The following is a 144,179-nucleotide window of genomic DNA, read 5'->3' on the forward strand; positions in this document are numbered from 1 at the left end:
TAGACATTTTACCAACTCCAGTGACTTGTCCTTCCACTTCTCTCTTTCTCAATTGTAATCGTTGGGCTGTTGACTCTGATATAAACGATTCTTGAGAACATGGATCTATAAGAGCTCTGACTGTTTGTTCTTCTCTGCTTGTATGAATGTTCACTAAGGCTGTAGCTAACAATGTTACATTGCTCTGTGTAGATACATGGGATAAAATGTTCGGAGTACTAGTTGTGTTCTCTTTTAATTCTCTTTTTTCAGTATCGGTTTGGTCTGTATTCTTTGGCTTCTTTGTGTGTAGCAATGTGTGATGTTTCCTTCGACACTTACGGCAGGTAGTATTTCTTCTGCAGTAGTTAACGCTATGTCCTGGCCATAAGCAATTAAAGCATAATCCCTCTTTCCCCACAAACTCCGATCTCGTAGTTGGGTCTAATCGTATAAACTCATCGCATTTGTAAATAATATGATTCCCCTTGCAGTAAGCGCAAGAAGTTTCTGAAGAACTTGTTTCTGGTGCAGAGGTGTGAAAAGTTTTTGTTCTTATATTAGGCCTTTCCTTAGACTGTGTGTGTGTTGTATCATCTCTAATACTCTGTATTTTCCTCCAAGGAAGTCTTGAAACTTCTTCCATGTTGGAAGTTCTTGTACGGGTAGGTTTTTCAACTCTTCTTACCATTCCTTATGTGATTCTGGATCTAATTTATTCACAATAATATGTATCATTATTGGATCCCAATTATCTATATTAACATCATTGTTTTTTAGGTTGTTGAGACATTGAGTTGTGGTATCCAACAAATCTTTAATTCCTTTGGCGCTTGCATTGATAAGTTTTCTTTGTGATAGTAATCTATTGAATATGGTCTGGACAATAACTCTTCTATTGTTGTATCTTTCTTTGAGAGTGTCCCATGCGACTTCATAATTTTTATCTGTTATGGATATGTGCTTAAGAAGTTGTTCAGCTTCCCCGTATAAGGTCGTTTTTAAATAATGCATTTTCTGTATGTCACGAAGTGATGTGTTGGAATGTATAAGCGACATATACAAATCTTGGAATGTATTCCATTCATTATAATTTCCATTAAATTGTGGAATGCTTATTTTGGGCAACTTTACTTCTTGAGTACTCTTTCCACTGTTTGGATTTTGGGACTTTTGTATATCATGCTGTGGTTGCATTTTGTCTAACACGTCAGTTAACTCACATTTAGCCATAATATACTCTTCTTCGCCTTTAGAAAAAAAGTCATCATCGAAATATTCATGCCTTCTCCGTTGTTCTAACGTTGCAATCTTTAGAATTTCATTATGTGTTTCTCGAAACGTTTCCCAATATTTTTCCAAGCTCTCAAGTCTAATTTTCACATAGTTGGCATTTAATCTTGCTTTTGGTGTCTTCTTAAAATTTATTAATGTTTTCGAAATAGTCGACAAGTTGTTCCCTTGCAGGACACACAACGTTTCCATTGTTATTTATAATATCAACACTTTAACCCCAAAATATATATGTCCAAAAGAAAGTTAAATTTTAATGAAAATGTTCTATGTTAATGTATACTACAAAATCACTAGGTCCACATTTGATCAAAAATATTCTAAGTTAATGGAAACACTGGTTGCACTGTGTCCCAAATTTGCATTAATTTTCTAAGTACAAAGATTTTATTTTAAAACGTAAAATTTCAAAGTGTTCAAATTATTCAAAATTTATTGAAGTTTGAAAAGCACAAAATTCATAAAGAAAAGATCTTAAAATTTGACAAAGTTCAAATTCACCAAAAAATTATTTTTTCAAAGTCTAATAAACTAGTGTTCCAATATTTACGAAAAAATAGTCTTTCATATTAACTGACTCAAAAGTACAAAGTTCAACCAATAACAAAGTCCACAAAAGCAAGCGTGCATCATACCCATCCAAAAGCAATCCAATATATTGGCCACTTCACTATACCACTCCCTATACTACTTTCACTACACTATCACCACCTAACCAACACACTGCGTGGTGCTCCAAAAACAGAGTCTCGACCTAAATGCGGCCCGAAGGACCAATGTTGTACCCAGCACCAGGGAACCCTAATTTTCACGGAGACACTTCACTACTACACTGTTAAAATAAAACCGAACTGATATTCACTGTATATTTGTTTTGAACTGACTACTACAAATGATGACAAATAATAAGAATATCTAAATAAACATTAATAGCACGAGGTAAATAGCGCCATCTATTGGAATCCAATCAAAACCACATATCAAATCACATTTTAGGAGTGGTAGTGCCATGTTGGGTCCTCACGGACACAACCGAATTGGGCCGGCACGCCCGGAGAAATACCACTCCCCCACTCGAAACCGGCGTGAAATTGCGGCTATGCCGCTGTGTTTCGTCCGGTGAGTGGGGTATCCGGAGGTCTACACCCCCCCCCCCCTCCCATATACAAATGGCAGCATAGACTAAAAAGAGACTACTCCAGAACGGTACCAGGCTATGCAGCCCTGGAGAATCCGTCCCTGGGCGTCCTCAATTAGGGCCTGTACCTAACAGTGGTTGCCCAGGCTGCCCCGCGTATTCTGGAGGGGACAAATCTGCGCTGACTCGGGGCAAACAGAGCAGGAGGCTCAAACCACCCTCCTCCACACTCGCTGTGGACTTTTGCAACATCAGGGGGATTCGATCAAATTTAAATGCCGTTCACTTTCACCTGGAGACGGCGAAGCCGACCCTGCTCTTTTTAACCGAGACACAAATATCCTCCCTGGCTGATTCATCTTACCTTTCCTACCCGGGGTATAATTTGGAACACTCCTTTATACCACGGGCTGGCGTGTGCGTTTACTTCAGGGAGGATGTCTGTTCTCGACGCCTGAGTTTTCTTGAAGGACAGGACCTATCCTTTTCTTTTTTTTTTGAGTGGAGGAAACTGCTACTGTTACGTATTTACGCCCCGGAACGGGGCGTAATACGTCGGACTCGAGTGTCCGCGTAAGCGGACGCCCCATACCGACTAAAACCTCCTCTGTGCTGTTAGCAGCCCTGGCTTTCACAGCGAAGTAGGACGTGGGCCGTGGAGGCCGCAAAGACTACGGAACAACAGTCGCGGGGCGTCTCCTAAGGAGACTCGAACCTCAGACCGGCTGTGTGCTTGTGGGAAGGAGAGAGAATGAAAATAAAAATGAAGATGAGAAGAACACACTCGCCGGCGAGTGTGGTGATGTTTAATGTAATGTATGTAAGTGTGTGTATGTGTTTATGAATGTTTGTATGTATGTTTTTATGTATGTATGTTTGTATGTATGTAAGTAGTGTAAATGTCAGTGTGCATGTATGTTTGTGTTTGTGTCTGATTGTGGAGTGTGTTTGTGATTGTGTAAGTAGTGTATGTCAGTCCGTCAGTCAGTCCGTGTGTGAGTGAGTGTAGTGAAACGATTACAGGACGAGGACTAACGTCTCGTCGGGTATCAATACAATGTGTGGTGTATCTAGGGTGCGGGCCGCTGGCCATCGTCAGAGTGACGAGTGCCAGTGGTTTGCGGTGGTTGACCGCGCCTACGCCTGCGAAGGCGGTGTGTGCGTGTCTGTGTCGGTGTTTGTGTGGGTGTCGCGTTCGCGATGGTGATGTCGTCATCCGGGTCTACCGTTACGTGTCTGGGACGTCTTATTGGGTTGAGACTATGGTGAAGGGGGGTGTACCCGCATGCCTTTCTAACCAAGTTGTTGGGATGGTTAGGCGCCTTGTCAAAGAAGCGTCGCGAGATCTCTTTAAAGTGTTGAGCTATCGTCGGAAGCTCTAGGTCGCGGTGAAGGTCAACGTTTCGGATGAACCACGGGGCTCCGGTTGCCATGCGCGTGAATTTATTTTGAACTACTTGCAAACGACGTAAGTAGCTCGGTCGGGTGTGCGCGAAAACGACGCTTGCGTATGACAGTATGGGCCGTACGATGGTTTTGTACAGCGTCACTTTGTATTTGAGCGGAAGTTTGCTTCGCCCACACACAAGTGGATAAAGGCGACTAAGGACAAATCGGGCTCTATTGCATACCGTATCAATATGTTTCTTGAAGTTCATATTGCTGTTGAACGTGACTCCTAAGTATTTGTAATCCTTCACCCACGGTATGGGTGTTTCATACAATTTAATGACGTCGGTCGGTCGTTTTTTAGCGCGGATGCTATTCGCGTTACCGAAGAGTACCGCTGCACTCTTGGTGGGGTTCACTTCAATCCGTCATCTTCTGAACCAGTTGCCTAGTTCATCGACGGCGGCTTGAAGCACTTTAATGTTCCTGCTCAAGGTTGAGCGGTTCAATAGAGCGGAGCCAAAGTAGAGTGTCGTATCGTCAGCGTACTGAGCGAGCTGGACACTCGGAAACTTGGGAATATCGCTCGTGAAGAGCGAGAAAAGAGTGGGAGAGAGTACTGAACCCTGTGGCACGCCAGACCTGATGGGTCTGGGTGAGGATAGGGTGCCCTCTACTCGATATCGGAAGGAGCGATCAGTAAGGTAGGCTCGTATGATGCGCACGAGCCTGTCTGGCACTCCCAGTTGATACAGCTTGAATACTAAGCCGTTGTGCCATACCTTGTCGAATGCCTTCGCGACATCGAAAAACACGGCTGCCGTGGTAGCGTGAAGTTGACGCCGTACGAGAATGTACTCGGTGAGTCGGTGAGCCTGCTGGGGACACGAGTGAGCGGTTCTGAATCCGAACTGTATGTCGGGTATCAGGTTGAGCTCCGCGATGTAATGATTAAGACGCGCGAGAATTAATCTTTCGTAAAGTTTCCCGATCAAGTTAATTAAGCTTATAGGCCTATAGCTACTCGGATTAGCTTTAGGTTTATTGGGTTTTGGGATACCGATAACAATGGAATCCTTTCATTGTTCGGGGAACGCGCTATTAGACAATAGAATATTAAAAATGGTATCCAATAAAGTAATAAGAGTCGAGGGTAGGATTTTAAGAGCCCTATTGTTTATAGTGTCGGGCCCCGTGGCCTTCTTGGAGTGAAGCTCCTTAATGATTAGCTTCACCTCTTCGTAAGAAGTGGGTTTTATTACATCGCCTGAAGGGCTCAGAGCGGAGCGACGTTCAACTTCACGATCAACTTCGTCAACGTGTGTCGGGTCGGCTGCTGCATTTGGAGAGCACTGACTCTCGAGACTAGCGGCGAGGCATTCAGCTTTCTCATCGTCATCGAGCGCCGGCTGCAGTCCCGGTCTGTCCAAAGGAGGCATGACAGTGGGCGGCTCCTGTTTGAACGCGCGAGGCAGCTTCCAGAAAGCCACATGTGATGGCTTAAGGTTGCCGAGCAAGCGGTCCCAACGTTCGCCGCGGAGTTCCGCGATACGTTCCCGTACCACCCGCTGTAGGTAGCGGAGGTGGCGCCTATTCTCGACGGACGGATACCTATCGTAAAGTCTAGTGGCTCTGTGCTTCTGTGTGAGTAAGTTCCTGACCTCTGGAGGCAGGTTTAGGCGATGCGGTTGCATCGTCGGAACCTGCCTGGAGGCCTTGATTTTATTCTGTATATGTGACGTCACATGAGAGATAGCACTGTGAGCCGTGTCGACCGAGTCGATGACGTCCGGTATAAGGTCAAGGTCGTCGGACTTGATAGACTCGAGATCCTTTTCCAGCCGTTGCCAGTCGATCACTGTTTTCGTCGGTGGTTGAAAGTTAACCGGTGGGCCTAGATTTAGGACGACGGGCCGGTGGTCTGACTCTAATTCGTGAAAAACCTCGATTGAATTTACATTGAGCGTTACGTTTTTATATAACGCAACGTCTAGAATGTCGGGTCGGTGCGCGACGTTATCCGGATAACGTGTTGGTTCGTCGGGTGCTATTACTGAAAAGTTCAGCGTGTCTGTCAGTGAATCTAATAAGATTCCGTTTCTATTTGTGGCTCTACTGTTCCAGCTGGAGTGTTTGGCGTTAAGATCGCCGCCCACTATGACTGCGGCCCCGTGGCCGAGTAATGCTTCTATATCTGTGTATAATACTTGTTTGTTAGGCGGAAGATAAGCTGAAATAACAGTGATCGGCTGGTGATTCGCCATACTGACTCGGATGGCAGAGGCCTCGATGTTAGTGAGGAACGGAGGATCTATAGGTATACAGTGTAGAGACCTTTTAAAATAAATGAGGGTACCGGCCCATACGGGTGGTGCGATCATTTCTGATTATGTTATAATTAGCGATACGCGGATCGCGTATACGTGGTTTTAGGAATGTCTTTTGCACTACTGACCAGGCAATGGTCGGACGTTCCGAGAGGGGCGTCGACAGAGACCTGGTAACCATCGGGATGTGTAGTCAGCAGAAGATCTGCAGATAAGGACGGCATGTGGCTATCCACATCCGGGAGCCGCGTCGGCGACTCAACCAATTGGGACAGACCATACGCCAATGCAAAATTATGCATAGATCGCCCTGCGTAGTCTGTGGTACGTGATCCAAGCCATTCCGCATTGTGCCCGTTGAAATCACCCAAGACTACGAATTCAGCGGAGGGGATCTGAGCAAGCACGTCATCAAATGCCGCTTGAACGCAGCCCATGAGGTGATCCGTTTCTGCGTTATCACTATGGGACCTGTAGACACACGCATAGATGCGGACGCGGTCCTCTAAATCTACGCGGAGCCAGAGAGTAGACAGGCCCCTACCCTCAAAATTGCCGAGACGGCGATAGCAGATATCCTCCCTAAAGTACACACATACCCGGGCATGAGGCATGAAATTATGCTCAATTTTGTACCCGGGGTACGTTAAATATGACGTATCGCTAGGTCGAGATATCTGCGTCTCCGTAAGGAAACACAAGGCCGGCTGCGCCGTCTCAAGGTGGTGGTGGACGGCGTTTAAGTTGGAGTGAATTCCCCGGATGTTACAAAAGTCCACATTAAGCGTGGAGCGGGGTGCCGTAGTGTTGCTGCCCTGTTTGTCCTGTGACATACGCGGTACTGTGCCCTCCCCAGAATACGAGGGACAGCCCGAGCGCGAATGCTCGGGGAGGGATTCTCCGGCTCTACAAGAGCCGGTACCCTCCTGGGGTAATTTCTCTTTAAATACTGCTCTCATATTTTGTTGGGGGAGGGGGGAAGGACGGGGGGGGGGAATGGCCTCCGGTCCTCGACACTAACCTATGCGAAACATAGCGGCACTAGGCCGCTACTTCACGCCGGTATTCTGTATTCTTAATTAATTATAAAAGAAAGAGGAAACAAATTGAACCAGTGGGAGGCTCCTTTGCACAGGATCCCGGCTAGATTATCGGTACCACAACGGCGCCTATTTCTACCGTGAAGCAGTAATGTGTAAACATTACTGTGTTGCGGACTGAAGGGCGCCGTAGCTAGTGAAATTACTGGGCAATTGAGACTTAACATCTTATTTCTCAAGGTGACGAGTGCAGTTGTGATGCCGCTCAGAATTTTTGGGGTTTTTCAAGAATCCTGAGCGGCACTGCATTGTAATGGCCAGGGCGTATTACCATCAGCTGAACATCCTGCTAGTCTCGTCCCTTATTTTCATTTAAAAAAATACATATAAATATTAATTATATACAAAAAAAATATGTAGTATCGTATTGTAAAATTTATGTTTGCTCCATACCCAGTCTGTGGTATGATTAAGAAAATCATTTATGTTTTTTTTTATGACCGTAAGGGACCAGACGAGCAGGACGTTCAGCTGATGGTAACTGATACGCTCCACCCATTACAATACAGTGCCGCCCAGGGTTCTTGAAAAACCGAAAAATTTCTGAGCGGCACTACAATTGCGCTTGTCACCTTGAAACATGAGACTAAAGTCTTATTTGCCCAGTTATTTCACTAGCTACGGCGCCCTTCAGACTGAAACACAATAATAATTATAAAATATAACTGCTTCACGGCAGAAAAAGGCGCCGTTGTGGCACCCATAATTCAAATTCAAATTCAAATATTTTTATTCAAAATAATATTTGACATCACTTATTGAAAGTCAAAAACCCATTCCAAAATGAATACCTCAGACCTGAGAAGAATGGGCGCAACAAACTCAGCGGGCTTTTTTTTTTCATCGAAAAAATATGTTTACAAAGTAATATTGTAGGATTAGACTTATTATTTAATAGCCTGAGGGCGATCACTCCATTCCCAATCTGTGGTATCATTAAGAAAGGCATTTATGTTATAGTAACCTTTACCACACAAACGTTTTTTAACAATTCTTTTGAATGAAGTAATACTTTTGTTCTGAACATTTTCTGGGATCTTGTTGTAAAAGCATATACATCGCCCCACAAAAGACTTACTAACCCGACTTAGCCGAGCAGTAGGCATCATAAGTATATGCCTGTTCCTGGTGCTAACATTATGGTAATGACAGTTTCTGGCAAATTCACGTTTGTGCCTATGAACATACATTACATTATCAAGAATATATTGAGAAGCAACAGTCAAGATGTTAATTTCTAGCCGGCATCCTGTGCAAAGGAGCCACCAACTGTTGTACAAAACCGACCATACATTGGCACGTGGTGAGCGAAGATCTAACCGGTGCAATATTGGTGACAGACAACGATTCTACCAACTCCGCCATTGACGCTTTTCAATAGTTATTTATAATAAACAATTCACAACCCTGAATGGACCCGGGACAAGTGACTTATATTTCATAAAACAAACATCACTGAAGAAGCCAAATACAAGAATAAGTTTATCCTTAATAAAGTCTTCATAAAGAACGCTTTCAACCTAAAATTGCTCGTAACGTTAAGTAATTGAACTGGAACCTTGAAAGATCAAATTGTTTCCCAATTCTCTAACATCGGAACCGGTTTGTTAATTTTCATACGAGACTAGATTAAAGCTCAGAAGCATAATTCAATTCCATATTATAAATGTAAGGAGCTTACAGAACTTATGTAACGAATATATCGTTCAATTTATATATTACTAGCTTTTGCCCGTGACCTTGTCCGCGTGGAATAGTTACTTTGGGCAGATTTTTTTATTTTTTGGGATACTTTTCCGCTGCTGGCGGCCCACTTCTACGATTTCACCTCCATGTAGGTTAAAGTTCAAAAATGCTCGATCAAATACTTATAAATTACTTCCGAACTTCCGAACTACTTGACGAACTTCCATACAAACTTCCATCCTCTATTCCAACCCCTCCATTTAGTTTTCTGCAATAAAAAGTAGTTTCCAAGCTCTAGTCTCTATCTCTGTACTAAATTTCATCAAAATCGGTTCAGTGGTTTAGGCGTGAAAGGGTAACAAACAAACATACATTCACATTTATAACATTAGAAGGGATTAAAATTAATAAAACTATACAACTAAATAAAATTTATTGGTGTCTATAAAAATATATTCTAATTATTAATTTTGTTAGTCTCTACCAAATAAAATTTAACATATTCTTTTCTATTTGAATGAACGAATGTAAAAAGGCATAAATGCATAAAAACCATACATTCGTCTGATTTTCAAAATCTCAGGCTTAGACTTCAGACATTTTGAATCAGCTTTATTTGAGGTCTGAACCATCTGTGATCATTGAAATAAGCTTTTATTTGATAGACTGCCGTGTGGTGAAACTTTTATAATATTTTCGTTGTTATTTTTTGTGAAAACCAAGATGCATTTATTCAAGTGCAATAAAAAATTTAAATGTGATTTTCTGAAACATAAAACAATAATCCACATATTCCGCCACGAAATTGATATCAGACATTTTTACGTTTTTTCATTTTGATGTCATCATGTGAGTCCATTTAACAAGCAAGCTGCTATTCTATATTCATCATTGAACATGAAACGGGAGATTAAAGTTCATAGGGTAATACTATTAAAGAGACTGTCCACAATGACAGGGGATATTCGCTATATCATAGAAGAGCGCTGTCAGCGGAAAGTAAGTTTGAGTGTGTATTATTTGAAAACTATCCTGAAAGATAAAAAAACATCCCAAAGTAATTCAACGCGTACGAAAGCGCGGGTAAAAGTTTTATATATAATCCTTCAATCTATTCTGAATCTGTATTCCATTATGTCAATCTCCATTTTTAAATCTATTCAGCGTAGAAAACGCAAATTTATTACAATTAATATATTAATAATACATCATCCCGTAGATGAATTGAAAAAGGAGACCACCTCAACGTTCTATATCGTCGGATATTGAAATGACAAAAGAAAGAATAACATTTAAATTTTTAAATCTCAGATCGCCAATACAAGATTGCGATTGATTAGTAAATGGCCGTTACAAAGAATCTACAAGAAAATTGTACTTAAATTATCCTGTAATTTTATTATGAAGGGAGATGGGCCTAGGAAAACAAAAACGCTGTAAAAATCCCCCGTTTCAAGGTCTAGGGTACCTGAAGCGTGACGCGGCAAGGGGTTCTCGTACGGTCGTAGCCAGTCGCCACCCGTTGTCCCGTCATTCGCGCCCTGACTGTCGACCGGGATGGGCGTGCCTCGCATCAGTAGTACCGCGTCCTCTGAGCCAGAGCTCGCTCGAGCCAGGCGGCCGCACCTGTTGATTCTCGACGATTCAAGGGAGGCGCTCGTCAGCGACAAAGGTTAGTGGCCTCGCTTCGAAATTCGAATGCCCTTTTCGTTTTTAATATCAGCCAAACGAAACATTTAATTGTATTTTCCAGTAAGAATAACGTACTATTTTAACTATGCTTTATAATATTCAATAAATATTTTTTATTGCAACAAAGTATTGAAAAGGTCATTTATTACTAGAATTTCGTTTGAAAGTGTTTTAATTTGTAAAAGATTACAAATATACCAAGTAAGATCCTAAAATATGCAAATGTTTAGAAAGACGTTGAAATAATATAACAGAGAAGCTAAGTAATTAACACAGCTCTTAATGAAAGTTTATTTTAATTATACCAAGTTACTTGATAGGTTCGTGCTCAGTAACAAAAGAATAACAAAATATTTAGAAGATAACTCGTTCTACTTTTCATCCTACAATTATTTTGTTTTTTTTTTTTTTTAAGTATCTTATACTTTTTAAAGTATTTTATTAAATTATTCAGATTGTTTTGAATGACAGACAAAAATTTAAGGTCAACATGTTACCATAAATTACGTTTTTACATTTGATAGATCTGCGCAATGTTTTTTGCGTAGTTTAATAAACACCCCAACTGTTTTGAGAAATTATCACCAAGAATAATCATTATAATCTAGTTTTATTAATAATAAATATTGTAAAAGAAAATTAATAAGCCAACTAGTACGTTTTATCCATTATAAAAATAATTGTTTCATCTTAGCCCATGCAAACAATGTGTGTTGTGTGTGATTAATTATCATTTAGTGTTGTAAAAAATCAATCTTATTTATCCAAATACAAATTTTAATTGTACATCATAGTGAAGTAAACAGTACAGTTATGTCTTTTGCATATTTCATATTATATTTATGGAAATCTGTTTTACATTGCAATTAAATTTTGCATACACTGACTATTGTACATATTACTTGTATTGAAACAACTAAAAAATATAAAATTTTCAAAAATTCGGGTTAAAGTTATTGGTTTTACCCCGTTTTTCGCAAATTGAGTTTTCATCAAATCGACATTTTAACGTTTAACGTTGTCCGTACGTCTGTATGTCTGTGTGTGTTTGGTTGTATGTAAACCTCTTATAACTTTTGAACGGCGCGAATTGTATTCATCGCGGTTGGGGCCACTCGAAAAACTTGACCAAACTTAGATTTTGAATACCAATTGGAGGCAATGTAGAAATGTACCGGACATTTCTACATTGTCTCCTTTAGGTCTTCTCTGGTGATACCTGAAAGAGTTCTCGGAGAGAGTCGGAATCTGCGTTTCTCGCGATACTTTTTTTTGTTTTCTTATTCGCTTCGGCAGAGGATGTGTCAGTATATCTATTAATTACATAATTTATATGTCTAGAGAGAGTCTTGCTATTAGACAACCGATAAAAACAGACCAGGAATTTTTGTTCAGTGTGCGTGACAAGTTATGTTTTCACACCTGTCATAGTCTATCTAGATATATAAATGATCTAAGATCTATCACTACTAGTCCTGAAAATCCTATCGGCTCTATAACTACTTAAAGTATTAAGGCAGTCACGACAATTAATTAAGAATAAGAATTAGCAAAATTTATTCTATGCCACACACATAATCCTAACTTAACTAAACATGATGTGTGGCAAAAGAAAAGGCCGATGCACAGCTTGTGCTGTAAACCAATACTGGTTTCAGCGCTGATTTTCAGCATCTGCCAAATTTTAAAAAAGGAAAAAAAGACTCTTTTTCTTTCAACGGCCCATTCCATTATAGAGATTTAATAATTCCAAATTTGAATTATAAAAACAAAAATTTTAAGATTGTATTAATATTTACGTCCATTACGCACGTTCCATTTAAATCATATTAATATAACTAATATTAAATTCTAAACAAAGTAGTGTTATTTGATGTATCTATAACGTTTTATACTTAGATAATGTTCGACCGGGAGTTGTCAATGTGATAGCAATACGAGCTTCCGGTTGTTCCAGCTTCAATTCCTATGATGTCCTTGCTGTTCATATTGATTAGAATTTCTATTGTTTTGTCCATCAAAGTCAAAGTCAAATAAATTTTATTCAATTTGCTTAAACTAACCTTTTGAATCGTCACTATAATCATTTCTTTTAAATTACTGAATCTATTCTATGTTCGGAAAAAGTAGAGCTCGTGAGAAGAACATACAAGAAACTCAATAGCCACTCTTTTCATTCAATTGAGTTTTTTACAATGGCTGTAATTATAAAAAATAAATTAGTTTGTAAGGTGCTGCATTCAATATATGAATAGTGTTCAAATTTAAAGGTGTTTTACATATCGAATATTTCATAAAAAGTAAAAAAGAATAAACTTTATATTTATATATAAATCATCCTATATTGGATGCATAGTTGCAGTAAAATTGAGCCTATTTCAATGTACAAGACACACAATTTCTTCTAAATTATTTAACATAAAATAAACACACAAATCTTAGAAGGTTTATGCCTGTGTTTTAGCCTCTTATATTATATAATAATAGATTTAAGGTACAGAACAAAATTAATGTTTAATAAATTATTTATAATAATAAGTTACCAATGAAACAATAACATCAAAGTATTAACTTATATGAAAGCAAGTTTCAAATATTATTGAGCTTAGGATGGATTTTCTAAGTAATAATTCGTTTCATCTCATTTTGTACTTCATTTATTTCAATATAATTGTTTCAACTCGTTAATATATCTATGACTTGAATGGAATGGAAATTTTTGTATGTGATTGACGTGTATTTCTAGTAATGCGGAGAAATATTTATTTGCTATTTATTTCAGTCTGTAATGTATTCTTAACTTGGAATTATCTGAGACGATATCTTATAATTTCTTGAAAAGTTTAATACTGCGAATATATATAAAATAGTTTCATTAAATTACTTTTCATTTGGATTTTAGCCATAGAAACGGTCGATGTTTTTTTTTAATTATAAATAAAATTAAGCCAATAAAATTCAATGACATATTAATTAAAACGAGCATAAAAACCATTAACGCGTTGATTCTCAAGGACTTTTAATAATACCCTATTAGGGTAGACACCTGTCACTGCTCAGAGGGTATATAGACCAAGAGCCAAGCATTCTTATCGTTCTCATCTTTTTTTATGTTAGAGGAGGACAAGCGAGCGTACCAAGCACCCACACTTTTTTACAGCACCAGAGGAATCACGTTGTCGACTTTTAAAGTATGTGTACACGCATTTTTTGACAACACCGATGTTGGAGTGTACTGGAAAAACTGCCTAAGAAAGTTAATTCTAAAGTTTTTTTTTAAGTAGTTTTTTCCATAAGTGGGAGACTCCTTTGCACAGGATGCCGGCTAGATTAGGTACCACAACGGCGCCTATTTTTGCCGTGAAGCAGTAATGTGTAAGCATTACTGTGTTTCGGTCAGAAATTACTGGGCAAACGAGACTTAACATCTTGTGTCTCACGGGGACGAGCGCAATTATAAAGCCGCTCGAAATTTTTGGATTTTTCATGAATTCTGAGTGGCACTGTATTGTAATGGGAAGGGCGTATCAATTACCATCAGCCTAACATTCTGCTTGTTCTACTACGGATCTCCTCACTTCTGATTCGATCTCGCATAGCCCTCTTTTAAGATAACTCATTTAACATTAAACAGATATCTATATCATCTTATATTACTATAAAATATTATATAGTTAGTTATGTGTACAGTTTTGATTATCTGCAATAAAATGCTGTAATAAATCAAGCTGTTTCGGTGTCTTAAATATCTTATTCAGCTCTTAAGCTATCGATTATTGAGTTCAACGGCGTGGACTTGCAACGCGTCCTGAGATAATCTCTTTATTAACATAAAATATTTTACGATATTTACGACTAAATTTCCCATGGAAACAGTGCGTTAATCCATAGTTTCATGGCTAGGTAGGTTATAGGTATGCATTAAAGCCATAGGTAGTCTTCTCGAATAAAATAAGAATCGGGCAACCTTAGAGTTTCTTGCACGTTCTTCTCTGAGGAAATCTGCCTTCTGAATGAGCTTTACGAAGAACTGACATGTTTCATGGGATTTACCTATGAAATAAAATATTTTTGATTTGATTTGATTAGAATTCTTCTTTATTTATGCCTTAGATTTATGCATATTCGTTTTATTAAGATATAACATTACGTTTGCAATTCATTATTATTTGTAACAGAACTTTTGGCCAGTATAGGAAGGTGTCGGTATAATTGTTAACTATATTCGTATTTTCTTATTGTTACTAATTATGTAATTAAACGTTTTCATGTTCATAAACAAAGGTTAGTGGGTTATGACGTCGCGATCCCGACAGACGAAGCGTAGGCGTGGCTGGAGTAACGCCGGGGACTGCCCGACGTAATAACCTCTATTTATTTACATTTCACTGAAAATCATGATAGAATAAAGTTGAATTTGCTTGGTGTAATTTACGAGCTTCGATTGAACGATTTAAACTATTGAATAGATGCTAAATAAGCATGCGGGACTGTGAGTTGATTTGAATGGGCAATCGCTTATTCAAAAGCTTTAAAATCTATTTCATATCCAAATATTTCTGTTCAAAGCAAAGCGTATAGAGATACTTTACTTCAGCTGATGGTAATTGATACACCCTACCCGTTACAATGCAGTACCATTCAGGATTCTTGAAAAACCCAAAAACTCTAAGCGGCACTACAATTGCGCTCATTACCTTAGTCATAGATGTTAAGTCTCATTTGCCCAGTAATTTCACTAGTTACGGCGCCCTTTAGGCCGAAACACATTAATACCTTCACATTTCTGCTTCACGGTAGAAATAAGCGTCATTGTGGTACCCATAATCTAGCCGGCATCCTGTGCAAAGGAGCCTCCCACTGCTAAAGTATCGTCACTAGCCAAAGTAATGACATTCCGTTTTACCTAACGATTAAAATGAAGTTCTTTGCACACTGAAATAGTAATTTGTCGTCTAACCAGTATAAGATATTATAAGCACGTTGCACTAGAACGCTTTTACGTACAATATTCTTGCGACCTAAGAGGTTGAAAGTGCCGGGAATTTCCGGGGAGTTATCGTCATATTGTGGAGATTCTCCGACGGTAAATAGGCGTACTCAGCGCAATGCACTCGCTCGTGGTTGTGGCTCCTTAAGATTCTAGATTAATTGGTACCAAGAATAATAGAGACTGTTTGAAGTAACGCTTCATATGTCTCAGTAATTCGATTTTAAATCCTAAAAATAACTAACTGACAAACAAACAAATCTATATATAATGAAAATGGTTTTTGTTTGAGGCTCAATCACGCCTAAACCACTGATCTTATCGACATGAAACTACCACCTTTCGAAGCGAAATTTATCCTAGATGGTTTATGGTATATTTTTCGAATTACAACGTTCCTCCATTGAATTATTTCCTTTAAAAAATCGCTCACAGATGCGGACGGGAATGGCTAGTATTACATAAAATCATCATCTTATGTAACTTTTCACACCCTCTATTTATATATTGCGAAAATCTTCAATGTAAATATTGTATTAAAAATAAAATAAACCTTTATTGTTGTTACTTATAAGAACAATTTTTATATCCTTAACTATTTCCATACGATTTTCTTAACAGCTTGTCCTTCGACATAGGCCTCCTCCAAAGACTTCCTTCCATCTCTCTATCTCTTTGGCCATTCTCACCCAATCTGGGCTAGCCATTCTTTTAAAGTTTCCTATCTTTCAATTTGCCGCTCTTTGCTGCATTTTTTGTAAGTAAGTTTTCACGTAGCATATGTCCCGCCCACTTCCACTTTAATGTTTTGGCACAAATTTATTAATATTGTATTCCATTCAGATATCGATGAATTTATTATACGCATAGATTAATTAAATCTTTTTAATAATGATAAACATGATTATATTGAATCGTATATAAATTATCTAGTATAAAACTGAATTTGAAAACTCAATTGCATGCAACAGAGAGCTCGAATGAAAAGTCGATGCACGTGGAAAGTTTTAAATGACAGACTCTGGAACTCTACTGTGGGAAGTAACGAAACTAATTTTACGAGCTGCATCAATATTCAACATCGTTACTATGTAAACGTGAATTTTTAACAAATTCACAGTTTACTACAAAATACCTTTTCTAAATTCATTTTGAATTATGGGGAGTTCGTTGTATACACATATAAAGTAAACTTTAAAGTTTATTTATATTTTTGAATAGCATATCTTCTAAAGATTTAAAAACTATAATTTACCTAATTTATTTTTTACGTGTTAATAATGGCATTAAAAGTAATAAAAGGTACTAATAAAACTCGATTTCTTCCTAGATCGTATGTATTGATATTTTTTTACTGTCGTGTTCTTGCTAAGGAAACAAAAAATAATGTAAATATTGTATGGTATACACATAGACAGATTGAATGCACTGAGAATAAAAAAGCATTTGAAAAATAAATTGAATCCACTTAGAGAAAAAAAGCATTTGAACAATAAATTGAATGCACTGAGAATAAAAAAGTATTTGAACAATAAATTGAATGCACTAAGAATAAAAAAGTATTTGAACAATATATTAAATGCACTGATAATAAAAAGGATTTAAACTAAAAATTTAATGCACTGAGAAGATAACAGCATTTGAACATTAAATTGAATGTACTGAGATCAAATAAAGTTGAACGATAACTTTAATGCACTGAGAATAAAAACCATTTGAAAATTAAATTGAATTCAATGAAAAGTAAAAATGCACTTCCACAATGAATTGAATGAAACAACAAAAAAATATGAAAATGGACACCGCTCAGTCCACCGGTATATACATAGTGTTTAAAAACTGCGTTTCAAACATAGATACAAACGAAGATAATATAACGTATAAGAACAGAATAATTCAACTCATACTTTCCAAATAAACTGTGTAGAAAAACGTTTCCTCATGAAACACATGACCTAAAAACGTTCAATTTTTGTATTAAGCCTTCCGGTCACGATTCAGCTGCTGTACATCACGAATGCCTGTACCGTAGAGAGATTGAATATTACATTGATAAACGACTACAACGAGATTGGAACATCAATGCTGATATTGAAGTCACTGTAAGCTATGATTTCATTTGAGTCAATAAAAACGTGATTTAGAATTGGATCCTCTTATAATAATAAAATAAAAGGGGGCACACGGGCAAAAGGCTCGCGGGATGAGGAGGCAGCCATCCATGGACATCTGCAGCAACAGGTGTCAAGAGATGTGTTGCCGACTTTTAAGGTGGTAGTATGCTCTTTTCTTGAAGGTCCCTAAGTCTTAACGGTTCGGGAAAATAGCAGCTGGTAATTGATTTCACAAAGTGGCTGTGCGAGGCGAGAAATTCATAGCAAAACGCGTGGTTGTAGAATGCCAGACGTCAACGTGATGCAGGTGGTATTTTGCATTTTGACGTAATGTCGGGTGGTGGTATTCGGCCGCTGGAATCAACCCGAACAGCCCCAGAACTTCAGCTTCATCCTGACTAGCGTAACGACCGCTGTTCTTCCAGGTGTACCAACGAACATGAGATATAATATTTCTCAGAGTGATGAGCCCAATTGCAATGCCGCTCAGAATTTTGGGTTATTTATATAATTTGGGCTGTAATGGACATGGCAGACCACTTACCAATTAGGTAAAATTCGAGCTCATCTAGTCATTTAAAAAAAAAGTTAAACCATTATTGCATTGCCATTAAATCCTAAACTAATGGCGATCTGAATAGAAACATTATTTTATTTACTTATTACAAACAAACAGTTCCTTCTTAAACTAATACAATGTCCTGTAAAACAGTTCACACTGTTTGGCTACAGGATCAAGCGAGTCTAATACAATACAACCTAAATCTAATTTTACAACTGTTACTGCAAGAATAAATTCATTCTTCAATTGTTTTTATTAAACTTATTTTTGTTAGGTTCCCGTCTGGCGTCCTCCGGCAAACTATTTAGCAGATATGTTTGAAAGTAATTGTTAACTCTAGGTACTTCATGTTTGATGTCATCGAACGGGTGCCATGATTATGACTAATTAACGATGGACTATGATCTTGAGAGCCATGGTTATGTAAGGCTAACAGATATTTGTGTTTTTTACCTAATGGGAGTTTATTATAAATTTTAAATAACTTCGAGTTTACCTTAACATTTAGCTTTTGTTTTTTTGTTAACAAGTAACTCTAAAAACCTTATTTGCAATCCTTCAAGTTTATCAATATACGTTTTAAATGTAGTTCTAGTCCAGGGCTGCCTCATCGTTAAGAAAATCTGCACTTAACTTATAAGATCTACTACACAGCCGTTTATTATACAACTTTTACATTTATTATTAGACAACGCCTGAACATAGGCTGGGACTTACAAAACTACTTAAGTATAACAAAGCTTAGCGAACAATTTAACAATAGAGATTACTTAATATGCTACAGCCAGGCCACGCCTAACCTTTATAACAAAGAAAACCGCAGAATCCTTCGCGGATCCATTCCGTCTCCGGTACATTATCCGTCAGAATATCGTAGCAAGGTCGCGGGCTGCGCGGGATACGATCATGACCTACTTCCGTGTCAAGATCAACTGGAATGACGTCACGGGCATGCGCGAAGCCTGCGTAATGCATCAATGAGTAGAGGGCGAGTTACTTCTGCGCGTACAATGTATGTTAATATTTAACCAAGGCTACTCACTTTGAGCTTAATTCAGTCTTAATTGAAACGTGCTGGAATTGAATGAACAATTTGCTATTTTAAAGTTATGTCCATAATTTTGGGATTATAGTTTTATTTAGGTACCAAAATAAATGGGGATTCGTTGTTTATATCGATATAAAAACTCCCAAGTGATGGCTTGTCTGTTTATCACTGATATAAAAAGTGCTGGTAGCACATGATAGCTGATAATAATTATAATAAAAAGACATTAATTCCATTAACCTTTTTATACAATCAAATGTTAGTATATCATATATAATTTTGGTTATGGACCCCATTTTGGGTATAGGACTCCCCCAACTTTTTCTATTTTTACCTATGCTTGCCCTAATCGATCCAGATTCTCCCAACCTGCACGATGTCATCTGCCCATCGCTGTTTTGGTCTACCAGTGCTTCTTTTGCCTGATGGTTTTTTCCACTTGGTGGTTTCTATGTCCACCCTCTGTCCGTGTAGCGTGCAATGTGGTCAGCCCATTACCATTTCAATGTTAGCGCGTCTCTTAGTACATCGGTAAGCTTGGTTTTCTTTCTTATATCTTCGTTACGTACTTTTTGTAGTTTCCTAATCCGCATTATGCTTCTCTTCATTGCTTTTTGTGTCTGTGTGTGTGTATGTATGTTACGTATTCGTGATAGCTGATACAGAGTTAAATAAACGGGCGGGATGATCATCTGTGATGATCATGTGATGACTAGTCCCTTTATAATTGATAAAAAACGGACCAATGAACACATTTCACCAACTGATGTATTGTATGCATGTATAAAACTATGGATGTCTGGTCACATGGAGAACAACAAAAAATAACTTGGACTTTTTGTAAAAAATATTTAGAATTTTTATATTTTTGACACCATAGTGATGGTTTTCTATTTTTCTAATTTACTTTTAATTAGAATAAGCAAACTATGGGACGTAATGGCCTGAAATAAAAGAATATTATATTATTATTATTGTACGCGGACGACAGATCGCATAGTAATAGCTTGGCCATTGATTTCTTGATTTAAAAACGTTTTTTTTTTAAACAATATGAAACAAGACCGCTTCTAGAAAAATATATCACATTCATAATAAATAGGTACTTGTGAAAAGTATTAAAGAGAGACATGAGAGATACAAATACGGAAATTTCGTCTATTTACTATTTTTTGTCGATTTGAAGCGATATTTCGTCTAGTCGAATACGGTATTCGATATGCACGTATTTGTTTTAAATAGGTATGTTTAAAACAAGGGTCTGCGTCGCATTTAGTTGAAAAAAAAAAAGTAATCTGCATCACATTATATATTTTTCTTTTGCTTCTTTTGGCTTTTAGTGGGAACGTACCCTGTATATTCTAAAGTGCCCTGTGCTGCCTCGGGGCGTAAAAAGAATAGGGTAGTCCCAGGTCCAAGGGTGTCGTAAGAGGCGACTACGGGCTTTTTGAAAGTGGGAGAGTCACGCTGCTGTCTTATGACGTCAGCACAATCGGGCCAGACTCGTCCGGGTTACTTACCACACTCGCACAGAATACCGGCGTGAAGTAGCGGCCTAGTGCCGCTCTGTTTCGCATAGGTTAGTGTCGAGGACCGGAGGCCATTCCCCCCCGTCCTTTCCCCCCCCCCCCCAACAAAATATGAGAGCGGTCCTAAAAAATAAATTACCCCAGGAGGGTACCGGCTCTTGTAGAGCCGGAGAATCCCTCCCCGAGCATTCGCGCTCGGGCTGCCCCTCGTATTCTGACAAACAGGGCAGCAACACCACGGCACCCCGCTCCACGCTTAATGTGGACTTTTGTAACATCCGGGGAATTCACTCCAACTTAAACGCCGTCCACCACCACCTTGAGACGGCGCAGCCGGCCTTGTGTTCCCTTACGGAGACGCAGATATCTCGACCTAGCGATACGTCATATTTAACGTACCCCGGGTACAAAATTGAGCATAATTTCATGCCTCATGCCGGGGTATGTGTGTACGTTAGGGAGGATATCTGCTGTCGCCGTCTCGGCAATTTTGAGGGTAGGGGCCTGTCTACTCTCTGGCTCCGCGTAGATTTAGAGGACCGCGTCCGCATCTATGCGTGTGTCTACAGGTCCCATAGTGGTAACGCAGAAACGGATCACCTCATGGGCTGCGTTCAAGCGGCATTTGATGACGTGCTTGCTCAGATCCCCTCCGCTGAAATCGTAGTCTTGGGTGATTTCAACGGGCACAATGCCGAATGGCTTGGATCACGTACCACAGACTACGCAGGGCGATCTGTGCATAATTTTGCATTGGCGTATGGTCTGTCCCAATTGGTTGAGTCGCCGACGCGGCTCCCGGATGTGGATAGCCACATGCCGTCCTTATTAGATCTTCTGCTGACTACACATCCCGATGGTTACCAGGTCTCTGTCGACGCCCCTCTCGGAACGTCCGACCATTGCCTGGTCAGGAGTGTAGTGCCTATCCGACGCCAACGTCGCAGACCACCAGCGACCCGCCGCGTTTGGCACTACAAGTCAGCAGATTGGGATAGGATGCGTTCCTTTTTTGCATCCTACCCTTGGGGCAGGGTTTGTTTTCTTTCGGATGATCCTAGTGCCTGCGCCGTTGCAGTAGCCGATGTGATACTGCAGGGCATGGATATTTTTATACCAATGCTGTAGTACCGATCGGTGGCAGATCACAGCCCTGGTTCGATGCGTCAGTTAAAGCAGCATCTGACTGCAAAAAACAGGCGTATCGAACTTGGGTTGCGGCGCTGGGCTCAAAGGATCCGAACTGCAAAGTTCTGAAGAGGAAATATAACCGTGCCTCCAGATTTTTTAAGCGGCAAATCGCCCGTGCGAAATCGAAGCACGTCGTCAAAATTGGCGAGCAGCTTTCCAGTTACCCGACCGGAACACGCAAGTTCTGGTCGTTGTCGAAAGCTGCTCTTGGTAACTTCAACCAGCCGTCCATGCCGCCGTTGCACATGAGGAATGACACCCTGGCCCATACGGCAAAAGAGAAAGCCGATCTCCTGTGCACTCTTTTTTCCTCCAACTCGACTCTTGACGACAACGGAAAAACACCGCCGACCATCCCGCGGTGTCAGAGCTCCATGCCTGAAGTACAGTTCCGACAGAAAACTGTTAGGCGAGCTCTGTTTTCGTTGGACGTCAGGAAGTCGAGCGGGCCGGATGGCATTTCTCCAATCGTGCTTAGAACGTGTGCCCCTGAGTTGACGCCGGTGCTAACGCGTTTATTCCGGCACTCTTATTCAAAAGGCGTAGTCCCTGATTCATGGAAGTCAGCCCTTGTCCATCCGATCCCAAAAAAAGGAGACAGTTCGGATCCGGCAAACTACAGGCCTATTGCTATTACCTCCCTACTCTCCAAAATTATGGAGAGCATAATTAACCGCCAGCTCTTGCTATACCTTGAGGGTCGCCAGTTGATCAACGACCGGCAGTACGGCTTTCGCCATGGTCGGTCGACTGGCGATCTTCTGGTATACCTAACACACAGATGGGCGGCGACTATTGAAAGCAAGGGGGAAGGCCTGGCAGTTGGTCTGGATATAGCGAAGGCCTTTGATCGTGTATGGCAAAAGGCGCTCCTCGCAAAACTTCCATCATTTGGGCTTCCCGAGAGCTTATGCAAGTGGACCTCCAGCTTCCTCACTGGGCGCAGCATACAGGTCGTTTTCGACGGTTATTGCTCGAATCCCAAGCCCGTGAACGCTGGAGTGCCCCAAGGCTGTGTGCTATCTCCCACGCTGTTTCTTCTGCATATCAATGATATGTTGGACACCGCCAACATGCATTGCTATGCAGACGACAGCACTGGTGATGCCGTATACACGGGCCATGCAGGTCTCTCTTGGGAAAACGTCGACCAGTGCCGGGTGAAACTTGTGTCTTCTATCGAGTCCTCTCTCGAGAAGGTCGCGGAATGGGGTAAGTTGAACCTTGTCCAATTTAACCCCCAGAAGACTCAAGTTTGCGCGTTTACCACTAAAAAAACCCCATTTGCCGTATCACCGCTCTTCGAGAACACTTCCCTTAAAGCCTCGCCTAGTATCGGAATACTGGGTCTCGAAATCTCGAGCAATTGCCAATTCCGTGGCCATCTGGAGGGCAAAGCCAAACTGGCTTCAAAGAAACTGGGCGTCATAAATAGAGCACGGCAATACTTCAAGCCGGCCCACATTCTAGCGCTCTACAAAGCGCAGGTCCGGCCTCACATGGAGTATTGCTGTCATCTCTGGTCTGGCGCACCCCAGTATCAGCTCGATCCATTTGACCGCGTGCAACGCAGAGCAGCTCGAATTGTCGGGGACCCAGTACTCTGTGAACGGCTGGATCACTTGGCGGTGCGTAGAGACGTCGCTTCATTGTGTGTCTTCTACCGCATTTATCACGGGGAGTGTTCCGAAGAGCTGTTCAACCTGATTCCTGCCGCCGAATTTCACCTTCGCACGACACGCCACAAGTTACGATATCATCCCCACCATCTGGATGTGTGGCGGTCCTCCACAGTGCGGTTTTCAAGGAGCTTTCTTCCTCGTACCACGAAGCTGTGGAATGAGCTTCCTTGTGCGGTGTTTCCGGGACGATACGACATGGGTACCTTCAAGAAAAGCGCGTACACCTTCCTTAAAGGCCGGCAACGCTCTTGTGATTCCTCTGGTGTTGCAGGAGAGTGTGGGCGGCGGTGATCACTTAACACCAGGTGACCCGTACGCTCGTTTGTCCTCCTATTCCATAAAAAAAAAAAAATATTCTAAAGGATATTTCAGCGATTTGTTTAAAACTAGTTAGAGTTTATTACTTCTTGCAGCTTGGATATTCAACTTAGTTCGATACAAACTTCAAATATCTTCATATCGGACATCCTTTATAGCTCCTTCAGTCAAGTTAGTCGCTTGAAACTTTGTTACGAATTCGTAGCATCTTTGCTACAAGACTAAGTTAGCTACGAGTATATCAAACTTTCTAATACAGGTAATATGTATATAATATTATCCACAAATCGGCTATTTACTAAAAGATCCGCAAAGTGAGAAATTCAAGGAAGGAATTTGAAATGTGACATCACACTATTATATATAAAAACCTATTTATTAACTAATATATAAAATTGTCATCTTATATATAAAATTCTCGTGTCCCGGTGTTTGTTGCGAAACTCCTCCGAAACAGTGAAACTAATTTGTGTGTATACCGGGTAGGTCTGAGAATCCAATTTTTTATTTTAATTTTATTATGTTTCAGCAAAAAAAATACATACAACTTAAAATTTTCGTCCATCTAGGATCAACACCTATTTTTGTATCGCGATTTCAATATTATTCCATTCCATCCACAGATACGCAATAGAATTGCAAGATGGCAATGGAATATCGAATATATAATCATTATTTTAGTACGATATATTTGGTAAGTCTGAGAATCGGTCGTCATCTATTTTTTATACCCCAAAAATTTTAATTATTGAGTTTTTTAATTACTTTATATGGCAATACAACGTTTGCTGGGTCAGCTAGTATGTCCATAAACATATTGACACTCTCTGTAAAGGGAGCGACGTACATAATATAAACACCAGATGAAAACATAATATTGTGTTGCATACGATTCACCTCTACAAAATTAATAATTCAATACAGATCTTTTGATTTAAAATAAATTATGAAACAATAAAATTCCTCCATTTATTGGTTTAATTTTGTGTCGTAACGAGGATTTATCAGACGCTTTACTCGCATATCAATTACGGCTGCCATTTTATTATAAAAGAAAAACGACATGTAATTTACATTTAAAATGCTTCCATCGGTCGGATGTGCCCCTTTAGTTATATGGAATACGCGCCTTTATTTTATGGTTGAGGAGGAAACCACCACACTCACCGGTCACCTGATGGTAAGAGATCAGCAAGACCGCAGCCAATACGGTCTCATGTAACACCAGAGGAATCACAGGAGCGGTGCCAACCTTATAAAGCGTAGAATAAATGTTACATATGAAATTCGTGGCGGGCGAGGATCGAACAGAACCACTCCCTGTTTTTAAAGTCGGTTGAAAATATATTAAATATTTAAAACAATTCGATTTTCTAATGGCACATACATGGCATGCTTTACTTATCACAAAATAAAGTAAAATAAAATGAAATAAAACTAAATCCCCATTTGAGTTTGAAACTTTAATAAAAAGAATAACACTGGTGTCTTTTATCGCATTTATCACGGCGAGTGTTCCGAAGACCTGTGATTCCTTTCACCAAGTTCTACCTTCGCACAGCACGCCATAAATTAGCATATGACGTTCTTCCACATTGCGGCTTTCAGGGAACTTTCTTCCTCGTACTACAAAGCTGTAGAATGAGCTTCCTTGTGCGCTGTTTCCTGGATGTTACGACATGGGTACCTTCAATAAAAGCGCGTACACCTTCTTAAAGGCTGGCAAAGCTTCTGGTGTTAGGGCAGGCAACGCTCCTGTGATCCCTCTGGTGTTGCAAGAGAATGTGGGCGGAGGTAATCACTTAACACCAGGTGATTACACGTTCTTATAAAATAAATAACATTTTAACCGACTAGAGTAAGAGACTCTAATTATAATTTATCTTTTTGATTATGGAATACCATCTGAAGTACGATCATAACTAAAAGAGTTATCTATAACCATAGTAACTTTGGGTATTCTTTGCTTTGTACTGTTTTCGTATTAAAGATCTTTAAGTCTGAATGATTTATTAAGCTATACTCTAGGCACAGCATCATTGTTATGTTAGACAATAGAACACGTAAGAATCACTATTCGGAGGCTTCTTATAATTGAATGCCTGCTAGGTGGTCATAACAGCGTTGCCTTTTTGAAGTAAATCTTCTTTAAGCACACTTGACTTACAGAGTAAGCTGGTGAATGCCGGACGACACTTCACTGATTTTGACAAAGTGAAAAGAAACCAAGCTTTGTATGACGAAGTAAACAATATTCTATCTGACATCGTGTACTGGTTTAGCGCTAACAGACATAAACTTATAATGCCTACTACTCGGCTAAGTCGAGTTGGTAAGTCTTTTGTGGAGCGATGTATATGCTTTTACAACAAGATCCCAGAAAATGTTCAAAACAAAAGTATTACTTTATTCAAAAGAATTGTTAAAAAACGTTTGTGTGGTAAAGGTTACTACAATATATATGATTTTCTTAATGATACCACAGATTGGGAATGGAGTGACCGCCCTCAGGCTATTAAATAATAAGTTTAATTGTACATATTTTTTCGATGAAAAAAAAGCCCGCTAAGTCTGTTGCGCCCGTTCTTCTCAGGTCTGAGTCATTCATTTTGGAATGGGTGGTAGTTTTTGACTTTCAATAAGTGATGTCACATCCTATTTGAAATAAAAATATTTGAATTTGAATGCGTGATGACAGCGTTACGAATGAACTCTAGCGTTACGCGAACGGTGATTTCTTGACTCGGGGCGTAAGCTGGTGAATACGTGACGAGAGCGTTACGAATGAACTCTAGCGTTACGCGAACGGTGATTTCTTGACTCGGGGCGTAAGCTGGTGAATACGTGGCGAGAGCGTTACGAATGATCTCTTAGTGAAAGGGGAAAGGCGTGCAGCAATATTGTGGTAATTATACGTATAGATTGAGCCTTTTGCTGTAAGGCAACGAATGACAAAGGCTAGGTTTATTACATTAGTGTGCGTGACAAGCTTATTCTTATACTCGCGATAAGCCAGCCGTTTCGTTTAGTTTGCGTGTGTTGCTAAAAATGGAGGTTAATAGTTCACCGCTATTTTCTTCGACGTGTCTGTCACAGTCTGTCTAGACGTATAAATTATCTACGCATTTTGCTAATTAATTAAAAAGAATTATATTGCAATAAGAATTCAACAAACCACTAATGAATTACATTCAGACGACTCCAAAATTCCTACACCGATTCATCAAAATACACCAAACTAAATAATGGAGCATTTCGAGCAGAGGGTACATATTTCAGGACTTCAATCAACTTTTATCAATCATCGCACTACATGACCAAACCACATTCCGGGCTCAAATGATTCTAATATCACTTTAGAAAAGGTACGGATCAATATCCGCTATCACCTTCGTAAGTTCAGCTTATTTTTCTCTTCAACTTCATTTAGTGGCGATAGAGATTTATATGAACTTTCCTCTTTGATTCACTAGTCGCTTTTATATCCTTTAGAATTGAGTTTTTTGCTTAAATTATAAGGAATGATATGGTCGCAAGCCGTAGATGATAACATAACCAAATTATTTAGGATGATTAAGGCTTATATTCATTGACGTACTATAAAGAACTACACTCCCAATTGCCTTATAAGAGGTAGTCACAAATGTCCGACTGGCGTTGTATATAAAAGTGGGAGGCTCCTTTGCATAGAATGCCGGCTAGATTATGGGTACCACAATGGTGCCTATTTCTGCCGTGAAGTTGCTGCATTACTGTGTTTCGGTCTGAAGGTAGAGAGAGACCTTGAGACATAAGACGTCAAGTCTCATTTGCCCGGTAATTTCACTAGCTACAGCACAGCTAGTGAAATTACCGGGCAAATGAGACTTGACATCTTATGTCTCAAGGTGACGAGTTGTAGTGCCGCTCAGAATTTTTGGGTCTTTCAAGAATCCTGATCGGCACTGCATTCTAATGGGCAGGGCGTATCAATTAACATCAGCTGAACGTCCTGCTCATTTCGTCCCTTATTTTTATAAATATATATATATATATACGTAATAATATAATAAATATATACATTCCCTTATACAGAAGCTCATTAGACGTAGTAACAGGCGAGACGGACGTGATCATAAGGCTAGAACAGTTTGTTTCAGCAATTGAAATGTATATATTTAGGAAAATTATTAAAAAAAGTCAAGTTAGTTACATAGCCTTGTTAGTTTAAAGGGGCATTTACCTTAAAAACGACACTCCTTATTTAATAAGTTTGGAAATGTTATTTGGACAGTTTTTCACTAAGCGCTCTGTCATTGCGTGGCTTAGTATTCAAAGCGCGGTCGAAATACAACTAAACGAAATCTCTGCCTGATAAACGCGAATACACGATAATATTTGAGCATGAAACATAAAACATGATAATATCATCTACAATCATATTACCCATATATCACAGTAGTTAGTGTCTCTGCCTACTGAGCTAGAGGTCCCGGGTTCGAATCCCGGTAGTTGCAAACATTTATATATGATGAATATGGATGTTTGTTTCCGAGTCATGTGTTTATATGTATTACTGTATATTATTTAAGTAAATACATTCTATTAAATACGTTGTTGTCTTGTAGCCCTATACAGGCTATGCCTTTTTCAGGGCAAGATAATTTGTGTAACAGTGTGCTTGTATTATTATTTATGTAAATTTAACACATATACTATGTGTTTACTAATTTATAAGATTGCAAACAAAAAACTTAATACTACCATACCCTTCTTTATAATATAAATTGAACCCAAATTGTGACGCGTAGAGTCACATTATACTGAGCTGCAAATAGAAATAACTAAGGAAAAAATATAATTTATTTTGATGGAGCCTAGATATTTATTTTTATTATACTGCTAATCATTTACAGAAAGAATCTTTAGTTAACATAGTCCCGCGAAACTGTTTGGACAGATTGTCTGCAGGATCAAGTCTCTTGTAAATGCAACACCATGGAAATTGGACCTTGGAAATAAGAAATCCCCTAAAATTGCCTTCTTTTAAAGAGTTTTTCGAATCTTTAGAGGAAGTATTAGTATTATAGGTACCTAACAAAGAACCGAATCGTTTGTAAGCATTTTAATTATTACATTGTTAATTCTAGGTACCACAACGACGCCTATTTCTTATTAAAAATAAATAATTAACTATTAAAAATTTTGTGTGTTTCCGTCTGAAGGGCGGGTAAGGGCTAGTGAAATTACTGGGCAAATGAGACTTGACATCTTATATCTCAAGGTGATGAGTGTAATTTTAGTGCCGCTCTGGAGTTTTGGGTTTTTTAAGAATCCCGAGGGACAAAGCATGGTATTGGACAGGGTGTATCAAATACCAACAGCTGAACGACCAGCTCGTCTTGTCCCTTATTCTCATATAAAAAATGATAATACGTTTGAATATAAATAAAATTTCATGCCTTTTTGGAAGGTGTCCTCGCTTTATTTCGTGGCAGTTTTGCTGCAAAGAAGGTTGTATTTTCCTTAATAAAACACTCATAAAGACCGTTTCTTGTTAATTAAATGTCGAAGGTTACATGCTATTTACCCTAAAAATACAATTTTAGAAATGGAACTTCAAAAGAGTAATTAAAAATTCCTCTCCAATCGCTGGGGGCTTGTTTCGTGTGATCTTGAACTGAAATTTGGTCACGCCCTATTTCTTATGAGATCTTTGGTTTTTTCTGAAATTAGTTCATTGCCATTGGGAAAGTTGGATTAAAGTAGGCCAAAAGTTTTTTTTTTAACTTTGACATCAACTCAATCTTGAATTCAGTGTGTGATGCAGGATAAACCAATGTGGTAAATAGAATTTTGTGTGAAAATTTGTTGAATAGAGTGGCCAGTGAATGTCTTGTGTGTTTAAGCACAGGTTCTTAGGTTTTAGCTTATACAAAATATATTGTTCGTATAAAAATCACTACACTAAGGTAAACAATTTGTTATGCTTTTAAAGTGATAGCCCTCACTTCTCGAATTGAATACACAAATAAAAGTGAAAACAAAAATTTTATGAACGATGCGGGACTTGAACCCGCGACCTCTCGCGTTCCGTGCGAGTTTTCATTGCAACTGAGCCAAGCGTTCGAATGACGTGCTGTGAATAAAATCTTGTATGCTTTGTTCAACTATCAGGTTGTGACTTCATCTACAGGATCATCGAAAGCGATGTAATTAATACTTTTATATAAAGCGGGTTAAATATCTACTAAATGAAAAGCGAATTAAATACCTATTGTATTAAAGCGGGTTATATTCCTACGAAACGAGAAGCGAAATATTAAGATTCTAAAGTTAATGCGGTGATTGCGCGAATCTTAATATATAACATGCGGCGGCGCAGCGGTGTCACTCAGCGGCATTTCGAAAGCAATAATGTCCGTCCTTCGATTCACCTCGCGTAAGTAGCGGATTTGAATGCTTTTCGAATGACTAGAGCCATCTCTATGGCCTTGTACGCTGCCATTAGGAAGTGGAATATTGAAGCGGTAAAGAGGATACTGAAGAAGGAGTAGGAAAATAGGAAATAAATATATGTAAAATAAATACATATATTCCGCGCAACCATACCCCATTTACGGACAGCTAGACTCAAAGCAAACTACACATAGCTTTACATATATTGGGTACAAACCCTAAACTCGTTAAAGTTTTAACACACACACAAAATACAATATTGAACTCTTTATTCATACTTCATCTCAGTCTGATGTATAAACAAAAAACATTTCCGTTTTTTAAGCATTTGCTAAACAAACAATACCTAAGTAAGCACCTTCAATAACAGATGCAAAACTCATACAATGGACCCTCGCATTTATAATGTTACCGTAGCATGTGTAGGTGTGTGGCGTAGCAGATGTAGCGCCGTAGTTTCATAGCCAAAAGGGTCGTACATAACCTTTTTAAAAGTTACACAAAAGACGTTATTATGCCTCGTGGTGAAATATGCTTGCGAAAGGATATATAAACTACTTTTAATGTAAACGCGTTTAATGTATCTGGTGAAATTATTCATGTTATTGTGACCACAGTATAAACTAGGCGTATAGTAGTGACGTGATGGCATAGACGATAATACGTGTCCAATTTTAATTTGTCAATGTGTGCGATAGCTAGAGTTTACCGAGTTTAAATATTCAAATACTAAGGAGCTAGTAAAAAAAGGAATGGGTACTTATGTATGCACGCAAGTGTTTTAACTTCTTTGGCGTAACAAAGCAAAAATCCTTAAAATTGTTTATTCTCCTGCCTAAAATCTTGCAAAGATGGCTTTGACAATTAATTATTAAATAACGAATACAGCTGTATGGGCTTGAACCCTTTGCCTGTCCTAATAATGGACGAAGAAACCAAAAAAAAAAAATAATGAATGTCGCAAACGTCAGAAAATTTCAGGAACCAACTTCAACCTGTTTCATTTGTGTTGCAGTGATGCGCGTGCAAAAATTTAAAATTTCACTCGCATCATTTTTCCATAACGCGCCTAAAGAAGTATAACTTCAAAAACATAAAAAGCATCTTTAGAATTCTTTTTTTTATGTTTTATGTCATTGTTTTAAGTAATTATTTTTTTTATGTCATTTCTAATGCTAGTAGTATTACCGCTTCAGAAACAAATGGCGCTCTAAGAGAGAAGAGGCAGCGCAAGAAATTCCAAGCGTAGCTGACTTTTTACGACTTGTCAATCAAAATTGGTTATAGAAACAATATATTCATTTTCCTTATGTTTCTTGCCGTATCTCCGTTAGAGATCTTCTTCTCTCTTGCTCGCTTTGTATGTACGCTGGTATATTGTAAGTCTATAATTGTAACGTTCCATTTTATAATTCTTGCATACTTATCTATCTTACACAATTCTTTGAGTAACAGAAAGATAGATTAATATGTATATAGCTATTCACTTTTGTAGGTTGAAAGTCCAGTGATAAATTTTAATGTTCACTTTAAAAGTCATATACTGTCTCCTGTTGAAATCTGGATGCAAATTTCTGATACGATACTCATACAGTTTAAATTATGCATGGATGATGTGCCTTGTGTCTTTATTGATGTTATTATGACATTGTGCTATATTTCAAGGTTAGTTTTATAATCAATATAGCAAGGCCTACTATAAAATATTGATGCTTATGAGAATAAAAATGCTTGGACTGAAACTGAGCTGATGTAGACCGTAAAAATTTATACACATTCAAATTAATTTTTTTTTTCGGGCAGTGGTGAGGCAACCGCCCATAGACATCCACAACAGCAGGTGTGTTACCGGCCTTTAAGTTGGGAGCATGGTCTATTCTTGAAGGTATGCTCTTACCTGTTCGGGCAAACAGTAGCTAGTAATTGATTCCACAAAGTGACTGTATGAAGCATAAAATCTTTCGATTGCAATAGTTGCATGTTGTGGAAGATAGAGAACCTGTAATACATCCATCGTTACGATTAATTACAGATTACAAAACTCGGTGTACTCGATTTCATCTCCTACTATTAACACTCCATAGATCCATGGCTGATATTACGACTATTATGAAAATTGCTCAGGGTAAGATTGACAGTCCAACCTTGTTATCTAAAATAAACCTCAACTTCCGTACCAACATTCTAGAAAAAAGAATCTCCTCCATATTCCACTCATGCGCACAAACTATAGATCACACTTCTTTATACCACGTACTTCGTATAATTTTAGCAAACTAAAATCATCCGAAATAGATCTTTTTTGTTCCAGTTTAGGTAGTGTTAAGAAATATATTATACAAGATTATTTGCAAGTCACAGAAAACTAATATAATGACAACATAATATATGTATACTTTAAATCTATTTAAATTGCAAAAATGTGTAGTTACTGTGTACCTAGTACATAGTAATGCCTTTAATAAGTTTAAGCATTTGTAAAAACGTAATAAAATACTATTTAATACCTATTTGTGGAGGCTTTTAATTGGCCCATATATAAACATGTAGATATATGTATTTGTATAGACGGCTGTTAGCCACCCTATGAAAATAAAATAAAATAAAATACTAAATCATTTATAGCTCTGTAAGTTCAATAAAAATTGATATTAGATTGATTGTTTTGTCCCATCATTGATTTTTTACTTTGTTGTTCTGATTTATAAAAGTTCATTGTTGTATTATTATCGCATTCAACTTGGCTTGGTATGTTCATTTAAGGCTCCATCGTCGTACGTCGTTTTAAATTTATAATTATTATACTATAATATAATAAGTGCTAAATCCCGTTTTATTCTATATCCTAAGAAGACAGGATTATCATAATATTAAGAGATTTTTACACTGTGTCTTGTAAGCGCGATTCGTACAATATTCAATTAATTAAATGAAGACAAATTAAAAAAAATAAATTGAATTCTAAAATTATACGACAAAGATTGTCAGATTTTAAATCAAATTTCGTAATTTGATATAAAAGTTTAAATTGGTCCAAAAGGAGAGCTAACAAGAGGTAAATAAGAGAAATTAACCCGAAGTAACCTTTGAACTGTAGCTGCTAAGTCCTTCATTTGTAACTTTAACTTTGATTGCATAAGTTTCGTGTCAATTGTAACAAATGCGCACAAATTACGCCTTTTATTAAAAAAGTTTATCAAATACGGCGTTTTGTGAAAAATGACAAAATATTTTGAACTAACTGCGCTGTTTGTTATCTCTAAAAGGTTATATTGAAATCGTAAATCATTTAAATGTATATTTTCATAAAGGCTCTATAACGTTGGAAAGGTTGTTATGATATCTGGTGACCAGCGCTTGCTATTAAACAGTTTTGTTATTAAATTAAATTGCTTGTTTTTAGTTTTGTATTAATGCGTGATAAAATTATTAAAAATTTACCTGAGTCTTAAATGCATGCATATTATAAATTTATAAGTACAATCTTCAGAGGATCATAAGATGTTTATTAGGGCCAGCATCTTCTTCTGATCATGACCACGATCCTCAGTCATGAGGGATCGGCCGCACAGAGAGTTATATATTGACATACTTTTACATAAATTATCTTGCTCTAACTAACTAGGCGTAGCCTGGTAAGACAATGATATGTTTAATATGATATACATAAATTTATTTTTACTCGCAGACAAAAATACGAATTCGTCATGTATGTGTTTGTACCTACTGGGAATTGAACCCGAGAATAGAGTTCAAAACCATACTGTTAATAACGTCCGCATACAACATAAAGTAAGCATCCTAAACAATCTGAAAATCTTTTAGTCTATTTACAAACTTCATTTCAGAACGACGTTTGTGAAATTGTACAAAAAGCTCCAAAAAATATGATATATGGTTTTCATTTTATTTCTCCAACCTTAATATATTTCTTTTCTCGTATATAAAGTTGGGAATGGGTCAACTTAGGTCATAAGTTTATGTAATTAAAGTTTATCAATTAATGTAAGTAAACAATAGAGAACTTATATCGATTGCCTAATATCCGCTAAAGAAATTGCACAACTTAACTGCGAGATATTCCATAAATACTTCACAGCTTCAAGGTAACTTTCTATATTTAACTCGTAAGTCGAAGGCCCAACCTTGATCTGTCTGTAGTCAAGGGGAAGAAACCTGTTGTACCTTTAACGCGTGTACCTTTTAATAAATCATTCTTGACAGGTCAAGCCTGACTTGTCGGTTTCAGGTCATGGCCATGTTTACCCGGATATAATCAACAGGTTGAAATGGAAAACATAAATGAATTCGCTATTGCAAAGCTTTGGTCGTAAAAATGTACTTATAGATTAAACCGTTGGATTGTAATGGAACAGAAACGATAGAAGTGAACACCTTATGAACGAGTGAGACTGTTACCTTAACTAAACTAATTAAGTAATTAGTTTCAATTGTGGCATCATTTTTATTTTTTTTTGCTGTGGCAATCCCTACTTAGTCAGAAATTGAACTTCTCCCAATTAATTTCACTAAAATTAATTATTAAATCTTTTAATTTAGTGTTGATATCTCATTAATTAAGTAAATTATTAATATCATCATATCATGCTATAAAATAAGCAACAGTATTATTGTGTATTAAGTTTTTTTTATGTAACTTTATTTTTAGTGCCTCTCCGTGATACGCCAGCAAAATGATGACCTGAGGAAATATAGCCTGAACATTGTAATCCATACTTTTTAAAAAAAAAATGTGTGTGAACTAATGTATACACGCAAGAAGTTATTATTTATATAAGTTATACTTCTTTGGCCTAACAAAGTAAAACCTTCACCCTGTTAGTTTGTGTTACAGTGATGCGCGCGCATCTTAAAATTTCACTTTCATATTTTTTTCATAACACGCCTAAACAAGTATAACTTCAAAAACCGCTGGGTTTCTTACGTCCGTGCTTCTCAGGTCCGAGGCACACTATTTTGAATGGGTGGTAGTTTTTGACGTTCAATAATAGATTTTTAATCCTGTTTTGATTAAAAATATTTGAATTTGAAACACAGCATACTACTGCTTGACAGCAGATAAAGGCGAAGTAAGTTGAAAGATTACCGTGAGATACCAAATGAGCCCACGACAATCTGTAAGGGAAAAAATTAAAAAAAAATCATATGATTATTTGCGGCCAATAAATTTATAGCAATTTCCTGAACTTGCATCATTGTAATTTATATAGAAAAATAAGCGACTGCTATAATTTAAACTACAACTACTAGGCCCTATAAAATTAATAATTATTTTGCATGCAACGGTATTTATTAAATTTAACAATAAATTAACTAAAAGCGTTACTAAACTACCAATAAATAAGTTTAAATCATTATTTTATTAAACGCAGACTCATCGAAGGCTTATGACAATATTAATGATTATGAAAATTACATTACAATATGGAAAAATAAATAGTATTAATAAATTAAAATAAATAGTATTATAGTTGATACTTTTTAGGCTCAGCCTTGTATTATTTTACTAGATTGTATTATTATATTTAAATTAGTACATTTTCTAGTTACTTATTGTTTAAAAACCTTTGTGACATTTAAATGTATTTAAATTGTATTTTTTTTGATTGACTTTAATTTAAAACATATTTCTAAGTTTCTGCTATCGATCCGACCGTCCGTATCTCTTAAGCTGCACTTAATAAGTGTGTGTATTGTTGCTGACTTAACAATAAATGAGAGAGGCTTAGGTTATCATTTAAATTTTATGGAAATTAAGTTGATAATGTAAGGAATGTTTAGTTATCTATTATTGATTAAAAAAATAGGCTATTCTTAGTTACAATTCTTGAATATTTACATTAGAATTTAGTGTCTGTACATTTTTAGTCATTATGTTATAATCCTATAAAAGTATCAATAAGTTAGAGTGAGAGATGAGGGGCCTGCCTACCGCTGCCGAATGCGTGATAGAAAGGGAAGCCAGACAGACTGGAGCCGTAACGCGTTACGTTACGAAGTGGTTTACCCTCTCATAAGAAGTTATCACCTCAAAAATAAAATCGAGATGGCAAATCATAAAAATTCTATATTGTGTTCGACAGTACGAAGTCCTTTGTATGTGAGTCCGACTTGCAAAGGACTGGATTTTGAAATCACCTCATATTTCTTGTTTAAGATACAAGCTTTTTCAAAATAGATATTCCGTCTTAAGTCAAAGACTAGCTTCCTGTGAGGGAATTCCTTATGATGTGTCAATTGTACGTGTCAACTCGGACAATATTAGCATTGCGAGCTGAGGTGCCGGTTATGTTCACTAGGGCGCCATAGGCTCTATGAAGTTAAATTTTAATTTTTAGTTGGCTTTAATAAAATGAAATAATATAATAATATTTTATCTTGCTCCAAACTAGACAAAGCCTCTGCTACAACAACAACAGTGTACAAGACAACGATATATTTAATATAATATACATAGAATAATATAATAATATATAGAAACAAATATCCATATTAATGTTTGCACCTACTGAGCTAGCGGTCCCGGGACCTCTAGCTCAGTAGGTAGGGTCACTAACCACTGGGATATGTGGGTCGTCATAAATAATAATAATTAGCTCATAATAAATAGGTAAAAGTTTTTTGCATACGACTTTAAGTTACCCTAAAGTGGGGTCTCTGAACGTTGCGATGTCACTACACTAGACTCACATAAAGCGGCGCGCGATGTTATGACGTCACACGTGCATTTCATGTCCTAGCAAATACTAAAATAATCCAAAACGAAAATTTTCGTATTTCAAAGCTGTTTTTTGATTTTATTGAAACAAAAACTAGTGTATTTATGGACATATAAGATTTGATTCCGTAAAGTTTCATGTGATTTAGACAGGTAAGTAATATTCTCCAATAACAAAAAAATAGTAGCAAGAATATAAAGGTTTCATATAATTCTTACCCGGTTGCATGTACTAGTAAAAGCCGGAGATTCGCGCATGCCCTCTTACACCCGGATGTAATTACAACAAAAGCCTTGAGGTTGCCGTTAAATTAATTAATGATAATATTATATGTTTAATTTAGGAAAGTTTGCTGACAAATGAAAGTACACAAGCTTTTGAATATAATTCTCCATCATTCACGAAATACTTAATTAAAATGTTGTAAAACGAATAAAATGTTCCGAATACTTCTTTTAAGGGTTAATTAAAAATAGATTGAAAAGGTATCAGGGTGGCCTGGCCATGTGATAACCGCTTTCACCCCAATACCAGGTAAAAAATCCAAAGGCAATTGACGTAAACCCCATATTTTATTATTAATTAATAAGCAGTACATAATATTATATAATACCTTCACAGAGCTTTTTGAGTCCACGTCCTAGCAAGGCATCAATGACCTTGGCAAATGACAGAGAGTTGAGATTTACAGCCAGCCACTCTAATATTGACATACTCTAAAGATCCCAAAACGCAATCCTGAAAAGTATCGTAAAAGCGCCATGGTTCATAACCAACGATGAGGTCCACCAGTACACAAAGATTCCTCTTGTCAAGCAAGAAATTGCGGCAACTCGAGATAAATATAGAACTCGTTTAGAAGTCCACCCGAACAAGCTTGCCCATGAGCTCCTTATATCTAACAGGCCAAAACGACTTAACGTGTTAACATGTGTTCTCTGAACTAGACAAATAGAGAAATCGAAATGAAAGAGTCCTTCTCGCTGGAAAAGGGCACATCGCATCCCCATATACCACCTGCTTATAGTATAATAATACTGATTGCAGATAGTTAATTAATATAAAATAAAAAATAAAAATAAATATTTTCACGTGTGGTACAAGAAAAAATAGTGTTGTCAAAAATGTGTTACATTGGGTTCTTTTGGTTTTTTTGTTAGTTTTATTGTTATGTATCTGTACTGTATCATTATCATATCATATTAATTATGTGACTTATTGTTGATTATGAGTTTTGTTTTTAGGATAAGTTCTATATATTATTATTTTTTTTTTTGGTTATTGGCCAATTCAGACCAAAAACAAAAGATTTTTATCAAATAAGTACCACGAAAACCTCATGGGTTTATCTGGGTACCTAAAGCCATTCATTCTATTTTTTAATTTATTTATTTTTTTAATTTCCAATAAAATGATAAAGGTTTTCATTTGTACGCTCACCACGGAAAAACTACTTTAGAGTTTTCAATTAAGTCTTGTAAGTTTAATACTTTAGACACGCGGCCTTTATATTAAAAAATAATTTCGAGCGATATCTTCATTTCATATAATGTTTTAAGAAACAACGATTTTAATAAGCATTACGTGTTCAATCATGTGTGTACGTGGACGAAATCACGGATAGCACCTAGTTGTTACCATAAAACAATTCGAGGTTTCCTGAAAATCTTAATTATGTATACATTCGAAGAAAGAAAGGTTGTACGGGGATGAAATGTACGCGATAAATTTATGTAACATGAATATTTACACTGAATTAAGTAGAGTAATGAAGAAATTATTCATGATACTTTATAAAACGAAAAAGAATTGCTCTCTGCATGTTATGTCTTACGAATGTTGTGTTTATAATTTTTGTATTAATTTGATACAAAAAATTCCCTTGGGATAATGCGAGTAAACATTATCAAAAGATTTCGAAACAATGAGAGTTCACATCAATTATGTAAGAACTTTTGAACGATTACTGGCGTTAGCTCAAGATGCAATTTATTTTATGACAATAAGAGACGAGGTGAGCAGGACGTTCAGCTGATATTGATACGCCCTGCCCATTACAATGCAGTGCCGCTCAGGATTCTTGAAAAACCCAAAATTCTGACCGGCACTACAATTGCGGTCGTCACCTTTAAACCCAGTAATTTCACTAGCTACGGCGCCCTTCAGACCGAAACACAATAATGCTATCACATTACTGCTTTACGGCAGAAAGAGGCTCCGTTGTGGTGCTCATAATCTAGCCTCCCACTGGTGATTTCATGCGACACAGTGTTCGGCACTGTGTTGCATTGTCCTGTGCCTGATCAGCACAAATGTGTCACTTGAAGGATTTATTAGTGTAAACATTAACAAACCTTGCGGACTCTGTTGGAATATTTGTGAACATCTGAGAACTTTTATTGGTACACTCGTTCAAGAGGTAAACTCGCTTCAGCTGGGACTCGTGCTTAAGCACTCTGTTCTGGTTCCGCCGTCACAGAAGTAACATTTATTTGTTCGCGTACATTCGCTGCAGTCTTCAAGTGCCTGTCACCTACTAAATGTAGGTAGTTAATTTTATTATAACTGGTAATACTTTCAATATATCCGGATTTGAAAATGTTGAACAGCTCCATCAACAATAATAGGCTCCTGTGATTCCTACGGTACTGCAAAAGAATGTGGCCGGTGGTGATTACTTAACACCCGGTACGCTCGGTTGTCTTCCTTTCTATAAAAAAGCGCAATTCTAACATAATATACGCGTTCCTAATTTGAATTAAAAAATTACTAGTTTTCGAGTTGTCACAATATGTGTGGGCATACTATTTATATACATAATTATTGAATGTCTTAATGTTTACATTTAACTTAGCACATGCAAAAATCGTAGAAAATCTATTAATATTTTAAATTTTTACGCCAACGGTTGAAGTCGATATTTTTAATCTTTTAGAAGTATCAAATTCTTGAAAGCAAGAAAGGATATCGCAAAATATATTCAAATGGGACTTCAGACAAGTTGCGATCGAGCATCATAATCCTTGTGAGTTTTGAAGCTTGTTAAGAGGTTTATCCCGGATTATGTTAAAACGATCGAGAGCACGATTATGGCGAATTTTAATGACTTACTCGGAATATTAAGGCGTCTCACACACGAGCTTATCCGTAAATAGAACATTTTTACGCTCTACTGCACATCCAATTACAACCAATTTCACCAACTATTGACTAACTAAAGATTCTCTTTAGAATATAACTAATCATCACAAGAATTAATTTATATAATACACTAGAACGAAGTTGTCGCAAATATGTTGGTCTCGGTGAGTCATACATCTTTGTGCCGTTTGGTGTCGAGACACTTAGCCCGTGGGGCCCAGAGGCGCGGAGAATATTCAAAATACTATCTTCGCGCTTCAATAAGGCTACTGGAAATCCAAGCGCTGTCAGCTATTTCATTCAACGGATCAGCCTTGCTATCCAACGCGGTAATGCTGCCAGTATTCTTGGTACGCCTCCACGTAATGATAGTTTTAATTTTATGTAGTCGTAGTATTGTAAATATAGTTATAAGATTTGTTTTGTTTGAACAATAAATTACATTTAAGATAGAATTCTATAAAGAACGAAGTATTTTAGAATATGAAGAATTCTATAAAGAACGAAGTATTTTAGAATATGCCTACATACCTTGGAGTCATAGCATTCCCTCGCAACGACTGGAAACCATACAAAGAAAATTTACTGAGTATGTGCCAAATACTAAGTACCATATCTAAGTATATGGCATATACAGTAAATCTGGGTATTTCCTATAGGAGTTCTTATAATGAAAGAAGTACATTTTTTAAATGGAATACTCCCAATAATCAACAAAATAATGATGGTTTAGATTTCTTGAATTAATAAACGGTATTTTTTAACTATATTTATATCAACTTTAAATTGTTATTAATTTTTAGGTTATATTATATTATTAGAAAATAGGTAGTAATAATACGTATGTAGTATTTAGTAGTTAATTGTTTAATTGTCACAGAAAGTACTATGAATGTTGTGTATGTGCATATATTATTGGTACTCACATCAGTAATTTAATATCTTAAATAGTGTTATGTAATTGTTACATCTGTGTACTGTTGATGTATCATTAAGAATAAATAAATAAAATAATAGAAATAACATTATCAGTAAATAAAATATCACCAGCTAACACTTATACATCGTTTCACAAAGTTATAAAGCCGTATTCAATAACCCTATTCATGTATCATCCGGCTAAATTAGATGGATAAAAGAATCCCCGGTGTTATCCGGTCAGATGTGATTTATGATACCTATTTTGTTTGTGCCTTAGCCGTCATCCGGTAATCCAGCTATCCGTTCGGGCTTACGTGGCGGATTTTATTTAAAGTGATGTAAATATGTCGTTCGGATATATTGATGATCTTCAAATGAGTTTTGCGTCGTAGTCAATTTTAATGCGTTGTTTTCTATACACACGCAATGGAATTATAAATATATTTTTACAAACGATATTCTCAGTTCTTGTTATTTGTTATTTTAGGAAAGGTCTTATTATTTTAGGTATTTGAGTTTACTTTGGTATTTATATGAAATTTTTACTATTGACACACTTCTTCTGGTGTTAAGTCATGTAAAATCAATGTCAAATATATATATTCAAGAATATCACTTGAATGATAGACTCTAGAATAGCGTATAAAAGAATTGACTACTCAGTAATGCGTGACCAGTAAACGTATATGAAACATTGAAGCATTTCTGACTTTCTTTAAAATAGGGCAACTAAAAGTATACCGTAGTGGGCGGGGCTTACCAACTGTCCCGGCACGCGGATCAGTTCGGTTAGGCGAGTGAGCGCGATAGGGTATATGCATAAATTTTAAAAATACTTAAATTTGATGTTTTACATCCTAAAAATTATCAAAGACATCAAATTATAGATGTAAACATTCTTATTTAATTAAAAAATAAATATTCTTTCCCGGCAAGATATTTTGGCTATTCAAGCGCGCCATTTTGCGCGGGGTTTCTGTGACGTCAGAGTCTATCTCAAGAATCTATATTGTACTAATAAATGTATGGCCGGTTTTTTCCTTCGGTTATGCTGCAAAAACTACTGAACGGATCAGAATAATTCTTGTACCATTAGATGCAACGTGTTTCGGAGAAGATTTTAGTTTATAAAATGTTGGTGATTACTTATTTAGAACCTATTTTTTTTAACTAGAAATGCCTACGCTTTTTTGTGGGACGGCAGGTATTATGTTTTTGTTTTTTTTTTTTTTGTAATTTTCTTTTTATTCTTTTAAGCTCTTCCTGTAGAAAATATGTATGTACTCATACCTAGAAACAAAATCATAATTCGTTTGACTACAGAAAAACGAGTGGTTCGAACAAGGGTTAAAACTGCGTTTTTGGAACTTTTTGTAAGCAGAGTTATAACACTTTTTTGACAATCTGTTGTAGAAAGGAAACTTTTACGGATTATTTTATCCTACAACTTTAGTCAACATCGACTTTTGTATTGGGCTGTCTGAGCTTAAGTTTACTATAATTTCAGCTGTCTAAGCTTACACTCAGCTAAGTTTTACGTAAGTAATGTCTGAGCAAAGTCTGCGCTCTATACAACTAAAAACTTACTCATCCTTAGTTCTGAAATATATTTGTTACTACTAATAGCAAATGCACGTGGCAGAGAAAACAAAAAAGCTTTTGTACTAAACTTCGAAAAATCATAGTTTATCTTGCCTTGAGACAGCCCCAATTCTTCAATCAGTCGCCACCATTAAGTACCAATCTACTCCATAAAAACGAAAGACCTGGCTCTAGATACATGAGAGAACTCTACAGGACCTTACATTTTGAAATCCTACGCACTCGCTAGATCTGGTCCCATCTAACTATTGCTGCAATTTGGACACATTATAACTTGGTCTAAACAATTCTTTAAATAAAATACTATTTAAAGCATTCAAACGCGTGTTATAGCAGATGTATTGATATATTAGGTTTCTGCGTAATATCATAATTGCGTAATAATTCGTTTTGTGACACGATTTATAATATTTTTAAAAGTATTATAAACATTTAACACTCGCGTTAATCAAAGAAAATACTTTCTAAAAGAGAAACAAAATTTGTCAAGAAACAATATCCCCATTTTAACGCAAAGGCATAAAAGCGCCTCCCGTGAGACAGCAGATATATTGTATAAATAACTAGAGTAAATACTTCGATAAATATATTTTCAACTACAATTACAAATGTTTTAAATTTTCACTCCAAAACGGCAACTTTAAATTTCATCCCCTAATATTAACGATTATCATCTTCGAATAGAATAAACTGTGTTCAGTAAAAAATGTAAGTTCCGGATAAGTAATCACTATCAAATCATATACTAAAGTATTCGTCGAAACACGCTGCATCTTATAGTATAAGTATTATTTTGATTGGTTCTGTAGTTATCGCAGTATAACTGAAGGAAAAAAGGATTGTGTGGTTTTATGAAACTATGGTAAAAGTGAAACTTTTTTTCACATTACTAAAAATATTTGGAATAATATTCCATTAAGGATATAAAAATCGCTTTATCAATCTTAATTTTATGCTTGGAAAATTGGGATGATTATGGGAAATAATAAAAACAAACAAAATAGCGTGGAGCACTGGCACAAATGAGCAAAAGTCTTAACCGTCACGCGACATGCAACACAGACGAAAAAGTTTGAGACAATGTAATAAAAGTTTCACCTTAAAATGGCTCAAATTAATATAAATGTCAAAATTTATATAAACTAATTAGTATAGATTAGAATTCGCGGGTGGCGTTATGTAAGACAACCCGTTTTGTGAACACGTCATACACCTGACTACAAATTCATTTGGACAAATAACGCAACTAGCATTTGTACAAAGTTTAGGTACACGTGTGTTTGATTTATGACCATTGTTTTGTGAACCTTTTAGATTTCCTTCGCGAACAATAGCTTTTGAATTAAACATGGCATCTGTTCTAATTTGGATTATAGCGTCTCTGAATTAATATTAAGGCGAAGAGTAAGCAGAAACACGCAAACAAGGTGTTTTTAGACAAGTTTTGTGGTGAAAGTATAGCATTTCGAGCTATGAACACTACTTAATTCTGTTATACATATCCTTAAGTCTTATTTGTAGGTTGCTAATTTGAACTACCACTTTTCTTTGAAGTCAAACAAGTTTTTTGGCATGGCGTGACGCATTTTTTTGGTACTTCTCTCAGAAAAGTTATTCTTATAGCTTGTACTTTTTTGTGTAGGTTCATTTATTCAGATTAGTAGTGAATAACGAGGATTGTAAGCATTTAAACTGTTTTCCACGCATGAATTTTTAAAATATGGGCTTTGTTACATAGATGGCAGGCCGGCAGCCGTGTACTCATATCGCTCAAGGTCGCTGGCATTTAGTGTCGCCTTAAGATGAAATGTAAAAACTTACTACGCACTAATGGTAAAGCGATAAAGCACTGAACTCGCTTGACCAGAGATTGATGTATACTCGTACTATTGACAGAGTCCGCTCTGATACGAAAAATATTTTATATGTCTATGCCTGATAGTTTTAATTGATTCCGTTTACATAATGCGACAGTATAAGAAAGAAATGTATAGGGTTCTTCCTCTTCTCCCTTTGTTATCCTCCAACAAACTTGTAACAAAGGGGAAGAGTACATTATCTCTCTCAAGTGCCTACATTATTTTTATGTATCATATAGGTTTACGCCGTTATTGTCTTTTCTCTTTGTTGTAATTTTATGTTATGGCATACTATAGTGCTGATAGTTCCTGTAGAAATAGAGAGATACCTGATTATCTGGTATCTGATTGGCTGATCTAATGTCAATTGACTCTCGCGCCGGTTAGTAAATCATTCATCAGTAGGCACCGGTTTATTCGCATCGCATCAAAGTACACAAACATACAATTTAATGCATTCATACACCAACCGCCGAGCGGACACACACTTTAGCCAGGGAGTTCCTAGAGGATTAGCGGGAGCCCCAATCAGACCATCATTTTTTTAATGAAAATAAGGGACAAAACGAGCAGGACGTTCAGATGATGGTAATTGATACGCCCTGCCCATTACAATGCAGTGCCACTCAGGATTCTTGAAAAAACCCAAAAATTCTGAATGGCACAACAACTGCGCTCGTCACCTTGAGACATAAGATGTTAAGTCTCATTTTCCCAGTAATTTCACTAGCTACGGCGTCCTTCAGACCGAAACACAGTAATGCTTATACATTACTGCTTCTCGGCAGAAATAGGCGCCGTTGTGGTACCCATAATCTAGCCGGTATACTGTGCAAAGGAGCCTCCCACTGGTATCTCTCCTCGAAATCTTAGTTATGTCTATTACAGTATTATATTATATATAATATAGACAAACAAATGCGGAAAGCGACTTTCAATAATATAAAACCTTATTAACCTGATGTGACTCAAGTTGGATGTCAGATTAAGCACACAGTTACCTAACACAGTCGATACGAGCTTTTTAAGCCGGATTAAATTCTTATCTAATATGTATTTAAACTTATTAATTTAACTTTTGATAACTCGTTACGTAATTTATCCGCCATAGCTTTAGCAGTATATAATAGGATTAACTTCGGTTTTACAAATTATATTCATAATCAATTTTCTAACATTAAAAAAACATATATATATATCTTTTGATATATTAAGTATGTCATGGCTATTTACGTTACGTTATTTGTATATGTTTCCGGTGTCAATAAATGATTGGGATAATTGTCGTTTATTTGTCGGTTTGTCTTTGGATTTGTGCACGCTAATCTGAGAAACGGGTTAACCGATATGAATGCTGTTTATGCTAATAATAATAATAAATCAATAATTCTTTATTTTAGATCAATTCATCTCGTAGTGAGCTTATTCTTAACAAAAATAAATTAAGAATTAACACTGTGAAGAAGTGTCATGTCTTATAGTCAAGTCGTCAAGATATAGAAAGTATTAATATTTAGTGCAACAAGTACAAGTAATTTTGTTGTTGTCCAGGTGAACAGATATACATGGCATAAAAAAGGCATAAAAGGCATTTATTTTCTTAAAATTGATTCCTTTAGAAGTCTTTTTGATGTCATTTCTAATATACTAGACATTACTATCGCTACGGAAACAAATGGCACTCTGAGAGAGAAGAAGCGGCGCTAGAAGCTCTCCCAGTATTTTTTTTGCGAATCCTTCCTAATCAAATATACAATATTGTATTGTCATTGCTATTGCTATAAAATGATCATAATCTAGTCCCAAGCTGTCGGATCACTTATATATTCAGTTGTGGAGTAGTAGGCTTTACGACAGAGCCATTTTTAATAAAGCATTTGAATTTATTCATACATAATGCATGAACAGTGGCTTGGACTTTATTAAAAAAGTGTATACATTTACCCTCAAAGCTATTATCTATGTATCTTAATGTCTACAGGTAGAGCTACAAGAATTTTGTGATAGGAGCTGCGCATTCGACGCTATAATAATTTAACAAATCTAGTAATTACTTCATGGCCACATTATCTCTAGACGTCCGTCGAACGTGAAGCCCCCCCAACTTCCCCTATCACTCCCTCGCGCTCTTCCTGTTGCGTCAGTATAGTTTGCAGTTTCATTACCGTTAGGTACATGTCGTGATATTTTATTGCTATCACTGCTGTGTTTTTCAAGTTCTTATTGTTACGTTTTGAATTTTGTTGTTAATAGTTCTGTAGTTTCTGTTGTTCTGTGTCACTATATTAGTAAATACAAACTCAAATTCAAATTCAAAAACACTTTATTCATGTAGGTCACGGAAATGAAACTTATGAATGTCAAAAAAAAATAAAAATATTGTTTTTTATTGAATTTACCACTACTTTGTAAAGGGTTGAGCTAATGAGAAGAAGTAGCAAGAAACTCATTGCTACTCTTTTAAGTCAAGATTTACATTTTAATTGTTTTACAAATCATTTCAATTACAATATATACAAAGTGACGCAACAAAAATACTCAAATGTCATAAACTGTAAGGCTTACACGAGTAAGTCAAAAAAGAAAAAAAAGTAAATTAATACTTATAAACACAAGAGTGATTGAGTATAATAGATGCACACATCAATCCAGACATACCGTAAATAAATAGAGGCATTATGTAAGCATTTCATAAAATAAAATATATAATAACTTTAACTTTACAGGAAATAATAATAATAAAAAACATATCAAGCAGACCTCCAGGTAACAAGATCATCCAGCCACCACGAGTAGCACCCGTTCACTATGTCATCCTCGTGAACGGGACGCATGGACGCCATCGCCTCCCTCGACCATATTTTAGGCAAGGGAACGACCCGCCCCACGTCGCCGCCACAAGCAGAGGCATTTAAGCGAGCATGATACCTGTCACGAGAAATCTACCGAATAACAAAACAATTCAAGTTCATCTACATATTATGCAATACTTACTAAATGCCTCTACTTACAGTTTTGTTTCAAATTACATAACTCATGATAATTATTATTATTCTTTTTAATATTGATTAAAAAAAGTGTGTGTGTCAGCTCCGACGCACGACTGGAGTTTACTCCTCAAGAAACAAAAAACAACAAAATCAAGTCCAATAGAGTCGGTTACAAATAGACCAGAGGCGTGCATTGGTTTTCCAGCAAGGTAGACATGAAGATCAAACTAGTTGTAGTTGGGCTTAGTCCGACAGCACTAGGTTTTGAGGTCAAAATATTGAAGTTGTTTGTGTTACGCGTATAGTTTCGGGACCATTAATTGGTCAACCTAATATTTAAGTTTTTATCACTCTAGGTAGGTACAAGTACCTAATAATATGAAATTATTACATAGTTAAAAATTTAGGTATTGCACAGCACAATTTTAATTTAATTAATTATTCATCGTATATTTTATACAAAATAATATTGATATGATTTAAATTAAACCCTTCAAAAATGACATAGAGTCCGCTTTTTTATTAGCTTCAGAATATGTTAATTAGTTTTCCTATTGTAGTTCTATAACCATAATAGGTATGCGTAGTTTTTTTAATGATTTTGTTATTAAAATTAACTATGATATATAGATATTTTCATTTTTACCGCCCTCTAGCGGTAAAGACACAAATTGCAATCACTTTGTAGATTTTTCATGCATTTATGATGTTGCATAAATTTAACATCGATTTCACGATCACTAATAATATTATAGTGACGTGATATTGTATTGTGTACTTTCATATTTCTTAAGTCACCAGTAGAGGCAGTAGATGTCTCTTATCCATGATCCAATGTGGACTCTAATTATTGTAATAATATGTATTTGACACATTTATTCAAAAACAACTTTAATCTCAATCCATTTAATTTTCAAACTTATAAACTCAAAATACAAATTACTCAGTACAATCGGTCTGCTTATCATTCAAAACTAATATATTTTTCTACATATTGTAAGTAGGTCTAATATTTAGTAGGCGTTCTTCGTGTTGTTACTTGAAGGTATTATAAAGTAATAGTATAAAGATCGAATAAAATTTTCACCATCACAGATATCTCAAGTAATATTAATTTGTATCTGCCTATTTGCCTATATTGAATGCACGCCCCTGAAACAGACATACAGCAGAAGCTAATAAAGGCGTATTAATAAAAAAAAATCGACATCATAATATGTAAGGGTAATAAACGCATTAATGAAAATTCTTAAAGAATATATATATTTTTATTTTATTCACATTTTTACGACTATTCGATATATATCAAATATTTTACATTTAAGTAGATCTTACACGATTAAATCATTATAATTATATTATCGAATTATCGTAACTGAAACTACAAAAATAGTTAATAGAAAATAAATCATAATAACTTTAAAAAAATATAGATATGAAAAAAATAAAATAATAGGTTAGGTTAAAAATTGTCTATTTGGCGTGAAATGCACTATACTCTCCAAGTTAAATTAATCATTTAATTATGTGCATAGCTCATATATATTTGTATGAACTATATTGAATAATTCAATATTTAATAAATACAAAGTGCGTTGTAATGTATGAATTGTAACTTACTTAGTACCTACGTGCTTATCAGATTTTCCGGCACTATTATTTACACCATATTCTTCACTAATATATAGAATTTTCACTTAACTTTATGAAAGTATAATAATAAATCAATTTCAATAATATAATTGAGCTTCAGAATACAAGACAGTGAAAGGTGCGCGAGAAATGATGCGCACCAAAAACGTTACTATGAGTTATATTTTTCTCATACCGGGCGCCTTATATGAAAATCGATTCTTAAAGACTAAACTCCAAAAACAGAAACAATATTAATATTTAAATTATATAACTATAATGACATTTATCAAACTAAGACAGACATGTAACAGCCCAGCAGCTCAGTCCCAAGGGTTCTTTAGATCCAGATATTCAGATATTTTATAGTACCCTTTTGTATACAACTTTTTCTTTAGCACTGATTTATATTCATTTAAAGGTAAGTTCTGAATGTCAATAGGGACCTTATTATAAAAACGTATACATAGACCTCTGAATGAATTTGTGACTTTTTGAAGTCGACTTACGTGAACAGCAGCCTATCCCTATTTCTAGTATTGACATTATGAGTGTCACTAATTTTTTTAAACGAATTTATATTTTTTTTACATAAAAAAGGTTTTCATATATGTATTGCGATGTCAAAGTCAAATATTTTATTTCCTTAAATTTTTCCCTTAGTGACACTCTTGGTCCTAATTTATAGATGGCACGAATAGCTCGCTTCTGCAGTGCGAAAATGGTGTTAACATCGGCAGCATGTCCCCAAAGTAAAATACCGTATGTCATCAGACTATGAAAATAGCTGAAGTAGACCAACCTCGCGGTATTTTCATCCGTAAGTTGCCGAATATTTTTAACTGCGTATGCTGCAGAACTAAGCTTTTTCGCCAAATTCATAAACTAGTACTGCAAGAAAATATTTTTTTTTACTTAATCTAGATTCTTTCAGTGATTATTCATCATTATAATAATGAGCATCACAACACAACACCTTGACTGGAAATAAAAATGAGAGGAAATACAAAATGTTTTGCTTCATTATTTTTACAAGGAAGAAAACTTACCTCCTATTCAATATTTTTGAAAAATCATTCCGGTCGATTTCTGCCAATGTTCAAGAAATTTTGAAAAACTAAATATGCAGTTGTTGGTTTATTATAAATCGAGGGCATGACTCCTTTCACGACTTTTCTCTAAGTCTCATAGTTTCCGACTTGGCCATCACCGCCGTTTTTAAAAAACCACCTGTATAATACTGAAAAAGTAAAGCGTAGTTCATTTATTAATAACTAGCTGACCCGGCAGACTTCGTACTGCCTCAATCGATAAATAAAAGATCTAAATTTTTGTATAAAATAAACTTAAAACAAACAAAAGGAATCCTTTTTTTATGTGTTATTACCCGTGTTTTAAGGAAGTTTATTTTTACCTCCTGAAAAAGTTAGAAAGATATAAAAATTCTGATTGGTTATTCGTTTAAAACTATTTTTTTTATTTGATTTTTGAACGACAGGGGATACATCAAAGGAAAATCATTTTTTTTTTATTTAATTCCGAGTATTTCCATATTTATTCAACCTTATAAACCTTCTCTGGACTTCCACATATAATTCAAGACCAAAATTAGCGAAATCGGTCCAGACGTTCTCGAGTTTTAGCGAGACTAACGAACAGCAATTAATTTTTATATATAAGAGTAACATCCTAGTCATGCCAGTTTTGGACACCGTAATAAAGCGACAATGTGACGTCATCGACGTCAGGTCTAGAGATAATGTAACCGGGTTTGAAGATAATAATAAGAAGATTTGCTTACGATATTGTTTTTAATTGGTTTGAATGTGTAATAAAAAATTGTTTCGAAGATAAATAGGTTCAAACAGACGGGCAAAAGTTTTAGCAATTTTGGTATTAACTATCGTGTTTAGATAATTTATACGTCTAGAGAGAGCCTCTTGTCGCTTGACAACCGATGAAAACAGGCCGGGTTTATTACTTTAGTGTGCGTGACAAGCTACGTCTTACACTCGCGATTTGTTTGTCCCTTTGTGTTAGTGTGCGTGTATTGCTCATAATATAGCTTAACAGTCAACCTGAATTTTTGTCGACATTTTTACAGCTGTCACAGTCATTTTTAATTTAAAATACATGTCCCGTTTTTGTATGAAGTGTGATTCTTTTTTTTGTGGTCACTAAACAAACCAATCTCGATGCCACGTTCATAGGTTATAAATGTTTCAACATGAAATTAAGTAGTATAAAAAAGCTACTTCAATTATTTTAACTCGGAATTTAACAAACCTGCAGGTGTGTACTTGCGTGTTTTTTTTAATTTAATATCAAAGTTTTGTTTTATAACAGCAACACTACAAAGCAAAAATATGTACTACTTACGTTATTTGCTTTCAACTGTCAACGCCAAAATGTTTGTATCACAAAAACCGTAGGTAAAAGAATGTTCATCTTCTATCTACGGCTGTGAGAGAGACCTACTGTCAATTTGACATTTAGGATTGACACTTGAAAGATAAACCTTAGGAAATAAAAATAAAAATCTGTGAATGTATTGTCAAAGAGCAACTAACTAACTAACAACTAACAAAAGTATGTTTATTTATTTTAAATACTAAATTTTATTAATTTAAATATATACTAAAATAATCATAATAAATTAGAGTTTAAAATATTAGTAACAGTGATTTACAATTGTTTTTTGTGAAAACGCATGTGTTTAAAATTATTTTAATCAAAAAATAAAGCTAGATTGCAAGGCCTAAATGTAAAAAAAAACTAGTAAAGTTTATTGGACATTAGTAAAATTTCTGTTTCTGAATTTAAAAAAATAAAAACATTAAAAGACCACTTACGGACAAGTCCAAATACTATTTTTTTTTATTATTTTCAAACATTTTTATTAACTGATTAATTATAAACATACACGTCTAATATTTCACTTTTTTTTACTCTGCTATCGGGCTTACTACTAATTTCTTCAAAGTTTGTAAATGAATTCCGGCCACAGAATCTAGAATATACAGCGATCTAGAACATCTTACTTTCCCTATTTGTGTTACCAGAAGTTCATTATAACTTTTGACATCAACTCATTACATTCTCGGCTTCTGTAGGCGTAGTTATCTCATCTAAATATTATTCAGTATTTAAACAATTTGTTATTTTTAAAGTGACAACCTTCCCTCTGGGAGTAATTAAATTAAATTTGTAACCAAAATTTATGAACGACATCCTGAGATTTGAACAAGACATACCAAGATTTACGAACCATACGTCACTAGAACGATTGGCTCAGTGGAAAAGCGCTGGGACGGAACCGCGGTCGTCATCGCGGGTTCAAGCATCGTTCCATAAATTTAGGTTACAAATTTAAGTTAATTGATGCCAGAAGTCAGGGTTTCACTTTAAAAATAACAAATTGTTTAGATTTGAAAGAGCGACATCTCAATATGCCCTAGTATGCAAATATTGGGGTTAAACTGTAAAGTGACCTGTAGATTGAGCCACAAACTGAGAGTTGAACAAGACATACCAAGATTTATGAACCATACGTCACTCGAACGGTTGCCTCAATTGAAGAGCGCTCGGACAGAACCCTAGAGGTCGATGGTTCGTGTCCCGCATCGTTCATAAATTTAGCTGACCAGTCACACACTGTTCTGTCGATAGAAAAAAATTATGTAAGTATTCGTAATGTAGACTAAAGCCCTCGGAAATGTGTGATCAAAATAAGTAAGTAAGAAAGAAAGGCGTATATCTGAATAATATCTATAATATGTAGTCAAAATTAATTAAGGGATTGATAACGTCCTATTGTAAACAGCTTTTACATTACCCCATTATAATTGTAAATTTTTTAAGTATTAAAATGAATAAAGTATATTATCCTTAAGAGACAGACATATGTCCTCGCGGACTTTCTATAGACACCTCCAAGAAATATCGTTAATGTAAACAAAAACGATTAAAAAACAATACAAATCATATATTAAAACCTGCCTCGAGAATCACGCTATACATTGGTGAAAACAGTATAAAAATCGGTGCAGTAGTTTTTGAGTTTATCACGAACTTACAGACAGACAGACTTGGCGAAGGACTATGTTTTATTATATGTAGAGATAATTAAACGGTAGTGAATTGAACGTATCGCAACGTCATATTAATAGATATAATAGAAAAAGTTCGCAATGTTACTTTAGATAATAAAATATTTTCCGATACGATAATTTTTTCGACCAATTTTCCTGCCACATACACCTATCCATAAACACGTACACATGTATAAGTGTAATCATATATCTTATAAGTACGAAATAAATAATTTCAGTTTCGAGAAAACTACTTTTTTTGACATGTCGAGAGTGGAGCACTACCTCAATATATTATAAGATTTCACCCCTAATTTCCTTTGTATTCACTTAGTGCAATAAATATAGACCATCTTAATATATCATCGATTCAAGGATCATAAAAAGTTTAACCGTAAAATTATTATATAGTCTGAACTATCATTTTATCCCTCTAGTAATATTAGGGATTCACGACTTCGAGGGATTATGTTATTGCGTATATTGCTAAAGTTAAATTGAACGCTATAGTGTAAACAGTAGGGTTAATAGTTGTTTGTCGTACGGTTCAATGTAAGCCTTATTGATTTTAATTTATGCGAAAGTGTCAGATATTTCTTGAGCATTGTTTCATGATAAGCCGTAGGGAAGGTGTGACGTCTTGGTTCGTTAGACTACAGCGAATATTATTCTATAACTTTGATGATTCTGCAAAATATGCAATGACAATAACTTCTTCAATTACTCAATATATATAACGCTTATCCCTTAAACTGTAAGGGAGACATTAGGGACGTCTGATTTTATTTATATAAGAGGGGGAAAAGGGGTAAGGTAACTGCCCATGGACATGGCATGATATGGAAGCACCAGGGGTCAAGAAATGCCTTGTCTGCCTTTCAGTTGTGAGTATGCTTGAAAGTCGCTCAGTCGTATTGGATCGGTAAAACTTCTGAGAATGAATTTACGATAGTTCTGACATACTTGTCTGTTTTCTTCCTCTAACACCAACCTTGCTTTTCTCTTGTTTCTGATAATCTTGCCCTAGCCCTTCCTTAATACATCCCTGACCTGATCGTGGGACTGTAGACTCGTAAATTACCATCAATTACATCCTCACTAGCTTTACAAGTTTGTCTTCTTTTATTAATAACTGCCACTTCGTCTTCTTTTACTGAACATCACTCTTTTTTGGTCTTATGTCTTAGCCGGTCTTGCGCCATACGCGCGTTACCGAGTTTATTCTTCTTACATTCTTCTTGAGCCTTCTTCGTTTAAATATTAAAGTACTTTTTAGGCAAAATTGACATATATAAAATCGCATCTTCAAAATACATTCTAGCTCCAACAATTTTTATATGGAAAGTTATATTCACACATCGCTTACCGAATGAAATAGAATTTAAAATCAGGAAACGTAGCGAACCGGAAATGACAATAATGTAAATATCACAGCGTTATGTAAATAGAAAATGAAATCAGAATTCATTGTATGTGGACGCCGCGAATATGTAAACAACACAGCAAATGCAAATAAAAGCCTTCAAATGTAGCTCCGGCTTACCACAAATGGATTGAAAATTCATTTCAAACGTCAAAGATATGTTAGATCAGATAATTAAATGAGGAATGATTGCTTAATTTTGTGAAGATTTTGGGTATATTGTCAAATGATTGATGTATTTTGCAAAATGAGCAAATTCAATTCTTAAAAAAAATCCCGCATCGCTCTCAAAGAAGTTTTCTCTTTCTAGCTGTGTAATGAGCTTCCTTGTGCGGTGTTTCCGGGATGATACGACATGGGTACCTTCAAGAAAAGCGCGTACACCTTCCTTAAAGGCCGGCAACGCTCTTGTTATTTCTGTGGTGCTGCAAGAGTATGTGGGTGGCGGTGATCACTTAACACCAGGTGATCCGTACGCTCGTTTGTTCTCCTTTTCCTTAAAAAAACAATTCAAAGTTGTAACAAATAATACACTTCTACATTTTGCAAATCACGAATACGTCCTATACAATACGTATTATTTTTATCTTCTCTCTTATTATTTATAATATTTACCGAAAATCTCATATAGATAATATGAATATTAAAATAATTGTACTAAATTTTATTTCTTTGAAGCATAGTGAAATATAATGAAAAGGTACTGAGTTGCCTGCGGTTGGTAACAATCCCCAAATATCAAATTTGAAAACATAAAAAACAACGATTTTCCTCTTATTATTTAAAACACATTACAAAGAGGAGCCTTGTATTTGATGTCAGTGACGTGAAAACAAATAATTAGTTTCTTCATTGTCTTTTGCGTAATTTCTTTTAATTTTTAATGTGAGCTCATTTTACGTGGAGTATTTAATCTAAATATACATCAATAAAGAACTAATGTCCATAATCATATTTAATACGCTGCCATACTGAACGCGTGTGCCGATGAAGCTTTTTAACACATTTCTTGCGCTTGCTCAAAGGTTACATGCATAGTAAAAGTATAATATATTGTTGACAGTGACAGGTGGACAGAGTGAAGATGTCTATAAAAGGTGATGTCTTCCTAGCGTCCGCTGTAACCGTTGACGAGTTAGGGCGTTACTCTGCCCGATTACTGTTTGAATATAAGTCATTGTGTAATTCGTAATTTATTAGCAGCTTAGAGTTAGTTTCTTTTAAAGTTTTGTAACGGTTTTCTATTTCATTTTACAGTAATTTTTTAGAGATAAATCAATCTTTATTAGTTAGACTATATTTATATAGAATAAACAAATCATATAACTAAATTTACAATACATTAAAATAAAACTATCATTACGGGGAATTGTACCAAGAATACTGGCAGCATTTCCACGTTGGATAGCAAGGCTTATCCGTTGACCGAAATAGCTGCCAGCGCTTGGGTTTCCAGTAGCCCTTTGAACTATATCTTTAGAGCGCTTTCGCACTTCGTCCGATCAGAGACAGATCCGTAACCGTGGAAACACGGTCCATAGTGGTCGTAGAACTAATTCTATAGTAGTTTACGCACTAGACTAGTAATACTGCGTGGTGATTGTAAAAAGCTCCTTTTAAATGTCGGTCCACCAAGATAGGGTGCACCAAGAATTCTTTACTTCTTCTACGCCTACGTATGTACAATAGCATTGCCGGAAGTTGACGCCGATTGAAAGGACTTATGCTCAACGACCTGAATTCTCCGCATAAAATGCCGTATGCCAAAAAGTGGCCCCTGAATAGCTTGGAATCGGATCAGAGATCGGACTAGCGTAAGCAATACCCGGATTTCAAGACCTGAATTTTCACGGATACAGATCGGACTCTGTTCGGACGTAATGCGAAAGCGCTCTTATAGTTATGTAAATAAATCTTCAGGTATTTAAAATCAAGTCAATACTTATTATACCATTCATATAAGCATTGCCGGGTCTGGCTTGTCTATTATAAAAAAATCAAATGTTGTTCCTTAGTCTCACGAAAAATGAGAAACAGCTTGAATCTATTGTACAAAATATTACTCCGCTGTTGTTGATTGCTGTTGAAGTGATGTTGTCGTGCCCATACTCAAGATAGGCTTTGCCCAAATACAAGATTTCACCAGCTTTTCACAGGATGCTGGCTAGATTATGGGTACCACAATGCCGCTTTTTTCTGCCATGAAGCAGTAATGTATAAGCATTATTGTGTTTTGGTCTGTGCCAAGGGTGCCGTAACTACTGAAATTACTGGGCAAATGAGACTTAACATCTTATGTCTCAAGGTGACGAGTGCAGTTGTAGTGCCGCTCAGAATATTTGGGTTTTGCAAGAATCTTGAGCGGCACTGCATTGTAATAATAATAATGTAAATATGTAAATATTGACACACTTTTACACAGATTATCTTGCCCCAAATTAGGCATTGCCTGTGTTATGGGTTGCAAGACAACGATATATTTAATACAATATACTTACTTAAACATACATAAATACATATAAACATCCATATTCATCATATAAATGCTTGCACCTACCGGGATTCGAACACGGGACCTCTAGCTTAGTAGGTAGGATTGCTAACCACTCGGCTATACAGGTCGTAATGGGCAGGACGTATCAATTACCATCAGCTGAACATCCTGCTCGCCTCGTCCCATATTGTCATAAAAAAAAGTCTGCTCGGACAATCCTAATCGACTGATGTTTGTTACAGAAGGGTGGAAGCCAGAGAGTGTGGACGGGCAGTTGCAGGTCCTGGGCAGTTCACTTGACTACGCTGCTGCATTGATGCTTGCTGCTATGGCGGCGGTGTTGCTGGCAGCAGTGGGCTATCAATGTGCTGCCACCTGGAGATGGTTTATGGGCAGGTAATTATGAACTCGATTTGTTTATGGAAGGCCAAGCTTTACTCAACGTTTGTATATTCTACAGTGGTATCTGTTGCTAATTTTAAATAATAATTGATAAGACTATGACGTGGCTCAATGATTTACCAAATAGAGCTACGAATGATTTTTGGTTTAAAATCATGTATCCTTTTTTTCGGGTAATAGCGAATATAGACTTTCATATATCTGACCTTCCGTTACACAAATTTAAGCTTCATATTTAGGAAGTTTTAATAAAGAAATCTAAATATTTCTGGACTTTATTCAGGAATATTTAGACGATAAAAATGTCTGGATACTGTGGAAACTTTAAAAGAAGGATAAAATTTCCTGAGTTTCTTGCCGGTTCTTCTCAGAAAAGTCCTCCTTTTAGTCTCTTGAACCGATGGCATCAAAATTGACCAAAATTTCATAAGTGTGCAAATTGTACCTAAATGAATAAAGAAATTGCATTTCATAGAAACGATATAAAAAAGCAAATCAAAAGAATTTAATTGGTTCAGTTTAATGCTATAATACTTGTGATGTAATAAAGTGAGTTTTGACAATATCTTTTTTGAATTCGCCACAAATATTATGGCAAATATAACTTTAAAAAAATTTCTGGTGAAAAGAGGGTGCTTTACTATGTGTTTGAAATAATTAAGTATTTTTTTACAATCTTATGCAATGAAGCTTGAGCGCAAATAAACTAATTAACATTAAAGATGTGCATTTGGAAATAAGTTATGTTAGATTACGGATGGGGGAAATGTTAAGCAAATATCACACCAAGAGGATGAGAGGAGAGCCGAGGGCGAGTTAAAAATCGCCTATCGTCTGACGTAATATAATATGGACGCCCTCTATCAGTAAATATTAAGCAAGTATTAATAGTTATTATTAAGTTTACCTATTATCATAAAGTTGTAAAAGTAAAGGTGAAACAGCTTCCAAGCGACTAATAACATTGTTCGAGATAATGGCGTTTAGAAAATTGCGTTGCAGTAAGAGTTTTGCTCAAAGTAATACTGTAGGCTTCTTATGATTAACGGAAAGGACTTCTTGCGGAAACTCTTTACGGCCCAGATTTAATGGTTATTGAGTTTTCGCGTTACTTAATGAGTTCGATTTACGATGTCATTCTTTTCTTTTTATACTTTTAATATAAGCTTCATCTATGTGTACCTATTGGTATTTGTTATTTGTAATTTGCCGTTCCTGTTAGGAGGTAATATGACAGGGATGACTTTTTACAAAAATTTAAACCACTACATGAATGTAAAAGTGAACCATTGTTAAGTTATTTATTAACTTAAATTATTTTATTTCAATAAAACTGAAATATATTTACCACATAACAATGCTTATTATTTCCAATACATATTAATATGATGGTTAAAACTATTACTAGGAAGAAGTATACCAACAATACTGGCAGTATTTCCGTGTTGGATAACTAGGTTATATTGAATGTATGTAACTTATGGTATTCCCAGGAATAAAGCAGTGATTTTGTACTTCGCCTCACACTTAATCAGTTTTTATGTTCATTTATATCTACATAAAGATTGTCTTTAAAAATATAAATTTATAAAATTCTTGCATTCAATATCAATCTTCATAATGAAATCATTACGCCGATAAAATTCTTAGCTAAGAAAAATTTTTAATTGGAGATTCTTGAGCAATCATGTTACGAAATTAAATTCCTAAAGCGTTCTTAATAGCTTATAGCCATTCTTGTGAAATGCTGAGTGAAGCGAAATAACTTAACTACATTAAATTCACAAATAAAATTTGAAAAACAAAATTTATGAACGATGCGGGGCTCGAACCCTCGACCGCCGGCGTTCCGTGCCGGTGCTCTAACCAACTGAGCTGACCGTTCGAGTGACGTATCGTCACAAAATCTTGTATGCTTTGTTCAACTATCAGGTTGTGGCTTCAACCCCTGCATCCGAGTCCCGCATCGTTCATAAAATTTTCTTTTTCAAATTTTATTTGTGTATTAATCCTAGGAGGGTTATCACTTTTAAAACACAACGAGTTGTTTACATTAAATTAGAAAAAAAGTGCATTTCGAAACAAGTTATCGACACCCCAGTATTATGAATATATTTAAAATAAATATAATCTATATTTTCAAAAATAAAAGGTCATTTCCAGGACTCTGAAACGAACATTCGTATTTATTACATAAATAGACCATGGTGGACTTAAGCCTTAAGCTCGGTGGCGTCAATATAGCTTCCCAACGAGTAGGCCTCTAAATGAACATGGTCATGACGAAGATCATGTCAAATGTCCATGTTACACCTACTCCCGTAACAATTGGGAACTGAACTCTCAAAATTGTTGACAAGTACGTCTACCTTAGACAAATAATTAAGTTGGGAAGGTCCAATTTTGGGAAAGAGGTCACTGGTCGAATCCAACTTGGATTTTAAACTTTTTCTGGTACCAAATAGTACGACAGTTTCTGAAGACAAAGGTTTTCAAACAGTGTGTGTTGCCATACGGAGCGCAGATCTGGTCGCTAACTATGGGCCTTATGAAGAAGCTCATGGTCGCTGAGAGGGCAATGGATAGGGCTATGCTTGGAGTGTTCCTGCAAGATCGAATTAGAAATGACCGATGACATAGCTTGACGGACAGATGGCCGTCAGGGCAGTAAGGTCCTCGAATGGCGACCACGTACCGGAATACAGTTTTGGAAGCTCCCCCACACGACGAACTTAGCGTTATGGCGATCTTTGGGGGAGGCCTGTGTCCAGCTGTGTACGTCTTCCGGCTAAAATGATGAACTTTCCATTACGCCAGCGCACACAGCTGAAGTAGTTCGGGAGCACTTATTCTTCCGATTTACTACACAAAAATGAATATTTAAACCTACTTGAGAGAACTTACCTTTTGCCATATACGCGTTACTATTATTTATGAAATTATCTATCATTTACAAAAAAAGTTATTGAATGATGACTTAAAATAGTGGGTCAACTTTTTTGTTTTGTTCCTCAATTCTAGTTGGTAAAAATATGCACGGGTCATAGATTTGATATAAGAAACAACTCCAGCACAGGGAGTGACCATATTTTAAGTAAAAATTAACTGATTTTATAGTAAATTTCATTAAGCAAGTACCAAAATCGTGTTATGGTATGAGAACACCAAACGCCTGCAACTAATTGCGTGTACATGTGTCTAAATAGGAGTACTAATCCGCAATGGAATAAATCGTTACGACCGCAGACAGTGCGGGCAGGAGGGGGCACCGCTATCCTTCATTACAGCACTCAATCGTTGCTCTGGTTAGTTGCCGAGCAGTCACTATTTCTATGTATTACATATAATTTAATAAATAAAATCAAAATCACTTAATTCATTTAGGTCAAGGAAATGACACTTGTGATGATGACACAATGAATGTCTCATGTTTTCTTTCCTTTTTATATCTACCATCACATCGGAAAACGTTGAGCTTTAATGAGAAGAAGTAGCAAGAAACTCATTGCGACCCTTTTTTTAATCAACATTTAAAGCCTCACCTTTTTTCAAATCATTTCAATTACAATATATGTAATGTGATGCAACAAAAATACTCAAACGTCAAACACTCAATGCCTAACATGAGTAAGTAAAAAAAAGTAAATTTGAACTAATACGTAAAAACAGGAGTTACTAAGTACTGTTGATGCAATAATCCACACACACCGTAAATAAAATAAAAAAATGACGCAGAGATTATGGTAACAGGATCATCCTGCCACCACAAGTAGCGCCCGTTCACGAGCATGACGCATGGGGCAGCCATCGCCACCCTCGACCATAATTTAGGGAGGGTAACGACCCGTCCCACGTCGCCGCCATAAGCAGTGACATTTATGAGAGCATGTCTAAGCCTGTCACGAGAACTCAACCAAATAACAAAAAATAAGGGTCACATGATAAAACCCTTCAGCTTCATAATATATGTATAGATAGATTTAGTAAAGATAATATAAGAACTAATGCTGTAAATACTTTTGAACAGGACTCGTCGGGATTCGCAAGACAGCAATTGTGATTCTCAATCTCGCCAAGCGGCCATTCGCATCAGCCACTCCCTGCCTGATCTACAAACAGAACCACTTAAAGAAGAATATGTCCAGGAGCATAAAGATACTAAGAAGGTAAGGCATACTATCTTATATATATTATTATTGTATATATATATAAACACGCCTGTCTTACAACAATATTGTAGCGATTGTAATCGACGCCAGTTATAAAAATATGGTATTTGAATAATAATAATTAAACAACAGTGTGTTAAACGCTCATATTAATTGAGAAAGTACGCAGTGTGTTCTTCTTCTTAGTCGGATACTCTTGTCAGAGTGTTCGTGGTTGCGTTGACGAGGTACACGGTGGGGTGTTCGGTGGGTCGATATCGTTTCTGAGGGTAGCTCTCCTGGCGATGTGCTTCCATTTCTGACGGTTAAAGGAGTTGCGAGTACACTGGTCCATAGTGGACTCAGTAGCCTTTGTGATGGCATCTATCCAGCGGGTTGGCGATCGACCGCGTACTCTCTTGCCTTCCACCTGGCCCTAAATTACCAGTCTCTCCATCGAGTTTTCATTTCTAGAGACGTGACCGAAGAACTTCAGTATTCTTAGTTGCACAATTGACGATAGTCTGTCTTCAATACGAAGCTCTTTGAGGATGGATACATTGGTGCGAAATGCCGTCCACGGGATCTTTAGGAGGCGTCTACAGCACCACATCTCTAATGCATGGATTTTACGGCGATCCTGCAGTCTCCAAGTTTCGGCTCCATAGAGAAAGATTGGAAACACAAGGCATTTCATCAATCTGAATTTAGTCTTCTTGGTAAACCTTCTGTCCCTCCAAATCTTTCCTAGTCGTTCCACTGCAGACCTGGTGATGGCGCACCGTCGTCTGATCTCGTCGCCACATCCTCCAGCACATGATATAGTAGAACCAAGGAAATTATAGTTCTGTACCACTTCACAGTTAGCTATATAGTGTACGTTCGTTCCAATGTGTTCGGCCCGGTCTACTATCATCATCTTCGTCTTATCTCGGTTAATAGCAAGTCCGAATTGGAGATTGGTACTTTCTAGACGGGTTAGAAAATTTTCCATGTCTTCTCTAGTCTGTGCGAGAATTATCACACGTCCTTCAACAGATATTCCTTTGTTCCAATCTTCCAAGACAATGCGCATAATATACTTTGTGTAGATGTTAAAGAGTAATGGCGATAAGATGCATCCTTGTCGTACACCGCCATCTGTCTTGAATTCACTTGAAAGGGAACCATCCACTCGTACCGCTGCAGTACCGTCCTCATACAACCTCCTCAACAGAACTATTAAATGGGGTGGTACACCCATTTCCGCAAGTATCTTCCAGAGGTGTGTCCATATGACCGTGTCAAATGCTTTGCGAAAGTCCACAAAGCAAATGTAAAGGGTTGTATTGAATTCTCTGGCCTTCTGCATCTTCCCTTAACAAATCCGGCTTGCTCGGGTGCAATCTGCCTTGAGAAGTTGGCCAATAGCAGTGTGTTACTTTAGATAATATAAAAAATATTATTCTGGTACGATTATTTTATCGACTAATTTCTTTGCCACATACCATACACGGACGCAGAAAAGATTATTTTTAATGTTATTATTTACTATGTTGAACATAATAATTATTGTTCTTGAACTATTATGTTTAACATATCTATTTTATGTACCTAACAGATTATTTGACTCTATATAAGTGCACTCATTTTCATTTTGGTACTGGATTATGTATTTCGACAAATTGACTGGGTAAACAAAGGCATAATAGTTAATGGCTGTTTCTTAAGTCATCTAAGGTTCGCTGATGACACCGGTGGGTATTAGAAAAGTTGGAAGACCGTGTAAGAGGTGGGCTGATGATGTAATTGAATACGCTGGAAAAGACTGGCTAATATTGGGCAAAGACCGAATAGTGTGGAAAAAAATGGAGGAGGCCTTCACCCAAAGAGGGGCCCATACTACTAATTAAACATTTATTATTAAGAAATAGAAAAAAAATACTAACATAAAACTATTCTCTTTTTAAATTCTTATAATATTAGTCTTAAGTTAAGTTTACTAACAATAATTATAAGTTTGTTTTAATTTTTAAATTTAGCTTAACTTAATTATGTAATTTAGTATGGGAATAAAAGGCTTTTTTATTTTTTATTTTTTTTTATTATAAGTGCACTCATTTTAACTTGTAAGTGCTATATAAATATCAATTTCAGTTTTCGAGAAAACTGTTTTTTGACATGTCGAGAGTAGCGCGCTACTTCAATGCTACGCTGATGAGGCGTGCAAAATAATCGTTACGTAAACCCTACAAAGCTTTAATAGACCATATCTCTTATTGAGTTATATTATAATAATTACAATTTTTTAATTAATAAAATTTTATACTGACTCCACAATTTCTAGGCTCTCTAGGTCATATAACTCACTGGCCAAATCGCAGAATATTGATTTATTCATTCCTCTTGCTCAATATAAAAAGAAAATACTTAATTTACACACGTGACTTAGAAACCTTGTTTTCATTATATTTCATTTTTATTTTTCTACTATATATTACAATATTTATAGATTTTAGTTTTTAAATTGTTAAAATTACTGTCTTATAAACGTAGTAAAAATCATGAATGCTATGGTAGCTTATAAGTGAATTAACTCTTATCCATATTATTAATATATTTTAAGTTTAAGCATGTAAAGAGTGTAATTTGTTAGTTGCCCAAATAAATAAATAAACACTACGCATTAACACCGTCTCTTGGAGGGTGGAAAATATACAAGCGGCTAATAAGAAAACAATGCTATAATAAGAAATAAATAAATAATGATCTTATCACTTCCATCCATTTTCTGTATATATAGAGATCAAACCAGCGAAACAATCCGTCTTCAGGTAAAAAATTTAAATGAAATGTTATATGAAAATCGCTCTTAAGATTGGTACTCATTTAATTGATTACATTTATATATTGTTAGATGAGACTAGAATATAATAATTTTATAGCAATAACTCTTGTGTTTATTGCATAATATTTAAGACAGCAATAAGAAATTATGCTGGGAGAGTTTCATTCGCCGTTTCTTCTCTCTCAAAGCGCCATTTGCTTCCGAAGCGGTGGTAGTGTATCAACTGACATCAAAAAGAATTCTCAAGGACTTTGAGAAAATAAATGCCCTTTATGCCTTTTTAATAGAAACAATGCAATTGCATGCAGCCACCTTTAGGGCCTGCATTCTCCTATGATTCCTCTGGTATTGTTGGAGAGTGAGTAGCGGTGATCACTTAACATCAGATGACTCGTACTGTCCTCCTTCTTCCATAAAAAAATAAAAACGTCTGAAAGTTTGTCTACAACTTTTGACACATGAATGATACAACCCAATGCGGAATTCCATGCATACGAACTTTTGAGTACAAGCTAATAAATAAAATTATTTAATAATTAATTAATAAATTAAATTCATTTTATATTTATTAAGCCAGTTGGTTTATATATTTGGAAGACGTTAAAATTCATTAAATTACTAGAAACTGGTACCTCCACTTTTGTTTATTAGGTCAAATTAAAAGTTATAAACTACTTCGACGTTTACAAGTTTTCACAGCACGGTTGTTGCGACTTTACATGTTAATAAAACACACAAAAGAAGACTGGAGCAAGAAATATAAATTGAAATACTTGTACTGATTTTCTTGAGTTTTGAAAGTTCTAAGAAGTTTATTTAGTGGGTTTGTAGGTTGATTCAATTGGAGATATACTTCTTATGGCTTGTTTGAGAGAAATAGAGTTCATTTTTACTATACATGCTTAAAGCAAAATGATTTTTCGACACCATGAAGTTAATACATTAATCTTACTCTGTTATATATAGTGTGAAGTAAAATCTTTATTTAAGCAAGTGCCACGGCCATTCTATTAGATGTTTTAAAAGCAATATTTTATATTCTTTTACAGGTTTTGCAAATATAGAAGAAAGCACATGTGTTCTTACTAGGGTTGAGCAGTTGTAAAGTAGATTCTTTAGATAGAGCCACAACCTAAGAGTTGAACAACACATACCAAGATTTTATGACGATCGTCACTCGAACGGTTAGCTCAATTGGAAGAGCACTCGCACGGAACGCGAGAGGTCGTGCGTTTCAGTCGCGCATCGTTTATAAAATTTTGTTTTCAAATTTTATTTGTGTATGAATCCTAGAATTATCACTTTAAAAAACATAAAATGCTGAAAGTAGACCCACAATATAATATAAAAAAAATATTTACTTTGAACAAATTATGGATTATTTTTTTCTAAATATACTAAATGGCTTTATCATCATCATCTTATCAAGAAAAAATGACCAATACACAGTGTTTCAAATTTTGTTGGTAGAATGTGAAAAGCATGTTTGCTCTAATTGATAGAAGGGTTTTCAGTTATTTGTAAAACTTTTATTTTCACAAAATTTTACAGCAATAGACAGAGCCTACACATTTATATAGAAGTATAGGTACAAATAACCTAATCTTATCTATTTTTCTCTTTGTTTTGAAAACCACAGGTTTCACCTTTTTGAAGGTCACCACCACATTAAAGAAAACATGACGTACCAATTTTATTTATTTCGTTAGGTTGAGAAATTTTATATTTTCATACTTATAGTGAAAATTGGGAATTCAATAAATCTCTCCAGATGGTAAGAAATCAGGAAGTGTGTCAAGTTAGGAATATTAAATTAATTTTGAAACTCGTCCGTCACATATTTTGTGCTGAGATTTTTGTGATGATGTTGGAAGGAGCCGTTTTTATTAATCAAACGTTGTTTACTAGAAGGAATAAGATATTAAAATAAATAATGAACTAGATTTTGTCCGCGATTTTGATCCCAAAGATTTTTTTTATCAAGTTCCCTCAGAAACGCAACCAAAATAATGTCTCCGACTATGTTCAGGATTCGTGTGTTACTGCTAACCTATCAGTATTTTGATACTCATAGTTTTAAAGAATTGTATATATAATCCCTACTAATGAATGAAATGAAATGAAATATATCTTTATTGCATACCACAAAATAATGAAACATGAGACTACAAAAAGCAATAGGCGGCCTTATCGCTTAAGAACGATTTCTACCAGGCAACCTATAACGAATCAGTTATAGTTGAAAAGATAACAGAAGGTGGTGTTATCGATATGCATATAATTTAAACATACAGTAAATAATTCCAAGAAAAGAACTAGTATTGAATTTGTCACAGTAATAAATAATAATTATGGAGCATTGTTTTGAAAGATTGGAGAGTTTGAGCCTTTCTGATTTCAGAGGGAAGAGAATTCCATAGGTTAACAGCTTGCACAGCAAATGAATTGTTAAAAAAGGAAGTTTTATGAACAGGTGTACAAAGCAAGAGATTATGGACAGACCGAAGATATAGTTGGTGAGAACTTAATGCTGAAAATTTTTCCTTGAGATATATAGGAGTTTTAGGATCAAATAGGACACGATAGAGATGTATAAGTATATGGGAATTTCTACGCAAGCGGATAGGGAGCCATTTGAGCTTTTTGCGAAATTCAGACACGTGGTCCTACTTACGTAGTCCAAATATAAAACGAATACACATGTTCTGCAATCGTTCAAGCTTATCCAACTGGAGTTCGGGTAAATCGACATATGAAATGTCAGCATAGTCAAAAATGGACAGGAGAAGGGATTGAGCGAGTAAAGTTTTCGTGGGAATAGGAAGAAAATTTTGGAGTTTTTTTAATGAGTGAGAGGCAGCATAGAGCTTTCTAATAACTTGTTTTAATTGATGGTGCCAAGACAAATTCCGATCAATGAATACGCCCAAGCTCTTAAAAGAGCAGCTAAAAGGAATAAGAGTTCCACCTACACAAATGGGAGGTAGATTACCCCACTCAATTTTATGGGTTAGTTGTGAGCTACCAACAATAATACATTGAATTTTCGACGGATTCACTGTTAGTCCATGGGCAGTACTCCATTCCACGATTGTAGTTAAGTCTTTGTTAGTGTTTTTAATAGCTAAAGGCAGACCCTCGAGAGAAGATTGTGAGTGTATCTGGAGATCGTCTGCATACATATGATACCAGGAAGTTAAATTTTTAGTTATAGAGTTAATAAAAATTGCAAAAAGAAGAGGAGACAGTACACCGCCTTGTGGAACTCCAGCGGAAAGGTTAGACCAGGTTGAAGTGTTATCATCAATCTTAGTCCTTTGCCCACGCCCACGTAAATAGCTTCGAAACCACCCTATCACTGTTGGAGATACGTTAATGGAACTCAACATGCTCAGCAAAATATCAAAGTCAACAGTGCAGAAGGCTAATGCCTTGCTGAAGTCGAGTAGTGTAAGTATTGTGAGCTGTTGCTTATCCATGCCAGATCGGATATCATCGGTAATTTTTATAAGTGCAGTAGTTGTACTATCTCCTGGACGAAAACCAGATTGAAGAGGGTTAAGAACACTGTGCTTATTAATAAATATAGACAATTGTTGATGGACTAAGCGTTCAAGAACCTTGGAAAGAAAAGGTAGTATAGATATGGGGCGATAGTCAGAAAGATTATGTGGTTTAGAAATTTTAGGTATTGGAATAACATTAGCGTCTTTCCAGGCTACAGTAAATTGGCCAGACGTTATAGAAAAATTAAGAATATGGGAGATTGTAGGAACTAGGATATCTATGATAGGAAGGATCATATTACGACTAATGCAATCACTACCAACGGCCTTAGATGTAACAGACAAAATGTTTTTTTTAGCGTCAGAATCAGTAATAATATTATTATTAACTAATATTATAAATGTGAACGTAAGTTTGTTTGATACGCTTTTACGCCGGAGCTACTGAACCGATTTTGATGAAATTTGGTACAGCTACATTTTATCTCGGAAAATCCATGATTACCGCGGGATTTGCGAAAAACTGAAATTCACGTCAATGAATTATAACTATACCAATAGTAGGTTTCGTTTGCCATAGCATTCTTCTTCGAAATAGAGAGTTGAGAACGGGAGCGAAAACGAGAACCGTAACTGGAATAGGACATGAGATAATCTTCAATTCAAAACTGCTTATTATTTTTAAAAACCCTTTATCTACGCGGACGAAGTCGCGGGGATCAGCTAGTAGAATATATGTATTAAAGTAGTATAAATCTTGATGTATTTGTTTAACTCTCTTGTTGTGATTGAAGACGTGAGATAATCAATATTTTAAAAAATAAATTTTAAACTGAAAACGTATTGTAAAAGGCCCTAGGTCCAGTAATTTAACGTAAAAAAATCAAACATTTAAAATACAACCTCTTATCCAAATATTTTAATATTATTACTACTACTTTTAAAAATTCTGGTATATTTAAATATAGAATTTGGAATTAATTCCAAAGTGAAATTTTTATTACATCGCTTCATATTTTTTCGCCCATCTATCGCATGTTGCATTACAATCGGCCGATTGTAGTCGAGGTGGGGTTGTATCATTAATTTCAGCTACTGCTTTTATGTCAGTTGGGCGCGCGGTATAAGGTGCCAGATTTAAGCTCTGGTTCCCGAGAGGGAGAGTAGGTTCGAGCCCCACACCTGACAGGTCTTTTATCACATTATATTTAAATTTAATAAAGAATATGTAAAGCATTCGTTTTTTTTCTTTCGGTTATTATGCTGATATTTATATGTTATTTTTTAAAGGATGTTTCACTTGCATCGTGGTTTCATAAAACCACACAATTGCTTTTTTTTATATTTTTTCTCATCATGTACAAACATACTGTTGAGGACGGTTAGTTTTGTACCACATGTGGGGTTGGGCATAATGAAGAAAACAGTGTGTAATAAAGCATCGATAAATTTTGGTACAAATTTAAATTTGGTATTCTTATATCATTAATACTTCTAGATAGACTATGACAGACTAAAAATAGATTTTAGAACTAACTTCTAATTTGAGTAATTCACGCACACTAACACAAAGTGCCATACAAATCGCGAGTGTAAGACTTAGCTTGTCACGCACACCAAACTAATATTCCTGGCCTGTTTTGTATCGGTTCTCTAACAGCAAGAGACTCTATTTAGACGTACAAATTATCTTAGTTGGTATTGTTTTTCGAGTTAATTTTGCTTTTACGATGGTTATTTTCGCAACAATAACGGTAGACCTAACAGCTAATGTCAGGCGTGGCTGACTGATTATGATTTGTAAATCAAAATCTGTTACAGTCACAAGAGATTCACTTTACTATTACATCTTGCTGTATCTTTATGTTTATATGTATTTATGTATGTTTAAGTAAGTATATTGTATTAAATATAACGTTGTCTTGTACCCATAGTATAAATAGGCTATGCCTAGTTTGGGGCAAGATAATTTTTGTAAAAGTGTCTCAATATTATTATTATTATCTACATTTGAGATGTTCTGTTCTCTCGCAAGCATTTATTATATACGCTAGTATATAGTCAGCCGGCAGAGAGACGAAGGGACGAACAGCTGATTTCTAGCAATAGAGTTCTCATTGGTTATATTCGGGGTACGGTACGGTAATAAGATTAACCAAAAACAGTGGAAGAGATAGGGAGAAGCTACAAGCGTAGAAAGAGAAAGATATCTTCATGTAGTAAATTGAACCTATCTTTGAAATACATGAATTATAATATTTTGATATAATTGTAATAAGTTGTTTATTGAAACAAAAACAATAATTGTTGCTCTGTAAAGATAAATTTAATTTGTTATGAAAGGATCTGAAATTATAAGTATTTCTTTTACAAATACTTGCTAATTTTCAATTATACACAACCAGAGTGAATAGAGTTTTAGATTGAACATAGATATATATGTAACAATTATACGTTTAAAGTTAAAGTTAATCTGCGGGAAATTTAAATTAAATAAAGAGCCAAAAGAGCTTCTTTTATATAAATACAATAATAATTGCTCGAACATTCTAATGTTGAAATTCAATAACAGAAAGAAGTAATTAACATCTTGACTGTTGCTTCTCAATATATTCTTGGTAATGTATTGTATGTTCATAGGTTAATAAGTGAATTTGTTAGAAACTGTCATAAACATAACGTTAACACCAGGAACAGACAAACTTATAATGCCTACTACTCGGCTAGGTCAAGTTAGTAAGTCTTTTGTGGGGCGATCTATATGCTTTTACAACAAGATCCCAGAAAATGTTCAAAACAAAAGTATTACGTTGTTCAAAAGAATTGTTAAAAGACATTTTTGTGGTAAAAGTTACTATAACATAAATGACTTTCTTAATGATACCGCCTAAGGCTATTAAATAATAAGTTTAATTGTGCAATATTACTTTGTAAGCATATTTGTTTTGATGAAAAAAAAAGAGGTTGTTGCGCCCATTCTTCTCAGGTCTGAGGCATTCGTTTTGGAATGGGTGGTAGTTTTTGAGTTTCAATAAGTGATGTCACATTCTACTTTGAATAAAAATATTTGAATAACCAATATCTTTCTTCTTTCAGAAATTATTAACTTACGTCACTACGCTAAAGTTGTGCTGAGTTGTATCGTCCTTATTTTCTATTTCAGTGAAGTTCCTTTAACTCTCATTAAGTTCACCTTCAACTTTCCTCAGGGTCCCAATATCGAGACGACTTTTAATATAAAATATTGCACGAGGACTACCGTACTTTTAATAATTGTTTTACTTGTAAAGTTTCTGTATTCATAAGTATTCTTTACTTGAAATTTTATAAATTAAAACTATCTTTTTCTAATAATGGGAAGTGGTTAATTGGTATAGTAATAAAAGAACAGAAAAGTATAAGTTCGATGGTTTTCGTAATAGTGTAATAACAAAAGATAGTTTAAAACTTAGAATAATAACGCTTAGAACGTGAGTAGGCCCAAGCGAAATGAAGCAGTTTCAATGTGGTATTTTATGACCACATACGTTTCCCGCCGCGTCAGTGTCACTCTGTCAACTACCAGGACAATCAGTGCGCGAAATGTAAATAAAAAATTACTAACTGTGCAGTAAAAGGGTGTCATAAAGCGTCTTATCATAAAAAATATGATAAGAAAATCACATTTCACACCTAAATACTATTTCACAACTTTTAATTTAAGCTAATACATTCGTCAAAACAGCAAAATATTTTGTAAACAAAATAGACGCCATTAAAAAAATATGTTGCCAGCTAGCAAGTACTTTATACCCCGAGTTCCTGTCCGCTGGGATAGATTTTTGTGTTTATTGGTAGATATTGGAAAGGAGGCTATAATGTACGACGCCACATGATGTTATAAGTATTCAAAGTCAAAGTCAAATAATCTTAATTCAATTAGGCTTAAACTAAGCGCTTTGAATAGTCACTATAAATATATCATTTAAATTACTGTATTACGATATGTTTGGAAAAAGTTGAGCTCGTGTTTTAACCGACTTCAAAAAAGGAGAAAGTTCTCAATACGTCGGTATTATAGCAAATCGTTACGATTTTCAGTTACGTGCCAATTTTTTTTAAATCCAAGATGGCCGCCACGCAAATTTATGAATTCAACAATATTGATAACAATCATTGCTAAGATATAAGTATTATTCTTTTTTTATTAATCAAAGAGTATCGACTTCTAGGCAACTATTGCTAATAGTATTTTATGCAACAGCTGTATAATGAGGTTCAACAAGAGTGGAGCAGGTTGCGCAATTAATTGAATTGAATGGGTTTTTAACCAAGTTAAACAACGTGTCGCAAACAGTATTTTTTCTACGACTTGATAATTTTAAATAAAACCAAAATTAAACAAACAAATATCACATGTGGTCACTTAAATGGGCGGGAAATGTATTGTATATAATATACTAGTGTCTGGTGCGTGGTTTCATTTTTCCTTCAAAGAATGGCATCGGTACACTCATACAGCCAACGAGGGAAAATTAAAAATTACAAAATATCCAGCATATTGGCAAATTATTTCAACAAGATTTTTCTTAAGTTGACATTAAAATGTTTAGTCTCATTAGACTTAGACTTAGATTTATTAAAAATTATGTTTAAAATATAGAATGTACGACGTATTATCTTGGCACATAGTTGTTAGGCAAAAACGTGTTAATTCCTAATAAATCTTCTAAAGATATGAGGGATGGCGCATTCGATTCGGACCGACTTCTACAAAAATATTTTATGTTTTTTTAAAGTGATAACCTTCACTTCTAGGATTAATACTCAAATAAAATTAGAAAAACAAAATTTTATGAACGATGCGGGATTCGAACCCACGACCTCCGGCGTTCCGTGCCGGTGCTCTAACAACTGAGCTAACCGTTCGAGTTCAACTCTCAGGTGGTGGCTTCATCTACAGAATCTACTTTACAGTTGATAACCTGCTCAACCCCAATATTTGCATATTAGGAAATTGACGGAACGAGGTCGTGGGTTCGAATCCCGCATCGTTCATAAAATTTTGTTTTTCAAATTTTATTTGTGTTCTGTTAAAAAATGTATCAAAAGTATGTATGTAGACATTATGGAACTTCCCAAGATAAATTAGCCAAATCGATCGAGCCGTTCTCGAGTTTTGCGCTTAACATTGTAACATTGATTTTTATTTACATGGAAGAAGATGGATAGATTTATACCCTATACTATTATTATTTAATTCCATAACAACCATCTAATAAATCAAGGGTAAATATTATTCTTACAACAACAATTTACTTTATCGTTATATATATTAAATGGAAGTGCCTTCGTTGAAAGATTTATAGCATATTGCATTATAAGATTGAAACTTTGTGAAGATATTGTAATGATAGCGGTGGTCTTGAGTCTAGACTGAAAAATCTATGAAGCGTTGAATTAAAGATAGTAAAGCCGTCGCTATTTACTGTGACTAGTCACGACATTGTCATCAATATTCCCGTCTTTCCGTTCGCTGTATCTCATAAATTAAAATTGTAATACAGTTGAAATTTCAACAACGAATTTTGTACAGCTACTGCCGCAAAAAGATTTTCTTCTTTTTTTGTCGTCCACAACCACGGAGATAAGAGTGTACATTCTTCAACTTAACACTCTGTCAAGAGTGTAGCAGTAAGCATTCTGTGAGAGGGCAAACGGCTTTTGATGTTAAGTGAATATTTTTGTCCATGAATCTGCAACACCAAAATTCTAAGAGATGCATTACCGTCTATTAAAGTGATATTATGGTCTTAGTTTTTCGTATCGGTTCAAAACTTTTGCATTGGGAAACGGATTTCACAATGCCGCTGTTCGAGGCAAGAAATTCCTTGGAAATAACGCGGGTAACCAATGCCTGGGCTTTTAGCCACTATATAACTACTCAACCGACTACTAGGTTTTTAAATTATTTGTGATCGACATTTCCGCTCTTATCTGCAAGGTATGAACATAAACAATAATTAACGACGGTTACATAACACAGATTAGATTACAAAGCAACAAAGATTCCTGTTAACAGCTCCAACAATTTCATTGCGTGGAAGATGCTTAAATTGTCAAGGCTACAGTACTTTGTGAATGGCTTGATCGCTTGGTACGAGTACTATGCAAAACTGCGCTTCATTGCGTGTCTTAGTAGTCTGTGCGAATTCTGTCATTGCATTAACTATCAAAATATCAACGTTCAACCAAATTGTGCAATAAACTTCTTTGCGCTGTATGTCGGTCGGTATGACCTGCAAAAAATATTTACATACATAATTAATTAGAACCGGCTTAGCGCCGGCCGGCTCATCTGGCTTTTTTAACTTCCCGCAAAGAAAATTATCAAAAATCGGGCGATTATTGGTTTTATCCCGTTTTTCGAAAATCGAGTTTTCATCAGATCTCGACGTTTTAAGGTCCTGGTTATGGTGTGTCTGTGTGTGTGAGTGTGTACGGATGTATGTAAACCTCTTTTAACTTTTGAACGGCTCGACCGATTTCATCGCGGTTGGCGCCATTTGAAAGGGCAAAACAAACAAACTTGTTGTGCAAACTTATATTTTAAACGCAATTTTGATCAGTAGGTTTTGAGAAATCCCACAACAACTACGAAAAAAATAATTCTGACTTACTGAAAACTGCGTGGAAATTGGTATATTCAATCAGAAGTAATTGCGGTTTAAAATTTATAAAATAGTTTTATTTTTTATCAGATAATTTGTAATGATAGTATAATGATAATTAGTAATAAATAATTTGTATGGAATTAGCGGGAAGTTTCAGGGATGACCTTTAGAGTCAACCAATATCCTAATTTATTTATTAAAAATTCTTTACAATATAATATAGTTTGTCCTGTGCTTCCCCGTGGCATAAAAAGAATAGGCCTGAGGGCTGAGGGTGTCGTAAGAGGCGACATAGGGCATTTACAACTGGGAGGCTTCTTTGCAGAGAATGGTGCGCCGGCTAGATTGTTTCCGGCTTTCTGCCGTGAAGCAGTAATGTGTAAGCATTATCGTGTTTCAGTCTGAAGGGCGCCGTAGCTAGGTAAATTACTGGGCAAATTCAACTTAACATTAAGATGAAGACATAAGTGTTTTAAGGTCGTCACCTTAATTTGCGCAATTGTAGTGCATAATTCATTGTAATGCGTAGGGCGTACCAATTACTATCAGCTGAACTTATATCTCCTCTCGTCCCTTATTGTCATAAAAAATCGAACAATAAAATTTATTATTAAATATCCTGAGGGTGATTGCTCTTTTCTCAATCTGTGGTATCACAATGTGTTATCTGAACCTTAGATTTAATGTTTGAACATTAATGTATGTTTGATGTAATATATTTTGTGTTTGCAGGTACTGCGGCAGACAACCCTGCCAATTGTTCCTGATCGTCATCAGACATTCCAACGACAGCTGTCCCATCGGCTCGATCTTCCATCCATCCAGTTCAGCATCTGCAGTCTTGAACGAGCGGATTCTTCAATAGGACTCATTAAGGTAGGTTTTATATTTTAAATTATTTATAGGTTTGATACAATGAAAAATTGATAAGAAAAATCTCAAGATAACATCAACGGTGGTGCGACCGTGGACAGCAACAAGGAATTAATTGTAAGCTTTACACATAATACAGAAATAGAAAAGTACTTTAACTTCAAAAAAGGGCGCCCGAAATGACGCACACATACACACGATATAAACGGCCACTAAACAATCTTGGGAAGACAAAACTATTGTATGCCACGCCGTACGCCGCCGAGACTGGTCGCTGTCCGAGTTAAATTAGCTGCACCACGCCGTCCGCGTGGTACTTTTTTTATGTACCAACCTTAGCGCACCGCCCACACGTAGGTATAAATTACAAGAAGACCGCTGAGTTAGAGAAACATACTAACAATACCAAGCCTCCTAATACTTCAGATAGGTTTATACGCCCGAGCTCACTTACACCGGTATAAAAAAAGTGGCGACACGAGCTAATTCCAGCTGCTGCACGCGAATTGCCTAAATGCAGTATACATAGCCTGGAATACGCTATGAGCCCTCGGGTTTATAATAAACTCCCGGACTATATTACAAGCGTGTCAAATTTTAACACTTTTTAATGTTAACTTAAAAGGTGGCTCATTCAGCGCTCGTTCTACTCATCATCATCAGCCGGAAAACGTCCACTGCTGGACAAAGGCCTCCCCCAAAAATTTCCACGACGATCGGTCCTGCGCTGCCCTCATCCAACGTATTCCGGCGATCTTGACCAGATCGTCGGTCCATCTTGTGGGGGGCCTGCCAACACTGCGTCTTCCGGTATGTGGTCGCCATTAGAGGACTTTACTGCCCCAACGGCCATCTGTCCGTCGAACTATGTGCCCTGCCCACTGCCACTTCAGTTTCGCAATCGTTTGGACTATGTCGGTTACTTTGGTTCTCCTACGGATCTCCTCATTTCTGATTCGATCTCGCAGGGAAATTCCGAGCATAGCCCTCTCCATTGCCCTCTGAGCGACCATGAGCTTTCTCATAAGGCCCATAGCGACCACGTCTGTGTACTGTAAGTCATCACTGGCAACACACACTGGTTGAAAACCTTCGTCTTCAGACACTGTAGTATTTGAGACGAGAAGATTTTACGGAACTTCTCGAACGCTGCTCATCCGAGTTGGATTTAACGAGTGATCTCCTTCTGGAAATTGGACCTGCCTAACTGGATTGTTTGTCCGAGGTAGACGTACTCGTCAACAAATTCGAGAGTACAGTTCCCAATTGTTATGGGAGTAGCGACATGGATATTTGATGTGATCTTCGTCTTGTCCATGTTCATTTTGAGCCCTACTCCTTGGGAAGCTGTATTGAGGCCATCGAGCTTAAGTCTTCCATGGTCTCTGCCATAATTGCGATATCGTATGCGAATCGAAGGTGAGTGATGTATTCGCCGTTGATGTTGATACCCAGTCCGTTCCAGTCCAGAAGGCTAAAGACATCTTCCAACGCAGCGGTGAACAGCTTAGGCGATATGACAATTGCCTTGGCTGACTCCCCGCTGCAGTCGGATAGGCTTCGAGATCTGGTCCTGAAGACGGACTGACATGGTGGCTTCTATACAAACACTTCAACGCTTCGATATATCGGTAATCAATATGGCACCTCTGGAGAGATTGAAGCACCGACCAGATCTCGATCAAATCAAAGGCTTTCTCATAGTCCACGAACGCCAAGCATACTGGCTGGTTATACACCTCTGTCTTCTGTATAACCTGCCGCAGCGTATGTATGTGGTCTATGGTGCTAAAGCCTTTTCGGAATCCGGCTTGTTCGGGAGGCTGGAAGTTGTCGAGCCTATGCACGAGACGATTCGTGATAACCCTTGAAAACAGCTTATATACATGGCTTAGAAGCGATATGGGCCTATAGTTCTTCAAAAGCATTTTATCGCCCTTTTTGAAGAACAGCGAAGATGACGAAATTGATAGTTTCTGGAGAGTACAGGGGTACCACCAGCTCTCAGAAGCTCAGCTGTAATTCCATCATCACCTGGCGCCTTGTTGTTTTAGGGCCATACTAATCTCGTTCAGGCTGACGTCTGGGATATCTTCGGTATTGTGTCGGTTAATTTGGCTCTTGGGTCTTCAGCCTTGTTGGCAACAGGTTCCCGTGCGGTCGTGTATAACTGTCCGTAAAACTTCTCTACTTCCCACAAAAGTTCGGGTTTAGACGGAACGACCCTACCGTCACCGGTCTTTAGCTTTGTCAGTTGGCTCTGCCCGATAGTCATATCTGGAATACTTTTGAGCCTTTGTTACGTTCTATGGCCGCCTTCACACAATCTGTATTGTGGCGGCGTATATCGCGAGTCAATGACTTGGAGATCTGTCTATTAAGCTGCCTATACTGGGAAGCATCGTCCGGGGACTGAAAGGTGATTTGGCGTCTTACATCCATCAATTCGAGGGTATAGTCTGAGATTTTTCCGATTCTTTTTGAACGGCTGACCTTGAAGAACTTAGACCCAGCCGTTTGGACAGTTGCCACGAACCTGTTGTAATACTCGTCCACGTCTACGCAGTCACCGAGGCATTCGAAGCGGTTTTGCAATTCGAGTTGAAAGTTTTCGGGGTTTTGGATCTGGATGAAGACTTCACCAGTTGAGACCGCTCCAGTTTTGGATTGATATTTAATGTGCCTCTTACTATGCGGTGATCACTCCCAGTTTTCACTGAGTTGATCACGGAGACATCATTGAATATACGGCTTTTGGTCGACATAATGAAGTCGATCTTATTTTTAGTGGTACCATCGGGGCTGATACAAGTCCATTTGCGTTGTTCTGGCTTCATGAAGAAGGAGTTCATCATATAGAGATCCTCCTTTTCCCCACTCTCAACTCATCGCCGCTACGTTTGCCCAGTTTTGCATTGAAGTCTCCCAATACAACGTTGAAGTGGGTCTTCGGAGTTTGAATGTCTGTTGAGATGTCCTCATACATGGCCTCCACCTCGTCGTTTGAGTGTATCGAAGTTGGAGCGTAAGCCCGAATGACCTTCAACGAATACCGTTCAGTAATTCTGAGTATTAGGTACGCTACCCTAGTCGACACACTCCCCACCTCAGTTACGTTAACCCGACACCACCCTGAGACAGTTGGTCACCCTCCCGAAAGTAGAGCATGTGTCCGAATTATGGAGTCCTCACCGTGTCTTCGGACCTCAGATAACCCCACGACATTCCATCGTAATCTGCTCACAGCTTCCTCCAGTTCCTCCAACTTCTCGTCGGTCCGCAGTCTCTTGACATTGTATGTTGCCAGGGCCAATGGTCTTCGTTTGTGGTAGCGATGCCGCACCCGGGGATTCTTAGCACCCCCTGCCCCGTAGCTTATGTGGCTGCTACCGTGGCCACCACGAGCGGGGTCGCCGGGGCCTTATTGTGTCTGTCATATTTTTGGAGGGTTTTAATAACAAAATAAAGTTCTGTTGATCTGATCGGAAGCATACATCACCATCATCACTAGTTAAAATCTAACAACGTTACATCTGTATAACTATTAGAAATTTTATTTTCTTTGGGTCATACAGGTATACTGTATATACAGTTAGATGGATCTATTTTATATTGAACTAACTTATCAGACAGACGATGCTTTGACCTATTCAATGAACTGTAAAACCATTCCCAAAACTATCGATTTGAAATTTATAATATTTTAAGGCCGGCAACGCTCTCTGGTCTATCGTTATAAATTTAAAACAGGTATTTAAGAGAGCTTATTGTAAGTTATCGGTGGTTGGTTGGCTACAAAGAGGCAGTAATAGCATGGAAATATTCACTTCATTAAACACTTTACCAAGCTTTGTAACTCTATTCGTTAGATCTCTTCCGTGTAGTTATTTTCTCGTTAAATATTACGTTTATCAATTCATTATAATATATGAAATACCTTTTCGTATGTTAATTTGATAATTTTAATGATATAATCAAAATAAAAAGCAATAATTCAAACGTAACGCAATGCTATGTATTGTGGGGCTGAAAATGTTATTTTTTGTAAATAAAATATTTTTAAGAAGGAAAGCTTTAGAAATAAGATTACTCAATCCCAAAAGGGTGTCTGGATTTGAACTGATTACCCTCAGAATCAAAAAATATTTCGTAAACCTTGCCTGCTTGTTCAATGTCACCTTAGGAGATTCTTTTTTCCAAAACTGTGTAAGGTATCAGAAATCTTTATGGCTTATAAGGACGGAAAAACCACACAACAATATGCCTCATACAGCTTTTCTTCATTCCCTTCAAAAGGGAATTTTGCCTTGTTAACGGCCTAAAAGCCTATGTAAGGTTATGTAACAGTTATGTTGAACAATATTATGATTGTTCGAATACACTGCTCAGCAACATTTTTCGATATATTTTGTTCATCAGGGTGTTGGCGAAAACAAAACGAAAAGATAATACAGTGACTAGCAAATTGCTTAATGATACTATGTTAAAGTTATTAAATTGGTTCAAAAAACAAGGAAACCACCAACATAATGTGCAAGAAACCGAGGCTAAGGTAATGCTAGATTTCAAAACTTTTTAATTTGTATTTTAGACTCTTTTTCTTGTCATTACCATAGATAGTAAATTAAGTGGGCCCCACATATCAGTAAGATGGAGTTCTGCAGCTCTTGCCATTAAAACTGCTCAGACTTGATATGAATAACATTTGTGGCGGAAGTTCATAGTATTTTTGTATTCCTAAAGAGGACTATTAGAACAATTCATAAAATGCGTCCAAGAGTAATATGCACCATCGATCAATATAGTCGAAATAATTTGAAAGTATGAAATATACCGTTTCGCCAATAATTCGTAATATTATTTATCTAACATATATATAAAATTCTAATGTCGTGGTGTTTGTAGTTAAACTCCTTCGAAACGGCTTGACCGAGATGAGAATTCATGAAATTTTGAGTGCATATTGGGTAGGTCTGAGAATCGGACAACATCTATTTTTCAACCCCCTAAATGTAAAGGGTGGTCCACGGCAAATTTATTTTTTTAATGTTTGTGACATTTTTTTAAAAATTTGTTTGATTATGAGTCAGCATTAAAAATACATACAACTTCAAATTTTCACCCATCTACGATCAACAGTTACTTTTGTATAGCGATTTTAATATCGGCAATACAACGTTTGCTGGGTCAGCTAGTAAATAATATATATTTCATACGACACAAATTGCCTACATTTAAGGGATGCCACGACATTGATGACATAAGTATGGCGAGTGTAGAATAGTGACGTGCGTACAGCGACCGATACGCCGTAACCAAAATATTTTTCATTTATGTCATGTATTTTGTTTTTAATAGAACATACTATGAAAATAAAAAATTGATTATGTGCTTCATCTAGAATAAATAATAAATAAATTTCGTTTATTTTTTAGTGGTTGAGACTTGTATTGGGAATATCTCGCAACTTCCTTAGCAGATACATTTTATTTAGTAAACAATATAGAAATAAACAGAAATGATAAAAAAACCAAATTTTACAATTTACAATTAATTGTGTGTGTGTGTGTGTGATAATGTAAGAATAGAGTAGCATGTATTGAAATTAAAATCGAAATACAATTTATAGTTTCGTTTTGATATCTTAAGTTATTAATATTGGCCTCTTATATATAAAAAAAAATATTACGCCAAAATCCATCCGCTCATCATGAATAATGCGCCGTCAATCAAGTCGAAATCATGAAACTTACCTTTAGATAATATTCTTTCTAGTTTTCTTTTTACCTTATAAGTTTTCTGCAATCTCGTTACGTAAAGGTTTTTATGACCGCACTTTTATGGATACCAAAGCAGAAGGACATAAATTATTATTATAATAAGTACAAGAAGAAAATTGTTGTATACTCTTTGGTGATCTGGTGAAAATACAGTATATATTTTTAGAAAGCATAAATTTATCCAATTTGGATTTTAGTAAAGACTTGAATTAATTGAAAATCACTCAACGTACTAATTTCCTTGATTCTTTAGCTGTGGAGTAGTGTGGATTTTTTTTAAATATTTTTATTAAAGTAGTCATTAAACAGGCCATAAATTAAAAGGGTCTAAACAATCACCATCCCTAACTCAAGTTGGTAAATATACCAGACCCAAGACAGCAATAATAATAATAGTCTTTATTAAAAGGTATAAACCCAATACAACGTATTTAAGTTAAAAATTAAAGAAAAATAAAAATTAATAATTCAAAATTGCCGATGACAATAAGCTTATCATAATTCACATTTTGTCGTCACTCGTCATGCAAATTGGTCGTAACTGTTTGGTACCTGTTGTATCAGGGCTATTTTTTATTCGCCTCCCTGTGCACTGAATCCCAGTGCTTGAAAATGGAACAGTTCAAATCCTCCGGCAATGTACTGAGAATCTCGTTACTAGAGGTACCGAGACGATTCCAAAAAGAAGCTGTTCGTGATCTTATGATTGCGAAGAAGTCTGGTACTCCAGCCTCAGCGGACATGTCTGTGGCAACTGTCATTGTATTGCATCCTGATGTTGCTGACAGCATGCCTGGTGAACTTGACCCAAAGTTGACATGTATAGAAACATAAACATTATGCTCTAAACAATGTCACCTTTACATCGTCACTACACTTTGCGAAGTGACGTGCCATCATGTTGCATCTAACAGCCAGAGCACGACAATCCATCTCTACATCTTCATTGTGAACGAGACCCTCCGTTAGTATATGTCCGAGATATCTGAACCAATTAACCCTTTCAAGCACATCTCTGTTGAGAAATACCGCTGGAATCGCCTTCGGATCTCTGCCTGAACGGAACACCATCGTAACTTTTTTCTTAACATTAACTTAAGGCCATATTCTGGTGTAATGCTCACATGTTGATACAAGCCTACGACGCGACGCCCCCTAATTGAGGGGCTGATAAGCACCATGTCATCTGCACAGCTGAAATTATTCATGCATGTGGACCCTGTGTGACAACCGATCTCGCTCCTCAGCTCCGCAATCAGGTCGTTTATGTACAGGCTAAAGAGGTCCGGAGAGGTTATCCCACCCTGACAAGCACCACATTCTAGCATGTACGCGCTAGATGTCGCGTCGTCCCATATTGCACTGTCAGTTTGGTTTCCGTACCAATTCCTCAACAGATTCACCGTTTTTTAGGCACATTAGAGGCATCCAGTTTCTCCCAAAGTAAATTATAATTTACAAGGTCAAAAAAACGACTTAAGTCCACAAAACACGCGTAAACTGACGTACCTCTGCTGATGTAGTGGTTCATTTAAACTTGGATGAATCAATCTTTCCAGTATCTTACCTAATACTGTGCCTAACGAGATCGGTCTATAGTTCTTGAGACTGGAAAGGTCACCCGTTTCATTCTTTGGTATAGGAACTACCACTATTCTCATAAGTTGTTTTGGCAGATAGCCAAAAGAAAATTTTATGAAGTAGGCGTTACTTTACGGAAATCCATAATTATCCAAATGATTTGAGTTTTCTATAGTGTTAATTCCGCCAATATTTGTCTTTAAACAATTCGACACGTGTTTCGCCTCTACACGAGGCATCTTCAGGACGTGTTGTCTCGCCTAAATCTGGTACGAAACTGAATTTCAGATTGGTGGAATTAACACTGAAGAAAACTCAAATCATTTGGAGATAGCCAAAATTTATGCAGACATTGTATAAGGTGGCTAGAGCCATATATAATGGCTCCCCCGCATATAAAACATGTTCTCAACTTAAGCCGTCTATTCCTGGAGATTTCCCCCTTCATTCGTCATCAGCAGTAAGATTTACATTGTCAGTTACATCTGTCTTTGTTAAATTAAGCATACATATAGCACGTGCTGGCAACGGATTGACCCTGAAGTGGTGTGAAAATGTGGCAATGGTAACTAGATGTGAGGCAATTAAAGTAATGATGATAAAAAATGATAAAAGATGGATGATATTGCAAAAGATGTTACATGCTTGTCATATTAATAGATTCAAGGCATTCAAGATCTCATTGGAAAAGTGAATATTCAAAGCTTTCATTATCAAAGCATTCGCACCCTACCACTTTCAGCTTAAGAACCAATTCGGTAGATACAGAAGATGACAACAGTGGTTAGGATAGGAATAATATTTTTTTTTAACATTATTGGTTGCAATAAGATACATTTGCTTCAATATTGATATTATTTATTTTTGCAGAAAAGTCAGCTATGACACGCCATTGAGTTTTCATTGTATTTGTTGAAAAGGTCGCGGAATTGGGTAAATTGAACCTAGTCCAATTTAAACCCCATAAAACTCAAGTTTGCGCGTTACTTACTAATAAAAAGCATGTATCGTATCACCGCTCTTCGACAACACCTCCTTTAAAGCCTCGCCTAGTATCGATATACTGGATCTTGAAATCACGAGCGGTCACCAAATTGGCTTCGAAGAAGCTGGGCATCAACGACAGAGCATATAGAGTATTGCTGTCATCTCTGGTCTGGCGCACACCAGTATCAAATCGATCCTTTGACCACGTTTTTATAAAGTGTATGTGTGCAGAACTCTTGCACTTAAATGTTTTTTTAGTATCCTTCTTATCTAAATAATTAAGCAAGTGTTTATTTGAAATAGAAATAGAAAAACACTTTATTAGCTTATTAAATACCAACTCTCTTTTAAGTAATGAAGTAAGAATTGCCGAAACAATTCTTCGCTTTTTATAAGGATCTTTCTTACCGCTCACTAAGATGTTTGCTAAACAAAAAGAAAAACAACAACATTTGAGGCAAGAAAACCACAAAAGCTTAAGACAATTAGTATGAGCATTCTTAGTGTATAAATTTAGAAATAGACGAAAATGATTTAGATTTTCATTCGTCGTTCATTAAATAACTATTATCTAAATTACTATATTTTGTTATAGTGTAAGTAAAATGTATTTAATTCTCTTATCGCCCTGTATGTTGAGTCAGCAGTTTCATTGTGTTGCTAATGGAAGCGAAGCATTATTCTTAATTGATTTCGCTCGTTTTGTTAACGGTGTGATTAAGCTTAATATGCCTGATCAAATTCTATTGGTCTTTTATGTGCGTAGGTTGTATGTAAATGATACTAAAGGGTCACATTGAACATCATACTTCTAAACGAAAAACCTAGTTCCTAATTACTTCGTATTCTTTATGTCCTAATCTTAGATCATTCATTTGTCTAGATAAACTACGGTGAAAACGCCGAAAAAAATTTAACTTAGAACTAGCCCCTATTTTGAGAAATTCACGCACACTAACACAAAGTGTCATACAAATCGCGAGTGTAATACGAAGCTTGTCACGTACACTTATCTAAAATTCCTGGCCTGTTTTTATCGGTTGTCTAACGGTAAGAGACGCTATCTAGACGTATAAATTATCTAAGGTCTAGCTAAACAAAGCTTATTCCATAGTTCGCATATGCTAGTTTTGCTACTAATTTCCTAAAAAATTATAAGTATTTGATTTAAGATAATCTTTTATAAAACCTATAAATATTGCAATTTATATCTGAGATTGGTGGCATCGTAAATTTTGTTTTATGTTAAAACACAATACATATTATTTAGTAGGTTCATATTTACGACTTGAACTCGTAACCTTTTGGGTACAATCGTTATATTTTAAGTTTCCATCATTAATCATAAAAAAGTACATTGAAGGCAAAACTCTTTTTATGCCTGTGGTGTTACGAAGAATTTAAGACAGTCATTTTAATTTACATGCTATTCAAAGATTTAATCGAGATTTTATCAACATAAATTATTTATGAAATAGAAGGATAGACATGCAAACGCACATACACACACTCACACAAGCAACCGTGCGCACTCCAGCAATTCACTGTTCATTTAAACAACTATATTATTTAGTTATGGTTTAGGAAGGGGAGTTCACTAATGGGTGGCTCCTTTGCACAGGATGCCGGCTAGATTATGGGTAACGCAACGGCGCCTATTTCTACCGTGAAGTAGTAATATGTAAACATTACTGTGTTTCGGTGTGAATTTACATATTACTGAGTTTATATCTTAAGTCTCAAGATGACAATTGTAGTACTGCTCAGATTTTTTTGAGTTTTTCAAGAATCCTGAGCGGCACTGCAGTGTAATGGGCGGGGCGAATCAATTACCTTCGGCTGAACGTCCTACTCGTCGCATCTCTAATTTTAATAAAAAAAAGAAAACTACAAAGTGCGAACGATTTTTTAAAGATCATTCATGTTGGAAAGGTCGGGTATTTAAGTTTTAAATTACTAACACTTTTTAAGTGAAACTTTCTTTTTGCGTGCTGAAAAAAATTTTGAGTGAGCTGTCACGCTCGGCTATGTAGCGAAGGTAGTCCGATAGAGTCACTGAGAGATCCTTTCGGAGATCAGTGTTGCATTTCCATTCACCTCGTCTTCATTGACGACCTGTATAGCCGAGTGGTTAGCGATCCTACCTACTAAGCTAGAGGTCCCGGGTTCGAATCCCGGTAGGTGCAAGCATTTACATGATGAATATGGATGTTTGTTGCCGAGTCATGGATGTTTAAATGTATTTATGTATGTTTATATGAATTTATGTATGTTTAAGTAAGTATATTCTATTAAATATATCATTGCCTTGTTACCCATAACACAGGCTATATATGCTTAACTTGGGACAAGATAATTAGTGTGAAAATTGTGTCAATATTATAATATTATTATTATTATAGAGATTTCACTGCTGACGTGTAATCTTAAGTAGCCTCCGTTTATTTAAATGATATGTGTAAATTAAAAATAAGGGTATACTACCATCAAATTAGAAGAAGCTGTTGTGATAACTATAAGATATTTGTTATCGAGTCATTGGGAGTTAATAATCACTAGGAATTTACATTAATATGATTCTTTATATAAATTTACGACGATACGACATGAGCATCTTTAAAAAAGCGCGTCCTCCTTTTTATACCTTTATCTTATGACTGTGTCTAATGTAAATAGCCTATTATATTTCCCATGAATCTATCATATACAAAAAATACGAGAACAATTTAATTTTATATCACTACCATGAATGCTTTAAACACATTTCTCGTTACCTGTCAAATAAATTCATCCCATATATTGAGATATAGCACGTTCCCTTGATGAGAGTTGGTAAGATACTCAATACTAAAACTCTGTACAGAACTATAGTTTAATTTATTGATTTAAATCGTCTTTACTTACGTTTTATCGGTGTTGGTACCGAATAGTTTTGGACCATTCGGAGGTCCTTCATTGTTCACGAGAGTGCCCTCGTCCAGTAATTTTTTTCACTCCACTCACACCCACACACAGACAGACTGACAACACCACATAAACAATCACAACCACACTTCACAAACAAACACACATACATACATTGCACTTTACATCACCTCACTCGCCGGCGAGGGTGTAATTTCTTTTGTCATAAGCCTATCGGACTAATTACTTACTTTATTTATTCAATATTCATTCAACTATCAGATCAAAGTCAAATCGTTAGGGATCTTCTCGCCTTCCCGCAAGCACACAGCTAGTCCGAGGTTCGAGTCTTCTTAAGAGACACCCCGCGTTGTGAGACTGTTGCGCAGTATTCGCGGCCTCCACAGCACATGTCCTTTGTCACTGGAAAAGCTTTCGAGCTACCAGCATAGGGGAGCTTTTTAGTTGGAAGGGGGGGAACCCGACGTATGGGTCCCATTTCGTGGTCTAAATATTCCTGGTCTCAACAAAAAACAAACCTTCATGAGGGTGAGTGTAGTGAGTTCGCGGAAAGGTTCACTTTGGCACTATAAATAAATAATGTAAATAATATCTCTTGATGCTTATATATTTATTATTATATTTTCAAAATATGTGTGACATTATCTTTATATGCTTCTATTATTTAAATCACGACGAGGTTATTGCATCGACGCGACGTATTTCTCAATATTCAACTAATAATACCTTGAGTATTTTCTTTGTGAAAACATTTTTCGAACGTGCTTAAAATTCCATGAACGACAACACTCTGTTATAATAAATTAAGTGACATTTAAGAAATTGTATCGAGGGAACATTAATATTTGAAGTCAACATTGCTTTCAATGAGAGACAAATGGACATAATATGACATGGGTACTTTCGTGAAATAGCTTAGACGGCTGACAACTTTTCTCTTATAACAAAAAGTGGGAGGCTCCTTTGCACAGGATGCCGACTAGATTATGGATACCACAACGGCGCCTATTTCTGCCGTGAAGCAGTAATGTTTAATGTAATTATTACTGTGTTACGGTCTGAAGGGCGCCGTAGCTAGTGAAATTACTTGGCAAATGAGACTTAACATGTTGTGTCTCAAGGTGACGAGCGCTGTTGTAGTGCTGCTCAGAATTTTTGGGGTTTTTCAAGAATCCTGAGCGGCACTGCATTGTTATGGGAAGGGCGCATCAATTACCATCAGCTGAACGTCCTGCTCGTCTCATTCCCTATTTTCATAAAAAAAAAGATTTAATTACTCGTACTTACCATAAGGAATGTCTTGATGGACACGTCATTCTTTCTTAAAAAAATATCGTCGGTGGAGAGAATAGGTAGAACTGTTGACTCTCTCGACGGTGACCACTGGTTCAAACCTCGCCTTCCACGCATCAATTATAATAAAATACCATTTAAATAATTAAAACGCGTGTAATTGTAACTGTGTTTTTACTTATGTGTTTTTGCGTAAAAGAGATATTTTTATTATTATTTAATTTAACCCGACGTTTATCTCAGCACGTTTTCAGGGTGACTTACACGCGTTTAAAGTATTTTATTTAGATGAGTAACACTCGCTTTAATCAAAGAAAATACTACGTTTGAATATGTTTTTCGAATCATATGCAAGTTTAATTAACGCTTTATTAGGTCGGTATGGCTCTTGTGATTTCTCTGGTGTTTAAAGTGAGAATGGGTGGTCATACCTTTATCACTATCAGGTGATCCATATGTAAACACATTCGTACTTCTCTTCTATAAAAAACAATGGGACAAGCTTAATATATAAAAATAAAATATAATGTCAAAGTCAAATAAACTTTATTCAATTAGGCTTAAATTAAGCGCTTTTGAATCACCACTTATTCACATATTGCTTTTAAATTACTGAATCTACAATATGTTCGGAAAAAGTAGAGTACATAAGAAGAACATACAAGAAAAACAACAGCCACTCTTTTCAATCAAATAGAGTATGTTACACTGGCTGTAATATACATAACAAATTAGTTTGTAAGGTGCTGCATTCAATATATGAAATGTGTTAGTTAAATACCAAATATTTAATAAAAAGTAATAAAGAATAAACTGTATAAATATAAATTATCGTATATTGGATGCATCAACCTTAAGAGCTTGAATTCATTGTTTATGTAAGGACGCATGTCCCGGGATAGCGTCGACGAGAACCGAAACAAACTTGAGTCTGAAATCGAGACTATGCTTTGCAAAGTCTCGGAATGGGGCCGACAAAATTTAGTCCAATTCAACCCCAAGAAGAAACAAGTTTGTGCGTTCACCACTAAAAAGTCTCCCTTTGTCGTATCCCCTCGATTCGAGATCACTCCTCTAACTGCCACAGCCTGTATTGGCATACTTGGCGTCGATATATCGAGCGACGTTCAGTTCCGTGGTCACTTGGAAGAGAAGACCAAACTGGCCTATAAAAAGCTTGGTGTACTCAGTAAGGCGAGACAGTACTTCACTAAAAGCCACCGCCTGCAACTTTATAAGGCGTTAATTCGGCCTCAAATGGAGTACTGTTCTCACCTCTGGGCGAGTGCTCCCCAGTACCAGCTTCTTCCATTTGACCGCATACAACGAAGAGCGGCTCGAATTATCGACGATCAAGTCATCTCCGATCGACTTGATTCTTTAGCATTGCGAGAGATGTGGGTTCTCTCTGCATCTTCTATCGCATTTATCACGGGGAGTGCTCAGAGGAGCTGTTCGGGTTGATTTCAGCGGCTGAATTCCACCACCGGACATTACGTGCAAAGTACCATCGGCATCACGTAGAAGTCTGGCATTCCACAACCGCGCGTATTGTTAGAAATTTCTTGCCTCGTACAGCCACTTTGTGGAATCAACTACCAGCGGCGGTCTTCCCGAACAGATACGACTTAGGGACCTTCTAGAAAAAGGCAGACTCCCACCTTAAAGGCCGGCAACGCATTTCATGGCACACCTGTTGTTGCGGATATCCATGGGCGGTTGCCTCACCTCTCCCCATACCATGAGCCTTTAGCCCGTTTGTCCCCTCTCTTATAAAAAAATACGCTTCATGAACATGATGTTCATCATTACTGTTCATAAAAATGAGTATGAAAAACTTTTACAATTTAAAATTGGCAATGTGAAAGAAAACATTTTAGATTTAATATAAAAGAAATATTGCTGAGCATTTACACAATGGTCGGTTTTTAGTAAAAGTGGTTTTCTTAAGGTTTTTCTACAACAAAGAGCTGTATCATTACATTTAAGTGCATGAAACAATTAAGTAATGGCTTGAAAATATTTTGAATTATTGAGAGATGAATCCTCGAATTTATATTTTTGTGAGTGTTTCTAAAAATTCAATGCGAATGTTAAAATAACAAATTATTTTTCTAGGTTTCGTTAAAGTAATATAATCTATAGTACCAACTTTAAATCCTTTTTGAAACACATTTAACGCATGGATGTCTGTGAGAAATTGCATAGTTAAAGTTTGCATAAAGAAGAAGTGCGGAGAGTTAAAACTAATGACATTGTAACATGTATTTTAATTAATAAATTGAAAAAACTAACTATTGTTTACATAACTTTTGAATGATAATAATAATGTTGTTATAATGGATAAATGAAAGGACGAGAAGAGCAGGACGTTCAGCTGAGTCTAATTGATACGCCCTACCCGTTACAATGCAGTGCCGCTCAGGATTCTTGATAAAATTCTGGGCGGCACTACAATCGTTTCCTTGAAACATAATATGTTAAGTCTCGTCTCTAATTTCACTAGCTACGGCGCCCTTCTAACCGAAAAACTTATATAATATGATAATGCTTATACATTACTGCACCTATAATCTAGCCGGCATCCTGTTCAAAGGAGCCTCCCACTGGTGCAGTCTGACAGACTTTTTATTTGCTTTTCGTAGCCGGAGCTGTACAAGAACGAGCTGGTTCGTCAGTCGTCTTCGGACAGCGGTGACTTGGAATTCTGCGGGAAACTGCACTTCGCTCTGAAATACGATCAGGAAGTTGAAGCGCTAGTTGTTAAGGTACGTTTTGTAAGTCTCTTTTGCTGCAAGATTTGTTCTTATTGGTATCGATTTTACTGAAAGTTAATGTTAACTACACTGGCCTTCAAAAGTAAGTATCACACTTTTAAAATTGGGATAACGTTTTAAGTTCACAAGATATACTTTCGAAATAAAAAGGACTCCAAAGAAAATTTAATATTGTACATAAAAAGTTTATAGTCGGTAACCTTCTTTTAAGAATTGGCTGAACAAAAACTTCAAAAACAAAACCATTCCTTTTTCAAAGTGGACGTTTCCGAATTACAATTTTACCATTCACATTTTTCTTTCTGTTTTAAAATTTTTTCAAGATCGATGGGTCTTGTTTTAAAAATTTGTGCTAAAAAAGCACATAAGATTTATTTATCATGCCTCTTTCAGTTGAAGAATGTGCTAGGATTATGACTTTTCTGGAACTAGGCATCAGTATGCGTCGCACTGCAAGAATGGTGGGTGTGACGGTACGAACGGTCCAGAAGGTAAAGCGAAGGTACGAAGAGACTGGACACCATCTGAGGAGACCTTGTAATGGCAGACCCAGGTGTACCAGTGCCCGAGAAGATCGTTATATTATTTCCACTGTGTTAAGAAATCGCCACCAAAATGCAGTTGAAGTGCAGCAACAGCTACTTCAAACCCGGAGGGACTACATTAGTGACAGTACAGTGAGAAGAAGACTTGCTGAAGCAAATTTGAAACCCCGAAGACCAGCGAGTAGCCCAAAACTCGAGAGACAGCATCGAGTAGCGAGACTGCGATACGCCCGTGAACACATGAAGTGGGATGAAGAAGAATGGTCAAGAATTTTGTTTGCAGATGAGTCTCGATTCTCCCTTTACACTTCTGATGGAAGGCGAAGTGTTTACAGGCGACCTGGTGAGCGATACCTTCAAGCCTGCATCTCAGAAAGAGTCCAATACGATGGAGGCAGTGTACATGTATAGGCTGGCATCTTCAGAAGTTCGCACAGAGCTAGTAGCCATAGAAAATGGCACCCTCACTGGGCAAAGATATTATGCTCAAGAGATTCTCAATGATGTAGTATATAGTATGCAGGTCCGTATTTAGCAAGTATGGGTGATGGATCGATGCTGATGCATGATAATGCCCGGCCACACACGGCTCATATCGTACAAGAGTATATTCAGGAGGTCGGTATCAGCGTGATGGCTTGGCCATCAAGAAGTCCTGATCTCAACCCGATTGAACACGCCTGGGATGAGCTTGGGAGGCTAGTCAGAAATCGCAGACCACCACCTAACTACCCTCAGGGCACTAAAGCAGGCCCTGGTAGAAGAATGGGAGAATATTCCCCAACATCGGCTCCGAAACCTAGTGTTCAGTATGCCGAACCGACTCGAAGCTGTTATCAGAGCTCGAGGAGACAATACCAGTTATTAAAAATTAAATAACATGTAATACATTTTAGTTGATTTTTATTACACTAAACTAAAAATGTCTATTTTCATTGTTTTATCTTTTTTAAGTTAAAAATGTTACTAATGTATAATTTTAGTTTCTAAGAATTAAAGCCTATAAAATTTGCAACAAAACGTTTTTAATTTTAAATCTCTACCTTGTATAGTTAAGAAAAAAATTTAATTTGAAAAGTGTGATACTTTCTTTTGCAGGCCAGTGTATATCACGATACTTAGAGGAAAATAGGCAGCGGTTCAATCTTTATTGAAGTAATTTATTTTTTGGAGTGCAAACTTCTATAGCCGCGTTGTGGTCTTTTTGGTAGGGGAAAATCTCATTCATAGATTTGCGACAGCGACATGCTCCTGACTGGCGCACGTGATAAATAAATAATAAAAAAATAAATATATATAGATACATAAGATACATATTAGCTTTAAGGTTAAATGTACACACTTCTATAATAAAGTCCCAGCTACTGTTCAGGCATTATCTATAAATAAATTTAAATGTTTTATAAAAACTGGCTCTGTCGTAAATCCTATTACTCCACTGCTGAATATCTAAATGATCGGACAGCCTGGGACTAGATTGTGATTATTTTATAGCGATAGAAATGATTGTACAATATTGTATATTTTTATTGAAAAGAGCGCAAAAAAAGAATGCCGGGAGAGTTTCTTGCGCCGCTTCTTCTCTCTCAGAGCGCCATTTGTTTCCGAAGCGGTAGTAGTATCTAGTATATTAGATATGACATCAAAAAGAATTCTAAAGGAAGCAATTTTGAGAAATGCCTTTTTATTACTTTTAGAGTTAGACACCTTTTGGATGGGTAAAATCTCGTGCGTTCGCGTCACTGAAATGCTTACAGCAGTATATTATTTGTAGCTATACATAGTAATTATTATGACGGGTACTCACGATACATGTTTTATTAATTTGATGCCGATATTTCGAGCCAATTGCATGAATCGTGGTCACTGCGGAATAATAATTACTATGTAGTTATACAGCTGACTTATTGTGCAACATTAGTGCTGTGTATTGTTTCTTATATGTGAAATTGAATGGATTTAATCAAAAATGATCCGTACGCATGAATTTCCTCCTTTTCCTTAAAAGTTAAACTGAAAAACAGGAATGGAGCCTCCTAACAGGATTTTTAGTAGTTTCAGGTGAAAATTGAAGTATAAAAATGGACAATTTTATGTTCTCTCTCCATTACTCGGTGTTGTACAAACCGTGGGTGGCAGTCAAACTTTCCGTGAAAATCTATTTTGTATTGGCCTTCAAGATTTCAATGATATAAGTTAGATAAAGATCTTGCAAGTACTATCATGGAAAAAAATACAATAAGAACCTTAATGCAATACTTTCAGGAACACAGTATTAAAGTCGTGAGCAAGTTCTTTGTGAAGTTTTATAGCTTATATCGTTAAACCTAACTGAATCCAATAAGGAAACTTTGGAAAATATGTGAGCTAACGATTTACGATTTTCATTTCTTTTAGACGGCGGTTGTATAACTTGTGTATCATGTAAACTTCTTATGTACTTAATGTTTTTATTTATGAGATGATAATTTATATAAGGGTTTAACGTACGTGGCAAAAATCAGCTAAGCCACAGGAGTGTAAAGTCGTATGTCATTAAATCGGAAAAAGGTGGCATTTTATAGCCCTTATGCACGTGCATAAATTTAATCAATTCAAATCAAAATTTCTTTATTTGTACACAATCATTTACAATCACATGAAACTCTCCTGGTATAGATAATCTGTGTCAGGAGAGAATCGCTCATTGCAAGTTATACAAAACAAAATTAAAAACTAAAATAATGAATTTGTTAATTTGTTGTCTCTAGTGACTTGGATTATAAACAAACAAAACCTTTAACCGTTATCTAGCCGGCCTGGCAGCCTGTTAAGCCAGTTAAAGAAACTTTACAAAAATAAATGAAGTTTTTTATAATGTAGAATAAATAACATGCCAGAGTATCGTAAAAGGCAGAAATCGCTAAGGTAGATAATATTACGTGGCAATTTAACAAATTAATCGTTATTGAATTTTATTTAAGTATTTAATTTTTTTATGAAAGACACTTTGCTAGTACATATTTATAATGAGATGCCATTGAAAGCCTCGTCAAACTCCATCCGTTTCAGAGATTAGCAGGTACAACAGACAAATATCTGTACATACTGACAAATAACCTACATATGAATAGAAACTATATAATTGTATCGTAAAATAGAGTCAATTTTTCTTTCCCTACAGATATTTGAAGGCCGTGATCTTCCTATCAAAGACGTAACAGGAAGCAGTGATCCGTACATTAAAGTTTTTCTTCTGCCAGACCGCAAGAAGAAGTTTCAAACGAAAGTTCACCGCAAGAACCTCAACCCGGTTTTCAATGAAACATTTTTGTTTAGGTAAGTCTACATTAAGCATAAGACATTTATAAGTGGGAAAAACGTATTAGCTATGTAGGTTATTTCTTTAATTAACAATATGGTTTACTTAAATCGAAATCTAATATGTTTTCGGCAACTGCTGATGGCAAGATGGGCGGCGGTTATTGAAAGCAAGGGGGAAGGCCTGGCAGTCAGCCTGGATATAGCGAAGGCCTTTGATCGTGTATCGCACAAGGCGCTCCTCTCAAGACTTCCATCATTTGGGCTTCCTGAGAGCTTGTGCAAGTGGACCTCCAGCTTCCTCACTGGGCACACGCTGTTTCTTCAGCATATCAATGTATGTTGGACACCTCCAACATACATTGCTATGCAGACGACAGCACTGGTGATGCCCTATACACGGGCCATGCAGGTCTCTCTCGGGAAATCGTCGACCGTGCCGTGAGAAACGAGTGTCTTCTATTGAGTCCTCTCTTGAGAAGGTCGCGGAATGGGTTAAATTGAACCTTGTCCAATTTAACCCCCAGAAGGCTCAATTTTGCGCGTTTACCACTAAAAAAACCCCCATTTGTCGTACCGCTCTTCGAGAACATTTCCCTTAAAGCCTCGCCTAGTATCGGAATACTGGGTCTCGAAATCTCGAGCGATTGCCAGATGACCACGGAATTGGCAATCGCCTCCAGATGGAGGGCAAACCCAAATTGGCTTCAAAGAAGGTGGGCGTCATTATTATTGTGTGTTTTCTACCGCATTTATCACGGGGAGTGTTCCAAAGAGCTGTTTAACCTGATTCCTTCCGCCGAATTCCACCTTCGCATGACACGCCACAAGTTAGGATATCATCCACCACCACCATCTGGATGTGGATCCTCCACAGTGCGGTTTTTAAGGAGCTTTCTTCCACGTACTACAAAGCTGTTCCTTGTGCGGTGTTTCCGGGACGATACGACATGGGTACCTTCAAAAAAAGCGCGTACACCTTCCATAAAGGCCGGCAACTCTCCTGTGATTCCTCTGGTGTTGCAAGAGATTGTGGGCGGCGGTGGTCACTTAACACCAGGTAACCCCAACGTTCGTTTGTCCTCCTATTCCATAAAAAAACAGCAGATGTACTAACCAAAATAAATAATATAGAAAATAGAATCACGGAAAGAATTTAGGTATTTGAATATTCATTAATTTAAAGAAAGTTTTAAACAACGTTAATAACAAGATTGTTCTTAACAAAATAAAATGTTCCATTGGGATTACTGATGTAGTTCACAAAAAAAAAATCATAACGGATTGCCAACAAATAGTGAATGATGGTGCTGTATGTGTCGCAGGTAAATTGTCAAAGCCATGATATTACAATTTCACTAGTGATATTATAATTGTACGGTAGATTGTCAATCGACTTCATTTCTTATAATTTAACGGCCTGGTTTTAGTGACATTGTAATGTCACGGGTACACTAAAATTACATATATTGTAAGGTGGGTTAATTTTGCTGGTCGTTAGTTTATGAGGCCGTCTCTAATAGGTCGGTTTCTTGTATTTATTGTTTAGTAATATTTTTAAGTTTCATATATGAGAAATTAACCAATTATAATCTAAACAAATAAAAAAAAATTGATAACCTGCTCAACCCCATTTGTTCCGATAAGCAAGAGCTCTCAAGTCAATTTCCTAATATGCAAATATTGGGGTTGAGCAGGTCATCAACTGTAAAGTAGATCCTGTAGATGAAGCCACAACCAGAGAGTTAAACAAAGCATACAAGATTTTATGACGATACGTCACTCGAATGGTTAGCTCAGTTGGGAAAGCACTCGCACGCTACGCGAGAGGTCGTGGGTTCGGGTGCCGCATCGTTCATATAATTTTGTTTTCAAATTTTATTTGTGTATTAATCCCACAAGTGAGGGTTAAAAGTAGGTGCCAAAAAAATTTACTGTTAACCACAACGCAGGAGCCGAGCGTAGCGTGCCGCGGTAACGGCCGAATAGTGCCAACACCGAATCGACCCTTGTTCACTACTATTTCGTCAATTATATCGGACAGAAAATTGCATAGACGCTCCAATGTTTACTATTATTGTTTTGAAAAGTTGCTTATGAAAAAATTGACCAATCATAAACCTCGTGGTCTCACACTGCTAACTTCATTCGTGATATAATTAGATTTATTATAATATCAATAAAGTGTACCCGTCACACTACAATTACACTAAAACTAGGTCGTTAAATTGTAAAAATGAAATCCATTGACAATCTACCGGTAAATTGTAATTAGTGAAATTGTAACTGACAATATACCTGCGACATATTTTATATAAGCAGGTAGATACGACAAGAGCGCCACTGAATTTTTTCCAATTCATTATATAACGGTTTTCAAGTTGCAACTAGGAAGAACGAATAAAATTACTGGAATCCACAATAAGAGATGTCAGCTAAAGCGGAGCTAATGGCTTGAGACAATCAAGATTTCTAGAGAGCTACGCCATTATCAAGATTGTAGGATTGTAATACCTACTAGGAGATCCGGCTATAAATTAGTTCCGCTTAAAATTCATTTGTAATTAAGTTGGAGCATTATTGTTTACAAATTATTCATCTAATGTAAGAGCCAAATTGGTATTAATGTGAGTAAGCGTTTTTGCGAAGAAATATTTTGTATAATGCATATTTTGAACCGAGGATATATTTACTGCATAGAAAATAAGTCATCATCTGTATGTAAAATTATAAAAAAAAATATAAAAAAGAGTGTTATGCATTTTGATCAATGCACACGCGCCTTACATACGACGTTCACTGCACACTTGGATGGGTTAAATTCGATAGTAATTAACCTCGCAGAGAAATTGATAATATTTCGTATAATTACGTCAATAGTTGTGTACCTAATAGTAATGTGAATAAAACGCCTGCTTGAATTGTGTAAAAGCGATATAATAAAAAGTACGTTACGGGAGAGTGTGATGAATATTAATAAAAAATAAAAGCTAAAGAAACAATACAGCAGTAGAACAGTACTTTAACTTCATACTAAGCGCCTGAATCGCCGCACGCACACTTACACATAATTTACACAGCCGCTAAGCAATCTTGGCGAGACAAAACTATTCCACGCAGTGTCCCGCCGAGGTTAGACGCTGTTCGAGCTAAATTAGCTGCACCGCACCGTCCGCGTCGTCAATCTTTTTGTATGTATACGCTCTGTCCAGATGTACTCGTAGGTATAAAACTGAATTAGGCCGCTGAGTTACGCTACTGTTCTATTACTTGTATTGTGGCTTAGGTCTAAGTCGCAAACTGTTTCCGTAAAACTTTGATGATACTGTAATAGGTATTAGAAAAATATTTATAACGCCTTTGTACCTTATTAAGAAAAAGGCCTTACGCAATTGAATTTAACCGTTGTTACCGTGCTTCCGTTGAAGCAGCAGAAAGAAAGATATACTTAAAACTAATTATTATATATATTATTACGATTTTATTTCAACCTCAACATCTGGATGTGTGGCGTTCCTCCACTATGCGGTTTTTAAGGAACTTTCTCCCACCTACAACTAAGCTGTGAGATAAGATTTCTAGTGCTGTGTTTCTAGGACTATACTACATGGGTATCTTCAAAATAAGTGCGTTCACCTTTCCAAAAGGTTGGCAACGATCCTGTGATTCCTGTGGTGTTGTAAGATAAAGTGGACGTTGGTCCTTACTTAACATCAGGTGACCAGTATGCTCGTTTGTCCTCCACAAAAAAATTAAACCCAATCAGAAAATATGGTCACCCAAACCTATGATTTACAAATTTCTTTTAATCAAAGACTAACCTAACCAAACCAAATAGGTTACATTCAATTGGCCTACGACAGTTAAATTAATATCTCCCTTCGCGTAGTAAATTCGACTAAGATTTTCAGAAGCACTTCTGATTTTATATAATGTGGGCATATTAATAAATGGGCAAATGTCTTAAGGGTGTTGAGTACAGAATAATCAGTAACACAGTCATAATTTCCCTCGATGTTTGTATAAAACAACAGAATTGGGGCTTGGTTGTGAGTTAATTAATAAAACGTGTTACGTAAACAGAATACTGTTACGTAATGGGCAATTATCGGAACAAACAAAATATTAATTGGTCAAATTTGTTAAAAAATTCAAAAGTAAAAATTTTACTTTAAAGTTATATTTATAGACAGTGTCGTTAAATTTTGTTTTGGAACAAATTATTCTCTGAAAAATTAATGTTAAAGGTTGTGTGGTAATGTTAAAGGTGCCTTTATTACGAAATGAATTAATTAGTATATTATGTGAGATTAGTTATAATAATACTAGTAGTTGCCCGTTGCATTCGCAAGATGAGAATAATCATTTATGGTTCTTATACTTTTATTTTTTATATTTTTTATTCTATCTACTAAGCATCCCGAACTAATACAAAAAATACTTTATTTCTTTAGAATAGTATATATTTATCATTATTATTGGTTTTCAAGCCAAACATTAAAATCAGCCCTGATAAAACAACTAACAACTTACTCATACAAGGGCCAACCTTCATACAAAACAACTAATTATTAGAATTTGAAAATTTTACAATACCATTGCGAAAGAATCACATACATAATGTCACGATTTCATTGGTTTTTATGAATAAGTGAGCAATTAAAATTTTGAGACATCCGGTACATTGGAAATAGTAGAACAATTATTATTGCCTTTTTTATTTTGAACAGCGTCCCCTACGAAGAACTTCGTCAGCGCTACCTCCAGTTCTCCGTGTATGACTTCGACCGGTTCAGCCGTCATGACTTGATTGGCCACGTGGTCCTCAAGGGTCTACTCGAGTCCGCTGACCTTACCCAGGAGATTGAGTACACCATGAATATACTTGCACCACCTCAGGTAAATATTGACTGTTACTAGTTCTGGTATTATTTTATAGCAAACACAGCATATTTATGTTCTACGTATGTATCGGAATCCTTGAAAGTGATTTTTTCGTACTTCAGGACGTCTGGTTTACTTGATAATTTGCACATATTGTGTATGTGCATACCCGCCTCTGGTGTGTCTCGACACAAAACAGCACACACATGAAGGATTCACTGAAACCGATATATTTGCGACGTTTGCTGTCTTCGGAAATCGAAGCAGTAGCCCCAGCGACAACTGAAGTTGCATTGTACAAGTAGTGTGTAAATGTAATGTAAGAAGTATGCTCAATATGAGGAAGAGACAGTATCGAGTCCCACATCTGCGCCCTTTCCTGTTCCCGAAAACAGGGACATTTCATCAACACGCTTCCCATCTCGCTAGTTAATATTTACCTTAAATAGCTGGTATATTAAGAGTAAATCGCCTATGGATGACTTCAATAATGTTGAGTCAAGTAGTGTTCTATCTGCGCGACGCAGAAGGCAACGCTTGTAACCAAAAGCTTCACGCATTTAGTATCATTAATCATCAGTAAATATCAAAATTAATAAAGAAGAAAAAATTAAAGGCTTTAAATAAAAGTATATTTAAAATATGGGTAGTTTGTTCTGTGGATTGATAAAGTCCAGTTAATTTATTGAATCAGGCGTTACTTTGCGGAAATCCATAATTATACAAACGACTTAGGCTTTCTTTAGTGCTAATTCCGCCAATATTTGTTTTTAAAACAATTCGACACGTGTTTCGCCTCTACACGAGGCATCCTCAATCGAATGTCGAATTGTTTTAAAAACAAATATTGGCGGAATTAACACTAAAGAAAGCCTAAGTCGTTTGTATAAAGTCCAGTTATCCAGTTTATTTTAAAAAATCTCATAACTAATTCCTTAAAAATTCTATTTGATGACAATTAAACAAAACAACACTACCACCGCTTCGGAAACATATGACGCTCTGAGACAGAAAGATAATTTTCATCCCATAGACATATACTAGCGTATAGACAAACGAAGCATGCAAGAGAGAAGAACACCTCTAACGGAGATACAACAAGATAAAAAAATATAACGAATCTCTTGTTAGTATCACTTATTTCGAATGACAAGTCGTACACAGTAAGCCACGCGTGGCATAGGTCCTCAGTATATTTCAACGACAAGCCACTATCGCTATCAAAAATTAAACCGAAGCAATAAATTTTGAGAAAATGCATGCCTTTTATGCCTTTTTACCAGCCAACGCCAATATTGACAAATCCACAAAGGATTGTGTGTTTTTATGAAACCACGGTAAAAGTGAAACTTTTTTTCACATTATGGACATTTAACTAAAAATTTTTGGAATAATGTTCTATTAAGGGTATAAAAATCGATTTATCAATCTTAATTGTATACTTGTAAAATTTGAATGATAATGGGAAATAATAAAAGTAGACTAAGTCATTTACATTACAAACAACACTTACATTAAACACTGACAAAAAAAAAACAAAATAGCGTGGAGCACTGGCATAAATAAGTAATAGTCTATACACTACACGGTCAGCTGCTGCGAACTATAGTCGTCGCCCGACCGTCACGCGACATGGAACACACAGACGAAAAGTTTGAGATGGTTGAAGTTTGATGAAATAAAAGTTTTACTTGAAAAGTAATAACAACAATAAAATTCTTTATTGTTTATAACAAATACTCCATAACAAAAAGTGGCAAGAACCTCGTTTTAACCATATAAAGAATGCTTGTGCTAGGCTAACAAAGAGCGGAGCCAGGAGGCTCAAAAAATAACATACTTAGAGAACATAATAATGTGATAAAACTTGTGTGTGTGTGTGTTTTAGCGTATGTGTCGTTAGAGCAACTTAGTATTATCATAATTTAGTGATAGTATCCAGGCGATCAATGCAAATGATGTCAAATTGATGAAAAGTGGCCACGCATTATCGAGGTGTAAGGTCGTATATTCTCTTTTGAAACCCTGTTCATTATTTACAATAAAACTGTAAATACATCAGTGAAAAGCTTTTACTCGAGTCCTTTTGAAACCCAACAGACCTTAAATCATTACTTTTAGATTTTTTATTTGTATTTCTATGCGTATGTTTCCGTTAACTTCAGAAATGGAAAGATCGAATCTGACGCGTTTCCACAGATGTATTGTAATAAGATTGATTAATATATAGATGTGTTCTACTATATTATGATTATTTTATAGAAATAGCAATGATAGTACAATATTGTATATCTTATATCTTTAAACGAGCAATTCTTGTATAAATGAATATTCAATCTGAATCTCGGAAACGGCTCCAACGATTTTAATGAAATTTAGCATACAGGTAGTTTCGGGGGTGAGAAATTGATCTAGCTATCTAGGTTTCAATTAAAAAAAATGTAGTCTCATCCGTGTTTTGATGAGAAACTGCTACAGTAACATTAGAATACAAAGGTAAATTTTGCCACTATATACAAGACTATTATAGCTGAGATAGGGCATTGGGTGATCTGGAAAGCAGAAGACCCCGGTTCGAATCCATATGTTCTTTTAGTTTTTTTTCTTCAAGTTTTGTACCTTCTTAAAAATCCGAGTAAGGCTCAGTCGTCAACGTAGTTTTATTAAAAAGAGCGCAAATAAAGAATGCTGGAAGAGTTTCTTGCGCCGCTTCTTCCCTCTGCCTTTTGTTTCTGAAGCGTAGTAGTAAGCGAAGTAGTATCTTGCATTTTAAAAAATTACATCAAAAATAATTCTAAAGGAATAAATTTTAAGAAAATAAATGGCTTTTATGCCTTTATTTCATTCGTATCACATTTAAAAAAGATTTTGTATCATTAAATAATTTTGTAAAAAGACAAAGCTGCATGTCAGAACTCGTATTAAAATGAAAATATTTGAATAATATTCAAGAGCGTATCAATATTTGACTGTATAAAATGATAAAACAAAATTTCGATAAAACACTCACCCTCCTGTGCTTGGCATCGGGCTTTGATAAAAACAAAAAGTTACGTTGTTAAGTCCCTTTATTGAGTTACCAAAGTTTTATTACAAGTCGTCGCCTACTTTGTTTTATTATAAGTACTAGAATTACGTATTGAGAGAAAAGCGGACAATGTCTTGTAACAAAGACCAGAGAACAGCACTTTACTTAAGTTTTGTTTGATGTTAAATAATATCTAGATTATACAAAGATTACTCTTGAACACTCTTTATATTTTAATAGGGATATTGTATATTGTATAAATAAGAATCACTTGTTTTTGAAGTTATTCTTGTAACATAATTATGTTTTACCAAGCAGGCTAAGTAATTTTCTTATTAAATCATTTAAAAGATGGGAGTTTCTAATCAGTTCTTCTCATCATGTAAAGGCCTCTTTACGAACTGATGTAGCTTCATGAAGTTTAACAATTAGTGTTGCTTGAATATGTTATTCTATATGTTAATTTCACTCCCTATGGTACATAAATAAATGTATTTCAATTTTATTCTAATCCGGACAATGTTCTGCTTATAGAGTTAGTTTAATGCTAGTGTGAACTGAGCAGGTAATTTGGTAAATATTACGTCTAAATATTACAGAGTCAAATTTGTTTTAACTTCGTATACCCACTGCAAACATTGTCACGATAAGGCGAAGATCGTTCTTTGTCGCAAAACGTCTATACTCGTATAAGCAATTTGTCATATCATTTATATAAAATGGGCTTGGAGTTATTTTTGTTATGCTACGCCAAGGTGTTAATAATTTTAATAATATAATCAGATTTAGGTGATTTAATTATAGGCTACCGGTTACCCTTACTATTGATACAAATTATAATTTCAGCTTTTTGCAAGTTTGTTTCATTCTATGTTACAATTTCACTTCATAACTACTCAACTTATCATCATGAGTTTAGCACACGGTATGTGAGGGGTACAGATAATGACATGGGGTACTTTTATCCTTTAATTTTTCAAAAATTTCGAAGAAGTGAAACGAATGTTAGGTCGTAATGAGATGTAATAATGTGAGTAAAATTATGGAAAGAAACACAATCATTTCCATGGTTCTCGTAATGATTTAGAACGAATTTGAGATTATTTATGAAATTCAAGATGTCTCCCGCGCAAAATTATCTTCGCAACGATATGGATATCGTTTCCGAGGCTCTCGCGGGTGGCTGAGATCGACATCAAATTCATTATATTGACAATTTTGAAATTCATATGCATCATCATGCAGATAAACCCATGTACTCAAGAATTCTGTACGTATAAGAAAAAAATGTCCAGAACCATTATAGGATCAGTAAGTATCTGTCATGTCTGTTATAATGTACATCTAATTCGAGGCCATCACAGAAACATTGATATTTTTTTAATTTTTTTTCTTCATTAATTTAACTGTTTTTTTTTTATAATAATAACATATGAATATTAATTGAGACATTTCACAACTTTCACACGCAACATGGCTTATATTTTTAAGACTTTCCAAAGGAGCGCGATATGCATTTAAGGCGGACGATGTCAGCAACTGCATGTGTTTGTTGTAATTTGACAAGGGCTTCTTCTTTTCTTCCATTGCATTGTTTATGTTTCCATCGCCCTGTTGGTAAGCACTGTGTCAACTTCTGCAAGGTCTGCTGGTTTCTCTGTATTATTTGCGCTTTGCCCTGTGCTTCCCTGGGGCTTAAAAATAATAGGGCCCGAGGCTGTCGTAAGAGCCGATTAAGGTTATTATAGGTGGGAGTCTCCTTTGCACAGGATACTAGCTTGAGTATGGGTAACACAACGGCGCCTTTTTATTGGTAAGCATTATTGTGTTTCGGTCTGAAGGGCGCCGTAGCTAGTGGTGGCGACGTGGGGCGGGTCGTTCCCTTCCCTAAAATATGGTCGAGGGAGGCGATGGCTGGTCCATGCGTCATGCTCGTGAACGGGTGCTACTCGTGGGGGCTGGATGATCTTGTTACCGGGAGGTCTGCTTGATGTGTTTTTTTTTATTATTATTATTTCCTTTAAAGTTAAAGTTATTATATATTTTATTTTATGAGATGCTCACATAATGCTTCTATTTATTCACGGTATGTGTGGATTGATGCATCTACTATACTCAACAACTCTTGTGTTTATAAGTATTAATTTACTTTTTTTTTCTTTTTTTGACTTACTCATGTAAGCCTTTCAGTTTTTGACTTTTGAGTATTTTTGTTGCGTCACTTTGCATATATTGTAATTGAAATGATTTGTAAAACAACTAAAATGTAAATCTTGACTTAAAAGAGTGGCAATGAGTTTCTTGCTACTTCTTCTCATTAGCTCAACCCTTTACGAAGTAGCGGTAAATTCAATAAGAAACAATATTTATATATATTTTTTGACATTCATAAGTGTCATTTTTGTGACCTACATGAATAAAGTGTTTTTGAATTTGAATTTGAAATAAGACTTAACATCTTATGTCACAAGGTTACGAACGCAATTGTAGTGCCACTCAGAATTTTTGGATTTTTCAAGAATCCTGAGCGGCACAGCATTGTAATTTCATAAAAAAATGCGATAAAAGCCTGTAGCCGTGGGCAGCAAATGGCTGGTTGCATAATTATTATTTAAATTTGGTTTGTTTCCTATATTATTTTAAAGATTTTCTGTCACTTGGTCATCAATACCTTTTCATATCTTCTCAGTACCGTGATGCTTCTTTTATGCTTGCGGTTGTTTCTATGTGTTTCTCCTTTTATCTTCCATTAATTATTGAACCATAAGTGTCATTTCTTTTTTGATATTGTCATTTTCATCTTGAATATTAATAGTTTGGTTTTGATTTAAAATACTGTAGCCTCATAGGTTCTGATATATCTTCAGTGATCTTATTTTGTTTCTGTATCCAGAGCAACATGTTCTCATTTTCAGATACTTTCTTTTTTTGTGAGTCTCTTGCGCCCCTTCTTCACAGGGTCTGAGGCATACTACTACTACAGGCATAAAATATTTGAATTTGAATTTAAATGTGTATTGATGTTTTCATGAATATTCTGTTCTCTCTTCTTCTATATCTAATGTCTTTTCCACCTATTTTAAAAATAAAGGAATGTGTTTTCTCTGAGTCAATTTTCTTATTTTCAGTAATATACTGATAATAAATTATATTTAAAAATGCAAAAATGTAAAAAGCAAAGAATAATTTAAATATATAAAAGGTTCGGCCTTTAGTGATATAAATTCCACAGGATTTTTTTTAAATTATATAAAACCAGGATAAAAGACCAAAATTAGCAAAAACTTTAAAAGATTCCGTTACTTACACAGATATGGAACAATAGATTCAGACGAAGCGATTAAAAAGCGTAAAGTAAAAACCTTATAAAATTCTTCTTATTAAAATATTTCTAACTCCATTTCAATTTAGGCACATTAACAGCCTATTGCTAGGCGACAACAAAACATTTCATCATAAATCATTGCCAGCTGGTTACTCGATACCAACATGTCAATCACAGGTTCGGTTAAGTGAATTCTGTTTGTCCTGACGCGGGTTTCCAGCCATTAATCAAATTTATTCACCAATATCAACAATAGGGCTTCAAGGTTTTGCTTTCAATTCGGAGAGAAGCTCTGCTAATTTAGGTTGACCAATTTATACTGTGATCGAATTGAGGTTACATCACGTACTGAGGCAAATTTAGTCCAATTCTCAAATATGTATTATGAAGGCAGTTGACCATTTAATGCATAATTTTACAAATAATTTATAAACACAATTTATGGAATCAAATTCCGACTGCTTAGATTAAGGATTGGTCTCCGCTGCGCTCCGACTAGATACCGCAGGCGTACTAGCAAAGTGTGACAACTAATACTACAAATCATAATAAACAATATCTGTTTAATCTATAATTTAAAATAAATTAAATATAAAACTAGGTAAGAGTTCACTTTTAAAATAGAAATGGGTGTTCTCACTCCAATACCAGCTTAAAGATGTTGAAAGTAACAAAACTGTCCAATTGTTTTTAGGCCACTTCCAAAATAATTATTTAACTGTGTATACTATTTTCTTGTAAAAATAAAGTCAAAATCTACCGAATACAAGTGTAACTTCAAATATTTCTTTTTTTCAGTAATAAATTATACAATCGCGTATCGAGAACATCTATTTACTTGTTAGTTTTTTTATATTATTTTACATTTCAGTACTACGGGATTCGGGAAACACCAGTATCAGTTCGCAAATAAATAAATACTCATCGCAGTAGTCAGTAAAATTCTTCTTATTAAGTACGATAGCTAGCTATCAATAACTCGTTACTTTCTTATGCAGGTCACCAAAAATCGCTTTGATAGCTCAGTTACTAATGAATCAGAAACTACGCCTCCCATTAAATATAAACATAGCTCTAATAAAAATTCTCTAATAATATTTAGCAGTAGTAAATAGTAAATAATAAACAAGTCAGCATGTTGTTTACGTAACAGCTACTTGTTACACTTGAACTTATCATATAAGACATAAGGTCGAGATTTGCTTGCGCTGCCTGGTAGCTAGGTAACTAGGGTAACTATCGATTTTTATGACTTTCACGAAAATTTGACACAAACTATATTGTAGTCCAAAATCATATATCAAAAGCTTACAAGTTACTAGCTTTTACACGCAACTTCATCCGCATTGAATAGTTACTTTCGGCCATTTTTTATTTTTAGGATACTTTTCAAATAATGTACATACAAACTGCTCTTTCACTCTTCTATGATACAGCGGATATCATTTGTCATTGTGGACAGTCTCTTTAATAGTATTTCCCTATGAACTTTAATCTCCTATTTCAGCCCCATGTACGTCAAAGTTTCAAAAATGTTCGAACAAATATTTATAAATTATTTCTTATCAAGTGCCTAAATACCAAGTTTCTTTGTTTTATCTTCGATGATGACGAATTTCCATACAAACTACCATCCCCTATTTCAACCCCTCCATTTATTTTTTTGCAATCATTGGTAACCTATGTCCTTTTCAGGCTCTAGTCCATAGTTTCTCAACCTTATTTTGCTGACCGCCCACTTTAAGAATATGTTTTTTTCTAGAGTATTTTCATGTATTTTTTTGCCTTTTTAGACTATATTTTTAAATCTACCCACGCCCCATCTGCGCCATCTCAATTTCCTCTGGGTCTTCTACTGCCCCCCCTCAAGAAAGTCTCAAACGCCCACATTTAGGCGTGAAAGCGTAACAAACAAACTTACATTCATATTTATAATATTAGTAGTGACTACGTTTTTTTGACGGTAGGAACATAATTAATTTTAATTTGTTTTGCATCAGGAAAAGAAAGACCTCGGAGAACTGATGTTGTCACTGTGCTACTTGCCGACTGCGGGCCGTCTCACTGTAACAGTTATTAAGGGAAGGAATCTCAAGGCAATGGACATCAATGGATCATCAGGTACGCAAGTATTTTAAACACTTTTACATTAGGTACTTTTATGTTAATCTCCTTAGATCATTAATACGTCTATATAGACCGTGACAGCAGTGAAAACGTCGAAAAAACTTGAGGTCTAATAACACTCTAACACAAAATTGACATACAAATCGCGAGTGAAAGACGTAGCTTGTCATGAACACTAAAGTAATAAACCTGGCTTGTTTTCATCGTTTGTCTAGCAGCATGAGGCTTTATCTAGACGTATAAATTATGTTAATTTCTCTACGATTTCTCGAAAGAAGAATATATTTAAATTAATACGAGATGATCCCTTTTGAAGATACGAGATTATGTGAATTTCGGCGTAGTGGAAATTTACATTGGGAGGAAAAGCACCTTTATAACGAATATGATATAAAATGTAGTTATTACAAATTATTAAATCATGCAATCATTATAATTATTATTAACATTCGTTTCAACAATGATAAAAATAATTAGAATGTCAAATAACTGACATATTTTTTTTTAAGAAAATAAGGGACGAGACGAGCCAGACGTTCAGCTGATGGTAATTGATACGCCCTGCCTATTACAATGCAGTACCGCTCAGGTTTCTTGAAAGACCCGAAAATTCTGAGTGGCACTACAACTGCGCTCGTCACCTTGAGACATAAGGAATTACCTGTTGGCTACAAAATTCTCCAATAGCTACGAGTTGATAACCGTCAAGACCATAATCGTACGTTGGCATTTGAAACAGGCATATATAACTCTCTCAGGATCAGGACCTCAGGTAACACAAATGGTCAGTGATATTCGTTTACTTAATAAGGGTCGAGACTAGCAGGACTTACGGCTGATGGTAACTGATACGCCATTACAATGAAGTGCCGCTCAGGATTCTTGAAAAACCCAAAAATTCTGAGCAGTACTACAACTGTGCTCGTCACCTTGAGACATAAGATGTTAAATCTCATTTGCCCAGTAATTTCACTAGCTACGGCGCCCCTCAGACCGAAACACAGTAATGCTTACACATTACTGATTCACGGCAGAAATAAGCGCCGTTGTGGTACTCATAATCCAGCCGGCATCCTGTGCAAAGGAGACTCCCACTGGTATAATTGGTAACTGGCACATATGGTAAAATTCATTGTAATATGTTCATATAGGTAATTTTCGAGAGAGTCGGACTCGCCCATGAAGGGTTCTGTAGCAGCAAGTAACATGATAACATGAAGTTTGCATGGTACATCATATATTTTTTTTGGTTTTATCGTTCTCTTATTTTAGAAGGAAGTGGGGGACACACATTTTATAATTTTGGAAGTGTCTCTCGCGCAAACTATTCAGTTTAGAAAAAATGATACTAAAAATCTCAACATCATTTTTGAAGACCATAGACCTACACGTATGGGTTTGATAAAAAAAATTTTTGAGTTAATTCTATGTATGGGGAAACCCCGAAATTTATTGTTTTTTTTTTTCTGATTTTGTGTTAATATCTTAATGTGGTTCACGGGATACATCTACTTACCAAGTTTCAACAGTATAGTTATTATATATTTTATACTTATAGTTTCGGAAAAAAGTGGCTGTGAGATACGGACGGACAGACAGACAGACATGACGAATCCATAAGGGTCTGGGTTTTCCCAGTGGAATCGGAATCCTTAAAAATCATAATTCAAAACATTTTAAATAACAATACCTCATTTCTATAGTATATTTTAATATCTGACATCACCCAGTCAACACTAACAATGAATGAAGGGTTACGAAAATATGTCGGGGTGAGAGTACTGAAAATATTATTTTATTGTGAAATAGCACTCGGCTTTGAATTATATCCGCACAGGCTTTTGCAGCTATAAAATAAAAATAAAGGCCCGTTATCAAAATGTTGCCTTTTTACTATAAAAGTCCATAAAATTTTATTTAGGTTTTCACAAAGGCGACGGTGTAATATCAAATTTCTTTAGATGACAGGGACCCTGACCCAGTTTGCTAACAAGGGTTTTGTGTGAACGAGATTCTCTTACAAATACCCTTTGATTTGATAGTTTCTAGTTGAAGGTGGAATTTAATATTGGTCTTTCTCAACGAGTTCTTGATAGGTTTGTGCAGTGTGTTGATTCAAAGTTTTCACATTTAAGTCGAGATTGGTCATGTAGAGATAATTGATGAAAGCATATTGACTGAACTAATGCATAAAACAATTGCATGTGGAGGGGAAGGAAGTCTTGAATATTTGCCTGAGGATGGGTGAGACACTTTGAATACATTTACAATGTTACAAATAATAATAATAATTATTATTTTTCTGCTATTATTAATATGAAGAATTGTTTTATTTAACTAATCCATTATGTAATATTTTAAGGCAACGGTTGAGATGACTTTATTATTTTTGACATTGTTTAAATTTTATAGTTAGTTGGATTTTATTTTATTTTTAATTTTATTTGTAAAAAATATTATATTTTGTGTTAATAGTGTAATTGATTATAGGCCATTCTTATTAACAATAAATTAATAAATAGAGCTTGAATTCAAATTTAAATATTTTAATTCAAAACAGCATTTAAAATAACTTCTTGTATCTCAAAGATTACCTATTCGAAATTTTACGCCTCAGACCTGAGAAGAACGGGCGCAAGAAACTCAGCGAGCTTCTTTTTTAATTACTTTCATTACAATAAAACAATAATTAAGAGGGTGCAGCTCCATTCACAATCTGTGCTATCATTAAGAAAGTCATTTAGGTTATAGTAATCTTTTCCACATAAACGTTTTTAACAATTCTTTTGAATTTCATAACACATTTTTTTTGTAATTTTCTGTGATGTTATAAAAGTATATACATCGCCCAGCAAAATACTTATTAACTCGGCTTAACCGATTAGTAGACATGAAAAGTACATATATTTCTTTTCCTGGTTATTTATGATGAATATGGTCAATAAGGCACATTCACAAATTATATACATGATATTATCAAGAATACATTGAGAGGTAACAGTTAAAATGTTTATTACTCTAAATATTTTATCTCAATGATTATGAATAGTATTGTTAGAAAATGCTGTCTCTAGTTCACGATTATTATGAATCCAGAATCAATGTCATCCGTCAAGCAAACCTGAATCTTATTTCGTTATATCGATCTTAATTTCCAAATCCCTAGGTGGATAGTAAAAAAGATCAAAAAACGTTTCATATATCGGTTATTTAAATGCCATAAGTGAAATGGGTTACAATATCAAGTTCTGCTTGCCATTTCACAATTAGGATTCAATATAGGAATTAATAGGTAGAAGTAACTCTGATGTCACTGATATATACAATAATCGGGATGTATTGAAAAGAACTGGTTGTTTATAAAACCAAAAATAAGAGAGCTTGCGTAAAAAGGGTTGTTGTGAGTAGTATTTTTTTATATTTGAGGGGTGAAAGTGTAAGTGGGCAAGAGGCCATTGAAAAATAAATTTAAATGGCGTGATATTATCATAGCTTCTAATATAAAAAACATGTTAATTTTGAAAAAAAATAAAAAACATAGAAGAATGTAAGTTTTTATCATTACAAAGATGTAAATACTACGTAATAATCATTATTTATGGCAAAAAGATAAAGAAATAAAGAGTTAACCAAAACATGATGACGAAATAATAATATGATATGATTAAGATAAATTATATTTCATTAAAAACAAGAGAGACGCGTATCTATAATGAAATAATAAAGAGTTTGGTCTGTGATGATATAAAACGTTAACTGTTTCTGATTTTACAAATTTACAAATGCATATAATTTTCATATTTGTGGAAAGTTCGTAGAACCTTCAACTCAGACGATGTGATAAGTATAGCTTTAACAGTTTATATAAATGTATTTTATTTACTAGTTTTGTGCTCCGAGATTACATCATCAGATGTTTTTTTACAATAAGCCAAAATCTGGAGTATACTCCATAAAAAAAATTATATGATAGGTTATAACTTTATTTGTCTATAAACGTGTGGGGATATTCCCACATAAGGAAAATAATAAAAAAAAAGATTGAGTTAAAAAAAATATTTTCAGAAGTTATCAAGTTTACCCCGCCATGCGGACTATAAATGCACGCCACTAAAACTATATTGTTTATATAAAATAGCAATTAATCCATTTAAATTTTTTTTATTACTTCAACGATCATTTAATATTCTTACGATGCACTTTTTATAACAATTTAATATATATGATTTTATGCGACAAAACGTGGGAGTTTAAAGAGGTCCCCCCTCCTGAATTATAGTGCCTGTAGGAATTATCAGGTTACTTTTATTTATTTATTTCTTAGATTATCAACAGCTACACAAAATAAACATACAATAATTTACTACAGATATTTGCGGCTGCCATTAGAAATATAAGTGATAGAACCACCGAGCCCTCGGTTCGATCCTCGTCCGCCACATACAAATGTTTTCACCACAGTACCTTTATTCGATGCCTTATACCGTCGGTAAGAATGTGACTTGTTGCTTGTCATCTTCTGCTATAAAAAAGGCAAACTGGCAATCGTTCGATCTTCCTATGATATAAATTCGTGACACTTCATAACTAAACAGTAATTTTAATAAACTTTAGTACCTCTGCAAACAATCGCAAATCTATAAAGTAGACACGGCTCAGCCAATAACCTAACAAACAGAACGGGTCAACAATCTCATATCTCTCAATGTCTCTGATTTGACAATCGTAAAATATAAATGTTAGATTTTAGACAACAAAAGATACAAAGTCCATTTACCTTTATGTTTGTTTCTCGAGTTGTATGTTGTTTTTAGATCTATCTCAATAAATATATTACATACTAGCTGAACGGACAGACGTTGTTCTGTACATAATAAATAAAATACTGTTTTTTATGAATTTGTCAATAATATTTCATAACATCAAGAATTATTTCATAAAATATTAATATCCAGACGACCGACCCTTGCTCGGATTTTTAAGAATGTACAAAACTTGAACAAAAAAAACCGGGGTCTTCTGCTTTCCGGATCACCCAATGTCCCATCTGAGATATTACAGTTTGGTATATAATGGCGAATGGCAGATTGAATCTACCACCCATTTAAAAGACATGTCTCTATTAAAAATTATGTATATATTTTGTTGTAGATCCGTACGTGAAAATATGCCTCATATGTCAGAGCAAGCGAATCAAGAAGAAGAAGACTACGGTTAAGAAGAACACATTAAATCCAGTTTACAATGAAGCTCTGGTGTTCGATCTTCCAGCAGAGAATGTGTATGACGTCACCCTGCTAGTGAAAGTCATCGATTATGATCTGTGAGTATATTAAACTACTTCATCATCATTAGCCAGAAGACGTCCACTGCTGGACAAAGGCCTCTCCCAAAGATCTCCACAACTACCAGTCCTGCGCTATCCTTAATAATAAGATACATAATAGCTTTAAGGGTAAATGTATACACTTCTATAATAAAGTCCCAGCCAGTTTTCTGGCATTATCTATAAATAAATTTAAATGTTTTATAAAAAAAATGGCTCTGTCGTAAATCCTATTACTCTACAGCTGAATATCTAAATGATTGGACAGCCTGGGACTAGATTGTGATTATTTTATAGCGATAGAAATGACATATTATATATGACAATGTACAATGTTGTATAATTTTATTGAAAAGAGCGCAAAATAAGAATGCTGGAAGAGTTTCTTGCGCCGCTTCTTCTCTCTCAGAGCGCCATTTGTTTCCGAAGCGGTAGTAGTATCTAGTATATTAGATATGACATCAAAAAGAATTCTAAGGGAAGCAATTTTGAAAAAAATGCCCTATACAACGAATTCCGGCAACCTTGACCAGATCGTCGGTCCATCCAGTGGGGGGCCTACCAACACTGCGTCTTCCGGTAAAATACTCACTTAGGTTTAATTTAGTAGGTATAAATAATTCTTAAATAACAATACACAGTGTTTTCCCAAACATGAAATTGTATGTGAATAATGAAAGTTTTAATAATACAGGAAATAAATAGGTCTACAGGATGTGTGTCTAAGTGAAATTGCAGGCACAAATGAAATCTAAATTGTCTATTGGGGTGCGTATCGAATAACGTTACTGCGTAGAGAATTATGAAAAGCTTGTGACTGGCGTCATTTTAATATTATGAATTAATGAGGCTTCTTATCATCTAGTGGGCAATCCTTTTGTTTTTGTTTTTCGTGCGGCAATTCCTCAAGATAGGTTGGCGATCATAATGGCTATTTTCATTTTGGGCACAGCAGCACGAAACAGGGAAACACACCTTAAGCCTATCTTTCTCCTAGCATTTTCAGCCATCATATCCGCTTTTTGCTATCAATAATTGCTGCAGCTGGCACTTATAGCAGCAGAAATATTAAAACCTCGATTTTGACTTCTCGGATCACATCAAATTTCTATGTTCTTTCGTTTCATCTCGTTCTGTTTCGTATCTCTCCATTAAATCCTCAGCATCGTCCTTTAATACCGTAATTCGAAGGTATCACTTATTCTAACAATGAACAACGTCCTTTGAAATACCAGCAGGTTTCGTAGGTAAATATAATGATCTAGGTTGGTACTTTTAGCTTGAGTATCGTAACTATAATGATTCCATTCGAACCCCAATGGTTGTTCGTTTGCATAATTTTAACATGAAGCCGTCTCGCCATCTATTCAAAGTTTCTCAACAGTATTACCTTCAACAGTTTCTATATTAACGCTTCCACGTATTTAGTTTATTGCACCGATTTAAATTCAAAATATAAAGTAACCTTTGATAGTTATATTCTTATAAGATTTATTTGAGAAGAAAAATTGTCATCAATCTTGTCAATATAAACATGTTGAAGCAGTAAACGGATAAGATAAAAACTAATTAAATTGCCTTTGGGCCTTAATGTTCTGTTCCATAGCAATCTAAATAAGAAAGTAATACAATATTTTAAGTGTTTATAACTCATGACTGTCACCTATATTTAAACGCATTGCATTGCTACGTATGCTTACAACGCTCCGAAAATTAACAGACATGTGCAGCAATGGCGACTGTACAAATTAAGAATCTCGTGAAATATGTTTGACCTTACATTTTATTTAAAAAACAGCGAGTTAGATAAAAAAGTCTTACCAATGAATTGTACAGTTTTCTATAGTTTTCTGAGGATTCCGAGTTTTGTACCTCATTTTTTCCAGATGTTCCCTCAGATGCTGTGTGTGGTGGCCCGAAAATACTACCATGTCGGAAACCATAATTAATCTGTCTGTATACTAGTTTGTGATAGTATTGTGACACGCTGCTTATGATTGGTCAGAATTTTTCAGCTTTTAATAATCTCATGCATCTGATACCATCATTCACCAGTGGGAGGTTCCTTAGCACAAGATGCCAGCTAGATTATGGGTACCACAACGGCGCCTATTTCTGCCATGAAGCAGTAATGTGTAAGCATTATTGTGTTTCGGTCTGAAGGGTGCCGTAGCTAGTGAAATTACTGGGCAAATGAGACTTAACATCGTATGTCTCAATTGACGAGCGCAATTGTCGTTCCGCTCAGAATTTTTGGGTTTCTCAAGAATCTTGAGCGGTACTGCATTGTAATGGACAGGGCGTATCAATTACCATCAGCTGAACGTCCTGCTCGTCTCGTCCCTTACTGTCACAAAAAATAACACATCGCCATTTTTCGAAGCATAGTAAGTAATAGGACTTGAGACGGTCTCAAAAGTTTTTGATAGGTCTAGGAAAATACCGTAGAGTAAAGAGTTCTTTTACAATATCATTACGTAAAATACTCGTAAATTAGATGTGCATTTCGTTAGCCTTCGGCCCCACTTTCCGTTCACCTCGAACGTTTCATAGCTTTAGCATTGTATTGATCTTTGCAACATGCATTGTCTGTTAGACAAATTAGACAAAGATATTTGGGTAACGTAATATTTTTGATATTTTTATTTACTAATGCAAACTGTGATGTGTTATCTTTTTGGCCAGAATTTAATTTGAAGCGGTAACCTGCCGCCGAATCCACCTTCGCGCGACAGGCCACAAGTTAGGATATCATCCCCACCATCTGGATGTGTGGCGGTCCTCCACAGTGCGGTTTTCAAGGAGCTTTCTTCCACGTACTACAAAGCTGTGGAATGAGCTTCCTTATGCGGTGTTTACGCGACGATACAACATGGGTACCTACAAAAAAAGCGCATACTCCTTCCTTAAAGGCCGGCAACGCTCCTGTGATTCCTCTGGTGTTGCAAGAGATTGTGGGCGGCGGTGATCACTTAACACCAGGTGACCCGTACGCTCGTTTGTCCTCCTATTCCATAAAATAAACTACATCTGCTCACGCACTCTTTTGATACATCCATTTGTTGCAAAATTTCCCTCCCCAGGAACACGTGAGGCTACCTGAAATTTCTTTCTATGTCATATTATGCCTCGCAAGCATAGTTTTCTTCTTACACTTTTTTTATTAGTCAACTGCAGATTACCTTTACAGTGAGACAGACTGAGGCTAAATTATGCTTAATAAATAAGTTTTTACCAATGGACATAATAATAATGATATTATTAATAAAGGAGCACCAAGAATTTCATCTCTTGCAGTGCGCTGTGTTTCCGAAGCGGAAACAATTTTAACAAAAAAATAAATTATTACTCTTCAGATTTCAGAATATTTATTATCTCAAAAAGAATACTAATTCACTTACTGAGATACCTAAACTAACATGGTACACATATTGAGCGGCATATCGTAGTGTATATACAAATACAATTAAAGTTACAATAATTAAATAAGTTATAATAAGCGGTAGATTCAATGAGAAAAATATTTATATTTTTGACATTCATAAGTGTCATTTCCGTGACCTACGTGAATAAACTGATTTTGATTTGATTTGATTTGATTACCTATTCACAAAGTTACAATAAATACTTTATACTAGGTATTATATTAGTTAGGTAGATAGGTATTACTTAGGTAGATACATTAATAACAAATTAGGTGGGTAACGTATAAAATAAGGGTTTACAGAAATGAATGAAATACCTACACTATTTTATTATTTGTTATATTCTTTGATAATTCATACGTCTAGATAGACTGTGACAGCTGTGAAAATGTCGATAAAAATAGCGGTGAACTGTTAGTCTCTTATAAAAGTAACGCACGTACACCTAAAACCAAATGACACCCATATCGCGAGTGTAATACGTAGACTGTCATGCACACTAAAGTAAAAACCTGGCCTGTTTTCATGCGTTACCTTACAACAAGCGTTTCTATCTAGACGTATAATTTTATGATTATATTTTATACGTATCTTAGTTATTATTATTCCTTAAGTCATTATTTTAGGAAGTTTTTCATGTAATAATACTATCAATTGTTATAATTCAGTCAGTACTCCAGATATTCCTTAAGCTCCTCATGCATTGACCGTTAATAATTATAAATGTAGATTAATGATTAACATTAATACTGAAACACTATTATTCTCCACAAATAGTATGATAAAGTGGCTATGTTGAGAAAGCTGTTAACTTAATTGCGAACATTTATTACAAACAATGTGTTTTTGAAATATCATAAAAAGTATTTTTATTAGTGAAAGTAAGAGCTGGTATAAGGCTAAAAGATAATTAAGTTATTCATGATGTTTAAACGTTAATCATGTTGTAAACGTGCTTTTATTAAAACAAAGACAATCTTTGTTCCGCAAGGTTCAATATAGATTAAAAAAGATCAGAAAAGCTACCAACTTTATATTTCATGTTTAAACCGACAACAATATTTTGAACTAATAAAGCTCCGATAAAACTAAAGACGAATGAGCTCTACTTTTTGACTCATTTAAAAATAATCATAAAACAAATCACAAAAATCTGTAGATTAATCCTTGTAACATCAGCCTAGAATATATTATAAAAGTACAAATTTCCCTTATTCCTAATTTGAAATGCCGCTCAAAAGGATTGATATTAATAGACCATAATGTCACATCTTGTATTTAAAGAGGCGCACAGGCCTGTAAATTTCAAATTACTACGATTTAGAACATCTCTATCTCAGGTGTTCTTTCGGAAATTTAGGCATGAAGGAGTCCTCTGAAGTCGCACATTACATTATAGTACATTGGTCCTACCATCTAACCGTTTGTATGTTGTCAGAATCGGGCAGAACGAGCTGATTGGATGCACAGCAATAGGCTCCCACATGATTGGAATTGGCCGTGACCATTGGTTGGAAATGTTGGACAATGCCAGGAAACCAGTCGCTCAATGGTACCCACTGAACAAGGGCCTACCTACCAACGTTCCGGTCACGTGCAAGGATCTTAAAGAACAAAATGTTGCGTTGAACTGCTTAAATGGAAGGTAAGATGGATTAACATTAATAAATTACTCGTATAATAAGAACCTGTCAGATGCTAGTAGAAGGGTCTACTAAAAATAAACTAGATAAATATCGCGGTGAGTTTGATTCGGGTAAAATCCTTGGATAAAGTATGAACAAAAATGATTATCACAATATATTTATAGACATTAATATATTTTAAGTCAAAAAATTAGCTTTAGATATTTTGAGAGGAGAAATAAGCAGATATGCTATTATTAATAATGACGTACCATTACGAAATTTTATTTCTCATTTTTCTTTTAAGGGTAATTTATATTTATTCTTAGTACTGCCACTTTTTTTTCTCCCTTTGGATAAACTCATTAAAATAGATTTATTAAAATATGTTTACAAGTGGCGAAAAATAGGGTTGGATACAAACAAAAAAAATTGAGAAGCTCCGACTTCAAGTCTGTTGTAAAGAGCCGTTGGCTGAAGTTTTATAAAATAAATTAAAATAGGTATTAAACTGGCTCATATAGAATTAAACTGTAAATAAGAACACATAATATAGTTCTTAATAAAAGCATTAAAATCGAATAGAAATACGCTAATGTCCAGAGAATTGCTAATGCCTTTTGACTTTGCAGATGAAGGGTCGGACTAAACAGCTATTTGAAATGGAATTATCTCAAGATGCCAAGGTTTTTATGTAGATATATGTTGTATGTCCATTTACTGTAGATATATCTATGTTAATATTACTTTATAGTAGTAGATGAACTTAATCATTAGATCCAGAGTTATCCTTATATTTTGTCTAGATTGTAATCGTTTTAGAAAACACTCGTTGTGTCAATATTGATAGTTATCTTATGTCTCGCTCATGGATTTGTTGTTCGTAAAATATATTTATGAGAATCTCTTCGACTGTGACGCTCTCTTTATTACTGGAAGTCCTGTGTATGACAGTATTGCTATATAAAGTTATGAGAATACAGGATTGATTTAAAACTGAATTTTGTGTCTCTTTACAAGTAAGGACGAAGATTAGCTAGATTACGAGTATATATATGGAGGAGATATCTGTTACATAATAGTAACGCCTGTTATTTCTTAATTAATTTAAATTTAATTCATAATTACATAAATAAAATTACGCGACCTCTCACGTTCGAGTGACGTTTATAAATCTTGTATCTCTTGTTCAACTCTTAGGTTTTCAACGGAGTTCAACAAGACATATATATATATATATATATATATATATATATATATATTAATCCCAGAAGTGAGGGTTCAATTAATAATAATAAACAATACATTGTATAATACAAATATTATACAGGTTAAATATGATTGAATTAATTATCAACAAAACAGTTTATTACAAGTACAGCACCGATATATTATGATTCATATACGCTTTTAAGAACTCTTAACAAACAATAAACTGACAGCTTCATGGTAAAACTACAAATGATTGAGATGTTCAAAGTGAAAACAAAGAGGAGAAACTCTTGGTTTAATTGGTTATCAATGAGTGTTTTGTTTAGACCTCTATTGTCCGATGCAATTGTTTACCACTAAACACAAAGTAAATATTAGAAGGCTGAGTCTATCAACACGGGTACTATACGAACAATTTATTATTATTTATAATAATTGTTTTTGGGACCTACTAGTGAACAAGGGCCGATTCGGTTCTGGCACTCGCCTGCACTGCCGCGGCACGCTACGTTCGTCTCGTGCGTTGTGATTAACAGTGTTAATTTAATTTGGGACCTACTAGAGACCAAGGCCGATTCCATTAGATAACAGTTTTTTGATTACACTAATACATAACTAAAAATAATGACTATACAATAAATACAAGAAACGCTGACTGGTCTAATCAGCGAAGGCCTCTTAAACTAACGACCAGTAAAATTGTTAAAATATCATTGTCTAACAATATCACCATAGTCTGTCTACCCGGGAAATTATGCTCGTAATGTCACTAAAACAAGGCAGTTAAATTGTAAGAAATGAAGTCGATTCACAATGTTCCGGTTAATTATAATATCACTAATGAAATTATAATGACTCGGCTTTGACAATATACCTACGACATATTATATGTCGTAATTAAAAAAAAATACACGTAGTATGTACGAATAAATGTAATTTATTCGTCCAGTACCCGTACAAATAGTCGCTTCGATATTAGAAAGGATGTAGTTTGTAGCAAATCCATGGTCAAGACTCTTTACTGTTGTGTCCAATATTTACTTATTTCTTAATATGAACTTCTAAGAGTATGTGTTCTTATAAACACACGCAAGACATTATACCTACTTCTTTATTTGGCATAACAATACAAAAATAACTTCAAAACTGTAATATATAAGACGTGACGTAGGCGAGAGTGATGTGAAGATGTGCATTCTCGTGACAATATGACCGCAGGATGAGAAGTTATAACTATTTTGAATACAAAACTCTGTCATAATCTTACGCTTTCGTTTCCTGTTATATGTTCTTATACTAGAGAATGTCACTTGCTAAATAATATCTTGAATATTTATACAAGCGCATATACTTTTTATACTATAACTTTCAAATTAATATCCTACTGTCATCTTTATCTGCAGCACAGACTTAGAATATACTACCATATATACGACCTGACAGCCCGATAATGCAACCAATTTTGATTTGATTTGTTAGTGTCTGTGTTAGGTAGTGGCTTAATATTTGTAATGCAAAGGAGCTAATGCCATATGTGGCTGACTGTCTTCGACAGTTAAAATCGGTAAAAGTAATTGTTCCCTTTTCTTTTTGCACGTTTCGTGTATACGCCAGTATATTGTAAGTCTGATCTGTAGTATGATGATGTTTGTGATAAAACAGATAGTGTTTGGATATAATAAGATGCCTGAAAGTGTTTAGACACAGAAGTCCTGTTGCAAGCGTGAACTTAAAACTTACGTTTCTATGTGAATCAAATACGACAATTAGTTATACTCTTTCTGAGATAAATATATAAATTGTAACATATGTTTCATCTATTTATATACCCTTAGTGTTAGCGTTGTAATATTAGATAATAATACATACATATTTCGTGAACTGTGTTGAAAATTCAATTCAATCAAAATCATTTCAATTTTCCCCATATTTATATCTGATTAACATATCTTTCCTATATGTATCTTTTCTATCTTTTTACACAAAAACGCACATTTCAAACCTAAGACTTGTATCATGTAAAATTAAGATTATATTGTGTAAGAATATAGCATTTGCTGTCTATTAAATAAATTAAGGATATTTAAAAGTGTTATAGTATATATCTCTTCTATGACTTTGATCATATCAATTTTCTATTTTATCTTTTAACTGAGCATTTTAATTAAGTTTAGTGCGTTCAATGGTTAGAGTGCATCAAATAGCGTGGACCTAAAACCACATACGGTTCAAGGGTCTGCAATCAAAAATAAATCAAATCACATCAAAAAGAAATCAAATCCAAAATAAATCAAATCAAAATCCATTTATTCATGTAGGTCAAGGAGCTGACACTTATGAATGTCAAAAGTTATACTTTTACCCTTGACCACCGTTTCGGAAATAGTTGAGCTTTAATGTGATGAAGTGGACAAAATTCATTCCCACTTTTAAATCAATACTTTAATTGGTTTTAGTTTTTATATGTATTGCCCTTATATATTGCTTCAGTTATTAGTTGTCGTATCAAATTATTATTATACTAGTATATATTTATACTAATGTCACGTAACTCGGTGGTATATATCAACAGTGCTTTAAAGTGTGTTGTTTGTCATAAAAAAAATATTACACTAGCGTATAAATGACCTGACAGCGCGATTATGTGTGTCGACTATGCGCTAGTGTTAAGCTACTTTTTTATTCAAAATACTAAGCATGATTGATTGCTTACGACTTTTCAATCAAAATGGGTAAACAAAACAAAACTGTATCTTCGTTAGAGATGTTCAACTCTCATGCACACTTTGTTCGTCTTTCCGATAGTATGTTGTAGTGCTATGGTTATAATATTTATCTACATCCATAAATCCTCTATTAAAGATTCTTAAACAGCTAGCTTATTGCCAACATTAAAATACCCAATGTCGTAATAACCATTACATCATCCAAACGAGTGTTGTAATGAAATTCAGTACAACATTACATCATCCGTTTTCATTCCACTCCATTGGATGATATGGTTACTAGAACTAGCTTTTTAATCTTAGCAGTAAGCTAACTGTTTCAGTATCTTTTATAGAGGCTTCATATTATGGATGTAGGTAAAGTCTTCTATGCAACTGCTGATAATTAGGTATTAAAACACTCATGTGATACTATTATCGTTTTTTAATACCCCTTGTTACACAACAGTTGCATAAATAACTATTAGAACAGTACATATTTATTCATAAAGATATTCCCTCTTTACATTGTCTGTGCATAGTTTTGGTTGCTCTAACCATTGAACTTAACAGTAATATAAGTTGCTTCCTACGTTTTTTATATTTAAATACTCTTTGTTATAAAACTATTTGCGAATGTCTAACATTCTTTTGAAGTCTGACAATAAGTAGAGGATTTTGCAAACAATTTTAATAATATATATTGTATGAATTTCTTTAGCAGCGTTTTAAACGACATAAAAATGCGAATGAAGCTTTAATATTATGATAATTATATGTAACTGTATCGTATGTAACACTTAAAGTTGGTGTTTGAAGTGTTTTGATTTGTTCTGGTTACTTTATGTATGACTGTAACTTTTAGCTTGCCCACGCGTAGCTTTGATTATGTACAAGACATCCAGTAAGGAGTGGACCAATTAACTTCCGTTTTCAATAACTTATCTATCCTTAATTTAACTTACTAGAGGTAGACAAATCTATCCTTTTACGCTTACATTTCAATAACCTATTGACATAAAGCATTGGACTATAGCTATATTGGACATAACTTTGGATAGATAAGATCTTGCCATTAAACTGTGACAGCAATGTATCCGTAACTAAAGATACGTTATTGAAAACGGTCGTAAATGTTGGTAAAACCTCTATTACCCCTAATGTTACAACAATCCCTTGGTAACAAGGTTACATAGCTACGAGAGAAACATACTTTTATTATCTTAGCCTTGAATATATACAGAAATATTAACAGCTTCCCATTTAAAGACAAAACCGTAGTTTTAACTATAGGGGTTTTTCTTGACACCTGAAGCTCTACCTACCTTCCTGACATTCTTAGCATATCTCTCTTCCATCAACCGATAGATTATTTTTGGCTTAGATTATTTATACGTCTAGTCTATTTAGCCTCTTGCTGCTAGACAACCGAAGAAAACAGGCCAGATTTATTACTCTATTGTGCGTGACCAGCTACGTCTTACACTCGCGATATGTATGTCAATTTGTGTTAGCGTACGTGCATCGCTCTAAATAGAGGTTTATTATCAACCTCAATTTTTGTAGACGTTTTCATAACTGTCGAAGTCTCTTTTGTAGATAGACATTTAGACGTATAACGGCCATTTTCAATAACCTATCTATCCTTAGTTTAACTTACTAGAGGTAAACAACTGTTAACTATTAACGGTTAAACTCTATATATATTTTTTTTTCACGTTTTTACAGCTGAAGCAGTCTATCTAGACATATAAATGTTCTAAGATTTTTGGTATTCCTGACTTGGTCCCGTTACGTCCTCATCTGTCATCGTGTTAATTACATTTGGGTTGATCTTTCATAAAACTTCCATCTATATTCCCTTATTTAATTTGTACAAATTTGTTTTACACTATACCTTCTCGAATAGTTTCATATTAATGAGACAGCAAGGCCGTATTTGCGTTATCTATTTCGCAAAAAATTTATGTAATTTTATTACTTACGAGATTCTATAGGTGAAAAGTTTAAAAATCCATAACGTATTCTTCCTTTATTTTGATTGGCTATTGAATATTTTGCAGGAAACTATATTGGTCAGTTACAATTCTTATCCAAGCTACGTCACAGCGTTTGAAATATTTTTGAATGGCCTTAATCATTGTTTCTCAACCTTATTTTGCTCATCTCCCACTTTGAGAATATGTTTTTTTCTAGAGTATTTTCGTGTATTATTCCCCTTTATAGACTATATTTGTTTTAATCTACCCACGCCCCATCTGCGCCATCTCAATGCCCCCTAATTTTCTCTGGGTCTTCTACTGCCCCTCCGAAAGTCTCAAACGCCCACAAGGGGGCGTTATCGCCCACGTTGAGAACCTATGGCCTTAATAATACTAATTGAAATAGCTATCTGCGTGTTATTAACATAATTAACTTTTGTATTTTTGAAGTGAAAACTTCATTAGCATCGTTGTGATTTGAAAGTCGATGAAATGAAAAAGCGACAGACACATAAATTCATAAGATTTAACGTGGGAGAAACAGAGATAGAAAGCATTATACAGTGTTTTGATACCAGGTGATCATAGTAATTGAAGAAGTGATTGATTATCTTATTTATGACGTGAGTATACTTTAATATATTCTGACGTCACGACGTATTACTAAATAGACACCAGGAGAACATAAATATGGTAGTGGTGATAGTAATATCTTTCATAGCGGTTGAAATCAGGTGTCATCTTAGCAACATGTACCAGGACTTCATATGTAGCTTAGAGGTTCATGCAGGTTTCACTTCTGACATGTGTACTTTGTACGCATGCAATTTTTTTTATCATAGGTGTTAGTTAGGAAACTATTACTTATGTGTTCTGTGTTATTACGAGTATCTATTTTAGCTGTCGGCTTTGCTTCGTGTCTACAAATTAGACCCTCGTAGGAATTGTTAACATTTTCACCTTTTTGAACAACAAACAATCTCTCTACATGAATAAATAATACTTTTTATTCTACTATCAAAACACTTCTTACGTCCACAAATTATATAATATAATAAATATACTATCGCAATTAAATGTGAAAATTTTAGACTAAACTTTCCATGCTTATCTTGATAAAATATTGCTTTTATAATAATTATCCAAACTTGTTTTAATCAAGTTATGAGTTTCCGATGAAATTTGTTTTGAATCAACAACAGTTGAAGTTACTTCATTCAGGCTGTAAAATGTTGGTTTTTGTTTAAATTTACGGCTTTTACTAGGGTTGCAAACTTTTTCTAGATGGTGTAGAGTGTGTCTGATTTCAGAGAGTGTAAATAAAGAGTATAATATATAAGTTATCATTTATTACGTTTAAAAAAATATTTTTTCTGACCTCCAACAACTGGTCACATTGACAATCATTTATCGTGGCGTTCAGAAACGTCCAAGTTTTAGTGGGTTTAGGCACCAATAAGTTAGAACCTAAATAAAATGTCTTTTAAAAAAATAGTATTTCAGCGTACTCTATTAGTGTTCTGAATTATAGAGTTCATGAAACAGAGCACAATACTCTATTTTAGAGCACGGTTGGCAACCCTAGCCTGCCCTTACTTTTATTTGATCATTATCGCGAATACTAAAAATATGTTCCTTTTGTCAGCATAAAATAGGTATGTATATTGTGATAAAATTGAATTCATGAGTTATAACAAACACTCAGTCAGTGACGGCCGTTCCCAATACTACTAATAGATACTGCAAAATATTCAATATACTAAATACTACAGATAGAGATAAATTACTATCTTCTACTGTCAGTAAAAAGCTGTCAATAATCTGAAGCTGACCCAATACACCCCATAAGTCATTCTTATCGCCTTATACTGTGACGCGTGAATTGCAATTTTCATACAAATTTCTATCGCTGTAAAGCTATACGTAGATTGACAGACAGCTTGTACGGATAAGATGATTTACCGTCGATAAGTTTATTAGGACAGAAAAGTCAACGATAGTTACGATTTTTATTTCAAGTAGCCCACAACCGGAGATAGTCTGAATATAGGGAACGGCCGTAAATTACTTATCTGTTTAAAATTAATGTTTGTACACCAAATGAATGCAATTTTCGGATTTTTTTTGTTAATAATTATTTTATGTATATTTCTCAAGATTTTATAAATTAATTTGAAACACGGCCATTACTATTCGAAAATATATTTACTCATGTGTAAATAATAACTACAGAGCTCTTCAGGTCTCGGCGTATCGCATTAGGACTATCATAATATTTGTTCTACTAACTCTATTATTTGAAATATGAAAAAAGCACAACTTGATCCAATTTATTTCTAGCCAATCAAATTTAAGGTCAGTTTAGTACAGTTATATTTATTTAGTAGATATATGATTTTTCAGGGAATGTAAAGTATAAATGAATTATTACGATGGTAAAAAGATTATTGCCGTATGAAGAAGGCTACTACTTAATTATTTTTGTACATTATCATAAAATCTTTAATATTTAAGTCTTATACTGTAAATCTGTGTAGATATAAATGTATGTAATATATACTGATTTATGAATAAAATGTTGATATTTTCAATTCATTGTTTTATTTCATTACTAACCGGAATTCAACTTTAATCTGCATGGGATTGACATATATGTTTCATCATAGATTAACACTCTACAAAAGCAAACATGACAATTAAGATTTAAATTATGTAATAGCCTAATAAAATACCACCACTTGATTCTGCAGGTACATGTTGTTTTGATTATTTTTTTTTTAATGAAAATAAGGGACGAGACGAGCAGGACGTACAGCTGATGGTAATGGATACGCCCTGCCGATTACAATACAGTGCCGCTCAGGATTATTGAAAAACCCCAAAAATTCTGAGGGGCAATACAAGTGCGCTCGTCACCTTGAGACATAAGATGTTAGGTCTCATTTGCCCAGTAATTTCACTAGCTACGGCGCCCTCCAGACCGAAACACAGTAATGCTAACACATTACTGCTTCACGGCAGAAATAGGCGCCGTTGTGGTACCCATAATCTAGCCGGCATCCTGTGCAAAGGAGCCTCCCACTGGTAAATTAATTCTAAATGAACGTTTAGGGAGTAAGCAATGTATTACCCATAGGTTGCCTATTAACACTTGGCTGCAAGTACCTGTTATAAATTTTAGTATAATTAATATGATGTAATTTACACCCATATGTTTTTAAAAAAATGTACATCATTTTAAACGAAATCATTGAATAAAAATATGGTTGCCAGCTCTCAGTCAGCCGTGACGTAAAGGTTGCCAGGTGTAAACAAATATTTTTTGTTAATAAATTGTAGTAATCTGTTTTGTTTACAATTTTAATACAAAATTTGCAGTTTTATTTTTACTATTTACAACCATGGTTGCCAGTTAAAATATGGCCGCAAGTAGAGGTTGCTTTTATTTTAATAAACGTATCTCGCTCCAGTTAAGGCGAAGGGTAAACAGAAAACATGCAAACAATGTGTTCTTAGACAAGTTTTCTGGTAAAAATATAGGATTTGGAGCTATGAACACTACTTTATCCTGTTACACATACCCTTAAGTCTTACTTGTAGGTTGCTAATGCTTATTGTTGGTTAAAGTTACCACTCCAGAGCTATTATGAACTACCAGTTTTCTTTGCAGTTAAACAAGTTTTTTCTCAGAATCATGCATTTGTTTAGTATACTACTATCATAAAAGTTGTTCTTATAGATTTTACTTTTTTATGTAGGTACATTTATTCAGATTAGTAATCAATAATGAGGATTGTAAGCAATTAAGCAGTTTGCACCTGTTAAAATGTTACATTTTCGACCCAAGAATATTGAAAATATTGGCTTTGTTACATAGGAGCCGTGAAGTCATATCGCTCAAGGTCGCCGGCATTTAGTATTGCCTAAAGTGTGAGCAAGTATATGTTTTTTAATCAGTTTTACGTAATTTTAATGTAATATAGAGGCATTAAGGTAATGAAGAGTCAAATAAATTAACAAAGGACCATTGAAGTTTTAGATAATAGAAATAGAGAAATAGAAATATATTTCTGAACCATAGGGAGTGATAATAACATAACATAATGCAGCAAAACTTAGCAAACGTCATGAAGCTACATCAGTTCGTAAAGGGATTTTGACATGGGGAGAAGAACTGATAAGAAACTCCCAGACCAACTTTTAAATCAAATAACACAACTTACATACATAAAATCACGCCTCATTCGCGTAGGGGTAGGCAGAGACCTCTTCTTTCCACTTGCTACGATCCTTACATAGTTGTTTCGCTTCGTCCACTTTCATTATTCCTTTCATACCATCATCCTTTGACCTGGCCTTTTTTCAAGACGTCCCTGATTTGATCTTGAAACGTCCGCCTAGGTCTACCCCTTCCAACACTTTGATTCATATTGGCCTTATACACTTTCTTCGTCAATCATTCTTCATTCATTCTCTCGACATGTCCAAACCATCTCATACCTTTCTCAATATCCTCTATATAATCTGCTATACTATAGTGAGTCTTCTTTGTCAAAGAAGCTTTAATATATTCAATATTTTTTTCTCAAAATTGATTCCTTTAGAATTCTTTTTGATGTCATTTCTAATGACTACTAGATACTACTACCACTTCGGAAACAAATGGCGCTCTGAGAGAGAAGAAGCGGCGCAAGAAACCCTCCCAGCATTCTTTTTTTGCGCTCTTTTCAATAAAAATATACAATACTGTACAGTCATTTCTATCGCTATAAAATAATCACAATCTAGTCCCAGGCTGTCCGATCATTTAGATATTCAGCAGTGGAGTAATAGGATTTACGACAGATCCATTTTCTTATAAAACATTTAAATTTATTTATAGATAATGCCTGAACAGTGCCTGGGATTTTATTATAGAAGTGTATACATTTACCCTTAAAGCTATTATGTATCTTATGAAGCCTACTAGAATTAGTTACAAGCAATCCCTTATTTCTAGTGTTATAATAATTAAAATCACAATTAAGAGCAAAAAGGTGACGAGTTTTGTGAACGTATATTAAATTTTCATAAATGTTACTGACAATGAACAGTCATAATATTTATTTCTTTAATTTTTTTTTGAGAGACTGTCTATAACCAAGCTGATATATAGCACGAACAGCTCTCTTTTGCAGACCAAACACTATATCAATGTCAGCAGCATGACCCCATAGTAAAATACTGTACGTCATGATGTTGTGAAAATAACTGGAGTACACTAATCTAGCGGTTGCAACATTCGTGTACTCTCTAATCTTTCTAACTGCTATACTTTTAAATTAAAGAGTTTACCATATAACTTTACATACTAGAAACTCAACGGCCACTCTATTCAGTCAAATAGAGTAATTTACAATGGCTGTAATATACATAACAAATTAGTTTGTAAGGTGCTACATCCAATATATGAGTCCTCTTTAAATGATATCAACTATTTCATAAAAAGTTATAAAGAAGTTATAAGTGTATAAATATAAATTATCTTATATTGGATGCATCAACCTTTACAGCTTGAATTCATTGTTTGTGTGTAAAGATGCTTCGTGAACATGATGGTCATGATTACTGTCAAAATTAGAAATTGCATCCAACAAATACAATGATTTATTAACTATAACAGGTCGACCTGGCACCACAAGCAGAACCCGCTAACGAGTTGACGCATGAACCAGCCATCGTTACTCTCTCACATATTTGAATGAAGGAGACGACCTGGCACACGACGCCGCCACAAGCCATTAAGTGAGCATGACGAACCATGTTATAGCATACCTTCACTTGATAACTAAAAATTACAAAATTAATGTTCACAAAGCAAGCCCACAAATGATTCTATATAATGCAATTACAGTGGATTCTATATAAATCAAAAAAATATATTACATTCGAAATAAGGAGGCGAATTGGAATGGCCAAAACAGCAATGACACAGCTAAGCAAGGTGTGGAAGGACAGAAATATCACCAATCGGACGAAAATTCACTTGGTCCGCTCTCTTGTCTTTCCCATCGCGCTCTATGGAGCTGAAACTTGGACCCTGAAATCGACTGACAGACAGTGGATTGACGCGTTTGAGATGTGGTGCTGGCGCTGCATGCTAAGGATACCATGGACGGCTTACCGCACTAACGCCTCGATCCTTAAACAGCTAAAAATAGGGAGCTGTCCACGTCTATCCACTGCATGTCTGCAGCGGATCATGAGATACTTGGGCCACATTGCACGACGTGGTGCTGATAACCTAGAACGTTTGATGGTCACCGGGAAAATTGATGGGAAGAGACCAAGAGGCCGGAGCCCACGACGCTGGTCTAACCAAATATCCGAGCAGACTAACCAACCCATCAGCATCGCACTCCACCATGCGACAGACCGAAACAGATGGAGGAAAGCTGTAGACTAACTTAAGCGGAGTCACGATCCTCAGCAATGAGGGAACGACTGTGAAGAACATTCGATTACAATTTTAATGTAATTATACAATCTTAATATAAATAATTATTAGTCCTTATATAATAATTCTCAATAAGTAATCAAGGGTCTACAAATACCCAATACTCAAAAGTGCTATCATGTTAGATTCTCAAGGAAGAAGAAATCAATTCCATCGTATTACAATCTCAGTACTACAACTTTCCTTAAACTTAGTGAAATAAAGGATCTTGGGGTTATATTGGACAGAGAACTTCGCTTTACATCTCGCGTTGATCATACTGTGACTAAATCTGCACAAATGCTTGGTTTCATCAAAAGAAATTCAAAAGAGTTTAAGCTCTTATTCACCAAAATAAATCGTTTCAATGCTTTAGTCCGAAGTTACTTAGAATATGCCTGTGTAATATGGAATCCCTTTTATAATATACATTCTCAACGCATTGAAAACATTCAAAGATTTTTAGCAAGTTTAGCCACAGATGTCCTTACACACAGCGTCTTTCTTTCTTTAAGATGAAATCCCTAAACACGCGCCGTAAAATGTTTGATATTTTATTTATTTCCAAAATAGTTAACAACCATGTCAATAATACGGAGCTACTCGATAAAATATCTTTCACCGTACCTTCGAGGTATCCGCGTAAAAGTATTCATAATACATTTAGCAGACCTCTTATAAAATCGAATTTAGGACTGAATTCGCCAATTATCAGAGCTGGTGAACAATACAACATGCTTGTTAGAAAACACCCAAGTGTAGATATATTCAATGACTCTCATGGCTCACTTAAGAATAAAATACTAACATACTTTTGAGTCATTCTAGGTTAGGTTAGTTTTACCTAGTAATTTAAATTTAATTTTCACATTAACTTTTATATGTAATTAATTTTAAAAACACCTACTTTAAATTATTATTAGTCAATGCTGTGCATTTCAATGTAAAAATGGCAGGTTTGACTGAATTGCATGTCTTTCCAGTTTTCACTTTGTTTGAAAAGTGTCGTAGAAATTTGTCAAGAGATAGCTCCTTCTGTTATCTACCGAGACAGGAGGGCAGAGTACTCGAAGGCATGGTATCTAGATTGAAAGAGAAAGTACACGTTTGCAAGATCACTACATCAGCAACTGAATTAAAATACAGTAACAGTAAGTACTACTAGAAATATTCGACTAGATACATTTGTTTTTATTTATTTCAGAAACAAAATTATATTGCTATATATACATACTATTCTCCCATAACCTATTTAAAGTATTTAATATGTACTCAATAACTATAACTATGTTTTTACTTATTAATTTACATTTTTTGGCTTCCTCGTGTAAGGCATTTAGTAATTGACGTTTGTGTATTTTGTTGCATTGCTTTGCATATATTGTATTTGAAATTATTTGCAAAATTTATTTGAATAAGAATCTGTAAATACCATTCTGTTTTGAAAAGAGCAACCTTTTTCAACAAAGAGTTTCTTGCTCGTTCTTCTCTAAGGAAATCTTCCGAGTGAGCTGTATGAAAAAATTAACATATTTCAAATATAATGCAATTTATTTACAAAATAAAAATATTTTTTATATTTGTTTGTTTGAATAAAATTTCCCAGTGGTTCAGTTGCAACACGAGGCAACAAAATTTGTTTTAGCTATTGAAATGTTATGTGTATGTAATTATTTAGTAAAATGATTAAAAACGTCAAGTTAGTTAGTTTGAATTAATTAATTACATCCAAGTGATCGGACAGCCTGGGACTGTGATTGTTTTATAGCAATAACAATGGCAATACAATATTGTTTGTTTTATTAAAAAGAGCGGAAATATTATGCCGGGAGAATTTCTTGCGCCGTATCTCATCTTTGTATATTTCCGAAGCGGTGGTAGTGTTTGAACTTACATCAATAAGAACCCTATAGGAATCAATTTTGACAAAATAAATACCTTTTATGCAAAACTAAAAACTGATTTTATATAACCTAATTTTTTTTATAAAATCATAAGATAGAATAAGAAGGATTTTTTAAATATAAATCTGTAATTAAGAAGTTAGAAGAATAAATGTTCGTTCTGGCTGCAATACCTCACCATATTTAACTATCCAGATCTCGTCTGCAATTACTGCAGCTGTGTAAGAACCCAAGTAGATAAAAGCTTGTAATCGTTTTGAACATCCAGAAGTTCTTAATGGAAATGATATTATATAATATTGACACACTTTTTACACGAATTATCTTGCCCCAAGTTAAGCATGTGTTATGGGTTACAAGACAATGATATATTTAATACAATATACTTACTTAAACATACATAAATTCATATAAACATACATAAATACATTTAAACATCCATGACTCGGAAACAAACATCCATATTCATCACATAAATGCTTGCACCTACCGGGATTCGAACCCGGGACTTCTTGCTTAGTAGGTAGGATCGCTAACCACTCGGCTATACAGGTCGTCATAATGACCGCTTTTTATTCGATTTCGTAACATACTTGATAGAAATCCTCAAACCATTACACAAACCTATTCATTCGTACATACCGTTTTGATGATGATCATAATATCCAAACTACACAAATGAAGTAAAAAAAAATATGCACCATGCGGGACTCGAACTTGCGACTCTCCGTGCGAGTCCTCTCCCAATTGAGAATAATTAATTTACATTTACTTTTTTGACTTACTCGTGTAAGACATTGACTATTTGGCGTTTGAGTGTGTTTGTTGCATCATTTTACATATCATATTGTAATTGAAATGATTTGTAAATCGATGTAAATGTTGAAATGATTTGTAAATCGTTGATATAAATGAGTGGCAATGAGTTTCTTGCTACTTCTTCTCATTAGCTCAACCCTTTACGAATTAGTGGTAGTGGTATTCAATAAGAAAAAAAAATTTTTTTGACATTCATAAGTGTCATTTCCGTGACCTACGTGAATAAACTGATTTTGATTTGATTTGATTTGAGCCAACCGTCCGAGTGGCGTATCGTTGAAAAAAATTTGTATGCATTGCTTAACGCTCAGGTTGTGGCTTCATCTACACGATCTGTTTTACAGTTGATAACCTGTGCAATTCCAATATTTCCATATTAGGAAATTGACTTGAGATGTCGCTCTTTCAAATCTAAACAATTTGTTTGTAAAATTGTTTGTGTAATTAATCCCAGAAGTAAGGGTTACTTAACTTTCAAACATAACAACAAATTGTTTAAATATCCAAACTAATTTACTTTACTGGCATTTGCTACAACGATTCTGTATGCAATTATGCCTATAAAAAAGACGTGTGGCACTCATGGACTGCCGCGGTAAAGCTATTGTATAGCATTTTTTATCAACTTAATTATTTATTTATTTTATTTATGCAATATTTTTTTTTGATAAAATTAATTTAAAAAGAAAAGAAAACGGGTAGTGAGTAAAATTTAACTTGCAAGATTTGATTACAGACAGACACCGGGACAGGTAAAACTAAATAAAAATGCTTGTCATAATAATAAATATTGAAAAAACGTGGGACCTTCTGCACAAAAAGCATACGTGATAACCGTTGTTCTATGGCAACTGTAATGGCCGTTGCGAAATATCTATATACATCTAGTAAGTAAGTGTTAGGTTATTTTCGTTACGGAATTTCTGGATTCGGTCTCCACGCTCAAGGCCCGCGATAGAAGCTATGCAATAGCTTAATATAGGATAAAAATATGAATGTTTTTCTGTTTAGTTCGTTTTGTAACAATAATGAACTTGATTTAGAAAAAACTAGGCGTCTCTGTTCAGATTGTATGTTTGTACAACATCAGGAGCATTTAGGATGCAAATCGAGGTCGAGACTTAAGACACCCCGACTCGTAAAGATTAGGTGAAATGCTAGCCAGGCATCCCCTATCTATTTTTGAAATGAAACCTTCTTTAGCGGTGTTGAGCACTTTTCTTGGGATGGGTATAAAATGTTAAACTCGCATCAGGACACGGCCTGGTCGAAAATTCGTAAGACATTCGTTGAAATTGTTGATGATTTTTCTGAGAGATTTTTTTTTTATGTAATGTAAATTGTCATCTATGTGTGCGATAGCGTAATAAAATAATATTGTATTTAACCACATAAATGCTAGTAATTTTATATATTAAATAACATTTAAACTTTTATGATTAATAAAGCAATACGTGCGAAATTATTCCCTAACCATTCCAAAATATTCAAAAATGCACAAGTAAATGTTCAAGTTTTAACTTCTGCCGGCACTCCCGGAGTACAACCCGTTATTTTTTCTTATACTACGTCTTTTAAGCACTTTTTTCTCGAAGGGTTAAGAAAGCGAAAAAAACAAAAGCTCCCAGGCGGCTTAATTTTATCCGACGCCTTTTTTTTAATGATAATGAGGGACGAGACGAGCAGGACGTTCAGCTTATGGTAAATGATACGCCATGCCCATTACAATGCAGTGCCGCTGAGGATTCTCAAAAAACCCAAAAATTCTGAGCGGCATTACAATTGCGCTCGTCACCTTGAGACATAAGATGTTAAGCCTCATTTGCCCAGTAATTTCACTAGCTACGGCGCCCTTCAGACCGAAACACAGTAATGCTTACACATTACTGCTTCACGGCAGAAATAGGCCCCTTTGTGGTACCCATAATCTAGCCAGCTTCCTGTGCAAAGGAGCCTCCAACAAATACCGTTAATGTATACAAATATGCTTACAAAACTTAACAAATCATATACAAAAACCTTCCTCGAGAACCACGCTATCCATTGGTGAATCGAATGAATAGCACGAAAATCGGTGCAGTAGTTCGTATTATGAGTTGCACAATTATAATTCAAAAATTATGTATAGGTAATAAGTATGTTATACTTGCATGTGGTCGTTGCCTGTAAGTGCAATAACACTTAGACTTATTTAGAATAATATTTACTGTAATAAGTTGGTGATTATTGTTTTGGCGATGCTAATAAATAAATAAATGATTTTATTGCGAACCGACAGACGCGGTGGAGGACATTGGTTTAAAATATGTAGTTATTATTCAGTCTTCTGCAATTAGTTGCACAAAGGGATGTCTTTTATTTCTTTCCTACGTTTTCAGACCTAAATACCCTTAAGCCTCCATCTCCAGCCACACGATTTTTATCCTAGGGAAATTTAATACATTTTATTAAGATATAATGTAAGAAATTTTTGTTTGAGAACCTTACGAAAATATAAATGCTATATATACATTTACCTTAAATTCTTAAAATGTGCAGCAGAATAAAAAATATAAGCGATAGGATAAACCGCGTGATTCTGCGTGATCAAGTGCGTGGGCCAGAGCTAACCCTATCTCAAGAAGTACACCATTCATTATTTTATTTCTATGGCAATCAAAATATATATTTTTTACATCATGTTACAAATTAATAAAATATATTAAATATGGCATCATCAGATATTGAGAATATGAATAAAGAATATGTCCTCATCTGCTTAAAAAAACCTTAAATCAGAATAAAGATTTAATTATTAAAACAGTCACTTGGGTAATGTCTGCAAAAAATCTCTTTTGAACTACGGTTGAACCTTATTAAATTCTAGCCTTGACAGATATTGTTTCGCGATATACTTATTAATATTTTAAATTTAGTACTAAAATAAAATACTTCTCGTAAATCGGGTGGGTGAAGATCAGTTCCTGTTCGATTCTCAGTCTATATGAAGAAAAAGTGTGTGTACTTATGTATGCACGCAAAAAGTTATACTTCTTTGGCCTAACAAAGCAAAATTCCTTAAAATTATTTATTCCTCGTCCTATTCTACGTTTGTAGAAAGAACAATATTGTAAAAATCTTGCAACGATGGACTTGACAATTAATTATGAAATAACCAATACGGCTGTACGGGCTTGAACCCTTTGCCTATCTTAATGACGAAGAAACCAAAAAAAAAAATAACGAATGCCGCAAACGTCAGAAAATTTTACTTCACCCAGTTACTTTTATGTTACAGTGATGCGCGCGCATCTTAAAATTTCACTCTCATCATTTATTCATGACGCGCCTAAAGAAGTATAACTTAAAAAAAAAGAAAAAAGCCACTAGCCATTGCTGACAACTATATTCATAGATATACATTATTTTGTTAAACCTGGCATGATCAGATATGATAAATCTTGTGAATATGAATGAACTGTTCGCAATAATAATAGCATTTTCTTTAGTAATGTCTCGTGACACAACAACAATGGAGTATCTTGCGTGGTGTAAACAACGTAAGGAATACTAAATATCTGTAGCCATCCATCATGAGGCAGCTTGCGCTGACACCTACACAACCTTCCTTAATTCATCATTCATATAACTTAGTGTAGATTATGGATATTCATGAATTTATGGACATTTTTGTAGGTAAAAATTCTTTAGATCTCCCATGTTCTTGAACATAATGTTTAAAGTAACTTTTACAATATATTTTCGTTTTTATTAGATCTCTCAACATATTTAACTTAACGTAAGCGAGCTCTTCCTGTGGTGATAATTAATGCGAATTTACACTACTGCAAACACTTGGTTTTTCTTGTAATTTAATCAGTTATATTTTGTATAATTATTTTGTTATTAGTTTTAATATGCTTATTACTTACTTACATAATTTTCCAAATATATATATATATATATATATTATTTTCCTCAATAATCTTAAAAAGGTTAACACACCAAATTGACAGCGAACATCCTGTAGAACAAGTTGGCTTTCGCTCAGGTTTCAGTACATTGGATCATATCCCATACCTTAAAAGGCATAAAAGGCATTTATTTTCTCAAAATTGATTCCTTTAGAATTCTTTTTGATGTCATTTCTTATACTACTAGATCCTACTACCTTAGAACAAGACTTCGAAAAATATAAAGAGTACATACAATAGACCACTTTACGCAGCTTTTGTTGATTATAACAAAGCATTTGATATTATTAGTCACGATTCAATTTGGTACGTACGGAAATCCCTTGAAGTACCTCAAAAATATCAGAACATAATAAAATACATCTACTCTAACAGTACCAGTAATGATAAATTGGACACAAGAGAAGAGTTTATAAAAATCGAACTAGGAGTAAAACAAGGAGGACCTCTGTTCCCAAAAATCTTTATTTCGGTACTGGATTGTATATTTTGACAAATTAACTGGGTAAACAAAGGCATTATAATTAATGGCTGTTTCTTGAGTCATCTTAGGTTCACTGATGACATCGTAGTATTAGCAGAAACACCAAAAGACCTAGAAAATGTGACCAATTCACTGGACAAAGCAAGTTTAAAAATTGGTTTAAAAATGAATTTCAATATAACCGTAGTGATGACCAACAGCTTTAAGATACAAACAAAAAAATAATAGAAAATCATTTATTTCGCACTTTACATGTACAAATTAACATTTTATACTGACCCCCAAACAAGGCGTTGCCTGTCTCGTCGGGGAAATATTAGAATTAACATAAAATAAAGATATACAAGCGGCTAGTGACAACAAACTGATTATTAAAATTTAACTAATCATATAAAGAAATAAACTAAAAGTATTAACTATACAAGTATTGTGTGTATATGTAGGTAAATAATTTGATAGAAGCTCTTTAGCCTTGAAGATGGAGTGTTCTTTAAATTCACATAGCTGGATCAGTTTATTAAAAATCCGGGGGTGTAAAAAGGTTGGAAAGTGACATGCAAATGCAGTTTTGACAGTAGTAACAGGCAATTTGTAAACTCGGTTTTTAAGCAATGTATTGTACTCTTTTGAGTTCAGAGCTGTTTTGTTTGACAGACAGGTTTTTTTCAGACATGCTTTTCAGGTAAAGCTTTCGAACGCTGAGCACCTGAGCGTCGCTGTACAAAACATTCGTTGGGCATCTAATCGGTTTCCTCAAAGCGACTTTTAACACAGCTCTTTGCGCTCTTTCCATTTTTATTAGGTTGGTAGAATTTGTACCTCACCAGACTAGAATGCAGTAATTTATGATCTATTGTCCGAGGGCTAAATAGATGCTTTTTAATAATGAAAGCTCGGCCGACCTCGTAGCAATTTAATGGTGTATACCAATAATCGTAAACGAGTTGAGACAGCAGCAACGTGATCTCTGAAACTTAATGTTTCGTCTACGACTATGCCAAGATATCTTATTGCGTTAACTCTTTTTAAAAGTGCATTTTTGAGCTGTACGTCTAGTAAAGTTTGTACTGTGAATTTTAAGATTCTGCTGTTGGCTTGGTGATTAAGCAGAAATCTTATAAAAGCATTGAAATCTAGTTTTAGGAGAATTTAAATTTAATACGTTGAAAAATATATGTACATGGGCAAACAAATATCATTTGAAAAAAAAATCCAACGAAGAAGTCGAAAGAAGAAGGAATTGAACCTGGAAAATATTTTAGTCTTTAAAAGAAACTTTAAAGGAAGATATCAATTTAAAGCTTAAGAAAACTGTAGTCGACACATGCTTATTACCTTATCTTCTATATGGACATCAAACATGGACATTTCACGAATGAAATAAAACAAAAGATTAGAACGACACAGAAAGCAATAGAAACAAGCATATTAAAAATAAGAAAATTGAAAAGATAAGAAATGTTCTAATCATACAAAAAACAAAAATAAAAAGATGGACTGACCCACACATTGAAACTAAAATGGCAATGGGCCGGTCATTTATCACGACTCACAGACAAGAGATGGACGATACAGGCAACGAAATGGAAAGGGCCGTTGAGTATTAGAAAAAGTTGGAAGACCGTGTAAGAGGTGCGCTGATGATGTGATTGAATACGCTGGAAAAGACTGGCTAATAACTGAAGGAGTTCACTTCACTGTGAAGTGTCACATATTTATTTATTATTTGTTGAATATTATGGTTATCAATCTCTGTTCGGGACTCATTATATATATATATATATATTCATAGGTAATACTATATCATTATGCCCTGCAACAAAATAGTAAATATGCAAGTATTAGATGCTTGCGGCATAAAAAGTTGCCGCAGTCTACCCGGAAGTTACCCTGTGCACAAGTGTGTAAAGTCGAAAAGATAAACTAATATAATTAAAACGTAAAACGCTGAAACATATTGAAACACAAATTTTATATAACTATTGAATTAATGCAGCTTGCATTTGTCTAACGGCGGTGAGTCTCAATGGATTTGTACTGTCGGAAACGAAGCGAGCCAACTGAAGCTTATTTACTAAAGCCTACTCTTTGTGATTCTATTTTCCGTGTATTCTATTGTGCTCTGAAAAATGAAACATCCAAACACTTATTATTTAATATAAAAGTAAGCCTAGAGATGTTAGTGATATTTACAATTTATGAGTTTGGAGGAGTTTATTCTTGTGCAACACAGTTAAGTTCTCGGCTAAAAAGCAAAAGGTTTATCGCACTATCAAAGATGTATTGTAAAAATGACTATTATGACCTGAATAGCGTAGTGATTGCAGAGCAACCGTTAGGAACGTTGCTGTAGTGTTAGAAAATATATTGCATCGACTTGGTTGTAAATTCTATTCTTAGATCAATGCTGATACTTCTGGAAGAGTGTGAAGATGGCCTGCGAATGAATGAAATCGTCGTAAAGTGTCTCATTGATAGAGAAACTCTAGAAGATGGAAATGACTGCTGATGAGTCATTAGTACTGATTGGAATGAAAATAGACGTTAGTAAGATGATGTAATTGTTGAGAGAGAACTACGTATTATAGAATGTAATATTGATGGTAAAACAGTGGAAGAAGTGAAAGGATATACATTTCGGAAGTTCGCTTACTATAGATGGAAATGTGAAGCTGAAATGTACAGGAGAGCGAAACTAGGCAACTAAATAAAGGTTTGGTACGGGCCATAATGTTTTCAACAAAGCCCTTCTGACTATTCATACAGGAGTGTTGATTCCTCCGCTTACTAAATGTTCAGTATGGCAGAAGAAATATGAAACTAGAATAATTAATTAAGAAATGAGTATTTAGGGTTGTTTGTTAAATTATTCAGAAACAATGAGAAAAGAGTGCAAGATGGAGTAAATAAAGAGGTCAATAAAAAAGTTCCAACATTCCGTGCATATTAATAAAAGTGAAGTGCCAGTTTGGAATACCCAATGAAAATTACATACTTTTTTAATCTTAGCACAATCCATTTTTATAAATTATTGATTTTAATTTTGACCGAACTGTAAATGGTAGATAGCGCATGTTTTTTTTTAATGAAAACAAAGACAAGACCAGCAGCACGTTCAGCTGACCAGTAATTGATACGCCTTGCGTATTACAATGCGGTGCCGCTCAGGATTCTTGAAAAACCCAACAATTCTGAGCGGCACTACAATTGTGCTTGTCACCTTGAGATATAATAATATATTAAGTCTCATTTGCCAAGTAATTTCACTAGCTACGGTGCCTTTCTAAAATAGGTGCCGTTGTGGTAACACTGGTATAAGTATGTCAAGGAAAAGCACTTCATGCTGTTTTTTTTTAATTAATTAAGACTGCGTGCAAAAAAATTTAAAATAAAACCTATGAAATTGTGAAAACCACAATAACAAATTCTAGGCGGACTAAGGCTGAGATCAATAGAGCGTACTTAGACTTTGCTCAGACCTTACTCACGTATAACTTTGCTGTGTTCGAGAAAACGCGATCTTGTTATTTGCATTAGGCTGTCTTAGCTTAAGCTCAGCATTATTTCAGCTGTCAAATGACCATGAAAACGAAATCAAAGATCATGTAAGGCTTACACTCAATTATTTTTTCGTAATTCAAGTCTAAGCAATCTGAGTACGATCTATAAATCCCAACCTGAGTCACGTGAGGAAGGATATCCACTTTACATTGCACGTACGTATTGCTTATACTACGGAAGATAATCGTCCAGAAATACTTGGGGTGATCGAACTGTTCACGCATAATGATTTATCACAATAAAACAGAAAATTACGATCTTTAAATTTTATAAAAAGAGGCATTGTTAATTTCCCGGTGGGTACGGGGTTTTGTCCAAAGTATTGGGCCTTTGGGAATGTATTTAAAGGTCAAAGGACTTCAAGGGGATTGAGAGTATGTTTACATTATCGGAGATAGCGATGGTTTAATAAAATAATGTATATCTATGTATATACTCGTCAGAAATATCGAGTTGTTTTTCTTTTCTTCATTTCGAGAAACAAATAGTAACAGCCTTCCATTTTACTGGATGAAAAGTATTTCAGTATAAAATTTGATATATTAAAAAATATACAGCGAGATGCTTGTCTAAACAATATCTGTCAAGTCTAGAAGTTAATACAAATTCAAACTGAATTCAAAAGAGATTTTTGCAGACACAACCGTAAGTGACTGTACTCGTAATGAAACCTTTATGTTGATATAAGACTTTTGATATAAATATTAAATATAATATATTATAATGTTAGAAGCATAGGTAGAAGATGTAATTTTGGAGATGACAACAATGACAGCAGGCGTTATGGTGGAAGTGATGACAGGAGATGTCATCTTTGAAGCAGTTGGGGCGTCAGTGAGTCTATATAAGCCCGTACGCGCCTCATTAGACACTCATGCGCCTCTCTCCGAGAGAAGGTCGCCTTCGATGAGGGCTTAGAGGGCACTTGCTCAAAACCAAACTCAGGTGGTGTTTAGTGGGTAGGCACTTAGGTTTTACTTGAGTCCCACATAACCAACGCAGGCGGCTGCGTTGGTATGCATTAGTTTTCACCACCTAGCTCCTATCTTTATTCCGGAGGGTTGCTATGACTGGTCTGTTATAATATTAAGACTAACGTTACCTATATTAATAACTTATGTATTATTAAACAAAAAATTTAAAAAATAATTAATTGCTTGAGTTTTCATTTTAGATCCTAGTTTTACTATTTTTTGTGCTCTGTGCTCATAGAGAATTAATAGCTTGTAAATCTTCGTGTGATAGGACTGCGTGTTAGTAGCGCTCTCTGGGTTTCCATGGAAGACCAGCGTTGTGTATTCTTTCGAAAACACAACTATGCTGAGTTGGGGGCCCATTGGCGTCATTAGATCATAATTAGAATACTTTACCTTTAAGAACTATTATCAGAATGTATAATGACGTCAATAAACATTTTTTCTTTCTTTCTTTCAAACTTAGCAGGGTTGTATTTTTAATAGTTTCAAGATATGAGTTATTTTAGTCAATGGATTGTTTGATGATTATAGTCCATATGTCCACCCATCTATAGCACAATAAAAGTAATAGAACAGTGGCATAACTGAGTGGTATCTGAAATTTATACCTACGTCTGCGCGGTGCACTAGGGTTGGTACATTTACATATATTTACAACAGCTAATTTAACTCGGACAGCGACGAGTCGCGGTGGCGTACGGCGTGACACTCAATAGTTATGTCTTCCCAAGATTGCTTAGCGGTCGTGTAAATCGTGTGAATGTGTGTGTGTGCGTTGTTTCCGGCTGATTATCAAGTTAAAGAAAGTACTGTTCTATTACTGTATTCTGTCTGTAGCGTATGATGATTAAGAGGGAACATATCTTAGGCCTTTTTCACGACTTAATAATTCTAAAACAACATACCGTCATGCTAACGCAAGTAAGGCAATTAGAAATTCAGCTCCGACTAAAAATCATAAGTAAATAACTCAAATTTGTAGTTTCGTACTTAGCAATCACATCCTCCTCGGCGTAACGACATTTTTTCAACTAAATGGAAAGGAAGTATTCTATATTAAATAGTAAAAACAATGTAGAGAAGAGTTTTGTACGCTTGTATGGAAAAATAGACACTAAATTTTCTACATAATAATGAATAATTTCCGTTGTAAGTAATTGAACCTTACAATAGAATCGCTCGCCTATGTAACATATTCGTGACCGATGTATAATAACTTCCTGAATCGAAAGCGACCAAAAGTTACTCTTCAACGCCGCAATGTTGTGGCAATAAATTCTATTTTCTTTATGATGATTAAAACGAGTCGGAGACAAAAGAAATTACTTAAGCGACGCCGTCAGTGTGGTTGAGTTATTACGTGAGGTGGCCTTGTTGTCAACTTACTAAATACTTACATAG

General features: G+C 35.3%; 1 protein-coding gene across 1 annotated transcript; it reads left to right on the forward strand.

Moving 5' to 3' along the window:
• The first annotated feature begins 57,686 nt into the window (after window positions 1–57,686).
• Window positions 57,687–119,754, forward strand: LOC126970836 (synaptotagmin-10-like). The gene is made up of 10 exons (XM_050816980.1): window positions 57,687–57,765; window positions 61,799–61,937; window positions 75,638–75,781; window positions 90,990–91,112; window positions 94,830–94,984; window positions 99,697–99,865; window positions 108,204–108,324; window positions 113,482–113,653; window positions 118,520–118,726; window positions 119,339–119,754. The coding sequence occupies exons 1-10, from the start codon at window positions 57,698–57,700 to the stop codon at window positions 119,340–119,342; spliced, it is 1,302 nt and encodes a 433-aa protein (XP_050672937.1). The 5' UTR covers window positions 57,687–57,697; the 3' UTR covers window positions 119,343–119,754.
• The last annotated feature ends 24,425 nt before the right edge of the window (window positions 119,755–144,179 follow it).

The sequence above is a fragment of the Leptidea sinapis genome, chromosome 22 (genome assembly GCF_905404315.1).
Source record: "Leptidea sinapis chromosome 22, ilLepSina1.1, whole genome shotgun sequence".
Classification (NCBI taxonomy): Eukaryota; Metazoa; Arthropoda; class Insecta; order Lepidoptera; family Pieridae; genus Leptidea; species Leptidea sinapis.

Bases quoted from the DNA above. Each gene is read 5' to 3' on its own strand.
- LOC126970836 (XM_050816980.1), top strand. From the start codon at position 57,698: ATGGCGGCGGTGTTGCTGGCAGCAGTGGGCTATCAATGTGCTGCCACC. The intron at 75,782-90,989 runs GTAGGTTTTATA...TGCTTTTCGTAG, and splicing joins CTTCAATAGGACTCATTAAG to CCGGAGCTGTACAAGAACGA. The intron at 113,654-118,519 runs GTGAGTATATTA...GTATGTTGTCAG, and splicing joins AAAGTCATCGATTATGATCT to AATCGGGCAGAACGAGCTGA.